Below are 124,633 nucleotides of genomic sequence, written 5' to 3'. Positions count from 1 at the left end.
TTGAGAGGAGACCACCTCACCGGGGAGCCCTCAGAAGAGCAGAATAGTGGTGTGGCATGGTCAGGCAGTGAGAGGGCCTTCAAGTGACATGCAGGTGATCCAGAATTCCACCTGTTCCACTGGGGAACACAAAAGTTGCTATGTGTAAGAAGGGACCTGGGTTTAGAATGAAGATGGAATGTAGTACATAGGCAGATAGATAATGGTGGTACACACTCCAGGGCTAAGGAGTACCAGTGTATCACCGTTGGAGGCTGGGTGGGATGCTGTTATAAATGGGATTATTTTCCTAATTTCCTTTTCAGATAGTGTATTATTAGTGTGTAGAAACACAACTGATTTTTGTTTATTGACTTTGTTATATTCTTGCTATATTTTCTTTCATTGCTTAGGCTTTTCACCAAAGCACAATATGTTGTCTTAGTAGTATATCTAAGAAACCACTACCTAATCCAAGTTCATGAAAAAGTATACCTATGTTTCCTCCCTAAGTGTTTTATAGTTTTAGCTCTTTCACTTAGGTGCTTGTTCTACTTTTAGTTAATTTTTATACATGGTGTAAGATAGGAGTCCAATATAAAAGATATTATCATAATTTCTCCTAACCTTTTTATTTTTTAAAATGTGGCTACTAGAAAATTTAAAACATACATGACTCACATTATTTTTCTATCAACACTAAACTAGATTAGTGGCAATATCAGAATCACAGCTATAAGTTGCATAAAAGTGTATTGAGCACATAAAAATGTGCCAGGTGCCAGTCTAGGCACAAGAGATATGAGACAGTGAGGCATGCACTCTCCTCTCAAGGAGCTACAAATATTTTGTGGGAAACAGGCAAGCAAACAAATTCACCATCGTAGAGGATCTGAGTCTCAGGTTTATATGTCCAGAAACTCAGTCTCATTAGTTCCAAAGGAAATGGCATCCTTAAAGACTGACTCACACTTACCATCCTCATGAGAGACTGATGTATAACCATGGTGCCACTGTTTTCAGTACTCAGTGAGATCTGTAGTAATAACATCTATGATTTATTGAGCACTTACTATTTGGGGTCACTGTTCTAGGCATTATGTCATTTAGTCCTTGTAATGACCCTTTGAGATATAGTACTATTATGATTCCCATTTTACAAATAAGGAAATTGAGTTGCAGAGCTTTGAAAATATTTGCCCAAGGTCACACAGCTGGAAAGTCTCAAACTCAGTAACCATGCTCTTCACCACTACACTCTCTTGCCAACTGTGTTGGATGTTTGTGTTGGCCACTCATTGGTTTCTGTTCCTCTGTAAAAGGATCTTCATGCAAAGCAGAATTACAATTAGGAGGTAGCTGAGTATCAAGTCAGAGCAAGGAGAGTCAGTGACATAAATTGAAAGGCCAATGGCATCAAGACACAAAGTATATGAAAATATACCCTCTGCACTGATAGAGCAGTTGAATTTGGGGAGTCATGGAACCCCTTTCTCTGATTACTGCTAACTTCTGGGTCTCTGTGCTTGTGTTTACATTCTGTGTAATTGTTTCTGGAATGGCAGTTCTACTTTAATTGGTACAGTCTTTCTTTTGACAGAGTAGTACTTACAGTCATGTCTTGCTCTTCCTGTTTTGAGTATAGGAAATATTTTCTGTTTAAGTTGATTAATTTATTGCACTCTTCCACTGGGGGTTGGCTTGACCAGTCAAAGTAGCAGAGCTCTGATTGACCACACTCTATCTTCACTTCCCTTCTCATATCTAAGTCCTGATATTTTTATGCCACCAGCACCATCTCTCATAGTAACCGAAACTATTCTGGATTAAAATGATAGACTTTCTTAGTCTTCCTGCCTGAAATGTTCCTCTCTCCTCTCCAGCTTCCACATGTAGGCTGCCACCCAAAATAGTTCCTGTCTTGACCTACCCTTTAGATGGCTCCCTTTTCACTTGAAAATAAGCTCCTCGGCCTGACACTGTAGTCTCCTCCTGACCTGGTCCCACCCTTATCATCTGTGTTCCTCCCCACCACAAATCCTCTGTCCTTCAGCCTTCTGCGTTTGCTCATGGTTGTCCTACCACCTACATGCCTTTTCTTCCATCTCTACCTATGTCCCTTCCTCGAAATCCTGTCTCTAACAAGGCAAGCTACTGGTCTCTTTGCTGCCTCTCTTGCCTGTCAGAATGATTCTCTCTCTCCTCCAATGTGTCCCATAGTGCCAGACAGCAGGACACAGTCTAGCTTACATTATATTTAGCTCTGTGGTGATGGAGTTACCACACAAAAACCACAGGTCTGAAGTCCTGCTACCTGGCTATCTATTTGAATTCATTTTTTATTTCACTATTCCATAATTATCCATTTACCTGCCTCTCTTCTCATTTGACTGTGTGCCCCCCACTCTCTCAAGCCTGTGTCTGATCACCGTGGTCTTCTTAGCCCTTAGCCGAGTTCATGGCATCAGAAGCAGTCAGTAAATGTTTCCTGAAGGCATCAAAGAGGGAACTAATTAATCCCAGTTGCTTTTCTTCCAAATGATGTGACCTTGGGAAAGTTATATAACCTGTTTATAACGTTTCCTTACTTATAAATTAGGGTACTAACACCTATTTGTAAAGGTTATTGAGGTAATATTTTTTTTTTTTAAAAAAAAAAAAAAAAAAAAACTAAATGCTGGGGAGGGAGAATGAATGTGAGGGAAGATCCATGTCACATGAGTGGTGAGGAACAAGACACATGATTATGATAATATTAATAATAGCTAGAACATTTTCAGTAGCTGTCACATACTGTTTTAGGCTATTATCTTATGGACTACTCTCAGCTCTTTGAAAAAGGGATTACTGTACCCATTATAAAGATAACAAAACAGAGTCCTAAAAAGTGAAATACTAGCCAAATGGCAGAACTGGGATTCAGAGCAAGATTTAGAGCCTAAGTACTGCTATTTGAGGGCCCATCTCAGGGGCAAGCTGGTAGCTGGCTCTATAGAGAGGTGTCAAGTGGAAGACCTGGTCTTGGTTGTCCTCATTTCACACCTACTCTGAATAACTTGAAAGAGAGTAGGCACCATGGGTGCTGCAAAGACCAGGGAAGGAGACCAAGCAGTTATACAAAGGAGCTGGTACGGAAAAAGAGAGAGGAACTGGGATTTAGTTTGGGGAAGTACAAACCGAACTAGCCATAGGGAGCGAATTCACAGTGAGGGTGGAAAGGTCAGGAAAGAAAAGAGCTGGGAGGTTGAAAAGAAGCTAGGCAGACTGCTGGACAGAAACCAAGATGCCGCTGTGTAATGTGATGAGGCACAGTGAGGCCAAGGCTATTCTGGGCAGCACTGAGTGGAGCTGCTGAAGTGCACAGAGGTCTCGCTCTCTTCTTCATGTTCACAGAGGTGAGTCCGTAATACAGGCTCACTTTGATACTGAGCCCCATCTCTCTCTCTCTCTCTCTCTCTCTCTCTCACGCGCACGCGCGCGCGCGCACACACACACACACACACACACACACACTTTGATACTGAACCCCATCACACCCATGAATCTTTTTAGCTTTCTTTCCAAGTTTGGCCTCTATATTTCCTAATGTCTCTAAGAGAAGCTATGAGGGCTATTGCATTTCTAGACTATGGGGTATAGGTCAGAGTGGATGGCAGGGCAGTGAGTAAGGAACTGAATAAAATAGCACTCAGCCACATTGATGAGCTAGTTCCAAGTTCCAGAAGCTCTTTCTTTAGTCAGAAGCTCTGAGCATTTTAGACCATCCAGAGGATATGTTACTTTGTGGTTAAAGGCAGGAGCCTGGGTTTACATATATCTCCACCTTTTACTACCTACGCAAACTTAATTATTCTACAATACCTGAGTCTGTTTCCTGAAGTGGGAATAGTAATAGCACCTACCTTGAGAAGTTAAGGAGAAGGTTAAATAGAAAAGGGCTATTCCTGTGTAAAAGTTGGTCCTTGGTAAGTGGACATCATTATTCTCTTTAAATCTGCCCCAGGTTTAATAGTGGTACACTCACAGTTTGTCTGTAAGCTTCTTATTCTGATGCCTTTGGATTTTGACAAGCCAGGCTTCCCAAAGATCGACTAATTGAAACCCATAGTATAAAACAGCCAGTGTAAGGACTTTTTTCTAGAGCTTTTATAAAATGATCTCGGACTTTGGGAAGCTGGTTAAATGGATTGAGAGATATACAGGATATAGAGCCATATCTCTGTTATCTCTGGGGCACTTCTGCATCTGTCTGCATCAGAGAGTCCTCAAAGGTGGACACCTTTGCTGGTTCAGCTCTGTGGTGATTCTGCCATTCCCAAACCTCACTGCTTTCCATGCCTCCTAAGGCTCAGGAGCACTATTCAAACTGACAAAGCTTTCTCCCCCAGCAAATGTGTCAAGGCTGTGGGCCCATTCATGACAAAGTGAGGAGGAAATAGGGTGAGCATCCCTAGGGGTTTCATCTTTCTACCCCTTTACCTGGGGGACTTAAACATTGCCTGCTATAAGCAAAAGGATGATACTAGGCACTCTTGGCTAGCCGATCCCCAAGAGGGGGAAAAGGATATCTCTGGCCTTCCAGCTGGAAGGGCCCTCAGGGCCCATCTAGTGCAGCCTCTCGAAGGCTCAACAGTCAGCTTTACTTATCTGCAATCCGCTGTTTTTGATAGGCAAGCCTACCTGACACCCCCAAGACCACCTAGCCCACACTCTCCACTATAAAGTCCTGGATGATCAGAGTGCATGAAGGAATGTAAGAGAAAAGCCACAAGCAAGGAAAATCAGAGAGAGATAAGTTTTCAGACACAAGCAAGGAAAATCACAGAGAGGCAAGTCACATGCCATTATCTTTTATCTGCAGAACTGACTAAGCAAAATTATGAACAGGCGAAGGCTGAATTTTCTCCTGGTTCATGAAGCTGAATTTGTTATTATATTTGATTTATTCAATTAATGAAATGCTCTGTTTTTTCTTTATAATAAGCAGAGAAATTTCTCCATATATTGTCCTAAATGCTTTTGAACTGAGTATGACTCTTATGGGCAATTTGTGCATTTTCGAATATATATAGTGTGACAGCCCTTTTAAAAGTGTTTATTGATAAGAATTATCAATAAAAGGAATCTCTCGATAATGAGGGTAGAGCCTCCCTTCTCCTTATCTCTTACATTTATCAAGCAGGCTTGCTTGAGAATTTAAGTAGTAAATCTTTCTTTGAAAACTGCTTAATTTTATCTGACAGATGCTGAAATGTTTTGCCAGTTTTTAAAGAGAGCAGTGGGGAAGACAGAGTTGCTGCTGCTCACATATAAGGAAGAGTCAAGGTGTCCCACATAGCCAGTTAACCACAGCTCTCTCTGGCATAGAATATACCCTATGAGCTGAGCAATCTCAGGCAAGTCACACAACCTCTCTAGATATCAGCTTCCTATTTCAGCAATGGGAATGTTCACAGCTGCCCTACCTGCCTTATACATTGTTGTAGCGGTGAAATGCCATAATGTACAACAAAGGGCTTTGTGAAGGCAATAAGCCATATCCAAGCAATAGATAATTATTGTGCTATTATGGCTCCTGCTCTTAACTGAAATTGGTCTGGAGAATTTTATTTCCCTAGGTGAAATCATCTTTGTTTCCACGTTAAAATGGCTAACTTCCCACAAGGACTGTGGGACCAAGCATTGCTCTTCTGCTCTCACTGACAATGGAATAGTATCTCTTGGAGACAAGTCTAAATGTTATCTTTGTACCTCCTAGTACTAAAAAAAATGTTTCTAGTCATTATATCCTTGGATTTAGAAATCATTACCCACAAAAGTCTGTTCCTCTGCAGTTCTGTAAAACTGTTTTGCAAACAGAGCTGGCCAGCTCAGAAAAACTTATGTGTGATTGAAGAATATTTCAGGAAAGATACAGAGACTTCAGAGGATGCAGCTGAAAGGGCTTCACTGTGCCAGCCAGTTTATTCATAGAGTCATAAATACTAAAGTTGGAAAGGCATCTGGACCAAATTCCTTATTTTAAGGTGAGAAAATTATGGGTAAAAATAGGGTAAAGAAGCAAATAGGTTAATTATTGGTTAAGTAGTTGTTTTTGAAAAACTTTGTTTTTCTGATTTCCAGGCCAATGTTCTTCCCATTACATCATTAATAATATGATACATATCCAGGAACAAGACAAAAATACCCACTCTCACCAAAATGAAAAAAATTTCTTTTGCAATTACAACAGAAAGAATAAATACTTAGGATTAAACTTAACAATGTATGTGAAGGACCTATACACTGAAAACTACAAAATGTTATTAAAAGAAATTTAAAGAAGGTACAAAGAAATGGAAAGATATTCTGTGTTCGTAGATTGGAAGAATCAACATAGTTAAAATAGCTATATTACCCAAAGCAATATATATATATATATTTTTAATGCAATCCGCCATCAGAATCCCAATAGCATTTGTTTAAAGAAATAGAACAAAAAGTTATCAGATTTACATGGAACTGCAAAAGAACCCAAATAGCTAAAAAGTCCTGAGAAAAAAAGAACAAGGCCAGAGGTATCACACTCTCTGACTTCAAGTTATACTGCAAAGTAACAGTAATCAAAACAGCATGGAATTTTCAGAAAAACAGACCAATGGAACAGAATCAAGAACCCAGAAATAAACCCATATCTATACAGAGAAACAATTTTCCAAAAAGGAGATAAAAACATACAATGAAGAAAAGAAAGCTTGGTCAATAAATGGTACTGGAAAAACTGGAAAGCCACATGCAAATATGCTGTCTGTCACCATACAGAAAAATTAACTCAAAATAGATCAAAGACATAAATATAAAACCTGAAACAACAAAATACATAGAAGAAAACATAGGTCCTACACTTAAAGACCTTAGGCTTAGACAGGACTTTATGAATCTGACCTCAAAGACAAGAGAAGTTAAAAGCAACAATAAATGGATGAAACTATAAGTAACTGAAAAGCTGTTGCATACCAAAAGAAACGAATGAAACAGAGGCAGCCAACCAAATAAATACATTTGCAAACAACACCTCCAATAGGGGCTAATATCCAAAATATGTAAAGAACTCATACAACCCAACAACAAAAAAACATACAATCTAATTTAAAAGTGGGCAGAGGACCTCAACAGACACTTTTCCTAAGAAAACATACAAACAGCCAACAGGTATATGAAAAAATGCTCAACTTCACTAGCTATATTTGGGAAATGCAAATCAAATCCACAATGAAATGTCGCCTTGCACCCATTGGAATGGCTATTATCAACAACACAAGTAATAACCAGTGCTGGAGAGTTTGTAGGGGAAAAGTAACCCTCATACACAGCTGGTGGGATATAAATTGGTACAGCCACTACAGAAAAGAGTATAGAGCTTCCTCAAAAAATTAAAAATAGAATTACTATATAACCCAGCACTATGTCGTCTGGGTATCTACCCCCAAAATTTGAAAATATTTATTCATAAAGATATATGTACCCTTATATTCATTGTGACAGTATTCATGGTGGCCAAGACATGGAAACAACCAAAGTGTCCTTCAATAGGTAATTGGATAAAGAATATGTGGTACATATATATAATGGAATATTACTTAACCATGAGAAAAGATGAAATATTGCCATTTGTAAAAGCATGGATGGCTCTTAAGATTATCATGTTAAGCAATATAAGTAAGATGGAAAAAGGTGAGAACCATATAATTTCACTCATATGTGGAATATAAAACTGAAAGTGACAAAGAAGACAAACAAAAACTTATAGACACAATAGTCTAGTGGTTGCCAGAGGAAAATTGTGGGGGAGGTAGAAAAGGGTGAAGGGGGCCAAACATATGGTGATGGAAGAGATTTGACCTTGATGGTGAACATACATTCCAATATACAGATGATGTACTATACAATTTTATATAATTTTATTAACGAGCATTACCCCAATAAATTTAATTTGAAAAATAAAAGAAAAAATATATGGTCAACAACCACCACAACAGTTACTATTTACTGAACAATGTATATGCATTAGACATTGTGCTAAGCTATATATTTTTTATCTCAGACAGAAACCAGTGAGGCAAATATTGTTTCCATTTTACAGATGAGGAAAATGCAGTTCAGAAATGGTAATTACTTGCTCAAGGTCCGGATGCTAATATGAACATCAGTCCACAGTGTGGAGCAAGAAAGAGGTTATGTTTTATGATTGTTGCTGTTTTTTACATGTAACATTATGTCTACATCTTTTTAAAAGTTAGAGATGAAAAATCACTTTCTACCCAATATCAAGGGCCCTAGAAAATATACTCTGAATTGAACTATCACACAAAACTCACCTTGAAGTGCAACCTGACTTCATATTGACAGGGGTTAACTGGAAATAAGGGTGTGGAGCTTCTGTTCTTCTGCATGCCAAGCTTCCAGAATTTAGACACAAGATGAGTCAGAAGAGAAACATCAGGCTTTTGGCCACAGTGAAAATACTTGCTTCCTCAATTGCTCAGCAGCAAAACATCGAGGTCAAATGTATTTATGTGCTAGAATTGTTAAAAGCATATTTCACTCTTAATGTTGCTTTCAAGATAATTAAACCAACCTCTGCTGCCCCTGCTGTGGTTTTGTTCTAAAGATCCTATGCTTGGCCTATTTTTCCTCTGGCATTATGGAAATTATGGTAAGAAACTCACAGGGCTTCAATCCTCAGTTGCCACAATAAATTTGCCTGCTTAATCTCGACATCATATTTTTTCAACTTTCGTTAAAAAGTATAATTTCTCTATAAAGTCTTTTCATACTCTGCCACAAGTTAGCTTGAATTTAAAACTCTGAAATGTATTATAACTCAAAAGATCAAAGAACATTTTTAGAAATTCTGTCCTCCCTAAAATGTTAACTTTATATTAAACAATGCTATGAATGAATGTCCTAAAAGCATTGGAATAAGTTCCTGAAATTTCTCCTATACAAAATAAAAGCATAATATGGGAGAGAGAATAGCTAATCCTGAAATTTAGCCCAGACTCTTCAAACCCAAATAGAAACTGAATGCAATTCGACAAGAATTTTTTAAAAATCTTATGAAAACAATCCCATAGTTGATTATTGGCTGTTACTGGAATGCAGTATATAACTTTCGTGGGAAAGAAGATCATGATGTTCATTTAACAGGACATTTGAAGAGCAGAATGAGCTGTGATAAGTGTGCTCTACACTATCACTCCTGCTTTGTCTGTCTCTTCTATCCATTTATCATGTGTTCATATATGCCCAGCATGTCAGCACTTAGAGACTTGAGTCTCTACTATGTGCTAGGCTCTCAAGATCCAAAACTGAAATGGTCATGGTCTATACCCTTGAGAAATGCTCTGTCAGTTGGTAGAAATAGATACTACATGAATCACTATGATAAGCTATAGTACGTGCCACAGTGGAGATACATACTAAATAAAAGGGGGCTCAGGTTGTGTACCTTTGGGGAATCAGGGGTGGATTTGTCAAGGAGATAACACTTGAGCGGGAACAAATATTAACTAGCAGATTGCAAGCCAGGGAGAGAAAAGGGAAGGGGCATTCCAGATAATAGGAATGGTGGGTGCAAGTGCCACAAACACATGAAAAACCATGATGAGTTTAAAATGGTGATATTGGTACTGGGGAAAGAGGAACAAATGTTAAACCAGCAGGTTGGGGGCAGATTTTGAAGAACCTTTTACTTCAGACTAGGAATTAGGAATTATTGGTAACTGGGAACTAGAGAAGACTATTAGGGGAAGGCTATGTTGGAAAGAGAAATATCCAGGGTAAATGGAAAGGAGAGAAGCCTGAGAGCAGAGACCAATGAGGATTACAGGGCTATAGGGCTACCTCAGTGTATCAGGGTTCTTCAGAGAAATTACCAATTTGAAACAACCAATTTGTGTGTGTGTGTAGTCACATGCGCGCATAAAGAGATTTATTACAAGGAGTTGGCTCATGATTATGGAGAACAAGGAGAATTCATGGTAAAGTTCTAGTCTTGAATCCAAAGGCATAAGAACATGGAGAAGCAATGATATTAGTTCCTGTCCATGTCCCAGTCAAATGGCTGGGGAAGACCTAGCTCAAAAATAGGTTGAGAGAAATCTTTCTTATTCACCTTTTTATTCTAATTAAGCCTTTGTGGATTGGATGATGCCCACCACCTTGGGGAGGGCCATCTGCTTTGCTACTTCTACTTATTTATTTATTTATTTATTTATTTATTTATCTATTCATTCATTCATTCATTCATTCATTCATTCATTGTTCTCCTCTTTAATTCCCCCCCCGCCCCACTTCCACCCCAGACCTATAGCTGTTGCCGATTTCCTCTTAAAAACTGGATCTCTAAAGGCAGGGCATCTCCTCCCACATGCTCTCGGAGGCACCCAGGGCATGGTCTGTAGCTCCACCTGCGGCACAAACCCAGGACCTTCTGCTTGTAAAGCAGGCGTGCTAATCACTACACTATGGAGCCACTCCTTCTACCACTTTAAATGCTAATCTCGTCCAGAAACATCCTCACAGACACACCCAGAATAATGTTTAACTAAATATCTGGGCAGACAAATTGACCCACTAAATTAATCATCATAGTCAGCCATAATCTTGCCCCCTGTCAATTTCCAAAGTCATCTTTCCCTAAAACCAGTTAGAGTCTGCCACTGGCCTGCTTGAAATCCCCATTGCCTTCAGGTTGTAAGCTTAACTTTCTAGCAGGGCAGGCCCTTGCTGGAGACTGTCCTCCTGTCCAGTCTCCATCCATCCATCCATCCATCCATCCATCCATCCATCCATCCATTCCCCAACCCCGTACCACCACCCCAGCCACACTACCCACATTACTCCAAAAGGGGTTGTGTGTGCTCTCTTTTCCACTAGTAGCACACTATACCTGAATACCTTTAGCCTTGCCTTTTTTTCTTGTTTTCCTCCCCTGGATAACTCCTAATTAATCTTCAAGATTCATTTTAGGCCATTCTTTTGTTCCAGAAAGCCTTCCTTGACTTTACCTCCCTCCCCAGTCTAGGTTAAGAACAGCACTCATATGCTCTAAAGCATCCTTTCACATGCCCTGTTTGGCTTTTGTTCCACTGTAATGTGATAGAAACAGAAACTGCTCACCATTATTGAATATTCACCATCTGTCAGGCTCTATGCTAAATGCTTTATATGCATTATCTTATGTGATGCTTGCAACAACTTTTGGTGGTAGGTATTATGCTGATTAAAAAACCAAAGCTCAGAGAGGTAAAGTAACTTTTCAAGACCACAGCTAGTAAATAGGAGAGACAGATTTCAAAGCCAGTTAGTTGGACTTTTAAGCCTGTGCTCTTAACCACTGCAGCATATATACAACTTGAGTTTCTTTGCCCTAGACCATTTGCATTTTAAGGATAGGAATGCTCCTTATCTTTGTATTCACAGCACCAGCACAATGCCTGGCATGTAGAAAAAAAAGTTTGTTGGATGAGTGCAAATGAATGAATGGATGGTAGAGACAAGTCGAAGGGCAGAGTGACAGGAGAGTATTCTATGAATTTTAGCTAAGTAGCAAGAAAGAAAAAGAATAGGGTGATAGCTAGAGGCATAAACAAAATTGAGGGAGTGTGTGTGTGTATGTGTGTGTGTGTGTGTGGTGTGTGTGTGTAGATGGCAGGTATTTAATCACCATCCTAGGCTGAACAAAAGGAGCCAGTGAACATGGAAAATTGAAGACATAGAAGACAGAGGGATCCGGTGATGGAGCAGGTTCACAGAGCTTATGCCAGGAGATGGGATCAAGCAAGGAGCTCGGATAATGTAAGTCAGCCCTTCTAAGTTCAAATTTTACCTTATAATATTTCTCAAAAGATGTACTTTTTGAGCCTTCCATTTAAGAACTTTTAAACCTATTTGCTGATGATTGCAAAAATAAATGAAATGAAAGCATATTAACCTAATCAATCTGTTTCATACTTACAGCTCCTTTAAAGGTCAAGTCTGAAACATGCTAAATAACGAGACTAATCAGGGCATAGGACATGAGTAAACAAAGGGGCCCTTCAGAATAGGTAGTGCAAAGCAAAAGAGTTTTGCAAAAAGAGCAACTGAGGCCCAGAGAGAATAGGTAAATAAATGACCCAGACAGCAGCTACTGAGTCGCAGCAGAAACTACCTGGGCCCTGAATCTTGATTCTCATGCCCGGGCTTGTGGATGTCACCTTCCTTTGTTTGAGCAGCACACCAACATGGAACCAAGAAGCGCTGAAGTTTGCTGTAGCTCTGCTCATTACCTTAAAAGTTTATTGTGATGATTAAAAGATAGTGTGTATCAAATATCTCACATTAACTGACACATAATAGATGCTCAAAATGTGGCTGTCAGCTGTGTGACTCCACATTAATTACCCGGATAAAAATGTGTGTGTTCACCTTCATCAAGCCAACAACTACCTAAATTTGTTCTATTGCACTTCATTGAGGCATATAAGAAAGGGTCTTTGATCACTTTAAAAATAAGTAGCAGACACAGATAGAATGAGTGCAACCTAAAATAGGAAAGTTTCAGTACTCCTGAGAGTAGCAGTATGTGTGAGTTTGCTGACAAAATCCATTATGTGCATCTATAAGACCAAGGCTCAGATCCTGGTTGAGGAAGGGTATGTTATCAAGTACAGTCAGAGGCTCACTGAGACACAGTATCCTGGGCCTTACAAATTTACCAAAGTCAGAACACCTCCATGCTGTGCCCTACCCTCTCTGCCCTCATTTTCCTCAACCTGTAGGAGGCCTTGGAGAGGCCCGCAGCTTGGCTCTGCACTATTCATCCTCCACGTCTTCTGTGATGGGCTTTCTGAAATATCCCCAGTTGGGGGCAGGAGGAGACAGGCCTGAGGAGGGCTATGAGCCTACTTGAGGCTTTGTTAATAAAAGGTGTAGGCATATGTTTGCTTACATCCCTTGGGTCCTAATATCACTCGGTCTAAGGACTCCCTATGTTTTCTTATGCCCCCGCAGTCACTTGTTTGTTCATTGTCCTCACTACATTCCCTTGCCACTCATGTCTGGACCACAAGAAACTCATATGAGCCACTGTGGCTGGACCTCCTCTTTCTGGAGACAGGACGTGCTACTGGGTTCACTTCCCATTTTTTGCCCACTTTAACCCTTCTCTCAATCAGAACTTCCCAGCTTCAGCCCTGTTAACATCACTCCCAGATTCCTCTTTCTTTCTGGCTTTCATTTAGCTTCTTCTCAATGCAATATCTTTGGATTGACCTTAGCACCATGCTGGCAACACAAGGCCATTGGAAGTCCTGCTCTTGGGACTATCCCAGGGGCTAGACCTCAGTTACACTGAGAGCCCCAGCTTCAAGGGAGAAGGAGAGGCTTCTGATGATGTCTAAGTTCTGTTCTTCAGCAGACACTGTTATTGCCCTCACTTTTTGGAAGTTGCACACAACACTTTGATTGACCAGAACTTAATCACATGACCACACCCACCTGCAAGTGCAGACAGAAAATACAGCCTTTTTTCCCAGATGGCCGAAATATTAATATTAAGTACCAGAAAAGTAAGTGTTCCATTTATAAGAAAAGATGGCATAATGGGCTTGATGTAGACCTTCAGTAGTCTTTGATGTACTTAGCTTACATGTTGCATAGACCCTGTTTACTTAGGCAAATAAAAGCTACAGCACAATGTAGTATACCCAGTACCATTTGTGCACCTAGTTCACCAACCAATACATTTCATATGAGAAAATTCGCCCTATATTTGGTCCTCTAGAATGAACTTGATACTTAATAAATGATAATAATTAAGGACCACCCGGGCTGGGAAAAATGGATGAAAGGGGTCAAAAGGTAAAATTTGAAGTTATATAACAAATAAGTCCTGGGATGCAATGTGCACATCATCGTGACTAGAGTTAATAATGCTGTATTGCATGTTTGAAAGTAATTAGGAGAGTGGATCTTGAAAGTTGTCATCATGAGAAAAAAGTTTTTTAACTGTGTATGGTGATGTTACCTGGACTTATCATGGCGATCATTTTGCAATATATACAAATATCAAATCATTAGATTATATAACTAAAGCCAATATTATGTCAATTATACATCAATAATAAAAAAAAAAAAAGAAAGAAATTTAAAGGACCACCTGAAGTTGCTTTGGATACTGCACCTTCCTGATTAACCTGAAATATGTCTTCGCAAAGATCAGGTTTGTTATTCAGAAAGTAGAACTTGGTGCACATCTTCCACTAAAATAAAATGCCTGGAGCTAGGTTACTAGTGATGTTGTTGTTGTTGTTGTTGTTGTTGTTAGTGGCATTAGACTAGCCTTTCAGTTTAATTCAAAACAGTGAGGCAGCATACTGTTGACTCAGTAAGCCAGTAACTTCAGGTTGGGTGGGAATTATAAATCCCCTCCCCCAGCATCTGTTCCTCTCCCATAAATTGGGAAGAATAATATCTTCTTCCCAAATATTTTATGAGGATTAAAAAAAATAATATATGAAAGAGCTTTCAACTTTCAAAGTAAATTACTGTTATAAGACTTTTAGTCAGTGAACAGATAGCAAACTATTTGATGTGAAAGATAAAGTAAAACACAATAGCAGTTGTGCTAGAGCTAAGAGAGAGGGAGCTTTAAAAATAGAAGGGCCTCTCACATATTGTTTGGCCCTTGGGGTTGGATAGCCTTCACAAAGCAGGCACAGTTCCAGAATGCTAGGCCATGAGGCAGAGTTTCTAGGAGTTCTGTACCACTCTAGCTCCTTTCAGAGATTATCTGCATCCATCTCCCATCCTGACGGAAAGAGAAGGCAGGGAAAGCCAGCAGGGGCTTGGTGGCGATCTTTGAGTGACCTGGAGCTGGATTCTGGAAGTTGAAGTGAGGCCTAGGAACTTCCTGCCCTGGCTAATGTGTAGCTGTAGTATCCAAGAGAAAGCTTCAAGCCTCAAATGAGGAAGTGGCACCCATATCAAGTTTAAACGGGCCAGGAGTAGGAACGAGTGAAGGGATCACACAACTAATTGAAGAGAGAGAAATCAAAGCAAATGGAGATGGGGAATAAGAACTGAGAAGATAAATAATAAAGGCCAATTCTGGGGAATCCAGAGTAACTTTAGGGTATGTGTCATAGTATATAAGAGTTAAGAGGCTTAAAAAGTCAACTGGCGAGTACAAAAAAAAAAACCTCAAAGTAAAAGCTGTCTTACCTTGAGACTCCTCTCTTTCCCATAACTGTTACTGTAAGTAGGACTTGCTGCTATTCTGCAGCAACCTCTTTTAATGGATCCCAGTAGTTTTCAGTCTGTGTGCCTGGACACAGGTTGTATAATATATGCTGCACAAACACATCTCAAAGGTTGGGGGACAAAGAGGAGCTGAAATCCAACCTACACCTTCTCATTAAGCCATGTCCAGGTGCAGGGCTGCAGCTAGCTGCCAAGAGGAAAGAGGAGGCTCATTCTTTGCCCAAAGGTACTAATATGGACTTGCTATAACCTAAAAATAAAAAGCCTTTCAAAGTGAGAGCCAACAAGCACTTATTTGAGACCAATAAGAATAGCTATTGGGGAATCTAATTCAGGCAGAAGCCCAAGTAATATTCTGATTTGGAGACAAAAGCAATGGGTGTTTATGAGAAAGGGAAGGGGAAAAATTACATCAATAGAAGGAAAACATTTCTATTGGTTCAGATAACATAACTAGTGATATTTATTCTAAAGAAAGTTTTTAATTTTCAATTTGGTAGTCATCAGTCTAATAGTCATAATAACTGCTTTTTTGTCATCCTTGCAAATGGTTCTTTGTGTCATAAGCTTAGACAGGACCAGCCCTGAGGTAATGTTGCCCTGTTTTAACATTCCAAGGTTAAGACATAAGATTTACAAGGCAGTTCCTCTGGCATGGCAGCAACAGCTCCATTTTAAAGTGGCTTTGTTTACTCTGTTTCTCTTCCATCGTGGTGCATGTGGTTGATTCTTCCTCACCGTGTCTTCTCACAAGACTTTCAGGATCAGGCAGTTCCTGACCAAGAAACAAAAATAGAATCAGCCCATTCCGCAATGGATTCAGATGAAAATTGGTAATAAAATCAGATACAACTCCAAGAGAAGACATTGGAGAGGAACAAAGCTGGATCTATAAGGAATCGCACATGAGACGGCACACATATTTATGCTGTATCTGGTTTCTTTGTATCTTAACTATATCAGTGAAAAGATCACTGCTATCTGGACAGTTGGGTGTGTTTTATTGGGGAAATGATCTTTCTATTTGTTGTTATGTTTCTACACTAGTAGGTTGGTTCAGTAAGAAATGTGAGAACTTTTTAAAAAATAAAAGTAAATGAAGTAGCTCCATTTATATTATTGTTTACAGACTGAATTATGTCCCACCCAAATTCAAATTTTGAAGTCCTAACCCCCAATGTGATAGTATGTAGAGATGAGGTCTTTGGGAGGTTATTAGGTTTAGATGAGGCCATAAGGTAGAACCCTAATGATGGGATTAGTGCCCTTATAAGAAGAGACACTAGAGAGCTTGCTTCCTCTCTCTCTTCATCTATACTCTCCAAAGAGAGGCCATGTGAGGACACGGTGAGAGGGTGCCTGTCTATAACTCAAGGAGAGAGCTTTTACCAGAGACCAGTGCCACTGTACCCTGATTTCAGGCTTTCAGCTTCCAGAACTGTAAAAAAAATTTCTATTTAAGCCACTCAGTTTATGGTATTTTGTTATGGGAGCTGAGTTGACTAAGACAGGCACCTATAGAGATGCTCCCATCGCAAAGCCACAATATGGGATGAGGGAGACCAGTCCCACCTTTGCATGCTGCAGGTTCTAGGAAACTATGATCCAATTTCATCTATAGAATATTTAAACTAAAATTTTTTGCAGATTGAGAATAAATTTATTACACTCCAGATGTTATTAAAAGAATAATATCTAATAAGTGTTACAAGAAGTAAAATCCATTTGAATTAAATTTAGAAGTATATTCCCTAAATGCACTTATATAGTATATATTTTTTATTTTTATAAATATTTAACTTATTTGAAGTCCATCAAACCAGGTTATTCTGTATGGGGGTAGAGACCTTAGAATAAAAATTTTTGGCATCGCTAAGCACATTTTTGAACTCTTTGTCAAGGTGCCATATATTTTGACAGCTATGGCTTCACACTGTACTTGTAATAAATTCAGATCTGCAGGTAATTGAACAAGTGATTGGGAGTAGTCTGCTGGAGCTAGAAAAAGGAACTCATAAGACCAGGATGGGTCACTGCATCACAAGTACTTTGGGGATGGGAATGGAGGTAATGTGGTAGATGGTGATCCTAACTTGTTTTTTTTCCTCAAGCTAAAAAGATTCCTCCCATGGAGGGGAGAACCTCAGACTCTATAGCCAACACCATTTTATAGTTAACTCATGCAATAATCTCTCTTTGCTCTGAATCCATACCACTGTATTAGTTTACCAGAGCTGCTGTAAGAAAGTAGCACGAACTGAGTGACATTAACAGAAATTTATTGTCTCACAGTGTTATGGGTGGACAACTTTCCAGGAAGCCAGTATTAAATATTTACTTCTGATTCTGTTAACCAGGGTGTGGTAATCTGATCAAGGAGATGCTGTTAACCAGGGTAATCTGATCAAGGATATGCTAATGGCCAACTGTTAACCAGGGTGTGGTGATCTGCTCAGGGTTGTGCTGGTGGCTATATAAGCTGCCTCTTCTGGGAGCTCGGGGCTGATCTCTTCTAACCCTGTGTGGTAGAGAGTTAGTCCCCGGCTGGCTAATAAAGGCTCACAATTCATCTTGATTGGCTCCGTGGGTCTTGGATTTGATCACACCACAACAACAGTCCTTGAAAGGAGCTAGAAATTGCAAAATCAAGGTAATCAGAGGGTTTGTTTCTTCTGAGGGTTGTTAAGGAAGGACCTATTCTAGGCCTCTCCTTGTTTTATAGATGGCCATCTTTTTTGTGTGTCTCTTCACATCATCTTCCTTCTACATATGTGTGCCCCTGGGTACAAATTTCCCCTTCTTGTGAGGACACCAGTCATATTAGGTCAGGACCCTCCCTAATTACCTCATTTTAATTTGATTAGCCCTACGAAGACCATGTCTCTAAAGATGTTCACATTCTAGGTGCTGGCAGTTAAAACTCCAAAACATCTTTTTGGAGGGACACAATTCAAACCATATCACTCACCAAAGAATCTTCTAGAAATAATTTGGCTTCCCTGAAGAGTCTCCTACATACAATATGGAAAGCAGGCAGTCACAGCACTTCTCATTGTTAGTGAATGGCTGTGTTGGAAAAATAAAAACAAAACCCCCTGCCAACCCATAAAATCTCTGCACAAAAGTAGAGGAGAAAGAGAACATTTTTAGTATTGAATAAGCATTCAATTAGAATGTGTTGTGTGTCATGGGGTAATCTGCTAAGAAATTGCAAAGACAAAGAAATCTCATCCTTTTACATAAGCAAGTATATACAACTCATTATATACATGTTTTAAAGGTAAACGAAACTAGTCCTCAAGTAAGAGGTCTAGACAATACCATTTGTCACACATAATTCACTGTAAATCACCTCGTATTTGGGATAACCATTTGTGTTAGCTATTGACTTTATCCAAAGGAACAATAAACTCATATTCTTTTTATCCCAGTTTTACTGAGATAAATTTGACAGAAAACATTGTATTAGTTTAAGGTATACAATATAATGATCTTGGATGTTGAAGCTAGATCCCTTTGGGTAGTGTGGTCATTTTAATGATATAATCCTGCTAATTCATGAGCATAAGATGTCCTTACATTTTTTTGTGACTTATTTAATTTCTGTCATCAATGTCTTACAGTTTTCAGTGTACAGGTCTTTTACTCCTTGGTTAAATTTATTCCTAGATATTTTATTCTTTTTTGATGAATTCGTAAATGAGATTGTTTTATTAATATATCTTTCTGATTGTTCATTATTAGTGTAGGAATGTGGCAGATTGCTGTATATTAATTTGTATCCTGTAACTTTACTGAATTCTTTTAGTAATTCTATTAATTGTTTGGTGGATTCTTTAGAGTTTTCTATATACAGTATCATGCCATCTGCAAATAGTGACAGTTTTACTTCTTCTTTTCCATCTTGGATACTTTTTATTTCCTTTTCTTGTCAGATTGATGTGGCTAGGACTTCCAATACTATATCGAATAATAGTGGCGAGAGTGGGCATCCTTATTTTGTTCCTGATGATAGAGAAAAAGCGTTCTACTTTTCACCATAGAATATAATGTTAGCTAAGTAGGCTAAGTTGAGCTAAATTCCTTGTATACCCACTTTGTTGAGAATTTTTTAAAATCATAAATAGATATTGAATTTTGTCAAATACTTTTCTGCATCTATTGAGATGATATAATTTTTACCCTTGGTTTTCTTGATGTCGTGTATCATGTTGATTGATTTGTGAGTATTGAATTATTCCTGCATCTCTGGAATAAATCCAACTCAAACATGGTGTATGATCTTTTTATTTTATTGTTAAACTTGATTTGCTAGTGTTTTGTTGAGGATTTCTGCATCTATGTTCATCGGGAATATGACCTATAATTTTCTCTTTTTTTGTAGAGTCCTTATCTGGTTTTGGTATCATAGTAATGTTGGTGTCATAAAATGAGTTTGGAAGCTTTCCTTCCTCTTCAATTTTTTTTGGAATAGTTTGAGAAGAAAAGGTATTAATTCTTCTTTGAATGCTTGGTAGACTTCACCTGTGAAGTCATCTGGTCCTGGATTTCTTTTTGTTGGGAGTTTTTGATTACTGATTGTATTTTGTTAGTAGTTGTTAGTCTTTTCAGATTTTCTATTTCTTCCTAATTCAGTCTTGGAAGATTATGTGTTTATAGTATTCTCTTACAATTATTTGTATTTCTGTGGTGTTGGTTATCACTTCCCTTTTATTTCTGATTTTACCTATTTGGGCCCTCTCTTTTTTTTTCTTGATGAGTCTGTTTAAAGGTTTATTGATTTTGTTTATCTTTTCCAAGAACCATCTTGTGGTTTTATTGATCTTTTCTATTTTTATTTTTTAGTCTTATTTCATTTATGTCTGCTCTGATCTTTATTATTTCCTTCCTTCTGCTCACTTTGGGCTCCCCACCCCCCACTAGTTCCTTTAGGTGTAAGTTTAGATTGCTTAGGTGAGATTTTTCTCCTTTCTTGAGGTAAACCTGTATCCTTATGAATTTCTCTCTTCAAACTGTTTTTGCTGCATTCAAAAATTTTGGATCATTGTATTTCCATTTAAATTTATCTCAAGAAATTTAAAAAATTTTCTTTCTTGATTTTTTTATTAACCCATTGATTGTCTAGTGGCATGTTGTTTAGCCTCCACATGTTTGTTTTTTCCAGTTTTCTTCTTATAATTGGACAACTAGTTTCATACCATTGTGATTGGACAAGATGCTTGATATGATTTCAGTCTTCTTAAATTTACTGTGACTTGTTTTGTGGCCTAACACGTGATCTATCCTGGAAAATGTTCCGCATTTTTTTGAAAAGAATATATATTCTGCTGATCTTGAGTGGAAGTTCTGCAAATAGCTATTAAGTCCATCCAATCTATGTGTCATATAAATGTAACATAATGTTTCATATTGCTACCCCAGCTTTCTTTTTGTTTCCGTTTCCATAAAATACCTTTTTTAATCCCTTCACTTTCAGTCTATGTGTGACTTAGATTTGAAGTGAGTCTATTATATGCAGCATATGCACAGGTCTTGTTTTTTTTTTAACACATTCGGCCACCCTGTATTTTTATTGGAGCACTTAGTCTATTTACATTTAAAATAAGTAGGTATAGGTATGTATTTATTGCCATTTGATTAATTGTTTTCTGGTTGGTTTTGTGGTTCTTTGTTCCTTTCTTATACTCTTCTTGTACATTAATGACTTTCTTTACTATTCGTTTAGGTTTCTTTTTCTTTATTTTTTGTTTGTCTATTATAGATTTTTGGTTTGTGGTTACCAATAAGATTTGTATATCACAAGCTATGCTTATAGCAGTCTATTTTAATTGTAGCTGTTCTTGACTAAAGAGATAATTGATTGTATTGTAGAGAAGATTCACGTTGCTTTTGAGGAGTTAGACTAGATGACTTTTAAACATTTTTCAACCCTGAATTCTATATTTCCGTGATTCTTCTGCTTCCAATATATTTTGGTTCAACTTCTTTCATGGAGTTTATTTCATCATGCCTTTTATGATATTGATTTAAGTATATATTTGTTTCTTCTGGTAGATTAAATTTTTTCAGGGCAGAAGTTTTTTTGTATTTGTCTTTATATCCTCAAATGACCTGAAACCATGTTTTACGTATTGGGAGCATTCCATAAATGCCTGCTAATTTAAATAATAAAAAGCTATTATCTTTAATAAAGCAAAAATTGTCTGAATACTTGGAGAATAAAATATATTGAATACCAAAGAAACCATTGAAGGAAGTTCTTTACAGGCCTCAGATCATTTTCTGTGTTGAGCACCCCACAGTATATTAAAAGGTGATAGGGCTGCCACATCACAAATAGGTCATGACACTGGAAGGGGTTATGTTCTCTCAATGGTTACCAATCACACGTATTTACTGAGCAATTATCCTGTGTCAAGAGCTTTGTTGTGCACTGTGAGGATCATAAATAAATATTAACATGGATTCTGTTTTCAAAGAGCCCAGAATTCAATTCAGGAGGCAAGGAAAAAGGTATGTTCATGAAGCAGAGAATACTGAAATACCAGATTTACATTATAAATTGATTCTACCTGAATGCTCTAGGGCTCCAGGGACAAGAGGGTCCCTGTGGGCTGGTGTAACTAGGCAAGCTTCTTATGGGAGAATGACTTTGAGCAAGACTATGAAGGCATTGATTTCTTTGTTACCTGGTTGCCAGAGCCAGCCGGCTAAAGTCGATCAGTACCTGAAAGAGGGGGGTGAAGCCTAAGGGAAAAAAGAGAAGACAGGAAAGATCTTTCCGGGAGGGCATACAGTCAGAGCTGCAGCCCCGAGTTTATTTAGCATAGCCTTTTTATGTGATTTTTGAATACCATAATCAATCATCACATTACCATAGCAAAGCACACCATACTTATCTAAAACAATGCTTGTCAATTACATAAGATCCTACATGTTCTTGTTTCCATGGTAGTATAACATTCCATTACCTTAAAAGGTGACTTTATGAGGCTTACCAAGGTGACCATTGTTTTAAACTCATCAGCCATACCATGGCGTTTAGCTACGTGACTCCTTCAGTGCCTCATAATGCCTTCTCAAAATGGCTCCAGACACCTGGTGAGATGGTATCCCACAGCAGAGATCGGCCCTTTCTTTGTGATCAATTCTAGACATTTGCTGTTAGGATTCTGGGTAAAATCAAGCCACAAATCAAAGAGCTTCTTTGTCACAAGTCATTAACAATATGCTTTGTCTACTGACGTGATGAAGTCTCCAACTCAGTGTTTTTCTCTAAATATGTGGTGAATTGTGGTTGACATGATGAACGAAAATTTCTTCCAGCCATAAAAATCTGTAATTTTATGAGAAAAGATCATTTCCTGAGAGAATGGATCTAGGGAAGATGGCCTTGCTAGATAGTCCATCAAGGGATAGCCCAAAGAAAGAAACAAAGCCTAAGGGATGAGTGGGAAACACAGCTGGGTGAGGAAACTAAAGCCCTGTGCTCAGCCTACCTCAACCTGAGCACTGAGTGACCATTGGGAGGCCCAGCTGCCCTGGCTATACTTAAGGTCTCTGGCGTGGATGATCCTGCTGAGGCTGCTTGCAAGCTTGTCCTTGATATCTTAGGCCAGGTTATTACCAGGTTCCACAGTAGCTGTAGTGTTGCAGCCACAAAGAGAAGTTATTTGGTTCATCATAAGTCAAATCCATCTTAGCTGCTAAGCACAAGAGCTCAGCTCTTATGGCAGAGACTCTCAAATGACAGTCTGGAGAGAGGCTTTGCAATTAATGACTCAGGAGAGCAAGTGACCATGAGCCCAACAAACATAGAACAAGTAGCACGCTGTCAAACTTCATCATTTTTCAGTTGTTATCAGGGATAGGAATGGTAAGTAGGAAATGAACTGCCAGAGACATGTGTGTTATGCTTTTCATTTTTGTTTTTTATTTAACAAGTACTGTTAGAGCAACATTTATTCATTTATATAACTATTTGTCAACTTATTAATTCAACAGATTTATATGAATGCTCTATTGCATCAGCACTGTTCTATATGTTTACAATATAGAGACCAATAACACCCTGGAGATAGCAATTTATGGGAAAGGTGGGAGAGAAGACAGTAATTTCAACACACTGAGACAAGTGGATGCCAAGGGAACACAGAGAGTGGATACTGGTAGCTCATGGATGAAAATTGAGAATTTCAGGAATAAGAAGCCTTGGTTAAATCTGCAAAGTCTGACAGTAGGATAGGAGAGGAGAACTCATGCAAAAAACCAGCTTAGGCAAAAGCAGAGAGGCAAATATAGTGAGTTCTCCAATGATATTCTGTTGCTCAACAAATATTTATTGAACATCTCTTAAGTGCCAGACACTGAGATATATCATTGAACCCAACAAAGACCCCTGCCTTCATGGAGCATCTAGAGACTACCTAATGCTGGACCCCAAAAAGGGTGGCACATGTTTTTTTGTCATTCAATTTGTGTAAGGACCCTGTGAAATGAAAGTTCTTATCTTCTTTTCTGATGAACAAACTCAGCTTCAGAGAAAGTAATTAGCATATTTGAGGTCCCACAGCCAGAAAATATAATCCAAACAAGTCTATTGGTTTGCTCAGCACTTCCAAAATCTTTTCATCCTACTCTAGTTTCACATCTAACTGGAGAGACAAAACTGAATAATTAGTGTACTGATCACATGTAAAATCTTAGAAAAGAAAAACACCAGTGTGAGCTATACTGATTTCAGTAGTCTATGTTCCAGGTTGAATCTGATCAGGACCCTGAAAAATGAGTAACTTTAGATGAACAGAATTTAGAAGGGATGATATTCCTGGGGCGAGGACTATATTAGGCAAAGGTAGGGAGGAGAGAGTTAGTGAAGGATGTAGACATGTAGACCGAACCTTACTAATCGAGTAGAGGGTGCGTGTTGAAGAGCAGTAGGAGATAAAGTTAAATCAGAAGGGTCTTTGCACACTAAAACAGAACTGGAAATCCAAGCAAGCTTTTTGAAAGGAGCATGGCATAACATGTACAGCATGGGGTTAGCCTTGAATTTGAACCTCTGCCTTGGCCTAACTTGTGAGATCTTCAGCAAATCATTTAAGCACACAGATCCTCAGCCTCCTTACCTGTCCAATAGAGACAGTAATGCCTACTCTACAACATCTGTTGTATGAATTTGGTACTATATGTATAAAATGTTTGATCTCAGGCCTGTCACATAAGTGCTCAGTGCGTGGCAGTGGTTGTCGCTGGCATCAGCATCATTATTTTTCTCATCAGTAAATTAGACAGGAGAGAAACACAGGGGATTCCTAGACACAAGAGTGGCTGATAGAGGTGCTGTTCTAGGAAGATTTATCTAGTAACGCAGCAAGGGAACGCAGTCTGAGAGTAATAGTGAGGCAAAAGTGACTATAAAAGGTTCCACAGGTTATTAGAATGCAAAACCAGGAGCTAGAGCAGGTGGGAGGCCCTGGAATGAAGAAGAAAGAGCAAACTAGAGGTTCTTTGAAGGAAGAGATGGCAGAGCTTGCAGAAGCTTGGGAATGAAGTACCAAGGAGTGGGAAGAGTCCAATACAAGTTTTTTAGTAAGAGAGATGAATAAGAAAACGAAACTATTAATGTTGTGGATAAAAATAAGGCAGGAGAACTGATTGTCTGGAGAGTGGAAATGTCCCAGGGAAGCTGCTATCGTCAGTTCTGGGCATGTTGAGTTTAAATGACAGGCATTAAAGTATGACAAAACTATTATGTCTCCATGAGGTGTGAGTTGGGGCTGATACCAGAGAAAGCGGGGAAAAAGACAGAGTGCCTCAGAGATAGAAAAAGGCAAGAGTAGGTTTGAGTGAATGAACTGGCAACAGTACTCTTCACACAAAGAACTTTCATTGTCTGAAACTAGCAACAGAGAGCAGTGCATTTGTTATACCATGGAGCAACCAGTGACCCAGGAACCACAAGACCCTGTATGGCCGCCATCCGTTGCTTATCTGCCCAGGGGTACTACTGTACTGGGCAAAGTGCCAAGTGGTCAACGCTGATGGTAGAAGAAGGGAAGGCAGCATCATGGGTTTTTCATTGCTGTGGAACTCTCAACTTCTGTCCACATATCCTTCATGTGTCAGTCAATGCAACATAAAAGTAATGTAGGGTGCTGGCATTTAATGTATATTCGGCTGGAAATTCCCTTAAGACGTCTAGGTTGCTAGGTTACTATTCAGAGCCACTCTAGTGAATATTTCTTAAGAGTGGTCATGTGGGTCCCCCAGCACTTTTAAATTTTATTTCCACAGAAATTACCTAATGCAAGAGTCATCCTCGGAGTAAAGGATTTCTTTTGATTTTAAATTATGTCTGATTATTTCTGTGTAAATCAGTTTTGGTTGGTCATTTTTCCAAGGAAGGACAGTATCAGAATGTAGGTATATTTATTATTTGAATGAAATGGCATGCATCATTAGTTGAATCCTTGATATGGTTTCCATCTTATTGCTATTTTGAGTTCAAGTAGATGTAAATTAAAGTCTTTAAATTTTACATAAGCAATACAATGTCTCTAAAAGTGCCTTCTATGGGGAAGAGGGGTGGAAGGAAGAGATTTTATTCTTGCGTTTGTTGTGCGGCAGTACAGATAGATGCCCAGTGCCAACTTGAGAATTTTTATGTGCAAATGGACAAAAAACCTCAAACCTGAAATATTCATACTAGTGACTTTTCTCTTTGGAACATATTTCATTATTGTGCGCCAGTAGCCCTGGTAAAATAAAACACCAACTATATATATATATATATATATATATATATATATATATATATATATGGTTTAATTTTATTATAGAATTTAAATTATTAAGATTTACTAAGATACCCTTCCTATGTTCTCCCATTTTCCCCTAACATTCTCTAACATAGAAACACTATGATGTGTGTTTATTTAGCTTCTAGACCATTAAAATGTCACTTCTATGAGGAAGAGACCACATCTACTTTGTTCACCATTCTATCCTCTATCCAGTATGGTTCCCATGTCAAATTATAATTGCATGGAATACATATTTGAATACCTAAAACTATGAATGATGATAATAAGCTGGTTCGTTCTACCAGTTACATGAAATGCAAAGATGTATATTTTGATTATAATCTTTTACATCACCTATTGTTTTGTCTTAGAATAATACAAAGTGGAGTTACAATTGCCTTGTAAGTCATTTAGTGCAGTGGTTTTTAACTTTAGTGGCATCATCTGGGAACTCTGCAGAATACTGATGCCTGGGTCTCAGCCCCAGCGATTCTGATGCAATTGATTTGGTGTGTGACCCAAGCACTGAGTCTTAAAAACTCCTCAGGTGATTCTAATGTTCAGCCAAAGTTTAAAAGCACTGATCATTATTGTCGCCTTTTATGGATAAGGAAGTCGAGGCCCAGAGATGTTAATTGACTTGCCACATGTCGCACAGCTCATTAATGGCAAAGTACAGAAACCCAGGTATTCTGGCTCTCAGACCAGTGTTCTCTTTATGCCTGTGTTTTTCAATCTTGACTCATTCACAAACCACTTTTTCTATTTAATATTTTTCACCAAAGTGACTCCGTTTTCTGCATTTAACTTGTTTATTTTAAAAGAAAATTTTATATCACTTGATAATTGGAAAATTTGTTTCGCTTGCTATATATAGATGGGAACTAAAAATAAAAATGAGAATGAAGTGTTACTAAGTTTTAGCTAGATAAAACTGCCTGCTGAAGACTCTCAGCCTGAAAATATTTCTCTTCTTAAAAAGGACAGCACGTGATAGGAATAAATATGTAGCTATCATTAAGTTGAGGCTTTCTCCTCAACAAGAGGAGCACCTATGTTTCCTGGAATGCCAGGTGGTCTGCTTACAGGCTCTGTGAGATACCATGCACATTTGGAGGCCCGACTGTCTCACTACTTTCTTTGTATGAGGCATCTAATCTGAATAGTTACAGATCAAAATACATAGGGTATTTATGTATTCGGGGTAGAAGGGTAGAAATCTGGCATAAAAAGAACTATATAATGGGCAAGAAAAGAAAAGCACAGAACTTTCTTTCGATGTGCTAAAAAACAAAGAATGGAAGAGCTCTCTTAGAATTTCTTTTATTGAATTTAAAGCTGTTTCTAAATTATTAAATTATCAAGTTCTGATGCCAATTACAAGCTAAAATATGTTTACTAAGTGCTCTCTCCAGGCAGAAAAAGCAAAAACACTGGGTGGAATGAAAATAGAAGATGAGAAGGTGATGGGAGACCTTGCTGGGAATTTCAGCTAAGTCAAGTTTGATTAGATCACATTTTCTAATGCAAATTTTTATTTTCTAAGGCAAATATTATCTTATCAGACATACTTCAAATGTCATGAACCAGTGGTGTAAGACAAATTATTAGAGACATAAGCCTTATGTATGTTTCCTCGGAAGGAAACATTTGTTAGAACAATCCTTATGCTTTCCATAGTATACAAACTTACTGGCATGCATTCAGTTTATTTTCTGTAGGCTGAAAATGTCTTTGTCTTTTTTGTGCTGTTTACAAGTTGTCTAATCAACATTGGCTTAGTGCTCAGTCCATCCTGCAAAAAGCCAACTGGGGTTTTTGGTTCTACCGGGCGAGTTATAATACAGCCACTTTCTTTTCAACACATCAGCTGGGAAATCTCCCCCACCAGGAACTAAAAGGCTTTAATTTTATGAATCATCAAAGCTTTTTCTTATATATGATGTAGAATAACCTTTCCTTTTCAGAAGATCTAATCCAATGGTCCCCAAACCTCAGGATGTCACCAAATGGCATGTGCATGGTATGCAAGAACAAAGGAGAAAACTATTCAAAGCTGAGCTGCATATTGCATAACATCCTGGTATTAGAAACTCTCGACCCATAAAATACTTACCTACTTTGTAGAGTTTTAAAAAAGCAGAGTGGTGTTCTTTTTTAAAAAGTATTTTACAGTTATCTTCCTGTCAGAATTCCAATTATTCTATGATTCAGTGGGTATATATCTAGCTTTTTTAAGATTCTTTTTTCTGTTAAGAATGTGAAGTTTTTATGAGAAGTTTGTAAAGGAAACATATAATAATGCTGCGCTGCATCAAAAACAAATTTATTTTATTTCATTATTGCAATACAGTGTTTTAAAAACAATGTTTTTTGAATCGAGCTTTGCCTCTAAAAGTAATAAACATGTTCTTTGGTTTTTCGAAAACAAGGGTAATTGACTCCTGCTTAGGGATCAACATACTTATGGGAGAGTTGAAAGTATTCAATATTCACTTCTCTCAGTCCTTTAGGTTAAGATTTCCATAGAAGAAGAATCAGGTTGAAATTTTTTATATGCAAGTAATTCATTTTTCCTAATTTTCACAAAACCTGATCATAGGCACTTTAAGTTTCATCTGTCTCAAAGACTGGCTAGCTGCTCGCTGTACCCACTTCCAGCTTCTCCAGAGCACAGCTAGACTGCGTTTCTCAGCTCCTCTGCAGATTGCATTCGCCCTGTGACTAGCCTGGAGAACACATTCAGAAGCAATGTACTCACCTTCAGGCCCTGCCTACAGAGCCTCTCCTTGCTCCCCACTCCAATCACACCCCAAAAACGGCAGAGTCCAGTAAGGACAATGGGGCCAAATCATGAGATGAATGCCCATGCGCCAATCATAAACATACACAGTTTTGAACTTTGAGTGAGGAATAAATTTATATTGTGTTAAATCTCTGATATGTTAGAGTTTTTTCATTTTTGTGGGTGTTTGTAATACATCACCCACTGTCTTTTCTTCTCTAGCTCTTATTTCCTTGCTCCTATTGTCTTTACCACATGATTATGTCTATCTGATTTAATAACCAAACTGCTTTTATCAGATTTAGGATTAAGGCCTTAACAGTGTTGAAATAAGCAGACTCAATGAATCTAGGAGAATAAATTTAATCAACTTAACTTTTTAAAAAGTTTCCATGTTAAATATCTAGGATAATTTTTATTAAACAACTGCTTGAGTAAATGGGTAACATTTATCTAGTTTAAGATCTCATGATATAGGTGACAAATACAGTTGTCCCAGTGCTAGGGATACAGCAGATATGCACACAACAACCATTTTCTGATTAGGAAAACTGTCATTTGTGGACTTGAAAATAGTTATTAGCCTAAGCTCTCAGCCAGCTCTCTTTACTTGAATGACACTGGCTTCCAGTGCACAAACACAGACATTGTAACATTGTCGGGCATCTGCAAGAGCGGGCCAGAAAAATATTAGTACTGCATATGACTGTGTAAGGCTTCCAAAAGAATTAGAGTTTCAAAGCAGCTTTAAAAAAAACCGTAATGAAAATTCCAATCTAATTTTGTGTGACCTGCTTTCTCATAGACTTAGTATGGCAATTAACCCTCTTCCTTCTCTTCTTACTCCGGGTTCATGGTTCTCAAACTGGACTCAGTGAAGCCCATTCAGAGGCTATCTCAAGAAGTAGGCTCCAGGCAATTATTCTCAATTTGATAAGAAAAGCTTTATATTGATCTGTTTTCCAAATTGGGTTTTTGTGTGAGAGTGGGGAAGGCTCCTTGGCTTTGAAAGGTTATAAACTATCTCTTTACATTACATCTATTCTCATTGTTTCAATGACACAAATATTCAAAGGTGTCCAAATCTGAATCTGCAGCACATCTCTCTTCTGAGCCCTCCACTCATTGTCCCACTCATTTTTCACCATCTCTACTTGTATCCAGCAATATTCCTGAAATAGAATGCATTATCCTGCCTACTTCTTCATGCATGAATGACATCATTGTCTACCTGATTACTCAACAGAAAACTCCGAATCATCCTGACCTCCCTCCCATTCCCTTCTCATATTCAGTAAGTCACTTAGTCCAGTTTGTAAACTGTCCTGTTTAGTCATTAAATATGTTCTTTCTCTCCATCCTCATTACCACTGCCTTAGCATAGGCCCTTGTCATCCTCCTTTATCTGGACCATTATAATAGTCCCCAGTGCTCTGTCCCATAGCTGCTTGATTTTTCTAAAATACAGTAGAAATAATAATAGTTAATATTTAATTTTAGCTTAGCAGTTAACAAATTGCTTTCATTTACATGATTATATTTAAGTATACAGCATTCCAGCAAGAAGAGATGGTTATTAATTTATATTGTAGAACAGGAATTTGAGGCCTCAAAAATTATTTTGATGAGGCATCCTCAAGAAGTCATAGAGCTTGTGTTTAAACTTGGAACTCTAAAGTTTATGCTGATGACATTAACCACACTACCAAATACGCATTAGCCTTTGGCTTTAAGACCTTTAGTTCCTTACCACTGACTAAAAGAGAAAGTCCAGACTTTTTAGCACATTAAAAAAGTCTTGCTACAATTGTACTATAAATTGAGCTTTAACAGTTAATGGTAATGGTTAATTTAGTAGTTAATAATCTAGCTCTGAAGTTAGAACCCGCTTCCTAAACCTTGGCTATATTACATAACCTCTCTGAACTTCATTTTCTTAATGTGCTCTGTAAGGCTAATAATAGAGTTTATTCTATGGGGTTGTGATGGAGTTTGTGTTATTTGTTTGTCTTTCTTGTCCATTAGTCTGAACTCTTCCATGGCAGAGAGATCTTGTCTTTGATCTTGGTAGAGCTTCACATGCTATTTGTCTCATAGAAAGTATTTGGTGAATGTTGACTGTGGGTACCAATTTACCAGCAGTATCCTGCACCATTTGCTTTCTATATACCACATTTCACACAGCCCACACTCTGTTACCTCGCATATGAAGCCCAGTTGATGACTGCCTTCACCACATTGTGAAGGCTCCTTTGTATATAGTTAGATACTTAATACATAAGACCAGAGGTAGAATGTCCTCTGGGAGTGGTCACTAGGTCTTGGAGAAAGTTTCCACCACAACAGAATGTTTATCCCACATGCTCTCCCAGGTCTCCTGTTTTAGGTTTCTCTTACCGTTGCCCTCCCTCTCCCCCAACCCCTGCCACTTCTGATGTCAAATTTGTCCTCCAGGCTTGCCCTTGCTCCAACTTGCCAACCCTGTTGTCCAACTCCAGCAGTTTGATGACTATCTGTCTTTGGCTCCATGCCAGTGCTGTGTTCCTCATCCTGTCCGTGCTCTCTCTGGCTCCTGTTTCTAGCTTTTCTAAAGCTGGCAACCCCCAGGAACTAACCAACAATGGTTCAGAGAGGATCTTATCACAGTTTTGTGTTATTTGTTTGTCTTTTTTGTCTATTAGTCTGAACTCTTCCATGGCAGAGAGATCTCGTCTTTGATCTTGGTAGAGCTTCCCCAGCTCTTGGTTTAAAATAAATCATTAATGAATACTGCTTGATTGAATAGACTATTCTTTCCCAAACAATCAGCTGTGAGTCTTCATAGCTCATCCTCCATAAGTTCTAGTGAACACATAGAGGTATCTGATAGCATGCTCAATCTTCTGAAACTCTTCTTATACCACCAGATTCAGATCAGTGGGAAGTACACAAAACTTTGCTTATATATGTTTTTTTTTCTCACCAGAATATAAATGCACCCTACCTAAAAACTGAGTTTTCTTCCATTATGTGCTGATAGGTTTCCATAAATTTCACTATATTAACAGTCTATTTGTTTAGCTTAATTCTGTGCATTTTCAAGGTTAACAGTTTGATTTTTACTGAAGACTTTGTTGATAACAATCCTTTATGATTGTACATAAATTCCTTAAAAGATGTCTTATCTTTGTGGATTTTTTTTTTTGGGGGGGATGCCTTGTCGAGCAACTTTATGCAAAGTGTGTACTATAAAATATGGCTTAAATTGAAATATACAACAGTTTTCCAAGTTTTGCAGCTGCAAAATAATCTCATTTTGTTTTGTGTTTGTGTTTGATTAAACTATCATGTATACATTTTTCTTTAACCACTGAGCCTTAATTTTTTTCTAAATCTGTAAACAATAAGGTTGTCTAGATGATCACTGTTTCTTTTTAACTTCGGCTATCTGTAGTGTATGGTTCTAAGAAACAATTAAAACCCCTTGTGTCTCATTGTCTCAAGTGATCTTAAAATTGAGAAAAAAAATCCTAAAATTCTATTGTTTTACTAAAAAGAAAAAATACTTTGAAATTATTTATAATTTTAAAATTTACTTGAGAGAATGCAAATTAATGCAGTAGTGAGATACCACTTTTTGCCTACCAAAAAGAATGATTATCCCCAATACTGAGAGTATTGGACACCACTGGTGAGAATGTAATTTCATACAACTTTAATGGAGAGTGAAATGACTGTATGTATCACCCAACTTAAAAAGGCATATTTTAAAAAATGCTTACCACCTTTGAACTAGATATTATTCTTTTAAAAGTTTCCCCTAAAGAAATGATCAAAGCTACATGCAAAGCTTTAGCTAGATGGTGGGTCTTCTCAGCATGTAGATAAGAAAAAGAAAAAGAAACTCATTAATGTTTGTGGTTTGAATGAAGTACCATATACAAAACAAGTCAAAGAGATCTTTGGGGCTACCATACTGTAAAATTTGTGGGCAGGGTACGCAAAAGGGAAGAGACCCCAATTCACTCTTTTCCATGGCTCAAGTCTTGTGGCTGAATTATTCTGGAGTTAGGCCCAGCAGGCTGACTTTCTCTTATCCCCTCCCAGCTTTATTACAGTACAAACTGGAGGGAATTAAGTAGCTTAAAATATAGGCCAGAGGCTCGAAAAAGAAGAACCTGGAGGGGTTACGGGATCAGAGAAGAGTCAAAGACATAAAAACCTAGAAGAGAGAAGAGAGGAAGCCGGGTGGAAGTACTCTCCAAGCCCCTCCGAGAGGGCAAGTTCCAAGAACATGGGATTCTTGGGAGTGGAAAAGGAACATATACTCTTGTTCCACCTTCTGGCATCCATGTGTATGTGCACCAGATTGAAAGAGTTCCTTCTGCTTTTAGATGCTATTGTTCTTTTAAATAGGGTATAGTTAAGGGTTTACAGTAGAAAATAACCCAAAAGTCCAACAAGGGAAGATGGGTTGAGAAAATTATTCTAGATGACTATTGTAGGGAATACAAATAATTTTCCCTCTACCTTTCTAAGTTTTTATCTGAGGCCCTTGTAATAAAAGACAGCTTAACAAGAGAAAAATAAACAGAATTTTATGAACATGTATATCTCATGCACACAAAGGAGATAACCAGATGAAAATGAGTAACTTCTTCATTGGCTTAGAATTCAGAATTAAATACCAGCTCAATGGAGAAAGGGAAAGGAGGAAGTAGAACTCTTAGGTGAGAGTAAATGACCCTTAGGAAAGATGAATGGGACCTAGTAGAGTACACAGGGAAGTATGCTAGTTTGTGACAAAGTTTGTCTGGGTGCAGACTTCTAGTCAATCCCTCCTGGCTGATAAAAGGCCTGGAGCAGACATTTATAGCAATTGAGTTCTTTTTGGAGAATCTGTCTTTAGATAGAGTTCAGAGAAAATCTCTCCCCGAATTTGCTGTTTCTCAAGTACCTATAGCTCAAAATAAGATACCAAAGGTACATATTTTGAGGTAGCATATCCTGAGCTCCTACAGCCATACTTTGGGGTAATATATTTTACTAGTTTTTGCTACTAAGATGAAATGATATTGACAATATATAGTTGAGTGAAAAAAGCAGGTTACAAAAAACAGTACACAGATATCATATATTTAATATATATAGCCACAAACAAAAAATATGGAATCATACACTTTAAGATGTTAACACGCAATGGACTTAGATACAAGCAAATAAGACTGATAAGCCCCCTACTTACAGAGCTTTCATTTTTGTGGAGAAATACATAACATAAAAAATAAGGTAATAAATCAATATAAAATATGTGCCACATGTTGTTACTAGAGTTGGAGTTGCAATTCTGTGAACAAGATAGACAGATATGGCCCCTGTCCTGACAGAAGTCTTAGTCCTTCTGTGGAGGCAGATAAGAAAACAGGTAAAGTCGATATCACATCAGTGCTGTGAAGGAGAAAGGAGGATGCTGTGGGGATATAGAAGGTGTCCCCAATCCCAGGCCATGGACCAGTACTGGTCCTTGGCCTATTACGAACCAGGCCACACAGCAGGCCTTGAGCGGCAGGCAAGCAAGTGAAACTTCATCTGTATTTGCAGCCACTGCCAGCGCTAGCGTCACCTCCTCAGCTCCATCTAGATCATCAGGCATTAGATTCTCATAAGAGCCCGGTCGGTCCCTGGTGCCAAAAAGGTAGGAACCACTGGGATATAGGAAAGGAACACCTGACCTGATCATGAGGGATCAGGAAAGGATTCCTGAGGAGGGAAGCCAAGATGACAGCTAAAAGATGAGGTAGGAGTTAAGCCACTGAAATAATGGAAAGCTTCCAGAAGGAGGCCATAGCAGAGATGAAGGCCAGGAGTGAGAAAAGGTGAGTGAACAGATGGACATACTGGCTGAATGACCAACTGATTGATTCCAAGAACTTAGAGTCTCAGGTGCTTAGAGTTTGGGTGTGGATGAAGCAATGAGGAGAGAAGAAGCTGGAGGAGAAATAAACAAGGGCAGACCATGAAACCATGTTAAGGAGTGTTTGGACTTGACCTTAAGTTGTGCTGGCTGGGAAATTACTGTTTGGCTATCACCCATGGGAACATAACGCTCTAACAATAAGCTCTCTGCTTCTGTACCCCCCACTTGCACAACCGACCTATGGGTTGACGGTTAGTAAAAAGAAGAAAAATACATTTGTGTGTTCAAACAGGATGAAGAATGGGGTTTAGGTCTTAAAAACCCTGTACCTCTACATTTCGGGGCTGCTCAATTTGGAGTCCGTGTACCCCTGGCAGACCCAGCTGCCTGAATAAAGAGTGTGTTTCCTATAACTCACTGATTTCTGGTGATCCGTGTGTCTATCGGGGGCTGGCAGCTACAACATTTGGAGGCCCCAGCAAGATCTCAGGGAGTAGCCCTGAGATCTAAGACCAGACCAGCCTCCAAAGCGATTGCTGTCTCTGTTACAGATTCAAAGGGGTGGCCAACCTAAGACATTCTAGGACCCTTGAATGCAGTGATGAGGTCAATGCAATTGTCAAGGATGCAACCTTAAGGATACACTCTTCATTCCTGGTCCCGACGGGAATCTCTGAGGCCTCGACGTCTGGATACAATGTACCTTTCTGTTTCTGTTGACCAGAAATTGGGGGTCCGTGGAGAGACTGGACGCAGTCATATCTCCTGGACCGTAGCTGGGCCGCAGGACACCACCTCCTGTGCCCTGTTATTGGGTTCTGTCTCTTGTCTTTGGTCTTGTCTAGGTTGTAGGTGGTGGACCTCTCTAGGTCCACCTACACCCCAGTAATTGTTCTCGTCTGAGTGTCTGTCTTGTGTTTTCTGCACAAGCAATAAGGGGAGGCCCCAAGTTCACAAAAGACACCCTTGGGTTGTCTCCTGCAACATTTCAAAAAAGGGTTTGTAGAGGGAGCTGACTATGGCATAATTAGAAGGTTTTGCAGGGATGAACTTGTCCCAACTTGTCAAGATAGCCCAGAAGGTGTTTGACAATAGGGAGGCACCAGATGACCCCAAACGTATGGCTAAAATCCAAAGCTACTGCATCAGCCCAGCCAATCTGTTGCCAGAACCAGACCCCAAGACCCCCATTCATGGCTGCATAGATTTCACTGATGCTGTGTGTTCCTCACAGCCAGACCTCAAAGACTTCCCTCTGCCTGAGGCCAATGAAATTCTGTTCACGGATGGGAGCAGCTTCATGAAGGAAGGAAGGAGGTATGCTGGGGCAGCGGTCGTAACTCCAACTGGCACCATCTGGTCACAAACTCTTCCCCATAGGACTTCTGCTCAAAAGGCAGAACTCATCACCTTCACTGAGGCACTAAATGGGGAAAGGATAGGCAGTCACAATATACACTGAAAGCCAATATGCCTTTGCCACTGCATATGTACACGGAGCTACCTACAAGGAAAGAGGGCTTCTGACTTCAGTTGGGAAGGACAGTAAGAACAAGAAGGAGATCTTAGCCTTACTTGAAGCCATATAGATGCCTAAGGCTCTTGCTATTGTTCTTTGTAAAAGGCATCAAAAAGGGAATAGTCCTGAGGCTGAGGGAAACTGACCAGCCGATGCAGAGGCAAGAACAGCGGCCACAAGGCCAATGGGTGTACTGACTGTTGTCCCTTACCCAGAACTGCTTCCATCTCCAACCTATATGGCAGAAGAGAACATTTATTTTCAAGATAAGGGAGCCACTAGGAACCAACAGGGGTGGTGGATGACCCCAGATGGAAAAATCGGGCTCTCACGGCCTTTGGAAGGACTTTCCTCCACCAACTACACCAGACCACACACCTAAGGTGGACTAAGATGCTCCAAGCTTTAGACCCTTACTTTCACTTATTAGAAGAGAGAAGAACTGCAGAGGAGATTGCCTCATGATGCCTGGCTTATGCACAAATTAATCCAAAGAAGGGGAAGATAAAAGAACCTAGGCATAGGGAAAGAGGAACTTATGCGGGGACCACTGGGAAGTCAATTTCACTGAGGTAACCCTGACCGTGGGGGACTACAAATATTTACTTGTTTTTATAGACACCTTTTCAAGTAGAGGCCTTCTCTACCAGGAAAGCGACTGCCTTAGTAGTTACTAAGAACCTACTACAAAAAATTCTCTGTCAATTTGGTCTCCCTGGAACTTTAGGGTCGGATGACGGGCCAGCCTTCGTAGCAAGGATATCACAACAATTGGCTAGCTAGCTACCTAAGTTTGCAATGGAAACTCCACTGTGCCTACTGGCCCCAAAGTTTGGGCCAAGTAGAGTGAATGAATTGGACCCTAAAAGAGACATTAGTCAAGTTAGGATTAGAAACAGGTGGAACCTGGGTAGAACTCATCTTTGCTCTTCTCTGAGCCAAGTGTACTCCGTATATTAATGGATTCACCCTATTTGAAATTTTCTTTGGAAAACCCCCACCTTTAGTACCTAGAATAGAAGATGAGAAAAGGCAGAAATGTGTAACCTTGTCTTACTTAAGTCTTTACAGGCCCTTCAAAGTGTACAGAAGGAGATTTAGTCCTGGGTTCATGCTGCCCATTCAGCCCCAGGGGACAGAGTTCCTCATCAGTTTCAGCCTGAGGACTCTGTGTGGATCCAGAAGTTCACTTCCAAGGGACTAGAACTCAAATGGAAATGCTGGCTTACTGGAAAATTGTCCACCCATAACAAGTGGATCTCCACCAAAAGAGAAGTGCCTCGTCCTCGTCCTCTTGGTGGGACTGGCGGAGGAAATAGTGCCAATGGAAGGGAGGAGCAGCTTGTGGTTGTGTAGGGGCAATGGCTAGGTTACTTGGAAATAGGTGAAGGGTGAGGAGGAGAAGGAGAGACAGAAGGTTGGCGGTGAAGACGGATCCTGGTGGGCCTCAGGGGTTCAACAGACCATGCATCGTGGGGTGGAGCACGCTTCAGGTGAGTGAGGTGGTACCAGTACTGATGACCCAGGAGTTCGGCAGCTGTCAGTGTGGTCAGGATGACAGTGTGTGGACCTGACCACCGAGGTTCCAGTGACCGAGGCTGTAGCTCCTTGAGGAGGACCTGGTCCCCCCAAGACAGTGGATCACTATTTGAGGAAGCTGGTCTGGTAGCTGGGTCTATTGTGGGCGCTGGAAGGCACGAGTCTGCGTGCTGCCTGAGTAAGCTCCAGAGGAGAGAGAAATAAGGTAGATAAGAGATCAGTGGTGGGGGAAATAAGGTAATGTTCATCAGTGAATAAGTGGAAAAGTTTTAGGTGGGCATGAGGGTATGAGCATCAATCTCCATAACTGAAATAGGTGAGCAGACTGTAGGACCCGAGTGAGATGGCAAAACAGAGAAGGTAGCCCCTGTGTCCACTAGAAAGGAGATGGATTTACTCGCTACCTGGAGCGTTACCCCCGGCTTGGCAAGAGTGAGAGGGGTCCCCAAGTCTGGGCCTCGTCAGTCATCCGCTAACCCGAGAAGTTCCAGTGACGGTGTTGCCTGACTGGATGATCCCCCGCGTGGAGGAGGCAACAACGATCTGGTTATTGGGCAATCAGATTTCCAGTGGCCTGTCTGCTTGCTGGTGGAGATGGGCCTGGCGGCGAGTTTCAGCCATGTCCTCTCGGGCATTGAAAACTTTAAAGGCCGTTTTCACCAAATCCTTGTTGGAGACCTTTTGCATGCCATTGAGGATGCATTGTAGCATTAAGTCACGTCGCCGGCAGCCATCTTGCCCAGCTTGGTATTCCCATCCTGGGTCAGTTCTCAGGACGGCTTGAGGTCCAATGAGGTCCGTGAGGTGAGTTTGGTCAGCATAGGCCCTGGCAGTAGTGAGGATGCAATCTTTCTCTTCAGGTGTGAGGGTAGAGGCCAGGATGACAAACATGTCGTGCCAGGTTAGATCATAGGCCTGAGTGAGATAGTGAAATTCTTTGATGTAATTAGTGGGGTTAGAAGAAAAAGACCCTAACCGCTTTTCTATTTGAGAGAGATCCTATAAAGAGAAAGGAACGTGGATTCAGATGACACCTTCAGTCCCGGTGACCTCTCGAAGAGGGCAGAGGAGATCAGAGTTGGTGGCAGGGGCAGAGCGAGAGTGGGTATGGGCCGAGACGGGGGATGGAGCAGTAGAGGCGGAAGAAGAAGAGAAGGGTATATCGGGTGAGTGGTGGAGTCTGGTGAGACGGGCAGCAGAAGAGAAACTGAGGGACTAGGGTAAGGAGGTGGCGGGGTAGGCCGGAATGGAGTGGGAGAAAGGATTTCTGGAGGATTGTTGAGAGGAGAGGCAGATGAGTCGGTTGCAGCTTCACCTTCTGTGTCAGGGGTCAGTGAAGTGGAAGGCTTAGGGCGGGCCTCCCAAGCTAAGAGGACCTGAGCAGTGGAGCATTGAGAGCAGAGGGAGGGACCGGAACGTAAATCCCAACAAAGGCTTGCACATACGGAATTTCAGCCCACTTTTTTGTCCTATGACAGTAAGTATCTAGATCTGTTAGAGTCTGGAAGTTAAAAGTGCCCTTGTTATGCCCCAATTCGGAACCCCACAAGCCGCGAAGGAAACAACTGCCGATGCAATCACACAAGGGAGTTTATTAGCGAGAGAGCTCGGACCCAAATCCATACACAGCCAAAGCAGTGTGCAGGAGAAGGGCCCCTTCCTTAGTCTTACAGACATATTTAAAGGGAAAAACCACAGGCTGGGGTGACAGGTCTTGGCGTTGCAGGATTGGTAAGTCAAATTTGACCTTTAGATACATTGGTGGGCAGGTAGCCACAAGGGAGGTCTAACTAGCAAACGATAGAAGGGAAATTCCAGGGCCATTCTTACTGGTTGACTACATCTGGTATGGGGGGTGGCTACCGTTCCCATAGTGTTCCCATAGTGATAGTCAAACAGTAATTTCCAGGAACTGGCTAAAACGGAGGCCCGTCACAAAATAGAGTTACTTCGGTTCTTCACCCTCAGCAAGCCACTTAGATTGATGGTCTAACGGATATCTAGCCCAGGCGATGGTAGAGTAAAAGATCAGTCTTTTACGTCTTAAATCTTGGTTGAGGCCTAGATGGCTAAAATTTGTTGAGACACCCAAGCAGAGTTTGGGGTCTGGTTTTGAATTAGAAGCTCCCATGGTCTCAGCATCCAGGCAAAACCAGGGATCAGGCGTCTCCGAGACTCTGATTTACCCAAACAGCAGAAAGGACTGTGGAAAGTTAGAGACGTCTCTCGTGACTTTATCAGGTCAGGAGTCAAATATGATGGAGAGTGCCCCTGACACGGCCGCAATTTCGGTTATGGTTATGGTTACGGTTACGGACAGACAGGAAAGACAGGGGACCCAACGGCGGGCCTGGCCCGGAGAGTGATGAGACCAAAAGGGAACTTACCCTATTTGACAATAGGAGGTGGGCGGCGAAGGTCCCAGAAGGAAAGAGAGGAGAGGCCCCTTGAGGCCTCCCAGAGGCCAAGGGACTCAATCTCCTCCCGGGTTTCGGCACCAAATGTAGGGTAAACGCGTGACAGGCCAAGAGAAGTTTTAAAAGCAAGGCCTTTATTGGGAGAGGGATCCTAGGCAAGGTTTGCTGGTTCCAAGAGGAAAGGGGGCCAGAGAAGTCACACCCTGGGACAGGAGGACAGAGTTTTTATAGGTTATGTGGGGGTAGGGTAAAGAATGGGGAATGTCAGTTGAGCATCTGGATTAGGATGGTAGCGGATTAGGGCGGTGGCACCAGGGCTTTAGGATGGGCCCTTGTCTGGATTCCGATGTCAAGCTGGGAAGCCTCCAGGCAAGCCCCTCTGCCCCCCCTCGCCACGCCCCGTCTCCCCCTACTCCCCCGTCTCCCCCTACTCCCACCCCCGACCTAACACTGCTTGATTCTTCTTTCTCTTCTTGCCTCCTGCAGCTACAGTTCTTGCATCTACCACTTGGCTGTATGGGGGCACCACTGCACCGCCTTCATTCCCCAAAGTACTGTTAACATTAGACAATTGTATTGTTAAGGGTGGAAAATGTTCAAGTCAGCCAACTTCAGCTTCTGTAATCTGCTTGCTTTTTTGATGTTAACCAGGGTGTGGTAATTTGCTCAAAGATATATTAACAGCCAACTTCTGCTTCTGTAATCTGCTTGTTTTTGTTTCTTTATAAACTGCCTCTTTTGGGAGCTCAGGACTGATTTCCTCTAACCCTGAGTGGTAGAGAGTCAGTCGCCGGCCGGCTAATAAAGGTTCATAATTCATCTCAATTGGCTCCATGGGTCTTAGATTTGATTGCACCACAACAGTATGTTTTAGACTTTTGCTGAAGATCTGGAATAACACAGGAGGGCTACAGCATAACACAGGTTGGAAAACAACTTCAAGTTGGATAGCAGGCCTTGCAGTCCTGAGTCTTTTAGCCAGCTCTCCACGGTGGGGAGTGCACATTGTTGTCTTTCCTTTTAGGCCCTGGCTGCTGTGTGCTGCTGGGGCCCCCATTCCCTTCTACTTTGATCCTTCTCCTGGTTATCTTCCTCTTTTAGTTCCCTGGGTTCCTAAACCTTTGTCTTTCTGCCAGTGGTGACTCTCAAACTCTTTATACAAAAGATAGGGTTTAAGGAGAATAATCTGATTGGGAGTTAGGACTAAAGATCTTATCTCAAAGTCTCTGCCGTTTAGAAGCACACTGCTTTTATGTAGATTATATGTTACTAGGAGTACGTTGGGAGTGAAAGAGACTGTCTAAAGTTGGTTATGGGGAAGAGCTAAAGCCACTTCCACTGATATATTATAAGGAAGCAAAGTTTGCCACCTCTAATGTGTCTTTTGGCATAAAAATTATTTTATTTTTAAGAAACAAAAGACTCAGGAAGAACTTTGACATTCCCCAAAACTGCCTTAAAAAAAATTAAGACAGAAGGCCTGGTCCAGGAAGAACTATCACTATAGAAAACTATAGTATAATTTGAATTAGGTTTGGTAAACAGAAAAGCCTCATTTGATAAAAATCTCTTCTGTAATCCATTGTCTCCTGTAGATAGCTCAGCAAACATTTGTTTACTAAGCATTGTCTTTTCATCTTTCTGTGAATTGCTCTACTTCCCAATAAAGTCCCAGATTCTTACCTCCTTCTCTTAGTCCAGAATGACATATGTACCTCATTTTGCCTTACTTACTGTCTTTGAAATTTTCATGTTTATGTGGATTCCTTTGGCATGCATTTTGAAACTTGATTTTCTCCTGTTAATCTGCCTTGTCATTTTAATTGTTCAACCAAACATAACAACCAAGAGGAGAAGGGGGAATTTTCCCTTCCCCCACAATAGTCTCCCCTCATTTTACTGTTGCAGGAAGTGATGTCCAATGGAGGAATTCAGACACTCAGACAACTTTGTTAGAGGAAGGAGAATTTAATGCTGGTGGAGAGCGTGGGGCATTGAACAGACCCAAAGCATGATCTCCCCTTGGTTAGATTTCTTACAGCTTATATACCCTCACAGTGTCCATGCAAGGGGTGTGTGATTCCTTTGTCTGAGGTTTTATATGTTTCTCCTTACTCAGAGTGGGGAGGGGCAGCTTTGGGTGGGGTGTTGCAGAGAGGAATTTCCAGACCCTTAGTGTTATCAGCACCTTTATCAAATTCTTGAACAGAGACAACACTCCTAGGCTTACAAGCAGGGAGCAGCATTCATTGATATCTGTGCCTCCTCAGGGGGTTCCTTATCCAAATGCTGAACTCTGGCTGTAACACAGCAAACAATTCCACAGTCTTGACATTCCTATACAGCTACAGAGATAGGGAAGGAGCTGGAGAATCCTTGAGGTGGGGGATGCAGCTGTGTAAAACACGTTAACTGAAGAGCACAGGAAAGGGCAGTTTTAACCAGCTGAGTCATTTATTTTTGCAGGCCCTTTCGTTTGCATCCATTTTTACTTTCAGATGCCTCCTCTCCTCTCTCATTACCACAGCAAATTCACAGTCTCTCTACCTACAGAACGAGTCAGTTCTCTGTCAAAATACCTCTTTCTCAAATATGCCTTGGGGAACTCACGTTTTATGGCTGTGAAAGAGGAGCAACTTCTCTCCATCTTCAAGGTTCTTTCAGCTGGTCTAATAATCAAATAGACATAAGACAGATTAGCAAGAGAATATAACCAAATTTAATATATACACATGTATGGGAACCCCACATACATGAGACAGTCAGAGACCCCACATGCAGATGAGGTTCAGAGATAGAAAGGGAATATGGGTATATAAGACATCCTGAGCTGAGAATGAGGTAAAGTGCCTTGGCGCTTCAAAGAATCATTGCAGAATGATAAGAAAAGTAGATGTTTAGTAGATAGAAGTTGGTCCTTCTCTAGACAGGTCAAAAGAGGTTATCTGTGATAATCTTCCATTATGGGAAAGTCCCCTAATTCAAGTTCTTTCATGGAGTCAAAAGAGCTGCAGAAGTTTCTCCTAAGCCTGCACCTAAAGTTGCCCTTACTTCAAAACCATTTGGATACCACAGAGACACATCTTGGGGTGACTAGCTCTAAACCCTCACATGACCAAAAGCCCCCTCTAGGTATTTCTTAAACAAAAGATTAAGCTTGTCTCTTCCACCTTCTAGAATACAAAAGCAGCTTCAGATATTGCTTTTTAAAATAGCAAGTATTCTTTTTTAGATATATAAAACTTGTAGAATAAAGATTATTAGTATTCAAAGAGTGTTCAGTCTTTATTATGTTTTCAGGATAAAAACATAATAAAGTTTTACCACAGCAATAAAAAATTTCCCCAAATTATTGACTTTGGTGGACCTTTGCAATGGTAGCTTTCTTCATTTTGATGCTGGAGAGCTTGACAGGGTGGGAGTCCAAAGAGGGACCCCAACCCGGAGCTCCAATGACCAGGTTCTTGTCTCATGCTAGAAGAAATAATTCAAGGGCAAGATGAACAGCAAGCAGGAAAGCACAAGCTTTATTAACGTACACACTTAAAAGTCTTGGCAGCTCTGAGAGTCTGCCCCAAGTTGTCTCAATTATGGGCTTTTGTTTTCTTGGGGCTGAGGGTGTCCCAAGGCTATCCAGCCTCCCTCCCAGTGGCTTGTTTCTCATGCCACCTGGAGAAGAGGCAGCCGAGGCCAGCTTTCTTTTCTCCTAGCTTTGGCTTCTTTCTCATGCTGGGTCTCATGCTTGAAATCAAAACAAGGAAAGGACTAAGTACAGGACTAAGGAAAAATTCCAGGGCTGTATATTGGAGGTGGGCAGGGTACTTCCCTAGGCTAAGAATCCTGCCTCGATTTGTTGATCAAAAAACTGAGGCCCTACACAATTCTGTAGTATGCCAAAGGTTACTGGCAAGACCCTCAGTGGAGAGCTGGGATTAAAGCCTCCTCAGGATAGCCACTGGTGGACTGATAATAGTTTAATAGAGACAGTGAAGACAGTTGAGACCCCTATAGTAGATGGCTCACAGCATCCCTGGCTTCACTTTTCCTTGCCTTAACAATAGATCGTCCCCAGTGGCTTGACTCAGAGCTTGGAACGTCCCCTGCCATAGAAAGTTGCCCTGAAACTTAAGAATAATGCCCTTATGCTTACTGATCACAATCCTTCTGGTCTATCATTCTTTTCAGACTACTCCCATCTTTGTTTCTGGGTTGCTGACGCCACCTACATTGGACCACTTTGCCAGAGGAACGGCTCTGTGAAGCATGACAGACCCTTGGAACCACCACGTAGCCCCTGGAATAATGCCCAGATTTTCCCTTAAATACTCTAAGCCAGACTGAGAAACTAAGGCAGTTTTTGAAGGTGTTAACCTGCTGCCTTCCCAGATTAGCAATCTCTGAGGATAAATGCTTATTATAAATATCTCAACTCCTGTGTTGGCTGAGCGGCACAGACAGCATGAGCCCTCTGGTTACATTAGGATATAATTTAAGTTGTTTACCTTGCTTGTCGAGGGCAATCAGTGTGGCTCAGAATTTTTGCATACATGATTTATGGGTTAAATAATATGCAAATGACATAATTATTGTGAGTCCCAGGCCTGGCTGGTCCCAGGTCTGGCTGCAATCCAGGCTTGTGGCTAGGAATAGGACCCCAGATTTAGAATGTTACATTAGTGTAGTAGGGCACCTGTGCCTAAAGTATGTAAACATAATTTCAGCTTATTGTATCATGCATGTGTGGCTGAATGCCACTATTGTACTCTGATATATGTGGAGCCATGCGGTCCCCCGGGGAGCAGAAGGGGGGCACAAGAAGAGCAGAAGCAGAAGCGCACTCCCTGCAATAGAACTGCACTTCCCACAATAGACGCACGCTCCCCATTTCATTTTCATGTCAGCCACTTGCACATTCTTCCAAAATGGGTGTCTCACTACCAAAGCCTTCCCTTCTCGATCAGCTCGGTGCTGACAATTATATATGTGTCTACATAAGAACACCCAAGTCTGTAGAGAATTTTCCTATAAGAGTTTATTTGAGCCAAATTGAGGACGTATGCCGGGGAGTAAGATCTCAAATACCCTGCAGAATAACAGTTTGGCAGTTTCTTTCATGAATTTGAAATTAAGGAAGGAACATAAGGAAGATTACCTGAAGGTGGCAGAAAGCAAGGCGGGGATTGGATTACAGGATAGTTAACAACATTACATGTTCTCTTGAGGGTTACTATGGCTTATTTCAAAAACGTTAACCTACAGAGACAATGGACAGGACTTAGAGAAAGATAAGCCTTTTACTAAAGAAGTTATAGGCCTGGAGCGTAACTACCCACCATGACCTGCCCAGTTAAGAATTTATGATCAGATCACCCTGTGAGGTTACTTCCCATAGAACTGAAAGGTAGTTAGGTAGCCATTAGGAATAACCATAGGAATGACAATGAAGGCCCAACCCAAAGGCTACCCTTAGGACTTCCCAGAAAAATACTCATTTTTCAGTGAACAATACCCTTACATCCTAGAATACAAGGAAATAAATGACCAGGACACAGCAACCAGTTTAGGCCAGCCACTAATGTTTGTGTAGTAAGGAGTATTCTGACCTTCTTTATACTATCATTATAATATTAGCCTCATTATACTATCATTTAATATCATACAAATGTCAGAAGTTCATGAATCTATAACAGACTGAATTCTGGGTAAGGATATGCATATTTGACAATAGCTGACAATCTGAATGACTTCACACACCAATCAGCTAGCACCACCCTTCCAAGTTCCCATCACACCCCAGATATAAAACAGACCTCTCCACCACTACAAGGCTATAGCCCTCTCTGGTGTAGCCCATTACTCTCTTGAATAGATCTTGGCTTTTCCTAAACTTTGCTGATCTGTAATTCTTTATTGAGTCGGTAGGAAGGACTGAGGCCCCCTAGCGCCACCAGGGTAACAACGGATTTATTTTGCCCCGATGGTAACAGAACCCCTTGTTTTGTTTCATGCATACATGCAAAAGTATGTGCATGTACATACATCGGTTATACAGGTAAAACTTATCTGCTAAGAGGGAAATTTATGTTGAATATTTCAAAAGAGAAACAGTTTCCTTTAAGGCTGCTCAGATTACAATTCGAATTATAGAAAAATGAGAGTAAAATCTCATGGGCCTTTGAATCCAGGCCTCAGTTTTGAGACTGTTTGCCACACCCCGCTACCCCTCCCCCCTTCCCCCTCCCCCCGCCCCCCCAACTAAATAGCTGCCTCTGTCTTTTCCACATTATTAGAATGCTTGATGACTTCTGACTCTAAGGACACCATTCTTTCTCTAAAGCACACTTGTGGACAAAAAAGGGGTTTTACCAAATGTAACTTCACAGGGTGATCTGATCATAAATTCCTAACTGGGCAGGTCTTGGGGGTAGTCACACTCCAGGAATATAACCCAGGTATATAACTTCTTTAGTGAAAGGTTTATCTTTGCCTTAAGTAAGCCCTGTTCATTGTTTCTGTGCTTCTAGATTACCACAATCTTGAAATGCCTTTTTTCAGACCCCTCCTTCTAATACAGGAGCCACCTTTTCATATTCCCTCCTTCTAAAATGTAACTAGCCCCAAGAGTGCATATAATCTTAAATATCCTATAATCTGATCCCTGCCTTTCCTTTTCCTTTCACCTTTATGTAATCTATGTTCCCTCTTAATTTCAAATGCATAAACAAAACTGCAAAACTTATTTTCTAGAGCATTTGAGATCTTGCTCCCTGGCATATGTCATCAGTTTGGCTCATATGAACTCTTACAAAAATTCTCTACAGGTTTGGACATTTCTTACATTGACACATTTCTGTATGTAAATGTTTTTTTTCTGATAATAAAATATATATATATGTTCCTTGTAGAAATTCTGAACAATGCAGGAAATCATAAAGAAAAAATTTTTAAAACTATGTATATGCTATCACTAGAGATAGAACAGATTACATTTTGGCATTAGTGTTACTGTTCCAAAGTAGACCTGATGCTTCGAAAGGCCAAAACTCTAAACATCAGAATTTGGAGTAAGAAAAGTATTATTGATTGAGAAGGCACTGTTATGGGTGGACAATTTTCCAGTAAGCCAGCATTAAGAATTTACTTCTGATACTGTTAACCAGGGTGTGGTGATCTGCTCAGGGATGTGCTGGTGGCTATATAAACTGCCTCTTCTGGGAGCTCGGGGCTGATCTCTTCTAACCCTGCTTGGTAGAGAGTCAGTCGCTGGCCAGCTTATAAAGGCTCACAATTCATCTCGATTGGCTCCGTGGGTCTTGGATTTGATCACACCACAACAAAGCACACACCCATGCATACCCTACCAGGAATCCTTAGAGATACTGGAAAAAGATAAGACTTCTTTTTAACAAGTTTGGTTTCTATTTTAACTTTATACTTAGTCAACTGAGCTCAATTCATATCTTATAAGTGCTCCTTATCCTGGTCTTTTCTCAGCCACAAGGATCTCAATCTCCTCCTGGCTCCTTCCTGAGATACCTTCACTTAAGGGAGCCCAAAGAAGTGCCTAATCCACCTGCATAGGCTATTTCTCCTGTTGACAAAAGAATGTCTAGTCTATAGAAAAATTTCAGATGAGTTTATTTGAGCCAACTAATGACAATTGCCAGGAAGCAAAATCTCAATGGATTAAGAAAATGCTCCAGAGAATGGCAGGTTTTTTAAAGCTAATTTTATACATTAGAATCAAAGGAGAAGATGTAAGGGGGGTTATGTGAAATCCATGGGTGGTAGATTATGGGGGTGGGAGAAAACAAAGTTGGGAAATCTCTGAGACTGGATAAAAAGTAAAACAGAGAGACACATACTCCTTTAAATTGATGGGTTCAGGATAGTTAATAATTCACATTTTCAGCACACAAAGATGGTATGTGGGGAACAAGATAACAATGAGGGGTTCTGTGGTCACATGCTGGGTGTGCCTTTGAGGGGTCTGGAAAAGAAAATTTCTCAGACATTTCGAAGGTATGTTATCTGTTAAGGGTGGAAAATTTTCCAGTAAGCCAGCATTAAGGATTTACTTTTGCTTGCTTGTTTAATGTTTAACCAGGGTGTAGTTCTAGGAGTTATTCTGTGCAAAGATATGCTAATGTTAAGGGCGTAGTTATCCTGTGCAAAGATATGCTAATGGCTAACTTCTGCTTCTATAAACTTGCTTGCTTGTTTGATGTAGTTTTGGGCTTTATAAGCTGCCTTCTCTGGAAGTTCCGGGCTGATTCTCTAGTGGGGAGAATCAGTCCCCGGCTGGCTAATAAAGGCTCATAATTAATCTCAATTGGCTCCGTGGGTCTTAGGTTTGAATGGGCCACAACATATCCTAGATGCACTGTAGGCAGGCTCACTTAAAGTAAAGATTGAACTTTGTCAAGGAAGCTTGACAGGACCAACTTTTAGTTAGGAGTTTTTATGTTCAGACCATATTGTGTGGTTACTTTTGGTCTCTGAGTCTGTTAGCCCTGCATGAGACCTCTCTTGAACTTCTAAAGTTCAGTATGTGGGCCTTTTTTGTTTACATCTTTTACTTGTCATTGTTTTTTTTTTTTTTTTTTTTAATTTCAATGATTGAATTTCAGTATTAGTTGCTGTGTAATCTCCCACACTTGGAGTGTGTAAAACTGGGAATACTCAACATGTGACTGTAACAGAAGTGAATGTACCAGATATGGTTTGGGTCTTGAGGATTTGTTTTCATTTTGATTTACTCCGTTGTCTTCTGTGACCATCACAAGCTGAAGAAAAAAAAAAATCCAAACTCTCTACTTGTACTCTTGTAGTACTGCCACTTGTAAAACAAAGTTTTAAGTACAAAGTCATGAAAAGATTCTGTGATCCAGAATGTTCTTTGGTTATTAAAGAAAATATGTGAGCAAGTACCTTTTGTGTATGATAATTGTAAGTATAACAAGACAGGAAAAATATTATATTATAAATTGGTATGAGAATTCCTTCCAGGGAGATCTTGCCTTCATTAGATATATGCCATTCCTGCCTTGGGTAAAAGTTAGGTATACAGAAGCTGGATGTGGCTTGTTAGTCTTCCAGGAGCCCTTGTGTAGATCTGAGAGGGAGGGGAGAAGGAAGAAAGGGAGAAGGGAAGAGACAAAGTGAGAGAGAAGCTGTTGGTGCTGTGCCGTGATTAGGGCCCTCTGGATCTTCAGAAACTTAAAAAAAAAAATCACAGCATGTTTGGTGTGATTGCATTTCTTGCAGAGGGACTGAGAAGCCATCCAGCTAGCAGCTATGCCACCACAGGGAGAAGAAGGCCCTGGCTGCATTTAAGGGAAGTGGCCAGTATGTTCAGAGGGAGACAGAGGAATTGACCTAGTGAACAGAAGCTGAGGTACTTGGGATGTCAATTGGTATGGTTAGTGAAATGACACAGAGAACAGATAAAGGAAATCTCAAGCTTGAGTGAGAGAGCCCCACGAAAACAGCTTGTCCTGTCTACAAGGGACACAGGAGCCGAATCCTTATAGGAAAAAAAAATATATACCTATTGTCTGTTCTTAATTGGAGGATAGCCATTCCTAGAAACTACATCATAAAGTGGATTGCTACAAATTAGAACCCATTTTTCCCCTAGAAAAATTATTATAACAGAGTAGCATCCTGACCAAGAACTCAACATCACACAAATCATAACTACAACCAACCATGTCATAAAAGCAAAAATAAGTATAAACTTATAATCACTTAAAATTATAAAATTATTTTTGAGTTCTATAAAACAGACATAAATGTAATATATGTATAATTTTACAAAAGGCTCCAATATTGTGAATAAATTGTAAAAACAACTAGTATAACAAATTTAACATGAAATATGTTAGTTATAATAAAAATTAAACACTTGAAAATACTTGTTTGCCTTCTTATCACTTAAATAAAGTTTTATGAAACAATAAGTATAACCCTTAAAATGGTTACTCAAGAAAGTTTGATTTAATGCCTTCTTTTTTTGCTAAGTGTCCCTTAATTAAGCAATGCTATTGAAAGTCAGTCAATTATTCAAAAGTGGCTTGAGAAACATAGTTGATTCTCACTACCTGTTTTTGTAGTTGATACTATTCCTATTGCTAATGAGAGGGATGATGATAATGATGGTATCTTCATTATCAAGTCTTGTTACTTTACGGAGTTAACACATATACTATGGAATAAATTGTATTTGTCAAAATGGTGAAATCACATAAATAACAGCCTATTGTAATATAGTTAGTCTCTGATCCTGGAGTTTATGCTGTGTGCAAGGGAATTTGCTTTAAAAGTTCTTCAGTATTTTGGTCCTCGAGGTTCATCTTGGGAGCTAAGCAGACACCCTCCTTTAATGTTGTGATTTTGTCTGAGAAGGCTTTGTGTGAACACACAAGCAGCAGACTGAGAAAGGACCATGGAATATATATGGTCCATCCTTTCCTCCAACGCAGGTATCCATCTCTGCATCCCAGACTCATTGTCATAAGGCATCTGTAGGAAGACCCGAGTGAAGGAGCCACTATTGTTTAGGCAGCTCTAAATTCTTGGCAAGTTTTTCCTTTTCTTAAACTAAAATCCACTGTTTTATAGCTTCCATTCATTGATCCTCGTTCTGTACTGGGAGCTACATGGATGCTAACTCTATCTTCTATGGGACAAATATTTGAAGAAAGTTATCATGGTCCTGGCTTTCTTTTTTTTCCAGTTCCTTCTATTGTTCTTTCTGAGACATCTCTAGATCCTTCGCAATCATTACCTTCCAACTGAAATCCAATTTATCAAGGCTCTTAGAACCAGGTATATTCAGAACTAAACACAATACCATGGGTAAAATGTGAACAGTATATAATAGAGCCGTTCCTCCTTTATTTTGTATCTGCTATTAATGTGGCCTTAAATTTCATTAACAACCTCATCCCAGTGTTGTTTCACATTGAACTTATTTGATCAGTTGAAGCTCTTACTCTTTCCTAGGGCACTGTTTAGGGCCAAGTCTTCTCTTTTGAATTGCCATATCAGCACTTACTTTCAGTATACCCGGAAGCATTCAAGTGAGCATGTCCCATTAATTGGTTTTGTAGTTGTCAAAATAATAATTATTTTGCATGTACCTATTCTGGGCACTGTGCTAACAACTTTATGTATATTATCTCTTTTGATTCTGACAAGGACCCTCCTGAGACATATTCAGTTTTACAGATGAAGAACAGGTCTATTAAGGTAGAAGAGTCTGCTTATAATTACACACAAAGGAAATAGAGAAGTGGGAAATTCAGGTCCAGGTGTCTTAGAATTCAAAGCTTTTGCTCTTAGCTATAATTCTACTCTACCTCTTTATAATAAACATACAGAAAACAAACAAAAAAAGGGATTAAATGAAGGTTTTTCCTACAGTTTTATAATAGCCAAGGAGAGTGGACAGAATAAAAGAAATGGGTGTGGAGTTCTGGTTTGGTTAGTGTCCAGGATAAATACTCTGGTGCATAAAATCTTATAACTCTTTACCCTCTGGGGTTTGGAGCTTAAATAATCTAGTATCTTACAGATGTATCATTGAAAAATGTCAGTTTAATAGGTTTCCCTGGCAGCTGGCATTGCTGCGTTTGTATGATAGGAGGCAGCTAAAAACGATACATGTAGTGACACCCAAATGTTTGTTTAAATATTTGGAATCAATGTGCCATGAAAACTCTAGCTACAATTATTTCCAATCAGAGCTGGCTTGAGAAAAATTTAATAGTGATATAGGAGGAAAAAAGCTCTATGTTTTCCTGCTGTGTCAGTTCTGCCTCTCAGCTCCTCACAATAAGAGTGGCTACAAAAGAAAATGCCAACATAAAACATGATCAGAAAAATAGCTGACCCCCAGCAAGAAGCAGTTTTTGCTCAAAGAAGATTAGGGTACTGACTCTGGCTTTGTCTTCTGAGCTTGGTCTCTCCTCCTCCTAGATAATGGTCCTTTGGAACTTTGTGTAATGATGGCTTTGAGAGAGAAAATTAAAAATGTTCAGTGGTTAGAAGCACATTTAGCTAAAACAAAACAAAATCTTGCTCCGGTCGTTGCAACGGGGAAGGTCAAAAACATGAATTAGATGGAATCAAACATTTAGTTTTTTCTTGATCTGAGGCTAGATACTTGACTCTAAGTAAATCCTTTCTCTATATTGGTCAGTCTGTCAAATGGCCAATTCAGAGCCTCTATAAACAAGGCTGGTCCCACCTCAGGGACTTTGTATATGCTGTTCCTCTATCTGGTAATCTTCGCCTTCAATTCTCTCCCTACCATACTGGCTGACTAAAACACCTTTTCCACAGGCCTTTCCAGACTATCCAAACTACTTTAGTTATTTTAGGTTTTACATTCTTATATCCTGTAGATTTTCTTCTTGGTGTTTATGGTGGGTAGAATAATCACCGTCCCCCCATCCCACCCCAAAAAAGTGTTCACATCCTAATCCCCAGAACCTGTGAAAACATTACCCTGTAAAACATTGTCTGTAAAAGGGATTTTTGCAGATATGATTAAGTTAAGGATTTGAGATGGATATTATCTGGTGGGCCTAGTGCAATCATGGGGGTCCTTATAAGTGAAAGAGAGAGGCTTGAGAGTCAGGGAATGCAGGTGCATCCAGAAGCTAGAAAAGGCAAGAAAGCGGAGTATCTTCTAGAACCTCGAGAAGGAACACAGCCCTGCCGATAACTTTGTTTTAGCCCCCTGAGACTCATTTCAGATTTATGATGTCCAGAACTGTAAGATAATAAATTTGCGTTAAGCCATTATGTTGTGGTAATTTGTTACAGCAGCTATAGGAAACTAATAGAGTACTTATTATACTTGTATTTATCTATTGCTTTGTTTTTTTCTGTTCAATTATAAGCTCCATCAAGATAGAGGCCTCTGTATTCTTAGCATCTAGTGTAGTACCCAGCACTTGTAAGCAATGGATAATATTTGCAAATTGATTGTGCTCCATAGAAGCAAGCAGTAATGGCGTTACGAGATTTCATTATAATAGAGAATAACCCAACCAGAATACTTATTTATTCATTCATTCATTCATTTAGACATCTACTAGTATGTTCCAGGTGCAATGCCAGACAGTTGGGATAAGAAAGTGATCAAAACACATCTGCTTTTCCCCTTAATGATGAGTATGTGTGAGTGGCCCACCTAGGAGCTTCCTTTTCTGTTACATAGTTGTGCCCAAGTGTCCAAAGTGATTTAAATGGAGGATAAACTAATTCTTTGGTGAAAAATCTTTTTTATCTTTGCTACATCATTTGCCAAAACAAAAAATGGCTTCATAATTGGAATATGTGTATAAGAAAGTTGTTTATAACTTCAAATAGTTGCTAGAAAGTTGAGTAAGCAGCAGTTCGAAACAACTTTGATCACTATATATAGATTCCATCATTCTCTCCAAAGAAAAAGATACAGGTATAAGTCAAGCGTAATCAGACCAGTAGAGACCAGACCCAATAACAGGCTTATCCAGAGCTCTCAGTCAAATCAAGCTTTTGTGTGATTGTTTTTCTCTTTTTTTTGTTTCCATCAAGTAAAAAGATAAACATCAGAGATATTGTGTAAGTAAAAAATAGGAGGAAAACACTCGTATATACAAACTTGTATATGTAAAAAAAACTCTTGTAATCTTGCTTAATATGGAACCTCACTCTTAAAATAAAAAAATTTCCAAGAGAACCTATGAGAAGAAAGTGGGCTTTGTGGTCTTTGAGACTATCAAATTTGCAAATATTGACTTTGGTGATGGTTTGAAGTTGCCATAGAGATACATGGACAATAGACTAGTGGTTACCAGAGGGTAGGGGAGAGGGGAAGTAGACGGGGTAAGGGGGGTCAAATATGTGGTGACATAAAGAAATCTAAGTATGGGAGGTGAACACACAGTGTAAATATATATATCTCTTACTGCTAAAATGTACAGCTGAAACTTATTAGATTTTGTTAACCAATGCCACCATAAAAAATTAATTAATTGATTGATTTTAAAATTAAAAAATAAAAAAATAAAAATAAAGTTGCCATAGAAGGAGGTCAATATGGTGAACTAAGTAAAAGTAGGGTTTGCCTCCTCCAGGTCTGCATTGAAATTACAAACAAATTATAAAATAACATGAAGAATCACCTGAAGTCCAGCTGATCATAACAGGTACATCTGATAATATAAAGAAGAAGCCACATCAGAGCCAGTAGGAGGGGCAAAGTTGCGAATCAGGCTGGACCTGCACCCACAGGTGGCAGTGAAGCACTGGGAAGGAGAGTGAGGCTGCAGAGGCCTCCCTGAAGGAGAGAGGGGTCTTAGTCCCACTTTGGGGTTCCTCAGCTCAGGATCCTAGCCCAAGGAACAAAGGTTCCCAAAAAATTCTGACTTAAAATCAGAGGGTATTCTGGCCCTTGGGTGACATGGAAGAAGATGGAAATCCCAGATGCCTCTTTAAAGGACTTACACACAGGCTCTCTCACCCATGACGCTCATCTGGGGCACCGGCGGTGGGTCAGAGGCTGTGGCAAGATTCATATGGGAAAAGACTGCATTACTTAGTGCACAAATGAGGGCTGGACAGGCAGCCACCATTGTGCCTTAGTTGGGGCCTCCCTACAGGGCAATCTACAGACAGGAACCAGCTTGCCTGTACAACTCCCTCCCTGCTGCACCGTCAATTTGGAAGCTGCACTAGCCTGAGGAGTTCTGCCTGCCCCATCCAACCTGCAGATTCCCCAGTGTGGCTTGTTGCTGGGTGGCTGCCCCACTCTTCCCATTTCCAGAGCCAAACATTTGGCACAGGGAGCAGACCACAGCCAGAGCTATGAGAGCATTCTGAGGACAGTTTCAGGTAGATCACTGCTGCTAACATGAACTTGAGTGGATTGCAGGGATCTGTGGGCCAGTACCAGACAGCAGCTGGTCTTGCTGTAATCTGTGACTTTTATGAGAAGGAGTGAGTGGACAGAAATTGCAGCAAGACTGGGCTGTATTGGCCTGACAGCCACTGTCTCCCTGAAACCCTGCCTCACCCGACCAGCAAATTGCCTGGCAATTTCTGGAGCAGTGCATTCTGCACAGGCAACAAAGTTTAGTAAGCTCAGTGCGTGCACAAGCTGCAATATTATGTGGGGGGAATCTCAGGGGTCTGTGGAACCACCACAGGTGGCAGCTGGTCTCATCGTGATCTGTGACTACAGCGGGAGTGTGTGAGCACAGAAGTTGCTGCAAAACTGAGGCTGTATTCACCTGATAGCCCTTGTATCCCTGAGGTTTCACCAACCCACAAAGTTTCAGTGGCCTGTTGACAGGCAGCCATCTCTGCCTTGCCCCTTTCCGAGATTGGTCATTTTGCTCAGTCGATAGACCGTGGCACATTTTGGAGAAATTAGTTGCAGCAGATTACTGCTGCCTGCACGAGCTGTAGTATCACTTGGGGGGATCACAGGGATCTGTGGGTTCATCCCAGATGGCAGTAAGTCTCGCAGTGATATGTGACTTTGGTGGGAGCTCATAGTCCCAGAGCTGGCAGCAAATCTGGTGCTATATAGGCCTGATGGCCCCACTTAACCCACAAATTACCTATGGCAAGCCTCTTCCCAGGCAACCCAGTCCCATCCTGCGCTTTCCTTGGGTCAAGAATTCAATAGCAAGCAACAACACTCAGTTTATGCGGCAATGCAAAGCCCATTCACCCAAGAGAAGCATTCAGTGGACACAAATTTATGCCCATGAGTTTCAGTAATTCTTGAACAGATTTTGGGTGTTTGCAGACCTGAAGTCGGCTGTGGCTGGCCTCGCTGTTAACTGAGACTTGTACAGGGGGCCACAGAGACAGCACTGGCATGTAAACTAACACTACAGTGGCAGGGGGAAGTCTGCTCAATACATCCAGGTGACTCCCTGAATCCCTGAACCACCCAGCACTCATATCACCCAGAGGCTCTTCCAGCTGCAGAGTCTTATGGGCAACTGAGAGGCAGCCTCTGGCCTTGAGGAAAACTGGTGCTTCTGCTTAACCTCCTCAGGCCTGGTACTGGGGATAACCAAACTGCAACCTACAGCATTGTCTGTTCCACTTACCTATAGATCTAGCATAGGCAGCAACCATCTGTGGATTGCTTTGCAGCTCTAACCAGGTAGCCAAGAGCAAGCAAAGGCAGCGGCTGACTTTGGCCTACTGGGGACCTCCTCCCAAGGGGCCACAAAACCAATGACCCAGAGACTGGCACTAGACAACAACAAAGCAACTCTTGACTAGTTCCCTAAGCAGTACACACAAAGGGTGATCTCAAAGAGTACACAAGCCTGGAAGGGCATATTCCACTCTGTGGGGTCAGCCCCCACATAGCAATTCATACTCCATGGGCATAGCCATTCCAAATGCTCATCAGCCCAAGCGTTAATCCCATCCACTGATATACTAACATCAATAAAGGTTTAGGTAAAATAGAGATCACACAGGACCCAAACAAAAATTGTGTCCAGAGCCCCTGGAACAGGTGATCTGGGAGAATGTGCCACTGAGCCACAGAGGACACCTTCCACATAAGACCATCTGGCCAAGGCTGAAATATGAAGCAAATCTTTCCAACACATAGAAATGAACACACAGAGGTAATAAAATGAGAGAAACATGCCACAAATAAAACAACAGGAGAAAACTCCAGAAAATAACCTAAATGAAGTAGAGATAAGCAACCTATCAGAGACAGAGTTCAAAATAATGATTATAAGGATGTTCAAGGAATTTAGAGGGAGAATGTATGAGCTCAATGAGCACCTTTGCAGAGACATAGTAAACATGAAAAAGGATGTAGAAACCATAGAAAAGAACTTGACAGAAATGAAGAATACAATACCTGAAATGAGGAATACACTAGAAGGATTCAATAGTAGATTGGACAAAGCAGAAAATTGAACCAGTGAACTGGAAGACATGGTAGCAGAAAACACTCAATAAGAACAGAGAAAAGAATTTTAAAAAATAAGCCTAGTTCAAGAGACCTCTGGGACATGAAGCATAACAATATCTGCATTATAAGAGTAACAGAAGAAAAGACAGAACAAGGGATTAAGAATCTAGTTGAAGAAATATGACAGAAAACTTCCTTAATGAGTCAAAGGAATTAGACATACAAGTTCAGGAAGCATAGAAATTCCCAAACAAGAAGAATTCAAACAGACCCACACCAAAACACATCATATCGAAACACCAAAGGTCAAAGACAAAGAGAGAATCTTAAAAGCAGCAAGAAAAAGGAAGCTAGTTACTTACAAAGGTAACCCTATAAGAATGACTGCTGATTTTTCAACAGAAACTTTGCAGGCCAGAAGGGACTGGCAAGAAATACTCAGTTATGAAAAACAAGAATTTATAACCACGAATACTCTACCCATAAAGCCTTTTAATTAAAATAGAAGGTGAGATAAAGAGCTTCCCAACAGGGAAAAACATAAAGAATTAATCACCAACAAGCCAGTATTACAAGAAATGTTAAAAGAACGTCGGGGTAAAGAAGGGAAGGAAAATTCATGCATACATACATACATTCATGCATCCATCCATCCATCCATCCATCCATACATACATACATACATATACATAAATACGAATGATAAAATGGCATTAACTATGTACCTATCAATAATCACCTTATATGTAAATGGATTAAACGCTCCAATCAAAAGACATAGGGTAGCCAAATAAGAAAACAAGACTCATGCATATGCTGTCTACAAGAGACCCACTTAGAGACTGAAAGTAAAGAGATAGAAAAAAATATTTTATGCAAATGGAAATGAAAAAGAAGCTGGGGTAGCAATACTTATATCAGACAAAATAGACTTTAAAACAAAAATCCAGTGTGTCTTTGAGACAAAGAAGGGCTTTACATAATGATAAAGGGATCAGTACAAGAGGACATAGCCTTAGTAAACAAATATGCACCTAATGCAGGGATACCTATATATATAAAGTAATTATTGACTGATATAAAGGGAGAGATTAACAGTAATACATTCATAGTAGGAGACTTTAACACCCCATCAACACTAATGGACAGATCTTCTAGACAGAAAATCAGCAAGGAAACAATGGGCCTCAAAGATACACTAGACAAGATGGACCTAATAGATTTTTTCCTGAGCATTTCGCATGAAAGTAGCAAAATATACATTCCCCTCAAGCACACATGGAACATTTTCCAGGATAGACCCATGTTAGGATACAAAATAAGTCTCAATAAATTTAAGGAGATTAAAATGATATCAACCATCTCCTCTAATTGCAATGGTATGAAACTAGAAATCAACTACAAGGAAAAACTAGAAAATACACAAATACATGGAGGCTAATTAACATGCTACTAACCAATGAATGGGTTAGCAATGAGATCAAGGAAGAAATTGAAAGATACCTAGAGACAAATGAAAATGAAAACAAGACTCAAAACCTATGGGATACAGCGAAAGCAGTCCTAAGAGGGAAATTCATAGCAATACAGTCCTACCTCAAGAAACAAGAAAAAGCTCAAATAAACAATCTAATTTTACACTTAAAAGAACTAGAAAAAGAACACAAACAAAGCCCAAAGTGAGTGGAGGGAAGGAAATAATAAGGATTGGAGCAGAAGTAAATGAAATAGAGTCTGGGAAAACAATACAAAAGATGAATGAAACTAAGAGCTGGTTCTTTGAAAGGATAAACAAAATTGATAAACTAGACTCATCAAAGAAAAAAGAGGGAGAACTCAAATAGATAAAATTAGAAATGAAAAAGGAAAAATAACTGTGGACTCCACAGAAATACAAAGAATCACAAGAAAATACTATGAGCACATATGTGCCAACAAATTGGACAATCTAGAAGAAAGAGACACATTCCTGGAAACATACACTCTCAAGACTGGGTCAAGAAGAAATAGAAAATCTGAATAACCAATTACCACCAACTAAATAGAATCAGTCATCAAAAAACTGCTGAAAAACTGAGGTCCTGGATGAGATGGCTTCGTAGGTAAATTTTACCAAACATTCAAAGAAGAATTAACACCTATACTTCTCAAACTATTCCAAAAAATTCAAGAAGAGGGAAGGCTCCTTAACTCCTTTTATTAGGCCACCATTACCTTGATTCAAAAATCAGACAAAGCCATTACAAAAAAAAGAAAACTATAGGCTGATATCTCTTATGAACATTGAAGCAAAAATTTTCAACAAAATATTAGCAAACTGAATTCAGCAATACATTAAAAATATCACATACCATAATCAAATTGGATTTATTCCTGGGATGTAAGGTATATAAGGATATAAGGATATCCGCGAATCAATTAATGTGACACATCACATTAACAAATTGAAAGATAAAAACCATATGATCATATCAATAGATGTATAAAAAGCATTTGACAAAATAATAAAAACTCTTAGCAAAGTGGGAATAGAAGGAACATACCTCAACATAATAAAGGTCATATAGGACAAACCTACAGCTAACATCATATTCGATGGGAAAAAACTAAAAGCATTTTCCTTAAGATCAGTTTCAAGAAAAAGATGTTCACTTTCACCACTCCTCTTCAACATTGCATTGTAAGTCTTAGCCATGCCAATAAGACAAGAAAGAGAAATAAAAAGTATCCAAATTGGAAAGGAAGAAATAAACTCTCGTTATTTGCTGATACAAAATTAATATTCAGAAGTCAGTGGCATTTTTATACACCAACGATGAACTTTCAGAAAGAGAAATTAAGAAAACAATCCCATTTTCAATTGCATCAAAAACAATAAAATATCTGGGAATCAAATTAACCAAGGAAATAAAATATCTGTTCTTGGAAAATTATCTCATTGAAAAAGAAATTGAAGAAGATACAAATAAATGGAAGCATATACTGTGTTCATGGGTAGGAAGAATCAACATCATTAAAATGGCCATATTACCCAAAACAGTCTATAGATTCAATGCAATCCCTATCAAAATATCAATGACATTTTTCAGAGAGCTAGAAAAAATAATCCTAAAACTTATATGGAGCCATTAAAGTCCCTAAATAGCCACGGCAATCTTGAGAAAGGACAACAAAGTTGGTGGCATCATACTGATATCGAATTACACTACAGGGCTGCAGTAATCAAAACAGCATGGTACTGGCATAAAAACAGGTACATTGATCAATGGAACAGAATAGAGAGCCCATAAATAAATCCACATCTATATGCTCATTTAATATATGACAAAGGAGGCAAGAATCTACAACAGGGTAAAGACAATCTCTTCAATAAACAGTGTTGGGAAAATTGGACAGATAATTGAAAACAAATTGAAACTGTGCCACCTTCTTACAACAGATACCAGAATAAACTCAAAATGGATTAAAGACTTAAATCAGAAACCACAAAATTTCTAGAACAAAACATAGGTAGTAATCTCCCTGATATTACTACTAGTAATTTATTTTTGGACATATCTCCTCAGGCAAGAGAAACAAAAGAAAAAATAAGCAAATGGGGCTACATTGAACTAAAAAGCTTTTGCACAGCAAAGGAAACCATCGACAAAATGAAAAGACACCTAATGAATGGGAGAAGATATTCACTTTGATATATCTAATAAAGGGTTAATATCCAAAATATATAAAGAACTCATACAACTCAACAATAAAAAAATAAACAATCCAATTAAAAAATGGGCAGAAGACCTGGGTAAATATTTCTCCAAAAAGGAAATACAGATAGCCAAAGGACATATGAAAAGATGCCCAAGGTCACTAATCATCAGAGAAATGCAAATTAAAACCACAATAAGATATCACCTCACACCTGTCAGAATGGTTGTCATCAATAAATCAAAGAAAAACAAGTGTTGGTGAGGATGTGGAGAAAAGAGAATCCTCATACACTGCTGGTGGGATTGCAAATTGGTACAGCCACTGTGGAAAATAGTCTAGAGGCTCCTCAAAAAATTAAAAATGGATATACCTTTTGACCCAGGAATTGCACTTCTGGGTATTTATCCAAAGAAAACCAAACCAATAATTCATAAAGATGTATGCACCTCTATATTCATGGCAACCCAATTTACAATAGCCAAGATATGGAAGCAACCTAAGTGCCCATCAACAGACAACTGGATAAGTAAGTTATGGTTCATATATACAATGGAATATTACTCCGCCATTAAAAAATTGAAATCCTACCATTTGCAATGACATAGATGGATCTAGAGATTATTATGCTGAGTGAAATAAGTCAGATGGAGGATAAATACCATATAATTTCAATAAATGTGGAACAAAAAGAACAAACTAATCAGAAACAGACTCACAAATATAGAGGACAATCTTGTGACAGACAGTGGGGATGAGAGAGAGGGTGATGGGAGAAAGGGGTGAAGGGTTAATGAAGTACAAATTACTAGTTGATAGAGGGTCGTGGGGATGGAGAGCATGGCATATATTAATGCGGTCAGCAGTAATATAATAGCTATGTGTAGTGCCAGAGGGAGGATAATCAGAGGAATCATTTCATAAACTATATAAATGCCTGATCAATGTATTGTGTACTTGAAACTAAAGTAAAATGTTTAAAAATTCGACACATTAAAATATATAACAAATAGTAACAACATATTGTATAGTATAATCGAATATGATGCAATGTGTATCATGGTATATAAGGAAAATGTCACATAAAGTCCCATTTGGAGAGATTGTACTCGTGAAAAAGACGTTACATACTTTGGATAATGATTTGCTTTTTAAAAAATTTTAACATGTGTTTTTAATTCAAATGAGGGAAGGGGGATTCCATTATCATTAGATAAATAGCTCTTCTTGTTTTTTTTTCCCAAGATGAGATCTATTTTGTAACCCTGCCCCTGGAGATGGATGAAAGTATATTTCTATTTTTAGCATTCAGTTCCCGAACCTGAGCTGAAAAACCTCTACAATACATACAGAGTAGCACACCTTATCATCTGAACTGCCCAATTCTCTGGTGAGTAAGTGAAGTGATAATACAGCTGAGGAGTCATTATAAGGCAGTGAAGTGAGGAAAGAGGGAGCATGTATTCTCTGGGATCTGCAGTCCTGTGGACTCACAGCAATGAGGAAGACTTTCTGAAGAGTTTAGCGTGCACTCCACTGCCATCTGTTGTCACTGTGCCTTCAAATAGCAAAGAGTTCCAAATCCCAATGTAAATTGAAAATTTACATTTAATGTACATATACATAAGTGTGAATTTAATGCAAAATGTAAAGTCCGACTTACCAATGTTTTCCTTTAAGATTAGTCTTTTTTGAGTCTTGTTTAAGAAATTTTGGCCTACACCAAAGTCATGAATATATTCTCCTGTTTTCTTCTAGAAGCTTTATCATTTAACCTTTCGCATCTAGATCTACCATATACCAGAAATTGACTTTTGTGTAAATGTGATGTAGGGATACTCATTTTTTTCTCCATAGTGACCATTGACCATTGAAAAACCGCCCTTTCCTCACTGCACTGCATGCCACCCTTGTCATAAGTCAAGTGACTGTACCTGTGGATCTGTTTTTAGACTCCATTCCAGTGGTCATTTGTTTATCCTTGGGCCAAGCCATGTATTTTTTTTTAATAGTAATTATAATAGAAACCAAGTTATTTTTTAAGCCCACGGATTGCTTTGTGTTTGGTCAGTTTGTCTACCGTTACTTCTAGGGCTCCCAGCAATGTGACAAGTGTCTTAGTGTAGGCTCCAGAGAAACTAATATGGATCTTTCTTTCAGAATTGAGTATTAATGGACTTACTATTACTACCACCACCACCATTGCTACTACATAGCTAACACGAAATATATACTATGTACTAGGCACTCTTCTAAGCACTGTACACACATTAACTCATTTGATCTTCCTTAAAGATCTATGAGGTAGGTACTATTATTCCCTTTAACAGATGGGGAAATAGTCACAGGAAGGTAAGTGAATTGTCCCAAATTACCTTGTTAGTTAAGTGGTGGAACGAGGACTTGAATCTGGTCTAGATTTCATGTTCTTAACCACTACCTTTTTCTGCCTCTCTTACAGGCAGTGCAGCCAGGTAATAAGGAGTATGTCTAGGGGCTGGGGGGAATCAACACCCTAATTATTCTAGACAATTTGACTGTGGACAACCCCTCTTGCCCCACTGTACATTCACTCTTTGGAGTATCAAATTACTTATTTGAAGGTAGGCTGGGAAACTTAGCTTAAACTTCCCATACACTGTGGCTTGATGTAAAAACTTTTCATAATAGTTTTCCTTTGCAACCTCATCTTTCTCCAAAACCCCTAAAATTACTGTTCTGTGTTCTTTTACGTGATGGTCAGTTAGGTGGGGCCGCAAGAGGAGACACAGGAGAGGACCAAGAAAAAAAAGCTTGTTATACTCACAGATCCTAGAAACAGGAAGTATGCCACACCACACAGTCACCTGGAAAAGCACCAGTGGTGAGGAAGCAGAGGAATAGGAGTGAAGGGAGAGCCTGGGCCACAGTGTTATTTAGTTTCTGCCTTATTGCAGAAAAGGCAAAGCAGGGCAGGATGACCTGTTTAGGAATGACTATCTTGAGTAATTACAGCAGGCTCTTAAGGTATACAAGTGGTCCTTAATTGCCAGGTACCTACCTGGTCCTGAGATGATTCAGGAGGAGGAATATTGCCTCCTGAAATATATGTGCCTAGGCTGGTTAGTTAGTATATCAAAAGCATGCTCCTGGCTAGGCTATTGGCTTAATTTGTAAGAACTGCCTAGTACCAGCAGAGCAAGCTCTCCCTACTCAGAAAAAAATTTAAAGATGTGAAAACATCATAATATACACAAAATGAAAAAAATAAACTATGTGTATTCAGTATACAAACTGCCTATAGTACCCAATGGCCATGTGCTTCATCTCAGAGCACATACTATTCCTTGCTTTAATTGTACTTGCCTTGTTTATCTTTAAATCTTAGATCAAATACCACTTTTCTCAGGTCAAAACCCTGATGACCACAGATGTACGGTTAAGAGCTTTCCCATATTACACACTGGTGGCTATAGCACTTTTCAGATTGCTGTGATGGTTAATATACCTGTTTCCTCTTCTAACTGTTAAGACCCTTCTGAGGGTTTGGAGAGTGGGAAGAGGTAGAAGTATTATTTGAATGAATAAATGAATGAGCAAATAAAACTCTCCCTTCCAAAGACAATATTCCATTCTCTTCCCTCTTTTTTTCTAATCTGTACCATGAACCATATGTACAACATGGTGCAATGACATTTCCTTGCCTCCTTTTGTGAATGGCTGTGACTTCTACTAGGGTCCCTTCCTGGTGAGGCTGGATGGCTGAAGTAAAAGGCTCAGAATTTCTACTGGTCAGTTATTGTTATCAGTAATCTGAATTTTAGTATCAGAATTAACTTACTAGCAAAATAGAAAATATATTTGGAGGCAGAATTCCAGTGTTCATAGTTTACCTTAATGAATTAATCCTTACAAGTGATAAGCAAAGGCACTATTTTTATTGTAGAGATGTAGAACGAAGCTCAAAGATGCTGAATGACTTAGTTTAAGGTCCCAAAGCTAGTGACAAGAGCAAAATTCTAATTTGAATCCAGGGCTTCTGTTACTAAATCTGGAGCATTTTCCATTAAGCCACACTGCTTGATATATATTTATTTCCCAACAGCTTTTATTCACAGACAACAAAAAGGATGCATCTTTCATGTTTGCAGTCACTGAGATGGTCATTTCAATGCTTCTCAATCCAGATAACCAGCAGAACTTTCTCAAAGTTTTTAGAACGGCAGTATGAAACAAGTAAGCAAATATAAACATCTCATAACAGAGAGGCTGACCTGCAGCATTACTTTAGGAGCTTATGCAATTCTAAGGAGGATACAAAGCACACAGCAGCTTGTAAATAACCCCTAGGTGAACCCAGAGTTCGTTTCATTATGAAATGATGAAGAGACTTATCAAATGTTTCTAAGTAATTGGTAAAATTAGGGATACAAGATGCAATGGACAGTGAGTTAGTACTACAGAAATAGATAAAAGATTATAAATCTAGTGGAAAATTAGGCACATGATTGTAGAATTTAAATTATGGCAATGTCAACAAAGGAGTCAATGGTGTATGAAAATCTGAACACATTTTTATGTACCCAACCAAAATAAAAATATTGTATAAAACTTGTGTAGGATGATTTTTTAAAATATCTTTTTTGTTTTGTCAGGTGAGTCAACGTGTCTAAGTTTTTGAAACTTCCATTTAAAAACATTCACAATAATATTAACTTCTTATATGTAGAATAAGAATTGGATTTCTTTCATATGTTTTCATGCTGGTATATTTCTCTCTGCAGCTTTTATAAAGGCATTCCTGTACGGTGAGCCTTCCTAAACTGGAGTTTTAAATATTTGACTTATCAGGCCTCCTTCTTTTTCCTCAGCCATCCTCAAGATCCAGAGAAATTCAACTTTGGCAATGACCGGGGACCTCTGCCCTGATCTGCTGTATTTACTTCTAAATGCTATTTCATGAAATACACATTAATCAAACAGGAAACAGGAAACAGAAAAAACCAAATGTTTTATTCTATATTTTTATTTCAAAAATATAAACAGTATTAACACAGAATTACATTTAAGTATTTGTATAGCATTAATATAGACAGCAGTAAAAAATGTCAGTTTAGGGGTGAATGATCATTAGATTTGAAATATATGGTGCCTTTCAAGTACATAGTGTACAATGCAAAGTATTATTGAAGAGCATAATGAAGAAAAAATAATAAAGGACTTATTAGCTATATGGCTCAGAATTTACATTAAATATATTCTGGATGCTAATATATTTTTTTTCCTTACTTGAAAAACTACAAGCCTACTGACTTAGGAAGCCTAAATTTGCTTTCAACAAATCACCCTGTCAGCATAACATCATAAATTTACAGTTTGTTATTTACAATCTTTAACATAATAGAAGAGTAAAACTTTGATAGTGCCCCTAAAATGTTAAATAATTTAAAATGTATAAAAAACTATATTGGGGAAAATGCCATGCATTATAGCTTAATAAAAGTAAATAACATTTCATGAAAAGAGTATATTGGCCTAATAATACAGGTATACAAAACAAATGAATATGTATCATTTCTTGAGATGCCTGTAAATCCAAAAGTGAATTAGTCTATGGCCAAACAGGGTGAGCAATTAAGATGAAGCAAAAAAAGTCAGCAATATACAATTTTAAATTTCTAAGTAAGAAATTTAAAAATTGTTTTCAACATTTATTTAACTACTAAAATATGTAAAACAAGAAATTATTGAACTAAAAGCTAGGCTTGAACTTAGAATCAAATAATTTTTCTAATGTGAGAAAATGTAGGCAAATCCCAGCTTATAAATTAATCTACAGAGACAGATGATGGGGACTGTTTTGATTATCATTAAAAAGTGTTATGGTGAAAGCAACATTTAGATTTTTTTGCCCCATTGTCAGTGTTGTCTAATTTATGAGTTGGTGAATTATATATATACTATACATAATGGAAGAATGTCATTTTCACAAACCAAGTTATATATCAAGTTATAAAAATAAATCTTTCTGTAGATTAAAAACAAATAAAAATAGAATTTACAAGTTTTAAAAAATATGTCAAACTAACCTGATAATCATAACATTTTTTGCGATGATTATATTGTCTAAGCTATCTATCTATTCAATTAATTAAATCAAAAATCGTTGATCCACCAATGTTTTAGATGCCAAATTCTTCTGTCCTACTGTATTACGGATAAATCTAAAAATCTGGGGAAAAAAATTAAAACAGTTCAGAATGAAAAAGTATATATACAAAGAAAATTAAATCTGCATATCAATTAAAATATCTAAATTAAACTAGCTGTGAGCTAAATCTCCAGTGCTTGCCTTTTTGTTACATTAGCATCTGGTGCAAAGGGTGAATGAGACTCTAATTACTGCTCAAATCTTATATTTAAGAGATGGGCAATTTAAGTGTCTTCCTACTAGATTCCTTTCATGTTTGTTCATGTATGGCCTCCACAAGACCCCAATATTTTATTGACCCTGAAGGAGAGTGAAGAATAATGTTGGTTGAAATGTTTTTGTTTTTTTTTGGTAGGGTTAATCATATTCTAAAACTTTAAGAATCTCTAGTGAAAGCTGACATTGTTACTTTCTGCTATAAAAATAAATATCTAGTTCCAATATATTTCTTTTAAAAGAAAACCAGAAAAAAATATGTAAAACTTTACCTCTTGTTGTAGGTATGTAAGGAATGCTGCTAAAATAAAATTTTGGCAAGCCAAGTCCACAACACAGAAGAACAGTAGATCATAAATGAGAAGAGTGGCTTCATTTCCATAATACAGAACACTGCTGAAAGAATAACCTTCATCTATTTAAAAAAATATTATAAGATATAAGTTAGAAATTTAAAAATAGAATAAACATGATAAGTTTCTGGTGATAAAATGTAGATATTTAAAAACAGCATAATAGAAACTAGTTACTATGTATAATACTTCATGGCTTACAAAAAATAAACAAAGGATAATAAAATGTGCTAATCTAAAAGGTTAGTCAAAAAACTGCTCATAAAATTGTTTTAACATTCACACCAAGAGCTGGTAATTGCTAATAGTTTAAGTATATTATCAATACCCTTCAAAGACCAAGTAATGAATATCCTTTCTCTGTTTATACAACTAAAGGGTAAAGAATCTTAGAAAGATTCTCTAAGAATAAGTCTAAAAAGCAAAACAAAACCAGCAAAGACTAGAATAGCACATAGTATGCTATAATTTGTGTGTCAAATAGGTTCTGCTCTGAGACTTCTTCTAGTCTCACTTCACAAGGATGTAAACACCCTTTTTAAGATTCTGATGAAAGCTACACTTTCACCAGAGGGGAAAAACAAGTACATAGACATGAATCTTGCACACAATTTCAGGGAGGTCCAGAGAACCACTGAAGCTGCCCACGGACACCCAGTTAGGAACACCTCTTTTAGGGGACATTTGGCAGTCTAGTAATGTTTTTGTTTTTTTTTTTTTTAATCAGGGTGCTAGTTACAAGGATATATGTATTCAGTGTGTGAAAATTCACTGACCTTTATACTATGTCCTTACAAAATATGCACTTCTCTCTCTCTATATATATATATAATACTTGGATATGTATTTTAAAAAATAAACAAGCATGCTCTATATGCCCTTCCTGGGTGATCTTTCACTGCCATTGCTCCAACAATGGTCTTTTATGATGAGGCTCCCCAGCTTATCCTATGCCTTTACTTTCTCCAAAGATCCAGTCTCTTATATTTAATGCCTTTTTGGACCTCTCTTCTTAAATGTCCCAAAGGTACCTCAAGACATAACATATTCAAAACTAAATTCATCTGCTTTCCCTCACAACCTGGTCCTTCATCTGTACTCTCTATGACCACCACCAATCACCTAGTCACACAAGCTGGAAATCTGGATAATTTTTGTCTACTTTTTTTCCTTAACATCTCTGACATAAAATGTTATCTTTCTTCTTCTTTATCCTCATTACTACTGCCTTAGCTATTATTCTCATCATCTCCCAATAAAAACAAAGATGATGATGATTATATTATTAGAAATAGTAATAACATCATTTTACTGGGTGCCTACCCACATCAGGTACTGGTACATACCAGGTTCTTTATATATGGTAACACATGTATAAACACAACAATCTTTAGAGGGTTGTACTTAATTTTACAGAGAGGGCAGTAAAGTTTAGAAAGGGTAAACAACTTTCTTAAGTTCACAAAACTAGAACTCAGATTCTGAATCTAAGACCAGATGACTCTGAAAGCTGTATTGTTATGTTTTCACCTTAACCTATTCACTATTGCCAGAGCAATTCTTCCAATTTACAAATTAGATCTGCTTAGGACTTTCTGATCACATCCATGTTAATTAACAGTAGTTTCCAAACTGTTTTAATCATGTATCTCTATTAGAATAAAATGTTGAGTATGTATTCCACAACAGGCATATTTTAAATTACTACTGTATGTATAAACCTTTTAAAATATAAATTAAAAATAAGAGAATTGTAGATATACAAATAAACATATTAATATTTTCTTCTCGTACCTCCGTGGATCAACCTGTATACCTCTTGTGGGACAAAAATTTAAAAAAAATTTTTTTAAACAACTGCTCTATGAGATAAAGTAAAACTCCTTAGGGTTTCAGACAAAGCTTTGGGATTAGGTCTCTGCCCTCTTTATCTTTCAAGCACTCTCTCTCACTGTGTCCCATTTCATACAAGATTTTGATCATAAAGTTCCTAAGTGCACAATTCCCTTCCCCCTTCTGCACAAATATCTTTGCCTCTCTTTCTTTGACTCTTCTGTTTGACAACAGTGACTTATTTTTAAGACCCAGTTAAAAATTTTCCATGTTGTCTCTCTGGCTTCACCCTGTGTCTGGTTAGATTTTCTCCTTTCCTTTCTATACCCAGTATAAGCTGTACCTGCACAGACATCTATCCCAGCATCTCTCCACGCTCCTACTCATATACCTACCTTCCACAGTCTTCTAAACAAGATGCTCAAAGGAGAGACCACTGGCACAACATGTAGTACTCGATCATGCATGGGTGAGTGACATCTAAGCCAGGACATTGGTTATAACATTTTCATTCTTACCAAGCCATACAAGAGCTTACCAGTCACATTAGAAGTGACACATACACTACGAAGAAACCATGTCTAGTCACTATTCCTATTATAGGTATTTGCTATTTTTAAGAAAATGAAAAATTTTATGTTAAAAGTTAACCACAAGTGTTATTGCTAAGTGTTTCATAAGTTTGCCACTGAATGAACATGCCAATAAAATCTGAATTTTATTTGTTTCTATCTCTTCTATGTATGCCATTGATCATGAAATTCAGCTTTTTTCTTTTCTTGTAAATAATTATACTTGTTCCTTGCTACATGATAACAAAATGGAACACAGAAAACTATAATTCCACGAAGCTAAGTTCATTGTTTCCTGTTTTTATATAAAATTATAAAATCAAAAGAAAAATTAATAAGTACAAGTACTTTTTTCAAACTTTAAAGTAGTAATCAAATTCAGCAAAGGCATTTGAAGGATACCATTGTAGAAGATGCTTTTTTCCATTGGTTCCATAAATTCCACTCCAAGAATTCTTTCAAGAAGCAATTTATCTTTTATAAAGTAGTCCATCTCCTTATGAACCTTATATAAAAAGCCAGAGTCATTTCAAAAATACAGTGTAATAAATGTTTCCCAATTTTTGTAAAATCAGAAAACAAAAAATGAATAGTACACTAAGAAAATCTGTTCTTCAAAAAGACCGAATTTACTACACTGGGTCTATAATAAAATTCTCTGTAGGAATATTTTAATTTTAAATGCCCTTAGTAGTATTTAGAGCTAGATATAACTGAAAATCAATTTATAATAAGTTTTTATTATATACAACCATGGCATAATATGTTTCTATAATGGATAATAAAGTATAATTTTGGTAACTAGCTAACAAAATTCCAGTACAGACATATTTTAGGGTTATCACCAATATGCTAATAGACATGTAAAATCTCATTTTACTTTTACATAACTTAACTCTATCCCTTAGCCACAATATTAAATTTGACTACAAAAAAAGGGGCGCGGTGGGGGGGGGGCGGGTTCCTAAGTCCTCTGACTTGGTTGACAGAAGAAATAATTGACATTCCTGGTTATTTTTTTAAAACCACATTTTGATTCTAGCTTAAATATAAATGTTGTCATACATACATGATCGATGAAAGAGGCAAGAAATTTATTCATAGTATGATATGCTTTTATACTCTGCTCAAAAGTACTTGCTGATGAACTCAATAGTCTAGCAGGGCCATTTTTCTAATGTGAAAAAGAGACAAGAATAAATGCAACATGCCTTCTGTTCTTGGTATTTAAATAATATGAAATATTGGCAAAATATATCTTAACTGTACTTTATACAAACCCTTGTTAGTGTCTCATGAATTCTGTCATAATGCTGTCTCATCTGGCTAGAAACTGCAATCTGAAACGTCTGACCCTCTGTGTTGGGTACCAAACCTCTCTGGCTACATAAATTTTCCTGAAAAGTTAAAGGATTTAAATTAAGATCATAAAAATTTTATGTTTCAAAGAGAAAGCATTTTTAATTAGTATCACATAAATCAAAATTCAGAAGCCAAGTGAAATTTAACTGAAACTTTATTTGAGAAAAAGAGATCCTAGCTTTATCCAAAGTTTCCACTCTCCTCTAGGTTTTACTGATTTCCATTTTGTCATACTCTTTGCAGGTCTCCCTATCATCTCTTTTATTGTCCTACTTTTAAAAAATCCATATTAAGTTCATTGTATATTGATATTCTTAGCTTTATGATTAACTTTATGGTTGTTTAATGCATTCCAAAAAATCTAGGCTTAGAAGGAACTACTTTTATAAATACAAATGGTCCTTTTTGTTTTCTAAACACTTTAAAAATGCTTCCTTAATTCCAATAAAAGCTAGTGTTACATGATACAACACTTAACATTATGGACTATTTATTTCAGGTCTCCTTGATATGACTTGGTTCCTGACAACCAAAAATATAATATTTTGCTCTTCCCCACCACCTTGCAACTTCCATGGATGCTTCAAGGTCAGCTCAAGTCCTCTTGTTTCCATCTTCTTGCCTTTATTTGCCTACACTAGAGCTTGATATTCACCTTTGTCTAAACTTAATATGCAAGCATAACATAACACTTTGCTTTCTACAGACTTAAAGGAAATCTACATGTCTCGATTAAACGCGTTACTACAGAGAATTTATAAAATATGAAAAGGTACAAAAAAAAAATCTCCTATTATCCCAATACCTTGAGATACAGGTATTATAAAGTATTTGATTTTCAGTCATTCATCTAGGCATATACATATTAATGGCCTAAAGTTGGGATCATACTGATTTCTTTCTCACTTAACATTATTTCCTGAGCAACTCTCCATGTCAGTAAATGTTCTATATAACATGATTTTTAATGTCTATTTAAGATATTATTACACAGGTAAAAAAATTATTTAATATTCTTTTTACATATGTTTTTGCACTTACAAGTAACCCCATGATGAAGATCCTGAATTTAATTAGCTATTCTACTGCTAATCATTTCCTTGAGTTACATTCATAGAATTAGTGAGTCAAAGATAATAAACTTTTAAAAAGCTCTTGGTATATATTGCCAGATACTTTCCAGAATGTTTGTAAAAATTTATTCTGAGACAAGTAGTTTTACGGGTGCCTATTTTACCATGTCCATGATGCTATAAAGTATTAGCTTTAAAAAAAAAAAAAAAAAAAAAGTTTGCTAATTTGAAGAGGGCAGAATTGTTATTTTTACATTCAATTCTTTATTCGTTATTTATGAGCTAAACAATTTTTAGAGGTTTAGCAGTCTCTTCTGTTTCTTACTTATGTATTTCTAAAAATATTTTTATCATTTTTCCACTAAGGTTTTAACTTAGTTTGCTTAGAGATCTGTATGACTTTCAATATTATCATCCATATTATTGCGATTTTTATTATGAGAATTTTACCCTAATTTGCCATGTTTTTTATTTATATAGTTGTTGGATATGTAAATGTTCTATATAACAAAGTAAAATCAATGGATATTCCCTTTTAGATGCTTTCTATTCATTATACTTAAAATGTCATCTCCCAATCTGAAATATTCTTTTCTAGGTTTATATAGTTTCATATTTTACATTTCACTTTTCAATCCAGGTGTAATTTCTAGTAGTTAACCAAATGGCCCAGTTAAATGTATTAAATAAATCCTCTTTGAGATATCATTATCATGTATTAAATTCTAACCCTCTTGGTTTTTCCTCTTAGGTATTTTTCTTTTTAAATTTTATTGTGGAACTTTTCTAATGTACATAATAAGAGAAATAGTATATCATCCATAACTCAACTCCAACAATCACTACTAACATTTTACCAAATTTGTTTCATCTATCCTCCCAACTTTTCTTTTAAAGCAAATGGCATTTTGTTTATAAATATTTCAGTATGTATCTCTAATAAGGTATGAAAAAAATCATGTCATTTTTACACCTAATGAGATTAATCTTCTTTAATATAATTTAATATTTAGTCTTATTTGGGTACTCTGAAATATAGTTAATATAGGAACTGTAGAATTAAATTTGATTCCCTTTATCAATGTTCAGGGTAACAAACTGGTACCCTAGCAATTTTCAAAAATAATCAATGAGGATTTTTAAAAATATTATTACAAATCCTAGATTAAGAAAAGAGAACGTATCTCTCAACTTAAAAACAAAAAGATGTAAAATACATTCATACCGCTTCTCTTTTAAGGTTCATATTCATTTCTTCCATGTTAGTATCTGCATGCCCATGGACTGATCTACCATGAATGTAATATCCAAAACATTTGTGGGATAATAGAAACACAGATATCTAAAAAGAGAAGAATAAGGAGCAATTAGCAACTCATCTGCAAAATAATAAATATTAAGTTTTTCTTAAAATTGCTTCCTTTTTCTCAAAATAATGAGGGCTCAATTCTTGGAAAATGTATAAAAAGGATAATAAAGTAATAAAGGATAATGAGGTTATTTTTAAAGAGAGTGAAGATATTTTCCAAGACAAGAAGAAATAGAGTTGATGAATGAAAACTTTTTAAGGACTCAGCTAGGTGAACTTTGGTGGCATAAGGAATTCATAATTAACAAATCGCAAAGAAAAAAAAAAGATGGTAAATATTAACATGAGCTTATTTTAACTATTTCTGGAATCAACAATCAGTGAAAATTAGATTACAAATCCAATTATACCAAATCACTTTTAAAGCCTCTTTTAATGTACTCATGCCCTTTAAAAAGGGAAAATAACAGTTGCAAGATAAAGTCAGGAAGTACTTACATTGCTCATACAGCATAAATCAACAAACTGTCGAATTTTATCTTCTATAAATCTCTCATAAAAGACAACAAAGAACACGATCTGAAACATTAAGTCAAGTTCATACTTATTAGCTTTTAGGATTTAATTTTATTCTATAGACACAGTGTAGTATATTAAGACAAAAGAAGTTCCAACCAAGAACGCAGTAGCCTCTAATGGTTCCTGTGGGATAAAATCCTACTTATTATTTCTGCTTCTTCTGTCAAAAGAAGAAAGTTTTGAAACTGTGTTAAGATTCATTAAAGTAGCTTATTTTGAATTTTAAAAAATTTTCCTGTCTCATTAAAACAAGAGATAGGACAAATATGGGAGAAGGAAGAAAGGGGCTTTTAACATTTAGGATAAACCATTGTATTAATGGACAGATTTATGCCTGGTTCTGAAATTCTGCCCATCTCCTAAATTCCAAAAGCCATTACAAAAGTTGCTGTTTTCAAATGAATCTTCTCTGACAGAGTAGCACATAAAAAACATGTATCAAGTATTCTACTTCAAGTACAGATATTGTGTTAAATATTCAAATGGAATGGCTTCAAGTGTTTTCTTAGATTTAATGATAATATATAATGGGAAGTTTTATAAATCAGAAAAGTTTACATTGCAGTCCTTCTTAAATGTTTCAGAGAAAGATAACATTTTCTAACCACCCAATTTAAAGCTGTCCCTGCTATCTCTGCCATTGCCCATTCTTAATTTCTACTCCCTTCACCTCCATTTACCTGCTATCTAATCTACCTGCTGATGCCCTTCATAGCGCTGTCACAGCTTGTAACTTGTTCATATCGTTGAGATCAGCACAGTATATAAATAATCTAGTATATAAAATGTACCCAGATATGTGAATAAATAAATAAATAAAACAGCAGCTGGTTACTGAAAACATTTTCCTAAATAGTCTATGTATATATTTTTTAAACCCCTTAAAGTCCATGAAAAACAGCAACAATTGAAGTGTAAAAATTAAAGGATACCATGTAGAAGTTGAAGAAGTTGAGTTTAGGAAAATAAAAGGAGTGAACAATGAAGCCTAACATGATGAAAATCAAGAAGTACAGACAAATTAATAGAACTGTAACAGGTTGTTAAAGGAACTCTGGAGGATCCTTGAGGACTAAACGCTGATGGTCTTAGAAAAAGTGACCATTCCTATCAGAATGACAGCAGAATGGGAAACAAAGGAGGAGGTTAGATGGTGGTGCCTAAGACCACTAATTGCTGCCCCAGCAATCCTTTCCCTTTGCTCCTTAGCAACAGACCCCTTCTTTGAGTGGACACAGTGCTGCCCAGCTGAAAGATGCCAATCCAGTGAGGTCAAGGAGGTATTAAATGGCACTTCTGAAAAGCCTTTTAAAGAGGAGAGGGTAACCTATTCTCCCCTGACTCCTCCCCTGGCTCTGCCCTTGCAACTCGATCAGTCATTACAGACCATAAGGTGACCTTAGAAGATGGAAGTCCTGAATGGCAGAGAGGCACGGCAGGCTTCTGGGTCTGAGAGCAGCCCTGTACTGCCCACCTCTGCGCTTTCTTTCTCATGAGAGAGATAAAGTTTACTTTTGTTTCGGCTGCTGTTATTTTATTTTATTTTTTAATTATATGTGACCAAATATGAAAAGCTTCAGATGGCATTACATTACCTTACATCCAGATAGGACTGATCTATTCGCAAAAACCTATATTGATAAATGTGCAAAATATTTTCTACTGTACTGATGATAAACATCAAACCCCATGCTCCTCATCCAATCTTAAATCAAATTCTAATTTTTGTTTCTCTTCCTTTTCTGATTGTCAAACTGTCTCTTACTAGCTCTATCTCTATCCGTTTAGCTTCAAGTTTGAACAAGTCTCACCAATTTAAAGTAAATGTAAATTTAAAGAGTCTATTCTTAGGTCTTAGAATGCCACCTCAACCCAATTCTGTAGGAATTTGGGGATTTCAATCCCAAAAGATATTTTGGGGGCAGATATTTATTCCCCAGGTTATAGGAATTTCTAATCAAACAGAAAGTCTCTTTACACTCTTAAGAGTATCTGAAAGCAAGAGAAAGATATGCAGATATCAGAGTTAAGTGCTTTGCTTTAGTTGCTGCTTCTTACTTTCCTTCCTTTCTTATTTTTCTTTTAAGCCTAAACGAAGCACAGAAAATGGAAGCAAGCTTAGGAAAGAACCTCTACTACAGCCATGGAACCTGAGGCTGAGAAAATTTCTTTTCAGTTTCAGCTATTACAATAAATATTTAATTAAAGAAAATTTCATGGTGGGTACTGGTAATCTGAGTGAGATTTAGTGATATTTAAATAACTGTTAATAAATACATTCCATTTCAAAAGAAGAGAGAATAGAATGTTAAAGGTAGTTTAGCTACCCTGTAAACAAGGAGTCCATTCTATGACTGGAAAACTATAGACTATGAAAAACTTTGAAGCCCCACTATTGAAAGAATGTGGCTTCTGAAATCAGATTACCTGGGTTCCAAGTACAGTTCTGCCATCTCTAAATTGCATCACTTTAGGCAACTATTTAACCTTTCTGTGCCTCAGGGTCCTCATCTGTAACATGAGATTACTACAAGAACTTATTCTGAGGGCTACTATAAAAATGATAAAAGTTAATATGAACAATGCAATTAACTAACACAGTGCGTAGATTATAACGCTATGTAAGAATTATTATTATTGTTGTTCTTGTTGTCATCTTTTTCTGCTAGAGAAATCAGAATGTGGTCAATGTTTGAGGATAATTAATACGTAAACAGTTATAAATATAGAGGCAGTGTTACTTCAAAGTATATCTCTTGTTACCTGTATAATTCCAATGACTAGCCAAAGAGCAGTAGACACTGCATATCTCAAAATGCGGCTATAAGGAGCTGTGTAGCTAGGTGGGTTTCTGGAAAGACTAGAGGATGAGTCCATTAATGCTAAATTCTTGAATCCCACAACCTGAAGTAAAAAGGAAAAATAATAATTTAAACAGTCATGAATGCAGAAGGCTTTCCTAATTTGAAAATGAGATACTCCTTCTTACTTTTATCTTCAAAAATAAAAATATTCAAGTTCATACAAACAGTAGAAAATCTATAAAAAAATAATTATCCAGTATTTTTAATTACAAAGTACTTAATGCAAAATATTTAGTTAGTTCATTTGGCATTCTCTTCAATATGACTATGGGCCAGATAAAATCTTCTTATCGTATATTCTGACAAAGCTTAAAAATTTCTGTCAAAAGAATAAAACTTTCTTCAGTAAACTACCATTTAAAAATCAGCATTTAATAAGTTTTTTGTATGCCAGGCATTATGCAAAATATTTTTTACAGTACAGGAATCTATATAACTTTATGGAATCCAGTGTTTTCCAAATTTACTTGAATACAGAACTTCTTTCTCATGTAATGCATTTTAAAGCTTTAAAAGCACTACTATAAATAAAGCTATGAGATACTATTCATATGTCACAGGGACACACATATTCTCCTGGCTTTAAAAACAGAAAGGAAGAAGAAATGTGGAAAACAAAGAAAAAGGAAGGAAGGCCAACAGACAGATACGAGTTAGTAATTCCTGAGAAAACTTGTACCCATATAAATGGTTTCCGTTTATCAGTCCCATATACGGTACTGAATTACCTTCTTTAAAATTCCAACCTGATTCATGAAATAACTGAAAGGGCATTTACCCATTCATTGTGTCTTGTTCACCTGTAGCCCCAGCTCTTAAACACGTCACACCATTTATAGTAGGTGTTCGATTATAATTTGTTAGAAAATTTCAATCTTACAATAGTGATTCTAATACACGAGTGGAATATGAATCATGAGGGAGGGGGCTTTTTCAGAATACCTGAGCTCATCTCAGAGCTACTGAATCAAACATAATCTCTTGGCATGATGCAAGCCATAGGTATTTTGCAAAAGCTTCCCAGGGGATTCTACTACAAACCAGTGGTTTAAAAGCCACTTCTCACCCAAAGTAGTCAAATTCAAAGAAAAAGAAAATACAGTCGTGGCTGGGGAAGAGGGGAGAATAGAAAGTTTTTTAGTGGATGTAGTTTCAGTTTTGCAAAATGAGAAGAGTTTTAGAGATCCTTTGCACAACAATGTGAATGTACTTAACACTATTGAACTATATACTTAAAAATGGTTAAGATGGTAAATTTTCTGTGTATTTCACCATGATTTTTATAAAGCCACAACTTTTTATGGCTTGAAAAATATTTTAACCTTTAGAAAACTATTCTGCTGACATGAAAACTTAACTGGAATTAACATTTATGAGGTACCCATAAATTGCATTCAATTACGTCAAATAGTTTATACCTCCAAAAAGAAGAGGACAATAAGTACTTGAAAGAGTGGATTAATTTTCCTCACAGTTTGAATTTCATTCCATTCATTTGCTACAAAATATGTTCTCCATATGCTTACGGGAACGGTAGCACTCCGTACACCACCCTCACCTGGTCAGGAGATAAAATGAGTAAAAGGGTTTCATCTTTGTTCTGCAAGGGTAGCAAAAAATTTTTTGGTACAAATGGTTATTTCAGTTACCTTCAACAGCTTTAAGAACCTTTCCTTTAGGTCGCTCCCAATCAATAAAGAATATATCTATAGTAATCTGGGATGTGAGCTTATGCAAAAATTGTAGAGCCTGAGAAGGACAAACAAAACACCTAAAAGCATATTCATTAAGCCTGCTTATAAAACCAATACTAATTCTTGCAATCATAAGAATATATAATTTTCACAAGTGACAGTTATAATACCCGTAGGTGATCATGAGAACCTTATCAAATAATATGGAATCACTAAATTTACAGGATTTTTATACACATATTATTTTTCCTTCCCTTCTTTCAATGTTCTTTGCAATGGGGATATGAAAAAAGGAGATATACTACCTCCTTCTCATCCAGGGACCTTGCATAATTGACTCTCTTTCCCAAAGTTTCCAAAATGTACTTTGTTTTCTAGATCATTTGACTTCTATATAAGTAAAGATATTTTTCAAATTTAATTTGCTTGTTCTAATTAAAATCATAAGATGCTTTTACAGTCTTTATATATATATATATATGTATTTCTGGTACTGAGATTTAAAAATGTGTTGTTGAAACATCTTTTCATTTATAGAAGTAATATGTTTAAATTCAGGCATTCTTCCTGGTAGATGCATTATTAAACAAAGGCTAAAAATCTAGGAATGGGATAATTCCTCTCTTCAAGGGGCTCAAAGATCAGTGGGTAAGCAGTTAATAATCACAATACAATGGGATGAGATCTACTACAGAGGCATGTAGAGAGCTTCGTGTACCCTATAGAACAATGAAGTAGGGAGAAGGGTTGCTATGGGGAGAGGAGGAAAGGAATATGGAGACAGAGAAAACAATTTCTAAGATTTCAGCACTTTATTCTAGATGGTAACTTCTACTCGCATAACAGAGACAAAATTCATGCCTGATGGTATTTTGCCTTGTTGTATGCATCATCAGACTTTAAAGAAGAAAGAAGTATCATTTTATCAAATTAGCTATAATTCATGTTAATTCATACATATTTACGGCTTCTTAGGAAAAATTATTTAAACAAGATTTTCAGAATGAGCTATTATAAATAAAAGTACACTTCCTGTGTAAAATACAATAATCCATGCTTTCTTTCAAAATCAAACTAAATTTTACACCAAAGATTTTGAAAGCACTTTAATTTTAAAAACTTACAAGTTTATTAGCAGACTTTTGAAATTTGTTAATCTGTCCTTTGAAACTTACCTTCAGAGCAAAAGCACATCCCACATAAGTAACAAAACCTTCTTCTTGTGCCCGCATTGGTAGCAAAACAGAGACAGACTTCTGTGCCTATGAGAAAAATTACACTGTTAAATATGACCATATAAGGTTTTTACCAAGCACAATTTATAACCCAAAGAAAGCATAAAAGAGGAAGGTGGTAATGCTCTCAGTTAAACACAGCACATTTAGGGAATGATGAGGTTAGCACTTGCTTCAATCGGAAATACCCAAATAAAAACAGTTCCTTTAGAAAGAGCACTTACCAGTTATTCAGGTATTGGCATTCAGGTTAAATTCAGAAACTCACTTACTTTAAAGAAAATAAGCCAATAAAGACCTGTTCCCACAGTGATGATAAAAAAAACATTGGCCAGATCGCCGGCATAGTATACCAAGAATTTCATAACTGTCTGCAATTTAAAAAGAGAATTACAGCTGTTATAGACTCAATATATTTATATCATTATTTGAAATAAATTTTATCCACCAATTTCTCAAGCTTGAAGTCTTGTATCATGTATCCACAGATCAGTTAAAAAGACCAACTGCGGCCACCCACTTCCATACCTTTTGGAATATTCACAATAGCCTCTGTCTAATTCAACCCTTCTCATCTTTCATCATCTAGAAAAGTTAGAACTGCTTCTTAATTTTCTCCTAGTTTGTCGTCCATATTACCACCAGAGTTAGCGTTCGAAAATGTAAATTGGATTGTGTCACTCCCTTGCTAAAAATGTACAGGGACTCCTCACTAAAATATACATTTCTGACCCATAAAGGTCCTTCACAACCTAGACCAAAATTAACTTTTTTAGCTTCATCTGCCAGTTCTAAGCACTTATTGATTTATCACTCTACATTTTCATCTCAAATAATTTGTGGAATGAAATGGTCATTGTTTAATCAAATATTCTTCCCTTTCTCTGGCAAACTCCTGGGAGATCTGAGGGCAGAGACCATGTCTGTCTTTGCTCACTATCACATCCCCTAGCACGTGGTAGAGTGCCTAGCATTCAGAAAGTAGGCCCTAGTAACTATCTGTGGAATGCACAAATAACACAGCTTAAAGTTCGCTTCTCTGGAAAGCCTTTCTTGACTATCCCAAACAGTAAAATCAAGCCCCTCGCTTCTGATTCCTTGGCACACTGGCTTTGGAGTCAGGAAGACATCCCAGTACCAACGAGTTACATTGTTGGCTTTCTCAAGTTCTTAACCAGCTAAATGGAAATACTACCTATTACTGAGTTGCTGTAAAAATTATTTAAATGAGTAGAAAATTTATTTAACCTCTGCTGCAATTTTGTCATGTGTAAAATGGGAATGATAATAACAGTACATAACTTCATAGAGCTAGTGTGAGAATTAAACAAATTATACATGTAAAGCTTTAAAAAGTGCCTGGTATACTGTAAATATTTGATATGCGATAGATAAAAATAAAAACAAATATAAAAAATGATTAAATGAGAAGTAAAACTATAAAGTTAATAAAACATGGGAGAACATCTTTCTGATCTTGAGACAAGGAAGGCTTTCTTAAGGAAGATCCTAAAAGCACATAATATGAAAAACAATTCACATGTGACAATATCAAAATTAAGAATTTGCTAAACAAAGGAATACATAGATAAAATAACAGATGAATTGCACTTGAAGAAGAAATTTCAACATCAAAAACCAAAAGGAAATTTGTATTTAGAAAATACGAAAAAAAATAAACCTTTAAATAAACTAGAAAAACTGGAAATCTAATAGAAAAATGGGTAAGGGATATAAACAGGCAATTCAAAGAGAGGAAAATCCAAATGGTTAGTAAAGCATATGAAGAGTAATCGCAGAAATGAAAATTAAATCAACAATGACATACTAATTGTGCCACCAGATTGGTAAGAAATGGAAAGGCTGGAAAAATATCACATATTGGCAAAGATGTGAGGAAACAATAGCACTGCCAGTTGCACTGTATGTGGGAGAGAAATGAGATGTACATATACCTCTCTCTAGTTATATATCCCAGAGAAACTCAAGGCAAACTTTTTACATATCCTCTAGCTGTGTTTTATTAGGAGGATATAAAACAGTGAAAGATAAAAATACATTTAAAAATTCCTGAAATCATACCTGTAAATCAATCATGGGACTCCCAATGCGCCTCTTCCACCCTGCTGTCTTCAGAAGAGATGATAAAACAGCTAGCCCACCCAATACACCCAAAGCAATCTAAAGGGGAAAAAAAGAAAATTTAGAAGTTTGTGTAATTTCTTTAATAACTGTTCAAAAATACTATAGAAAGTAAGAAAGTACTCAGTAAATGGTGGTGGAGGGTATACTTGAAGGACATACAAGCTAGACTGAAGGAATTCCCAATGGCCAAATGTGGGAAAATTTGACAAAGAAAATAGATATTACTGGATTTTAATCACAAGAATAAATAAATATCCACAAGTCCATACTTATTTAAATAAATAACTGAATAAATAAATCAATGTGTTCAAAGGAACAGCTCCTCTTTATAGAATTCCAAATGACAAATACAGAAGAAATGATGGAAACAGAAAATCATCATCACACAAATATCACAGTAATGCTTTTTATAGGAAAGAATTGTCAACGGATGCTAAGATTAGACAGCAAAAGAAAAATAAGTAGGCTATTTCCATGATCTTAAAGTCTCTCTCCACAAGATATTTATTAATTATAAATGGTAAAATACAGTGCAGAACTCTGCAGACACTATCTTAGTCATATGACCAAAGTTAACATTAGTAATAAGATATACTGACATCAAGTACCTTCTGATATAATTCACTAAGAAGTGCTAAACTACATTTAATCATGGGAAAAAATCAGATAAACCCAAGGGAGGGCCAAAATAATTGACCAGTACCCTTTCAAAAGTGTTAGGGTCAGTCATGAAAGACAAAGAATGACTGGGGAACTGTCCCAGATTAAAGGGGATGTGACAGCAAAAAGCAATATGCAACCCTGGACTACGTCCTCAAACAGAAAAAAAAACAGCAAGAAAACTTGTGAAATTCAAAGAGTAGATTATTTAATAGGACTACATTAATATTAATTTCCTTTTTCTAATCATTATATAATGGTTATGTAACATGTTAACATTAGGAAAGGCTGGGTAAAGGATATATGACAAATTTCTTTATTTTGACAACTTTCCTATATAGCTAAAAATATTTTTTAATTAAAAAATATACTATAAAAATTTTAACAGGTTAAAATAAACTCACATCTGTCTGGACATGTGCTTCTCCTTGATCCATTTCATATTTGATAGAGAAAGAAATCTAATATTTAAAAGAAAGCAAATTAGCCATACTGAAATTATATCACAGAGATTCTGAAGTATTAAAGAGGAAATCTGAGTGAATTCATATTGGATGGTCTTGATCTGCTCATAAAATATGGGGAAGGTTATCTGCTATTGGTAAGAGAGCAGATATGTGGCTTTTTGTTAGAATTTTTGTTAACGCCTGTCATGAGGAATTAAGAAATGGGGAAAGAACTGTACACTCTACAATTAGAATCAATTTTAGGTGAACTTGGTCAGTATAGTTTCATGATTTCCTCAACTCTTTTTCTCTCTCTTATTTTTTAATTTGTCAATACTAGCTTGGAATATTCTGGCCAAGAAAACTATTTAAAAGAAAGATCCAAGAATGTTTTATATTAAAATATACTCAAATATGATCACTCCAGGAAATTTTAAACCAGGTTTGTGTTACTAAGCGTTTTTTTGCTGGACGTTCTACTCTTATTACAGCTCAGGCACTGGAAACTAATTTTAACATTGGATTAGGTAGTAATACAAAAGAGGATGTAAATATTTCAGAGGAAAGTTGTTACGTGCCTACATTTTGCTTAACGAAAGCCTAAATCTAGTAGTTCCTAAGTATAAATTAAGTACAAGCACAACAGGGAGGCCAAAAGCACTAGCTGAAGGAATTAGAACATTAAAATTCAGAAAAGAAAAATAGGGGAAATTAAAAGCTATCTGTGAGTCTTGGAAGTAAGAAATGCTTATTCCTCCATTTCTCATGTTTCCGGAGAGGGAAGGGAATAACCACTTAATCTCTCTGAGGAAAAAGTGTAAAAGATTACCTCTGGTTTAGATCTCTATCACTCTCTCATGTACCCCTCTTCAAAGCAGGATGCTTTCTCTACTGGGTGGGTTGGGAGGAGGAATTGAGCATGAATGGCTCAGCCTTCTCCAGGCTCATTCTCTTTGGTGCAGCCTGTCTCATGGTGTACACAGTCTCTGTTCTATATATGGGCCCTGCTAGGCAGCGGAGGCCTTTACTTCTGTGGTTAAGTTTAAATGAGGTGGGGAAGTAGTAGGAAGCTTACTTAGCTAGAGGTCCAAACTGAATTCTCTAGTTCATTTTAGCACTATTAGTTACAAAGTTGATCATTTAAATCTCTTTCTGCCTGCTAAGTGTGTCTTCAAGTAGGCAAGACCAGTGAGAACACACATGCCCACTGTAGAGTTCCTGGTTTAATTAGGCAAGGATATAAATCCCTAACAGGAATAAGGTGGCCAAAAAGAACAGGAGCAGACACTGCATCTCACTCAGCATAGCCCAGGATGTCCTACTGTTGGTGACGCCATCTGCTTAAAAACTTAATTCTTGCATTTTTTTTATAACCAGGATCCATAAGGACTCACCTCTTACCATTATTAATAAAAAATAATAATTAAAAATTGACTATATAAAGAGCAGTGTTTATGTAAGACTTGAATAAGGACTAATTGCCTTTGGACCATAATGTAAACTGCATCCCATATTAACACCTACAGAAGCACTGATTAGTAAGGAACTCACCTTTACAGACTGTCTGTTGGGATCTTTGATATCAATGTCACTATATGCAATGGTAATTAAGGGAGGGTAGATGTTTCCATTTTTTGTGTTGGGTACAAGGTGGATGCTGTTTAAAAGAAAATACGCTTCTCATTATAAATACATCTAGGCTCTTAAACATACATTTAACTTCTCGTTTCTTTTGAATTTAACATGGACAGCCTTCGTAATCTCAGTACCAACCACTCAATAAGGACCAGGGAAGGTTAAACATAAACTAATGGCAACAACACAAGCTATCTTAAGTGGTCAAAACTTTAATAATAAAATACACTCTCTGAGACAAATTAAAAATTCTTCTCAATCTAGGTCCTATGAAGTTTACAAATGAAACCACTAAAGTACTATGAATCATCTTTGAGGAATACTCAAAAGAAAAGTGTTACATGAAACCTGGAGAAAGGCAAATAAATACTGATTTTCGAAAGATAAAAATGAATTCTTAACAAAATATGTCAGCTCTAGTACTGTTTATGGCACATAGTACGGTACATTTTGCTGAATTCAATGTATTGGTAATGTACAATTTGAAAACTCAGAAAGGAATATGCCAACCACCAGGGGCATCATTTCACCAGAATCAAGTCAGGCCTGACCAAGTTCGACCAGGTTTTTACTAGGGATGCTACATTAGCAGATTGAGGGAATGCTAAAAACATAGTACTTTTGGATTTTGACAAGATACGTGATAAAGCTTCTGTACTGCCTACCTCACACAATTATTAAAAATACCAAAATGAAATAACAATGATAAAACAATGTATATTGAAGTGCCAGACTAATGTAAGATGATAGTGCTGATTTTCAACAGCATATTCAAGGTATACATCATAAAATATTGGAATGAGAAAGTTGGTAAAGGTCTTAGAGATAGAAATCCCACACTGGAAAAGACAGAAATAAGGGTTGCAGGTCACTATCATAAGTAAGGGTCATTATTTAAGTAGCCTAGGAAGAGGGAGCGGTTGATAGTTAATCAGGGCCAACCTAAAACAGTAGCTATTAAAAAAGATGAAGACAGAGGAGGCCTGCCGACTGCAATCACCTGGCAGGCTCTTTCTAGCGCACCCATTTCAGCTCACTAATATTCGTCTTCTCTCCACTTTCAATCATTCTAATTCAGCAGCTCTACAGTGGGCCTGGAATGTGAATTTTTACAAAACTCCTCAAGCTCTTCTGTTGTAATTTTCCTCTTGGCTCCTCATCTCTATTGGTATAAACCAATTTACACAGATATCTAAAATAACCTTAGTTTCAATTCGGTTGTCTTTATTTTCATTTGATAATTACTGATAAACTTTCTTTATGACATTTTACCATAGTCCAAGTCTAATTTAGTGCATTAGACATTTGTTTACCTCAGTGATATTTGTGTAGCAATTCGAATAAATCTTGGCTGACTTCCTAAGTCATTTTCTCGTCCACTTAATGTATCCACTAAGAAAATGCGCCGAGTCAGAAGCCACTTGCCAGAGTTACTGTCTTTTATCATAAAAAGAAAAAAAAAGATGGCATTAAAAAAAACACTTTCAAATTGTTCAGGATGGCTCTCAAGGAGTTTAGTGAATAAATTTAAAACACAAAATTAGTACATCTTGTTTTAGATAAGATGGCAGTAAATAAAAAAAAGCAACTGCTGAAAGAAATTCCTGCTAATAGCCTTCTCCATCTTCCGTGAATGTTTTCTGATTCTTTAGACTTTTCGTCAGTTTGAAAGAATTTTCCCTGCAAATTACCTGAACGAGCAGGATTTTATAATATGGGAAACAACAAAAGAAACTAATTTGTCCAGGAAGTAGCTTGAGGACCACTTGAAGCCCTAATTTACAGTTCTATTAATTTTTCTCAGGATACACTTTTAGCAATAATTTCTTAATAATAAGCCTGACACATTTTATAATAATTTCTAAAGATACCAGCAATCTTATTGTTTTACTTTTTTTTTAGCATGCTATATAATAAGAGGAATCTATGACCTTTCTTATAATCTGTGGTTTATTAAATTATCAGGTTGGTTGACTTATATTAGGTTCAGCTCAGAGAAAGAGTGGTATGTATGGATGTCTTACCTTGGTTCACAAATATTTTATTGTGTTGAAGATTTAGGTTTAACACAGGTACAGCCCAAATATATTGGTGTTGATTTTCATCAGTATATTCAAGGTACACATCATAAAATATAGGAGTGGGAAAGTTGGTTAAAATATTAGAGATAGAAATCTCACACTGGAAAATAAAATTAAATATAAAAGCACCCCAAATTGAAAATTAGAAAGCATATTTATTAAATTTAAAAGTTTATTTTATAAAATAACATATCTTTAAATTACCTTGTTTATATGCATTTCTATTTTCCTTCCAAAACATGAATACTGTAAATATGATTTTTTATGAGGACCAAAAAAACTAAAAGTAAAGAATTGCCTGGTTTTTGCCCTAAAACCCAGCTGGAGAGGGCATGCCTTCATTCTCATTAAGGGTCCAGCAGTGAAAGGGTTAAAAACTCCTGTTCTATAGGACAAGGTCCTAATCCTTTCTCTTATGTACTTTGCTATGATTTGGCCCCCCTTATCTCCCACTGCTCCTTATCAGTCTATGGTCCATTCATATTTATCTACATGCAGTCCCTAAAAATGCTATGCTATTCTATGTCTCTGCCATTGCAAACGTGTTCTCCTGGCAAACTCATATTCATTCTACAAGACCAGCATCACTCACACTGTGAAGCCTTTCTCTTCTTCCCCAGGAATTGCTGATGACCCCTCGTTTGGGCCAGTATGTTACCTTGTACATACCTATATAACAACTCTTATCATAATCTTTGCAATTCTTTGCCTATATAGCTGTTTTCTCTATTAGGCTGTGGATCTACGTGAGAGGCAGCAAAGTTAGAGGAAAAACTCACGCTTTTTAAACTTAACAGAACCCTGGCTACACAATTTACTTGATGCAAAACCTTGAGTAAATTACCTAATCTCACTGAGCACCATTTCCTCATCTATGAAGCATAGATAATATTTATCTCACAAAGGTAGTTCAAAGACCAGATAACATTGACAAAATGCTGAGTACATAGCAATAAGCATTTAACAAGTGTTGATTCTTCTGACCATGGTAGACACATCTTTTTTTGGGGAGGGGGGAATAATATGTCATTTCTAATTAAAAAAATAAATTCATGCTCATGAAAGAAAATTTGTAAAATATGAAAAAAAAATCACCATTCAGATATAAATAACCACTGTTAAAAATGTTTATTTCTTCCAGTGTTTCCCATGATGGTGTTTTTCATTGTGCTTTTAATAAAACTGGAATCACAGTTTTGTTCTATGGTATGTGTTTTTGCATTTAATCAAGAAGTATTTTTGTAGACTAGTAAATGTCTTTCAAATGTTTAATGGTCCATAATATTCCTTTGTACCATACTGTAATTTCAAAATGGGTTACCAAAGGAAGGACAGTCACGGAGGGAAGGTGGGAGGGAAGAATGAAGCAAGAGAAAAGGAAGCATTTTATTGTTACTAGGGAGTAGAAGGAGGAGGAGTAGCATTTTTATCAGTCACTAAAAATAATATTTTTACTTTATTCTAAAATTTTCTGAAGTAGCCATTATTTTTAAGAACTATACGCCTAGAAGTGAATCAATAATTATGAAAATCTAACATTATATGATAAATAAGACTCTGTAGGGAACGAGGTACTCTGTGGTGATTAAGATTTTCTGTACCCAGATAATAAAATTATATTAATCAGTGAAATTATTCATTACTATTAAAAACATTTCCAATTTCAAAAATTCAAAGATTATTCCAATTATTCTGAGGTGAAAAAGAAGCTAAAAAACAGACTAATACAGTTCAAACTTACATTTTGTTGATAGGTTGTTCCAAAAGAATATGCAGCATTTAGTCTGATCTCTGTGTCTGGACAAAGCTACAGCAAAAGAATACAACTGATAAACATCTCTCACGAATGTTTTCTTTGCTTTTCTAGTCAAGCATTCTTAAGCCCCTACATTAATACATGCTTTACATAATATTTATTTCATGTATCAAAGGTGTGAAAAGTTAAGGGACCATCTTTGTTATAAATTAAAGTCCTAAGTCAAAGTGGTTTTAAGAAATTCCAATTTAAAGCATAAGAAAAAAATCAACTGTAACCTGCAATCGATGCTTCATTCAAATAATAACCTGGTCTTTTACTCAGGCAAAAAGGAGGCACATTAGTAAAACTTTAATTTGAATCATTCTCACCTGTAAAACACCACCTTCCAAAGTCTGCCACTTGAGAAAATTTCCCTTTACATCATAGGAAGCAGCAACAAACTTCATTTTTGTATTCTGATCAAAGAAAAATAAGAATAAAATGTCACATGCTCTAAAAGCCATATAATATTCTATAAAGAAATTTTCAGAGGGTGGCTCCATAGTGTAGTGGTTAGCACGTCTGCTTTACACATAGAAGGTCCTGGGTTCACGCCCCAGGTGGAGCCACAGACCATACACTGATGCAGTAGGCCCCAGAGATGCCAGGCTCTGGGTGCACCAGATCCCAGGTGCACTCCCTGAGTGTGTGGGAGGAGACACCCCACCTTCGGAGATCCAGTTAAGGGGAAATGGCAATATCCATAGGTCAGAGGTCAGGGGTGGAAGTGGGGGTGGTAATTAAAGAGGGAGAAAAAAGAAAAGGAAATTTTCATTGATGACTGATTCTTTTTTTCCCAGAGATCATACTAAATTTAACTACCTTTACTTTGAAGTAAAATTAAGTATCTCTATGACTGAACACACCTAAAGTAAATAGAGCCTCCTTTTTTGCATGAAAGCTATTATTTCAGAATTGAGGGGCAGTGTTTCAAACTTGTTAAATAGTATGGTGAGGGGTAGAGGAGGAAATAACCTATTACTTAATTCTACAAAGTCAAAAAGTTGGAGGTGAGAATTTGGACCTGTGAAGTGCTAGAGAAATAGCACAGAGCCCCTATCAGTGCTTGGAAGCACTTCTTAAATATTTAGCTATAGAAGGACAGAGATTGTTTTACATTTGGTGATGAAACCTACCCTTTCCAACCCCACAAATATATTACTTGCTGCCATAATCGTGTAATCCAGACATATTCACATATGTACTCAAGTAAGACAGCTAAACTCTATATTGTTCAGTTCCTATAATTAGCTGATCTTTAGATTTAATTTAGTAACTAAATTTTTAAAAATAGCATAAAAAAGCAAGAGTTATGACTAGTAATATTCTTATTCTTTTCAAATTATAAATCAAATGTAGTTATGCTTTAATAATATAGTGACTTGTACCTGGTATTGCCCTTTAAAACTGAAATTTGTAGGAAGAGGTATAGTACTGAGTACTTGAGGTGCTAATCCTAGTTGATCTCCGTAGAACAGCCAAGGAAGATTCTGCCTCCTATAAATAATTACAATTATTTTAATAGTGGAGAAGCAATATTTATTATTAATATCTGTGAAAGTAACTACACTGAATTTGGTTAAAATGACAGTTCATCAATCAGAATAGCCTTACCAAAATGGAACAGAATGAACAGTGCGCAGTACAGCAGTATTTTCAAAGACAAACTGAAACAGCCAACATGCATCAAAAGTGGTAGAGTCATAAGAATTCATGTTCATCACACACATATTTCCAAGAGCTTGGCAAGATGTTAGATTGGCATACACCTACAACAGAACAATGGCAAGAAATATAATATGGACTTTAAAACCCTAAGCAAAAGTTGATATAAAATAAGGCTTCATCACAAAGATGTATGCAACCCTATGTTCATGGGAGCGCAATTTACAATAGCCAAGATATGAAAGCAATCTAAATACCCATCAACAGATGATTGGATCAAGAAGTTATGGTTCATATGTACAATGGGCTATTACTCGGCCCTTAAAAAAATGAAATCCTACCATTTGCAACGACATAGATGGACCTAGAAGTTATTATGCTGAGTGAAATAAGTTAAACAGAGAAAGATAAATACCATATGATTTCATTTATATGCAGAATCTAAGAAACAAAAAAACCAAACTAATCAAAAACAGACACACAAATATAGAGGACAATCTGGTGATAGCCAAAGGGGAGGGAGGTTGCGAGGCTGAAAGAAAGGGGTTAAGGGTTAAAGAAGTACAAATTACTAGTTGATAGATGGTCATGAGGATGGGGAGCACAGCACAGAGAATGCAGTTAGCATTAATGTAATGGCTGGGTGGAGAGCCAGAAGAGAGAAAGAGCAATCAGGGGGGATTGTTTTATAAACTATACTAATGTCTAACCAATGTACTATATACTCGAAACTAATAATTGTAAATTTTAGGCTGAAATATAAAGATAAGCAATTGAAAGAACTAACTAAAAGCTATTAAGTAGAATAATTATATTTGAAGAAATATTTGCATATTAGATCTTATATATATAAATCAAATCCATTTTGTTTAAGTAATTTGTTTTATGAACAATAAGATCATTTACTGAGTTTGCCCCTAAAACTTTTTTCTCAATTCTCCCTATCAGAAAAAGGCACTTCCATTTTTACAGTTATTCATGTCAAAAAATTGGAGTGATCTTCTTTTTCTCCCTTCTTATATCAAACTCATCAGTAAATCATGTTGGCTCAATCTTCAAATATATCCAGAAGCATATCCAAAAGTGTGTCTCATTCCTACAGTAGAAACACCCTTGTCCTTGGGTCCGCCATCCCTTACTTGGTTTACTCTAATACTCTCCTAACTAGCCTTCCTGCTTTTGTCCTTGCCCCAACATAATCTACTCTCCGTGCTAGAGTGATCCTTTTAAAAACTGAAGTTCGGTCATGTCTTCCTTTGCATAAAATCTTTCTACTTCCCTTAAAGTAAGTTCCAGGTCCTTGCCACTGCCACTCCCTTCATCCCTGAACTCATCTTTCCACTTTTCCTACTCACTGTACTCTAGCTACTCCAGCCTATTTCCAGTTTAAGTATGAAAAAGCCAGATAACTCCTGCTTTGGGACCTCTGTACTTGTTATGATTTCTGCTTAGAACATTCTTCTCTTTACATAGCACACTCTCACTTCTTTCAGGTCTCTACTCAAATATCATCCTCTTAGAGATGACTGTCCTACCACCCAATATAAAATAGCACCTCCTTCCATTCTCTATGTTATCCTGATTTATTTGTCTTCAAAGCACTTAGCATCATCTGACATGATAATTATACTTAGACCATAATTCCACAAGAGATTTTTTTTTTCTATCTTTTTCTGAAATACATAACCTAATTTAAGAATAGGGCCTGGCACAGAGTAGGTCATCAATAAACATTTACTAAATGACAGTATGAATCAGTTTCCCCTAACACTAAATTCCAGCTAAATAAGCATACAGATATTAAATTTGTATACAACAAAGTATGAAATAACATTTTATTTCTTTTATTCTTTTATTTCTTTATTTCTTTTATTCTCTTTCAATCCACTAGAAAGGGTTTATTCTTCTCATGGTATATGACCAAGGAGATATATATACATAAAGAAATATTTTATTATCTGAGAAAAAAATTGAACAATTATTTAAAATGATATAAAATTATTTTTTAAAAATCCAAACTTATGATGTACTGTAACTTGAAACTAATAAAAAAAAAATCTAAACTTACCCAACAAGCAGCTGCTGCTGATTGCAAATACTTTGTAAACCATTCTGAAGTGAAAGACATGCCCTGCAAGCAAAAAGATGAATTCTAGTTTTAAGTTCGAATGAACAATCCTTAATCTTACACTGTTAGGAAAATATTATTACACATATTGTTGAATGTTAAAAGATGAACATTACTTTGCCAACATTATTAGAAAAGTAGAATCTAATGGGAATATAAGAAATAATGCAAACCAGTGTCAATTATACAAATAAGACTGCATTATAAAATCATGTCACTTAGGCAAAAGATACAGGGAAACGTGTTTCTATAATCTAAAAATCTATTATGCCCACTTCACTACTACAAAAAACAAAGTGTCAAAAAAAGAAAACCTAGATACTGACTTAGTACTGAATGCTTAACACCTGCTGATTTAGGATTGTTATACCATATTAAGTTAGAAGGTAATAAAAAAAGAGAAATGTTTATGAATGATTTCTAAGCACCAGGTGACTGGGGATATGTTGAGTAACTAATATTTAAAATTCCAAAATGGTGGGCAGCAGAATCATCTGTGGAATTTCCTAAAAACAGAAAATGCATGGTTTCCTTCCAAACCAAATGAATCAGAATCTCCAGGATGAGACCAAAGCATACATGTGCCCTGAAAGCTTTAAATACAAGCCTCTCTAAGCACTGCTTTCAATCTTATCTGCACATATTGCTAAAAGACACTGAGAAGCACCACTCAGAATAAATTCTCTGGACATGGACAGAGAAGATAAAACCAACTTATATGAAACATAGTACCACGGCTATCAAAGAAACTTAAAATAAAATTATGAGTCACTGTTTCCACCTCTTCAATAAGCAAAAATTCTCATTCTGTAAGAAAAAACATGCATAGAAAGTTGAACCACATAAAAAAGCTAGTAAAAATGGAAAGCAATGACAACAGTACTGGCAAATGCATATAAAATGAAGCCATAGATAATGCCAGTGATAGTGTTAAAGTTGCATGATCCTTTCATAAAACAATATCCATACCCTTTAACCCAGGAATATAGAAACACTGAGGAAGTTTATCTTAAGGCAATAATCTCTCCAAAAGGAAAAACATATCTATATGAATAAAATGAATGACAGCAATATTATTAAAAACAAAAAACCTAGATATTCAATGGAGGTAATATTTGTGGCATAAACTACAGTATTATGTGACTATTAAAAATCATAATTATATTGGTTGAGCCTGGAACATGGTATAGAGAAACCAAGGTAGTACCTAAAGACTGATGGAGACATCAAAATAACACAGGAGCTATCTCAAAGGAAAGTACAAATTTGGGATAATTTGAGCTTTGAAAAGGAAAATAACTGTAATAGATTATAAAACACAATAAAAGTCCGTAAATTCACAGTAGAGCAAAAAAAAAAAAAAAAAAAAAAAAAAAAAGAAAAGGCACAGAAAGAAAGTGCTCTTTATAGAAGATTGCTAACTAATATACACAAAAAAAATAAAATTGCGAAATCATTTTGAAATAACCAATTTAATAATTGATTCAGACAAAGTTTATCAATGACTGCTAAAAATGGATATTTACATAGTTTCAAAGTAAAATTGCAGACTAACTTATTAATCACAGTACCTTTACAATAGAGAGAAGTGGCAGGCACTACTACAACCAGGCAATCGAAGTTAGCATCACCAATAATTGGACAATCTGACATTATGTGCTCCTTGTTTTGATGTAATGGGTTATACATACATTTATATCATATTCTTGCTTAAAGATATTTCACTAAATCTAATCATGAGAAAACAATGAGAAAAACCCAGATTGTGGGACACTTTGCATGGAAGCTGGCTTTGACTATGCAAGAGCTGATGTTATTAAAGCAAAAAAAGTAAAAAAAGAAAGAAAGAAAGAAACATAAAAGCAAAATAGAGCAGGGTCTCTGTTCTAAATTAAAGAAGACTAAAAAGACTCACTGTAATGTGAGATCCTTGACTGTATCCTGGACACAGCGCCCCCAAAAGTGGGGCTGGGCATTAAGTACATTATTGAAACAAGTGGGAAAATTTCAATATGACTAGTATATAAGGTAATTCTATAATATTAATTTTAAATTTCTTAGGTGTGATGCCAGAAAAATGCCCTTTTCCTTAGAAGCTAACATAATAAAGTATTTAGGCGTGAAATGCCATATGTCTACAACTTATTTTTAAGTGGCTCAGAAAAAAATATGTGCATGAGTGTGTGTGTGCATGCATTTACATACACAGATATAAAGCTAATGTGGCAAAACATTAAAAATTGGTTAACCCAGGTAAAAAACATATATATAATAATTGTCTTATTTTTTCAATTTTCCTGCAATTTTGAAATTTTTCAAAATAAAAGTTGGGAAAAACAAAAACCAATATATGAGATCACTATTAATATCTCTGGGGAAAGAGAATGGGAAGATAAATGACCCATATATATGGAAATTCTTTACTGATTGGCAGGAATATTTTTAGAGGAAGACCTGATGTCTGGCTTATTAAATTATACAAAACTAATTAATTACATTTCAATTCTGTATTACCCAAAGAAGCATGCATCTTGCCTGTAATGTTCTAAGTACACTTTCCAATTAGAAAGTGTATATTATCAAATCAATAGAAGTATTTCAGTCAAGCTAGAAATTACAGTTTCAACATAAACTAGTAAACATGTCTATTGGTTTATCATTCTAATCTCTTGAGAGTTTAATTACTTTGAACTGGTCCCTTAGAACCTGACTGACACCCAAGTGCACTGATAAAACTGAGTTTTCATATGCGTCAAGCTGAGAACTGAGCCAAGATAGTCACACCATATAAACTACATTTTCTTGACATGTTTCATACACTGGCTATATAGAACCAGTCTGAACACCAGTTATAAAATGACTTACAGCCAGCAGCTGCAGATGCCTCTTAAAGGGGCCGTGTCCATGAGCAGACTTTAGCGGTGACGGACCTGCTCACTCTCAGCACCAGCGCCGGTTCAGCTGCACAGGGGGGCACCAGAGACTTACAGGGGAACACTGACTTGTATGAGTGAGGGTTGAGGCAAGACTCGCTCTGTAGAAAAGTGCCAGCAGTATCCATTGTTCCTCTGTTGAGCCCTCCCGCCTCCCAGTGTGCGGACTCAGTGCTCCCATAGCTGAGATGTCATCAAACTGGATAACAGAGATTGCTCAGCCCAGAGGATTCCCTGAAATTCTGCTTCCTCCAACTTGTGGCCCCACCCAAGTCACATCCAGGTGTGTCCTCGGTGAATCAGGTGCTCCTTGATGAGCTGCACCTAGACTCACACTGGAGGCAGCTAGCCTTGGTTTCTGGTGTGGCCTTTTGAGGCAACTATAAGCACAAAATCTGTGAATTGCTTGCTGAATATTAACAGGTGGCCCCAGAGGGGCACAGGCTGGGGCTAAACTTGGCCTGGAGCTGAACCCTCTCAGGACTGTGCCACTGGACACCTACCTCACAAAGCCACACTAATAAGACCGGGATACTTAGGAGCTTTACTTAGTACATAGAAATAGACATAGAAAGGCAGCCAAAATGGGAAGACAAAGAAGTAGAAACCCAATGAGAGAAGAGAACAGAGATCCAGAAATAATGGAGTCAAGCAATCTAACAGATGTAGAGTTCAAAACACTGGTTCTAAAGATGCTCAATGAACTTAGGGAAAGGATAGATGAATTCAGTGAGAGCTTTAACAAAGAATAAAACACATAAAAATGGAAATTGAAATTATAAAAGGGAACCAGTCAGATAAAGAACACATTATCCTAGATGAAGAGTATATTAGATGGAAGCAACAGAGTGGATAAAGAAGAGGATTGAACCACTGACACAGAGGATGGGGAAGCCAAGGACACTCAATCACAATGGCAATAAAAAGAAGCCAAGACTATAATAATGATATAAGGAGCCTATGGGACTTAATTAAAGGTAAAAATATCCATGAAGTAGGGGTACCTGAAGGAAAACGAGATGTTGAAGAGCTATTTAAAGAAATGATGATGGAAAACTTCCCTAAGCTGGTGAAGGAAATAGACATAATACTTGTGGAAGCTCAGAGAGTCCCAAAAGCCAGGAACCCAAAGAGGCCTACATCAAGACACATCATAATTAAAATGCCAAAAGCTAAATACAAAGAGAAATCTTAAAAGCAGCAAGAAAAAAGCAGTTAGTTACCTACAAGGGAGCACCCATTAGACTAGCAGCTGATTTCTCAAAAGAAACTATGCAGAGCAGAAGGGCTTGGCACAAAATATTAGATGTGATAAAAACCCAGGATCTACAACCAAGAATACTTTATCCAGTAAAGCTCTCATTTAGAGTTGAAGGACAGATAAAGAGCTTCCCAGACAAAAATAAGCTAAAAGAATTTATCATCACCAAGCCAGTATTACAGGAAATGCTGGAGAGACTTCTTTAAGAAGAAAAAACATGTATCAAAAACAAGAATAAAGAATGGTAATAACTACAATCCTATCAACAAGTACCTCAAATGGAAAAGAATTAAGTGCTCCAACCAAAAGACAGAGTGGCTGAATGAATAAGAAAACAAAATCCCTATATATGCTGCCTAACGAGAGACTCACTTCAGATTAAAAGACACACAAGACTAAAAGGAAGGAGATGGAAAAAGATATTGCCTTGAGGGACCTAGAGGGCATTGCACTGAATGAAATGGGTCAGATAAAGACTAATATCGTATGATTTCACATATATGTGTAATCTAAAGAACAAAATCAACAACAACAAAAGTGGAAATAAACTCATAGATACAGAGAATATTCTGAAGGATACTAGATGGGAGAGGAGGTTGGGGGAACAAAAAAAAAGGCAAAGGGATTAAGAGGTACAAATAGTTGCAGAATAGATATGGAGCTATATAGTGTAGCATGGGGAAGATGGCTAATAACGTTGTAATAAATACATAAGGGAAAAAAGGGGTTCTAGATTTAGTGGGGTGATCACTTTGCGAGTTATGTGGATCTCTGATCACTATGCTACACAGCTGAAATGGGTATATTATTGTATGCCAACTATAAGTGGAAAAAAACTCATTGAATTGAACAATGAAAATAAAAGCAACTAACAGTCTTATATTTCAATAAAGATGAAAAATATTTTAAAGAGCTTCCCAGACAAAAATAAAGAAATTTATCATCACCAAATTAAAAAATGACTTAAAGTTAGGGATTCCAAACTTGTCCTTAGAAAAGCATCAGTGTTCAAGACTGGTAGGTTTAAATGAAGTACATTAACTGAATCAGATTAACTTTAAGACTGGAATAGCCCTTTCCTGCCCACCTTCCCTTCCTAGCAGAGAAGTCTGACATGGATCTAATGCACAGTGGTGCTGTGGGGAGAGATCACATGGATGTGGTGTGGAAGAGAGCTGTGTTATATTGAGCAAATGGATAAATTGAGGATGAGACCCAGATTTCTCACTATTGGAGAAGGTACTATCAAAAGTCTCACTACTTTCCTAGGCAGCACACCAAAAAAAAAAAAAGTCTCACTACTGTCAAAAGGGAAGGCTAAAATGAACTCTGAAGTATCTCTTTGGAATTGAAAGTATTCATAGGAGCTCATTTATTGTAATATATAAACAAGATATATATATACAGAAACAGTTATAGATGTGTTTATGTATATACGTAAATGTATATATATTTTCTAGCTATGCCTGCAAAGAAGGCAGACTAAGTGTGGTAATCTTCATTTCTAAATATCATCCTTAAGGGCTGCTAAGAGAAATGGCTGATTCCAGGGCTGAGGCAGAAAAAGTACAAGACAAACCTGGAAATCTTGTTGTGTCAGAAAGTATGGAAATGACCAAAGAATGATGAGGACATGTCAAAAAGGGCTTCAACTGGCCAAATCTAGGACAATTTGAGCATCAAAACAAATACATGTATTGGATTAAAACCAATTGAATAAAATAAATTTATGAATCCATACTGCCGTTAATAAATAAATGTATAAATGGGAAGAAGGGAAAATCCTTACAAGAGAATGTTTTAATAAATGTGGGAGAAATGACGAAAAGATTTACAACCATTATAGTGGTTAAAGGTAAGTGACATCAGTGGAGACTAAAGCTACTAAGTTAAGGTTTAGTGAAATAAAAGGAAGTGTAACCTTAGAAATTCTCCTCAAAAATACTTAATTGTGAAGGGGAAATGAAGATTTTATGGCAGGTTAACATCAGCATTGGTGGGGCAAGTAGACATCATGGACATCATGTGCCTCCTGATGTGATGCAATGCACCAAGAACAGCACATTTTTGTGTGTGTATGTGTGATTTTCTGCCAAGTATGTCCTAATTATGAAGGAAGATTAGATAGACTCCAGTCAAGGATCACCCTATAGATTGTAAGGCCTATGATCTTCAAAACTGTCGAGTTCATAAAAGATAAGGAAAGACTGAGGATGTGTTCCAGACTGGAGGAAACTGAAAGGGATATGACCTAAATGGTTGGTGATCTGAGGCCAACTATAAAAAAGAGACATTGCTGGGACTTTTGGCAAATTATTTCAACTTATTTTGAAAACAAAAAAATGAAAATTAAATGCCTACAAATTTGATAATGGTATACAGAAGTTCACTATAATCCAAGACCAAAGAAGAATGCCCCAGAAGGCATGCATCTTGTTACAAACAACCAATTTTTGTGATCTCAAGCTCCCTATGTGTAGCCCTACTTTAGTATTTATTTTGTTGTTTTATAAATACTTGGTACTCATCTGTCATCCTACAAGACTATACTAGAGAGAAATATTTGCTTGTTTATCAAGATCCTAGATTCCACCCTCACAGCCCTAATAGCTCCCACTCATTCAATGATGATTTTAGCAACCAGATTCTAGCCTGTCTGCCCCAAGCTCTGGTGGCATTCTGAGTATCCTTTGTGTTTATCAACTAACTCTTAGTCACCTAATTCCTATTCTCTTGGATTCATGACCTCTTCAGTTCTAATTTACCCACTTATTCCCATTTTATACCCAACATTGCCATCAGCAGCATCTGTTACAAAAGTTCTAACTCTATGCCAACATGCTCTCATCTATAAATAAGGAACCTGGCTGGATACGAATAATCCTCATTTCTCAAGTGACTACCATGTCCAGGCACTATGAGGTAGGTATTTTTATTATGTCCAACTTATAGACAATAAAACTGAAGTTTAAAAACGGTAACTAAGTCCCAAGATACAAAGCTAATGACTAGTAAATCCAGGGTTGAAATCCAGAGTCTCTGGTGCTCTTAACTATATCATACTGCATTCTTTATAGACTGATGAAGGACCTTTCCAGCTTAGTCATTCTGAGATTCGCTGAAAAAGGAATGAGCTAAGATAGAGAAAACAGTAACCAAATTTATAAATTATAATGCCATGTTGTTAGTCTAATGTTTTTTTGACTGATAATTTCTATTTTAAAGTGATTTACACATGTTTCTCATTTTAGTCCCAGATTACCTACCAAAAAATACAGAAAGGTCCTTAACAATGAAACAAAAAATTTAAACATACTCACAAGCTCTCCATAACGTGCAGTTGAAATCATATGAGGAAAATTTCTAGTGTTGCTGAAACATAATCCCCCTGTCTTAATATAGACATACATAAACAAACAAACAAACAAACAGGTTATGGAGCAGTAAAAGCAATTTAATTTAAAAATATATACTTTATCATTTTTATTAGCCTTACTAAAATGTTAGGTTCTGAACACGCACAGGACCTGCTGGTATTAATGAATGTTGACTCACATCGGATACACCTGTCAATATAACAAAATAATTTTTAAATGTTAATTAATTATGCTAAACCTAATTTAATTGAGATCTTATACTCTTAAACACTAGATTAAAATAGATTCAGTCAGTTAAACAATTACTTGTAATAAAGAAAACACATTAAAAATATTAACACTGATTTGAATAGTTTTATACCACTCATTATTAAAAGGCAATGAATAAGTCAATAAAATAATAGGAGAGTATTCTTTTGAAACCAGATGGAATGTAAAGAATAAACTGAACAGCAGACAGTAAAGTCACTCAATTAACAAAAGACCCCAACAAACTCATATAAATGAAACCCAATCCATTTTTATAAGTAGTTATAACAAATATACTTTCCTTATTTTATCTGCCACAAAACAAAAAGGTAAGATATGCTAAAAAAAAAAGAAAACCCACAAGTATCTAATTCTCATTGAACCTACAACCAACACTTTTAAAGTCTATTCATCCTCTTGGTTTATTTTAAGAAAATATTTTATGTTTTTTCATTAATGAATAATATAGAGGAGGGTGGGCACAGAACTAGTAGGGACACCAGTTATAAGGTAGGAGGAGGGGCTGGGGCATGGCACAGAACTGAACTAAGCTTGGGGAAGTATTGTAGGGGAAGACCTGGGGATCAGCCCAGTAGTCCATATTTGGATGCTACTACCAAGGTCAGCTGGAGAGAAAAGATGACCCAACACTAAGTATCCTCAGGAGAAGGTGCTCAAGTGTTTTCTATCTTAAACTTGAAAACTGAAAAGAAAACTGTACTTAGAGGGAAGTCATCATGCAGCCTCTAAAACTGAATAAGTTGGAATAGGAATAATGTATATGAGTTACAGAGAGGGTGGAGTGTGTGTGTGGTGTGCACATATGCATGCATAAACGGGGAACAGAAAGTGACAGAGAACAGGGCTACTAAGCAGGGTGCCCGAACTATTATATTTATCATTATATTAATGTTTTCTTATGTAATATAATATATAAAGCACAGTACCTGACACATAGTAAGTATGCTACAAATAGAAGTCACTATTAGGTAGTACATATTACGTATCATGTACAAATGACAAAATAAACAAAAATAGCTACCTTTTACTAAGCACTAACTCTGTAGCGCTATGCTAAGAAAATGTATTTACTTTTAAGCTGTGATAACAGCCTATGAAATAGGTAGTATATCCCCATTCAAAAGATAAGGAGCCTGACTTATTGAAATATTCAAGGTCAAACAACTGATAAGAGACTGAAACAGTTGAACCCTATTCTGTCTCATTCTCTGAGTCTCCGCTTCTTTATTTTAGCTGTTAATGTCTGTTTCTACCCTTCCTTAGGTTATTGTGAGGAGTGAATGATATAGGAAAATACTTTTAAAAGGTACAGATTCTACATAAACATAGTATGATTTTAATGAAGTTGGGACCCAGCACACTGCTTACCTGTTTCCTAAAGCATTCGATACTGTAAAAGAGTTTTCACTTTCATCACAGAGTTTACAAATTGCTTGAGACAACAATGTTCCATTAACATCTCTTTCCACTAAACAATTCAAAAACAAAATTAGGATGTAGCTCATAGTCAATATATAAACTTGTATATACTTCATAAAATCCACTTGTAATTATTCTAATAATTCTCAAAACACCTTATTTGCATAAAAAGCATATTAAGCATCTCCAAAATATAGAAAAGTAAAACCTTCTCCATTCACATAAAAAACAGAACATAATTTTTCAAATCATCATAACAATAAATTAATATTTTTTCTTCAAAAATTTTCTTACCTTTTACCTATTTGTTCCTGTTTCCCTGGGTATGGGGAAACAAGCATTTTCACAGACTGCTGATAAGTTTAGAGGGTTTTTGGTAGTATCTATTAAAATTTTAAATTCATATACACTACCACACTATAATTTCATTTTTAGATACCAAACCTACAAAACACTCGTACATGTGGATAAGGATATTCACTGAAGTAATATTTGTTAGAATGACCTAAATATTTCAAGTAAAAAATGGTGGTAGACCCATACTATGAAATACTATGGAGGAATGACGTAGATCTAACAGATTGTACTGTTAAGTGAAAAAAGTATGCTGTAGAACAATATTTTTGGTACAAAATATTTATATAAAAATACTATTTATATTTCCTGTGACTATAATATATATCGGTATGTTAAAAACAGAAAAAGAAAAGATTCTAGGACACACACATATACCCCAAAATGATAATAATTACTTGAGGCTGAGGGAGTAATAATTGGCACTGGGAAAAATGTTCAAAGACCATTAGTCCCAATCATAATTTTAGCCATAATGTTTTAGCCATGTTTTAAGCTTTCGCAAAGTGGTTAAAAATAATTGTACCAAAAATAAGTCAAACAATTTGTTCCTTCTACAGTCAGCCTGGGATGGCAACTCTATTTCATATGGCAACTCTATTTCATGATTTATTCAGGCCCCCTATACTTATACTCTTTTCTTTTCATGCTCATTAAAAAAAAAAAAAATGTTTTTAATTAAATTAAAATTAGAAAATAAATCTGCAAACCCTGTTAGTGTTCTTTTCAAAATATATCCTGAAACTGAATAATTCTCTATTTCCTCAACTATTACTCTGGCCCAGTATCACATAATCTTTTGTGACAGCTTTCTAAGTGGAACCCTGGTTCTATTCTCCAGGAAGAAGCTAGAATGAGTCTTTTAAAAACTAAACATGATCATTTCACTCCTCTGAAAATCATCCAGTGCTCTTCTATTTCACACAGGTTAATTTTAAAGATCACTGTTATAGCTTAAAAGGCCTTACATGATCTGCACACTATCACCCCAACTTCTCAGGCCCAACTGCTTCCACTTTCCTCCTTTGCTTCAGCCACGTTAGTGTATTCCTGATCTTTGAATATGCCAAGTATGCTCCCATCTTACAACCTTTTCATTTGCTATCCCTTCTGCCTAGAATGAGTTCCCCAGACATCTACATGGCTCTGTCTCTCATTTTCTTCAAGTCCTTGTTCAGATGTCACCTTCCCAGAGGCCTTTCCTGATCATCTATGTAAAGTAACATTTTGCTGTCTCCCTTACCCTGCCTAATTTATCTTCACAGCACTTATGACCACCTAATATCTATCTATTCACTTGTTTACTCTCTTTCTCTTGACACTAGAATATAAGTTTGATTCACTATTGTATCCCAGCACCTAACGGGTGAACTTCGATAAACTGTAATTAGAAAGATTTAAAACTGGGAGGTTTCACATAAAAATTTTGTACTTCTGGCATCTCTTAAAAAAAGGAAAATTTGGTTTCACTGTATCCATGTTCTTACATGATGACAATCTGCCAGAGTTGAACTGGGGTTAGCTACTGCCCGTTAGCTAAAAAGCCCTTTGGTTGAATAAAGTTTTAAAATTTATTTCAGCTTTTTATCAACAAATATTTATGAACAAATGAATAAATATGATGACACTTCTTCGAATATTTTCAAGGATATATAGAGACATATAAATACATAAAGCATCCTTGGAAAAATATAAAAGAAACAACAGTAGTTACAGTTGAGGACTAGGAATGAGCATGAGAGAAAGAATCTTTAGCTTTGATTTTGTATTCTTCTATACTATTTAAATGTCTAACCATAGCATGCATTACCTTAAAGAGTAAAATTTTTACATGGAAGTTAAAAAATACAAATATATGTCTTTTTAGGTGACAGATCGATATGTGCTCTTATGGAACTACCTTAAAATACACTGCATATAAACACTTTCTGCTGTTTTCCCTGGAGCCCACTGCTAGTTCTGGGAGAGCGAGGGGAGGTGAGTTTTGGGAGGGTAGGGGAAGGTGGTCAGGTTCTATGACTCTGTTTTCTGCCTGGCAATGGCAGCTGCTAGAACATAGCTATCATACCTCTGTATTCTGCCTCGCCCTAATCACCGGGTTCCACCATAGTGTATGCTGATCATTCAGGCAGGAATCCCTGGGGCTACAGAGAGTACACACCACAAACTAACTAACTTCTCTCCTCTCCACAAGTCCTGCAGAGAGCTCTGAGCTGGCTTCGCAGTACCCATCTCTGCTCCTCTCCCTTTCCTTCTCCCTTGCTCACCCGATTTGCCCACTTTCAGATGGTTTGATGCAGAGATCTCTCAGAAGTGTCTGTCAGGCTGAGAATCTCACATTGGATTACAAGGGTTCAATTTGTAGTCTCAAGGGGAGGGATCAAAGGGACCCCTCACACCACTATGCTTCTCACAAGTTACCTAATAATTTTTTTTTTTTATTTTCTGATCACCTAGGCATTTTCTTATGTCAGAAATGGAAATAGTTGAGAGAAGCTATGCAAGATGTCCTCTTGCTTTCCACTCTTCCACTCCTGCACAACCCCTCTTGCAAATCCATGAAGAAATTAACAGCAAAAGTTCAAGGTGGCTCTAAGGAACTCATAGCACAGATAATCTTAAGTATGCAACAGTAGCCTCTAAAATAGTGAAATACTGTTTTGGGAGCTGTCACCCAGACTTAAGGGGTCATTAGGTATTAGAGCTACTGTTTAGACCCCCTGGCATGTAGCCTTCACTAAAACTGCAACTTTAGCATCAGTGATTTCTGACTGTCAAAAGTAATCTTAGTAACTCAGGCCACAATGACTTCTCCTCAGCATTTGAATCTATTAGCCATCACCTCCTTCACTCCCACTCAGAAATCCCAGAGAAATTTTTGACTTTCCCTTTTCCTTATCCCTATAATTCCTTCACTCATCTAGGTCTATGATCATCCTTTGAACATTTCCAGCATCTAGTCCTTCGTATATAATTTTGTCCTAATTCTGGTTAAGGTCCTTATAACTTCATGCCGACAATAACACAGAAGCCTCTTCACAGTTCTCCCTACTTTCAGTCTTCCATCCCTTCCATATAAACTTCACAAGGACAAGGACTTAGTTCATGTTTACTAAACTCTGTTCACAGCTTTATCTTATGTTCCTGGACAATGCCCAGCACATAGTAGTAGTTCAATAAATATGTGCTAAGTGAATATATATGCTGAATTATAAGCTGAATGAATGTAACAAATGACTGCTAGATTAATCTTAATTATTTCCCTGTTTAAAACATTCAATGAAATATCTATGCCTACCTATAGAATATCCTACCATTCAAGCCATCCTACAATCTAACCAATGCACCTTTATTTAAACTCAGCAAACTGATATCCTCATAATCCCTTCATATTCAATCTGGATGTTTACCTTTATAATAATACCCCTTGCTTACACTGTTCCTCTGCCTAGAATATTCTCCTCTTTCTTGCTACATTTGAAATCCCACTAATCCTTTAAGGTCCAGCTATTACACTGCCTCTGCATGGCAACCTTTCCAACCTTGATTCTTCTTTATAGCGCATTTATTATCTATAGTGCTCATTTGATGATTTAATATGTGTGCCCTTGTGAAAATCTTTTACTGCTATCTTACTCTGCAAATAAATTTTCTACATACATGTCCTGTCTTCTAACTAGATTTTAAATAAATTGGTGGCAGAAAGTTTTATTCCATTAAAAATAATTTTCAAACAGGTAATACATAAGTAAAGTATAAAAATCAAAGGCATGGAAGGATTTAAAGAGAAAATTAAGTCTCTTTCTCACTCAATTCCTCCAGACACCCAATTCTCTCTCTGGAGGCAACACTGTTACTATTTTCTTGTAAATTCTTCCAGAAATAACCTATGCATATACAAGCCAGTATACATATATAATCTTTTTTAGAAAACATAAATGGTAGCATACCAAATACATTAAACAGCAAGTACTCAATAAATATTTGTGGGTGAATGAATAAACTTGTATATCCTTTGTTTTAAGTTAATATCTTAAGTTAATATATCTTACATTTCTTTTCATAGGAAACTGCTTTATTTTTCTATAGCTGCATCCTATACCATTGTATGGATGTACCATAGCTTATTTGACCAATATTCTCTTAACAGACTTTGACATTATTTATAATCTTTTGTCTTAGAAATAATGTTGCAATTTTTAAAAAGTGTATATACTTTTTCAGACATATATTTACCATACTGAAACAAGAAATTCCTAAACTAGGGCTTGCTGGACAACAATCTGCATTTGATAAATAATGTCAGGTTGCTCTCTACAGAGGTTGCAACCAGTTATTCTTCCCCAATAATTGATGACTGTTTCCCTGAATCCTTACAAACACATTGCCAAAGTTCAAAACATTTGATGATAACATTTGGTGGGTTAAAAATAAAATTTTTATATAAAATTTATTTTAAAATAAAATTTTAATTATTATTCTTACTCTGAGTAAGGTTGAGCAAATTTTTCATGTTTAAATATTTCTTTCTCCATAAACTTTATTCATTATTTTTGATCATTTTAAAAATTCGGTTCTTCACCTTGCTTTTATTTATTTGTAGTTTTATATATATTGCCAAACCTAGCCTTCTGTCTATTGTATACATTACAATATTTCTAATATTGTTTATGTGGTATTTCATGTGGTATTTTTTATTTTTATGTAGTCAAATTTATCGATTTTTCTTTGAATAGCTTCTCAGTTCTTTCTCATACTCAGAAAAGCCTATTCCACATCAAGATTACTAATTTTTTCCTGTTTTTTACAAACTTGCATAGTCATATTCAGTATCTAAATATTTGATTGACCTGAAATCAAATATTTTTATTTTTAAAAAATAAGGGTAGAAAGCCAACTTAGTTTTTTCCAAAATACCATTTATTAGTCAGTGTTTTCTCCAATGATATGAAATAGCACTTCTATCCCGTACCACATTCCCAAATGAATTGGATCTATTTTGAGTCTCTAAGTTCTATCAATCAGTCTATGTTATTCACATGTCAGCCATCCATATTATTACAGTAGCTATAAAATTTGCATATTTGAAAAGATTGTTTCCTCTTTCCTTTTCCATGATTTTCTTGACTGTTCACATATTTTTCTAGATAAACTTTAGAATTAGTTTTTGCACTCCCTAAAACAGACAAACAAAATCCTAGTAGAATTTATTAGAGTTCCTTTAAATGTACAAACTACTATTGGGAGAGCTGACATCCATATAATATTTAATTGTTGCATCCAAGAATGTGGGACGTAGTTCATTTATTAAAGCCTACCTCCATGTTCCTCAGTAGCATGCTAAAATTTCTTCAATAATTTATCTTGTACATTTCTTTTAAAGTTTATGGCTAGGCATTTTTTTCTTTTTTGATTGCTAATGTAGATGAGATCTTTTCTTCCTTCAAAGTTTCTAAAGGATTATTGTTTGGATAGAAGACTACTAATTTTAGAATATTAATTTTATATCTACTAACCTTTACTGTTTATAATAATTTTTAGTGATTCCCTTGGATTTTCTGAACATACGTACAAATCAGAAATTAATGAATTTTATCTTCTTTTAAATTGCTCTATGAACTATTTCTTTCATTGACTTAAGTGCATTATTTACATCTTTATCTGGGTCCTGATATTAACAGGAATGTTTATAATTTTTCCCTACTAATCATCATGTTGGCTTTTGAGTTGAAATACATATATTTTATCATGCTATATTAAGGAAGTATCCATCTAATCCTATATTATTAAGAATTTTAAAAAAAGTTTTTAGTCAGGTAGGACTTTTTATCCTCTCAATGCCTATCCTGTCTAAAACATCATTAAATTTTGAACAACAATAAAAATAATACTGTTAAAAAATTACCATTTTATTTCAATTTATGTCCTCATCAAAAACACAAATGAGGATTTGTTACTATTTCATAAGAGATCTACTTCTTACCTAAAATATAGCCAGTGGGACAGTGGCAATTTCCTTCTGTAGTTAAACCACCAGGGCAAGAAATGCAGTTCCAGCCATCTTTGGTAACACCTTTCTAAATTAAAAAAGAAAAAATAAATACACACACACATACACACATATATGTATATATTCTCCTTCTTATTCAACTTTCTCTTTAACTGATCATGTAAGTCCAAAAAGCCATAATACTGTATAATTTGCAGTTGATATTCATATAAATACACATATGAGCCACATAAAAATTCACTGGATAGCCAATTTGTTCTTATATTCCAAAATTAAGATATACATTATAACTATGTATCAACTACTATTAACTGTGGGCAAAAGTCCTTTATGCTTCTTGATTTTCAGTTCAAATGAGTTCTTATTTTCATAATTAATATCATTCAGCTTTCCATTTACAAAGATAAAACAAAATTCAACAGTTAACAGTTTAATATCACCTGTTCTAAAGTAATTATTCTAATTTTTAAAAATTCAAATACATTAGCTTTTTAAAATTAAGTTGTGATTCAAATGGGTGAACGTTATAGTATACAAACAATATGTAAACAAAGTTGTTAAAATTAAATTGTGAGTATATTTCCTTCTATCCATTAATAGTTTGTACTAGTAAAGGTTTTTGATAAAATACCTTTTCTTAAATCATACTATATCATTTAGGAAACCCTGGGGCAAAAATACAGTAATCGCATTACAAACATGGATGTAAACAAAATTAATAGAGAACAATGGCAATAACAAAATAATACTACAAATTAAATTTTGGTTGAAAAACTGGATATAGAGATACATATCCTATATTTGACAGCACATTTATACAGGAGTATTTAAAAATTGTTATCTTAGTAATGTCGCTGAAAAACAAATCTACTTGGTATCACTTCATATTGGTGGCTATTTTATCATAGGTAATTCATCTAGGATCAATATTTCCAAAAATAAGTATCAAAATGATCATCAAATCCGTATTAGCCATAAAGTAGGAGAACTAGAAACTTTGTATTAAATTCCCAGATTCAATGCTTTTCTAATACAGATAATGAGAAGAAATATTACTATAAAAGTTAGAACTGGCATACAGAGACTCCTAATTATCCAAAATGATTGAAATGTATTTCTGTTAATTAAGAATCATCATATACTAAAACTATTAATTTACTAATTTTCCAAAAGTTATGATGAAATGAAACAACTAAAAAAACAGTGACAGATATTTTTAAACCTATTTAGTAATGCAACTGGCATTTCATGAACTTATCGCACCTTACATATCATTATGAATATTAATTATTCATAATGATATGTTGACATATAGGTCTAAAGCACTTAATCTGTACCAGTCAGAGGATACGCACATCCCAAACTGCTCTATATATGTATCAATCATGTTTTTCTTTATAACTGAGTTACTCTATAAAGAAAAATAAAGAAACAAATATTGTTTTTTGTTTTTTTTGAATTTCAGATTTACAAAGTAAAGCAATACATTCCTGGTTTTTTCCAAGTTTTCATAAAATTTCACTGATCTCCCAAGACTCTAGTAAAAACTAAGCTTAAATTTTTTTTTAATTTGTGAGAAAATATTAGAGTACAGCAATAAATCATGGTTTAAAAAATAAATACATTTAATATTTTACTTGTTAGGGTAAAATTATTTAAAGATAAATATGCCATACCATGTTTTCTGGGCACTTTTTACAAATAATATCAGGTCCTCCATTATTAGAGATCATCTGAAATCCTGGTATACACACACATGAAGTTCCTAAAAAAAAAAAAAAGTAAATTTTGACCTTGGTAAATAATAATAAAACTCCAAGACAGGGAAACTTTTCATCATTCTTAAGATCTAGAGAAGCAATATAGTAGTTAGAAGCAAGATTCTGGAACCAGTACTGCCTGGGTTCAACTCCAGAAACATATTTCTTGGGTTCTAGATTCTGCTACTTAGCTGCATGACCATGAGCAAGTTACTAAATTTTTCTGTGGTCTGGCTTCCACTTTGGTAAAATGAGGGGAAAGTACCTACTTCATAGGGTTAGTCTGAGTATTAAATAAGTTTTACATGTAATGATCTTAGAATGTGTGTGGCACACAGTAGGTATTGTGTTTGCTACCATTTTAAGTGCAAGCATAACTAAACTGTCAAATTATTTAAATATGAAACTAATAATCGAGTTATTGATTAACTGTTATGAGAAATTTTACATTTCTATTTCACCCAACCATACACAGATATTCAATTAACTTAAACTTACTTTGTCAAAACAAAACCTTATTGGGAAAGTTATATCAATTCAAATAAATCATCTTATTCCTGTTTTCACAGATAATAAACATTATAAGATAATCAATACTCAATATGTTGGGTACATAGGAACAACATTCTCTAAGGAAGCATGAAATGGAAAATAGCATGCAGAGGAATTTATGCAGAATGCATATGAAATCTAGGTTCATTATTATGAAACTAACACCATACACTCGAGCCTATGAAATTCTTTCTCATTCTTATTTCCTCAATTGAGGAGGAAATATATAATGACTTAAATGAGGATATGTCAAATTTGAAGATGGCAGAAAGTCTATACCATGAGTGACTAAATCAGGATTAAAAACATCTTAGACTTTAGAATATGGGAAAAGTCTTATTCTAAGGAGTTTCAGTGAGAACTAGGACCAAATGATGGATGTTTCAACAACAACAAAAATTTAAGATTAATCTAAAGAGACTTTAAGGGCAATAAGTAATGTTAAATAATAAAAAGGACAAGTCCTAAGGAAATCTATATTACTGACACACTTTATAGTGAAAATACATAGGTAGAGACTGAGGACAAAGATACACAATTTCTTCCAGGTCCCAATTTAACTGACAAAAAGGACATTACAACGTCGCCGGACTTCAATTTCCTTATCCGTAAAATAAGAAGACTGGACCTGCGCAATGTTAAAGTCCCTTCAAGCTCTAAGTTTCTGGGATTTGTAAAGAAAAATAAAGGGCTATCAGAGTTTACAAGCGCTACTCTGCATTCCTTCCACAACCTGTCCTGTCACCTGCTCCTCTGCACCTCAGATTACTTCTCTATTTTTTCGGCTTTGGATAGGCGGCTTCCTAGGTGCTGGGTAAAAGACTCCTCAGCTGAGCAGTGAGGGACTGGCGCCGAGAAATTAATTACTAGCAACAGCTCACGGGGTAGCGGACTCAAGGTTCCCCAACTTTATTAGTATGCAAGCTGCAATCCTCCGACGAAATCCTCTTAGGTGTTGGTAGTTAACTTTTCTGATATATTCTTCCCGCAAACGAAAAGGCGTTTCAGCGACGCCGGAGACTGGACACAGTGCCAACGCAGACGGGTTACTTAGGCCAAGGCCCACCCCAAACCATCTCACCTCGGGCGTCCTGCCTCTGGTTGACTCCACACTGGACACAGGAGAGCGCGGAGATGTCGAAATACTGGTAGTGGTCGCACATCTCCGGCTGCTGGAAAGGTAAGGAGAAGGTCTGGGCCTGTGAGAAGCCACGGAGGACGAACAGCAGAAAGACAGTCACAGCCACATTCGAAAAGACAAACTGAGCCGCCATTGCCACCCCAACGCCACTGCCGTCGTTACTATGGTACTGACGCCAGCGGTTGCCCAGTCTCCGGCGCCCCGTGAGCCTCTGCGGTGACTCAAAGCCAATGAGACAACCGGCTTGAGGTTCCGGAAGTGTCTAACAACTCTTTAGTTGCTAGGTTACCAAAACCGCGGAAAGGGGTGGCGTAAAAGCAAGCTAACCCTGGACCCTGGCAGGCGTAACTCGATACTTAAAACATTTGCTTCAAAACTCTGGGATGCGACCCATTAGCAGGACGTGAAATCAACGAGAAGATCTGGAAATAAAATACCACAGGAAAGAAAATATATCGCACAAATTAAGAGTAAGCATGGTTTCCACACAATTTCTATAAGTCAAACACGAGGTTCTCCTGAGATACCAGCCGCTTCAGTACCAAGCGCTTGTGTCTGGCAGGGCCACTGTGAGACCAAGAGACAGTCCTTCCTTGCCGCCGAGATAATCAAGAGTTTTGGTCGGACCTTTGAGCACACATCGAGATAGTGAGGGTCCAGACGCAAAGCACCAACTATGGCCTGAAACGCCATAAGGAACTTAGTGATTTGGCCCGTGACCCTGCAGTACAATGTTCTGTAGGTCCAGTTGGGTATATGTTTCATTGGCAAGCCACAATTACAGGACCTAATGACGACCAATGTTGAGGTGGTGTATTCTTTTTGACATTTCATTTTCCTACAGACTACCCCTTCAAACCACCTTAGGTTGGTTGTATTTATAAAAAGACTTCATCAAAATATTAATAGTAATGTCAGTATTTGTCTCACTATTCTAAGGTTACGGTGGTCTTCTGCTTTAACTATTTCTAAAGTTCTTTAATCCATTTGTTCACTGCTATGTGATCCAAACCCAGATGATCCCCTAGTGCCAGAGATCTCAACAATCTATAAAACAGAGATAACTACAACAGAATATCTTGGGAATGGACTCAGAAGTATGCCATGTGATGCCACCTTGAAGTCATAAGTTGCATTATAGAATATACTTTAAATTACTGTTCCTTTTTTTGATTTTCTTATCTGGCTGCTCTCCTATCACAATTCGTCTTTTTAAATTTAATTTTTGTTTACCTCCATTCATTCGCATGCTCATCTGAGAAGACTTAAGTTCTTCCAGTTTTTAGAAACTGTAAAGTAGTAACAAGAGAACAGTTGCCCAAGAATCAGAATTTTTTAAAAAATCGGGCACATTTATTATGTGGCCAGTGTATTCACTCTAACTTGGTTATGAGACTAAAACCATCCCTTACTGCTCTAACATGCTGAAATCATCTTTGGAAATGGGAGATGGATGCATAGTTGTCACATCAAAGGAAGCAGCATTATTTTAATAACATCCATTCTTGTTTAAGCCTTCTACTGTTAGAGATCTGAGGTTACATGATACACACACACACACACACACACACATATGCTCATAACTGATGTGGCTGGAGAATTGACATTGAATTTATAGCATCAATAGAACAGAAAATGTCATATATTTTCTGCCTGTCATTAATGACCTGTTCTTGTTCTACAGGTAATGGAATTTGGAAGGCAAACACCTTTTGTATTCCAGAATAGGGTCTCCAACATACTATAATCTTCATTTAAATTGTTAGGAGCCTTGGAGCTATTCATTAATTTATCTTCCAATACTCTGTTTAATACAGCACTGAATAAATGATTCAAGTTGTCAATAGGTGAGTGATCAACTAATAGTTCTGCTAGTAATTGATTTATTTTTCTTCAATAAAATTGTATAAACCAATGAGTTAGCTGCCTGGATTAATCAGTATGAGAAACAATCTTGTAAATGCCAAGTTGTTTGGTGCAAATACTTTTGAGATTTGCTTTATTGTTTGATGTCAAATGACAATGTTAAGTTCAAAAGAGTGAATATTTTGCCATGTACATTTAAAAGTACTGAATCTGTTACAGGTTGACACATTGATTGACCTGATTTATGCAGAATTAATAAGCTATTAATTATCATCAGAACCAATTTGATAGGTCATAAAAGAAAATTTTATTTCTTAATATTTAAATCTCACTTCTGTTACTGTCATATTTTGTATTTTTGATTGTTGTATTTTTGTCTCCGCCCCCCATAAAATCACCTGGCATATATTTAAGTCACCTTATTCATCAATAGTAGAGAGGTACAGCAAAAAAGGATGTGGAGATCTAGTGCTTTATGAAGAGGTTGGAACCAGAAATGGAAATTATCTTGGGTATTCCAAACATTATTGTGTTGTGAATTCCCAAGCTGAGTTATTGAGCACTTGTATGAGTATACACTTCTCAGGCACAATAGCTCTCTATGGTACTTTCTTTCAGGGACCTCATAATCTAGTAGAGAAACAGACATATAAACAAATCATTAAAATATGTTGAGATAATTTCTTCAATTGAGACTGTGAAGCTGGAAGATGGCATTAACTTTGCATTGTGGGGTGGGAAGGAGATCAGTAAAGAAGTCACAGAGGAGGAGATATTGTAGGACAAGACAGGGCCAGCAGAAACAGACTTAAAGGCTTGAGACAAGACAGCAGGCACATTGGAGAATGACATGTCTTTCAGTATCCCTGAGGTGTAGGGTGTATACATGGTCAATGGTAGGAAATAAGTTGAAAAGGAAGGAAGGAATGAAAATGAAGGCTCTTGAATGCTTATAGTTGCCTACCATGATTTTAAATTTATTAAGGCTTAAAGCTAGGGAATAATATCAGATTTGCATTTTAGGAAATAACCTGGATAAGTATATAAAAACCTCTAGAGATAGAGATCACATTGGGGGGCTAACTCAGAAATTTGGGGTCTAAATTAGGGTAATGGAAGGAGAGAGAGCCAGAAAAGGATATATGAAAGAGCAGTTTAGAAGGAAGAATTGTGAGAATGTTATGACTTGAACAGAGAAAGTAAAGAAACAGAGACAAGGATCACTCCAATTTCTGATTTGTGTGGCTGGGTGGATTTCGACATTGAAGGAATATAAGAAAGATCTAGAGCTGATAAAAACGTCATGTTGAATAAAGAAAAATATTAAAAGTAGAAATTAAAGTTATAGGAATTATCTAATATGTTGGTGGGAGTTAGGGCAGTGGATAATAATTGAAATAATTGATATTAATTGCTGGCTTTCAGTGTGTTAATCACTATAATATCTCATTTGATAAAATTGGGACCATTATCATTACCTTTACTTTACAGATGAGAAAACCAAGGCTTAGAAAGCATATATGACTTCCTAAAGTTAGCTCAGATCATGATTCTAACCCTAGCAATTTGATACCAGAATCCACACTCTTAACACTGATTCTCTACTTCTGTTCTTGAACCTCCGAATATGCTTTTCTAGGCATTAATTTTTTTAAAAAGGAAAGGCAAGTGAACCAATAAGGGGATTGATGAATTAAAATATTACAAAGAATATAAAGAACAAATTCAAAGTGCAAAAGTGGAGGTGGTGGTCAGAAAGGGGAATTAGGGAAGTCAAGATCTTACAGTTGGGACATTTTGTGCGGTGAGCTCTGAACTTTTTCACAATCTCTAGATTCTTAGTGCTAACGCTTACTAGATATAAACAACTGCCGCATCATATTCAGTATGTTCCAAACTGAACTTGGCTTTAATGGTGGAACACTCTTTTGGCTTTCCTGTAGGTTATTCCTAGAATAAACTTTCTGCCTTTTGTAGGCTCAGCCTCTTTTACTTGGCTATTAAATATAGTGTCCCTCAGGGCTCAGTCCTAGACTTTTGTCTTTTCCTTTCTTTCCATTCTTTGTTTTCCTTCCTAGGTGATATCAAACATGTCCATCCAACCTGTAATATAGGTCAAAAAATCTAAGGGCCACTTTTGATGCTTTTCTTTCCTTCATCTACCCATTTCAGTCCATTAACAAGATCTCCTGATTTTTATCTTCTAAATAACTCTTGGATTTATTGCACAAGTATCTCTAAAATTTATTTTTCTTAACCTGCACCATCACTACCACCCCAAACTGCTTTCTTCTTCTCCCATATGAATTACTACAATTACTTATTTTAAAACTTAATTTTTCAGTTTTAGGCATTATCAATTGACTGCCTGCTATGGAAGATGAAGACTGACTTTCTACCACATTTTCTACACTTGACCTTAGCTGAAAGGCTGAGAAGCAATACTACCACATTTTCTGAACCCTTTCATATTTCTAATATATTTATTTGATAATTTAGAGTTAAGGTAGTAATCACTTTTACATTATTATGACTATTTAAGTGTTATTCACAATTGAGTCATGTACCGTTTTCTCTTTAATATGAGTGTCTTCTTTGCTTCTTATCAAGTGCCATCATTGATTCTGAAATTCTTCCTCAGAACTATTAATCTCCTTTCAGTATACTTAATACAGTTAGTATATGCCAGGTTCTACTCTATGTGCTTTTAGTTTTTCTAATAGCCCTTTGAAATAGGTATTGTTGTCCCCAATTTATAGATGAGGAATTTAGACACAGAGAAACCAATAAGAACTGGTATTAGGATCCAAGCATCTATATTCCTTTTTTTTTAAGGAAAATATTTAATTTAATTATTTTTATTCAGTTATAATTGATATAACATCGTATTAGTTTCAAGTGTATAGCATAATGATTTGATATTTATATGTACTTTGAAATGATCACAATAAATCTAGTTAACATCCATCACTATACAGTTACAAAAATTGTTTTTATTGTGATGAGAATGTTTATGATCTACTCAGCAATTTGCAAATATTCTATGCAGTATTAACTACAGTGACCATACTACTATATATTACATCCCCATGACTTATTTATTTTATAAGAGGAAGTTTATACCTTTTGGCCACCTTAACTCATTTTACCTACCTCCCATCCCCTGCCTCTGGCAACCATCAATCTGTGTGCTCTGTATCTATAAGCTTAGGTTTTTGTTTGTTTGGTTGGTTGGTTTTATTTTATTTTTTTTAGATTCCACATAAATAGGATCATATGATATTTGTCTTTCTCTGGCAGACTTATTTCACTTAGTGTAATACCCTTAAGTTTCATTCATGTTGTTGCAAACATGTTTTCATTTTTTTCATGCAAAATAGTATTTCATTATATGTATATATCTCACATCTTCTTTATCCATGCATCCATCAACAGACACTTACATTTCTTCCACATCATGGTTTGTAAATAATGCTACTACCAACATGATAGGGTAGATATCTTTTTAAGTTACTGTTTTCATTTTCTTTGGATAAATACTCAGAAGTAGAATTGCTGGATCATATAATAGTTTATTTTTAATTTTTTGAGGAATCTTCATAGTGTTTTCCATAGTAGCTGCACCAATTTACATTGCCACCAACAGGGCACAAAGGGTCCCTTTTCTCTACATACTCACCAACATTTGTTATTGCTTATCTTTTTGATAATGACCGTTCTATCAGATGTGAGGTGATAGCTCTTTGTGGTTTTCATTTGCATTTTTCTGACGAATAGTGATGTTGAACACCTTTTGATGACATCTGCATAACTTCTTTGGAGAACTGACTATTCAGATCTTCTGCCTATTTTTAAATCAGGTTGTTTATATATTTTGGATATTAACCTCTTATTAGATATATGATTTGCAAATATTTTCTCCCATTCTATAGGTTGCTTTTTTATTGTGTTGATGGTTTCTTTTGCTATACAGGTTTTTAGTTTGATGTGGTCCCACTTGCTTATTTTCTCTTTTGTTGCCTCAGGCATTTATGTTCTTAACCACTATGTTATGTGGTCCTACCTTAAGGGAGTAAAATAAGAATGAAGAGAATATGCAACCTATTAAACTTGGAGGGGAAAATGGAGTGATGTTAAAGAGAGATCTCAAGTTTAGTGGATTGCTTATCCTCTTCCCTTTTGGTTTACTTATTAGGAGAGAGCATGTAGTTCAGCAACTTTCTGAGAAATGGTGCATAAGATGTAAATTTTTGAGACCTTGCATATCTGAAAATTTCTCCCTTGTTCCTTCATACTTACTTAATAGTTTACTTGAGTATGGCATGTTAGTTTGAAAATAATTTCCCCTCAGACTTCTGAAGGCACTACTACTATTTCTTTTGGTTTCTAAAGTTGCTGTTGAAAAATCTGCTGCCATTTTAATTCTTATTCTTTTGTGTGAAATTTATTTTTTTATTCTCTGGATGTGTTTAGAATGTCCTTCCATCCCCATTTTTCTTAATCTTACAGTAATGTGTCTTGGGGTGTTTCATTGTTGTCTTTTGTGTTAATCACTTGTTAGAACTTAATTATTCCTTTGAATATCTCCTCTCTTTTTTTCCTGTTCTTTCTTTCTGGTTATCTTATTTTTCAGATATTGGACTCCTGGGTTGTTTCTCTAATTTTCTTGTATTATCTTTTTCATTTTCCATTTTCCATTTTATTTTTATTTTACTCTATTTTCTGGAAGATTTCTAAGCTTTTTCTGTCAAACATTCCTTGAACTTTTCATTTCCAGTATTATTAATTCAAGTTCTAAGAACTCGTTTTTGTTTTCTGACTCTATCTTATTTATAACTCCCTGGTATTCTTTCATGGATACAATATTTTATCTCTTTGAGGACATTACTGAAAGTGTTTTAAAATTTTCTTCTGCCTGTGAAATCTTCAAAGTTATGTTTGAAGAGTCACCCCTAAATCTGGTGACTCTTTGCTATATATATTATATATTATATCTAGGTATATATCATATCTATGTAATAAATACATATTAGAGTGGAGCACACTGAAAAGCTATCTGATGCTCTACAAGAATTGAGTTTTTTAACTAGGTTACAATGTGTAGGGTGATTTGCCTTTACTGTTTCATAGGGAATTCCCCATGTCAGTGTTCCCTGACCCACCCCTGACCCGCCCCCCCTCCACCACCCTCCCACCCTCCTTTTGGCCCCAGCTCATTGTGCTGATCAAATTCCCCAGAAAGAATCTTTTCCCTAGAGGATTTAAGCCTGGCTGCCAGGTGTAGTGGAGAAACAGAGTGTGAGTTTCATCATTCAGTTCCATCATTCACATAATGCCCTTCTTTTATATATACAACCCCTGATCTTATCTGTATCTATTGTCCCGTAGTCATACTTTCTCCAGAGTATAAACCTTCCATTATCTGCTCTAGTGGGGGAGAGATAGGTTTCTTGGAACTTGAAAGAAAGAGACTTAAGTGTGTCTTTAGTGCTTTATAAATTGATGTTCCACCAATTCTGTTTTTACCTTTTTCCCCAACAGAAAATTTTGAGTGCTCCTAAGCCTTCGAGGACTTATTTTGTGCATATCGGGTTGCTTCTTAGCTTTCTTTTCCACTGTCAATGTAGGATTCAACTTTTCATGGAAGAAATTATCATCTATCCACCTGCTTCCTGCTTAGAAAGTTTTATGGCTATTGCCTCCTACCCTATTATCTTCATTTTTATCAGTTTTTGCTTCTTTGGAAAGTTTCTTTTCTGTTATTTTAGTAGGATTTTTGTAAAGAGTTTGAGTAAATACCTATGTTCAAACTGTCACCTTAAACTAGAAATTAAAATAACCTGTTAACCTGTCTTCACACACATAGTCTTGCCAGTCTCTAATCCATTCTCCATATGACAGCTGGAGTAATCTTTTGAAATGCAAGTATGTCACCTCTCTGCTTAAAATAGTTCACTGTTTTTCCAGTGGAGAGCTCAAAGTCTTTAAAATGATCTGTAACCCCCAGCAGGATGTGATTTCTTCCTATAGCCTCTCACTATCCTGTGTACTCCTGTGCATTCTGCCCACACTGGTCTTTCAGTTCTCTGAATGCTTCTAAGCCTGTTCACTTCTCTGCCTGCTCCCCACCCGCTTCCTTTACATTGTAAACTGTTTTCCTTTTAGCTCATTCATCACTTATTTAGGAAACTCCTCCTGCTTTTTGTAACCAGCCCAGGCCCTCTTGGAAATACATGAAATACTTTCGCAGCACCATGTATTTCCCTTTTATAGCTCTTATCCCTGCTATAAATTTACATTTAGTTGAATCGTTCTTTCATTAGTTTTATTTTCCCTCCTGGACCTCAAACTTCATGAGCTCAAGGACCATACAATTTTTGTTCAGAATTGTCTCCTTAGCACCTAGAGTGTGTATAACATATAGTAAGCATTAAATACACATTTGTTGCAATGGAAAAGAATAAATCAAACTTGCTTCATTTCCTCATTCTTTAATTTATTGTCATCTTCTGAACTCTAAACTGCTGAGGGGCCAGAGGACGAAGGTGGGTTAGACCTAAACCACAAGGCCTCTGGCTGTAGTCCTAAGGAACAGAATTTTTTGTGTCCATACAACAGGTGTCAAGCAGAGTACCATGCACCAGCTGCCAATCCCAGAAGACTCCAAACACTTCTGTGTACTGAAACTTGTTATTGATGCAGAATAGGGCAAATTTCCCTGAGTTGGTGCGGGGAGACAAAGCCCTGCACAGAGAGAAAAGAGTTCTTTGGTGGAGAGTGAAGAAATAATTCAACACACACACCAAAGTTAGAGTCAAAAGGAAAGTTTATTGGAAAAGGAGTAATACTCCGCAGTGTAGTTTCCTCTCAGAGATGGAGTGAGTGAGCCAATGAGAGAGAAAAAGCACTGAGAGGGACCTGAGTGTTCAGGGAATTCAGTTTATATGCTATTCTTTAGTTCCATTTCCTATGATATAGACATACAATGAGGAAGGGGAAGAGTATGTAGTGCGAAAGGGTAAGATTTGTAGAGTGAAAGGCCTGCTGGCAGGCCCTAGCCTTTAATTCATAGGTTCCCCATGGTTTTAGCCATAGGGAGTGACTCTTGGTTCCTTTTTCCCCTTCACAGAGGTGGAGAATGGTTGTTAGTAATCCAGCAGAAAGAAATCTTCCTTTGTTCTGAAGGTATCCTCCTGTCGTGGCTGCAGGGCTAATCAGCACATTGCAGTCTCTGAATGTGGCTTGATTAACATGTTAATTATCTTGCCTTCTACCTACATTAGTATTAATATTGCTAAAAAACAAACAAAACAAAACAAAACAAAAAACAACAATACAGTCAAGCACTGGAAGAGACAAGTCTTTACTTACACGGAGAAGGCACAGAGCAACATCAGCTTCAATAGTGGTTATCAGTCTCCCATGGCCAGTGGGTCTCTCCTGGCTATTGACACAAGATAATTGGTCTAGGCACTGTACCTCACTCATGCTGCAATGGAAGGAATCCGGTCTCCTTGGGGGACAAGTATAACAGTGGGTTTGACCAGGTGCCATAGGACACACGCACTTAAAGCAAAGACGAGAGTACTCATTGAGCCCGAAACAAGGCAATGTTATTTCTACACAGGGTGACAAGCCAGATACAGTCTATGTGGGCTCTTTAACTTGGTAAGAAATGTTCCAGACTCAAGGCCCATTCTTATGTGGCTAGGGATGGCTGCATGAGACTCTCTTTTCCAAAACAAGGTCTTCTGGATTCTCTCTCTTGTTTGTTCTCTTTTCTCTAGAATTTCTTTGTAAATTTTTAGATCTTCCTCTTGTTTCTTTCTTTTGTTTTATATACCTAAGGCTGGATGGAACCAGGGAATAAGAAATTTACACAGAAGGAGACATTCTGTTTCATGTGTGGTCCTGACTCTTTACTAGAAATGGGTTCTACACTAAGATTTGGGGGTACCAAAGCTTCATCTCATGAGTAAAACAAAAAGATTTTACACAGTACCCTTTCTGCATGCCTCTTTTGTTAAGGCATAGCATTAATAGAATGTTCAGGATCTCAATCTCCTCCACCTTTCCACCATGAGGATGAGACACCCATTTACCTCAGGATGTGCCTCTGAGGACCACTGCAGGGGAAAAATAGGAAATAATTATACAGGCCATCAGAGCAACATTTAAGATTTCACGTTATGCCCTTGTTGGTGCCTTTATTATGTGCCTTTATTATGTGCCTTTATTATGTGCCTTTAATGGTCATCTGAGAAGGGCAGAGACAGATTATAAAAGCTATGCATGAATTATAGTGTCCTGTTTGGAGAAAATCTGTGTGATAGAAAAGAATAATTATCCCAGAACACCAAAAGAAGCTGGCAATACCTATTTAAGCTTGTCTAAGGAAGGCAGTCTGATCTAAGCACACTTCAGATGAGCCTTAAAGTATATGTGTGTGTGTGTGCACGCGCGCGCGCATGCACGTGTGTGTGTGTGTGCACGTGTGTGTGTGTGTGTGTGTGTGTGACATTTTAGCTACACAACTCTGCTTTTGTCATGTTCATTCGGCAGGTGAAAAAAATTGAGGCATAGAGATGTTTAGCAACTAAATAGGCATAACTACTAAGTGAGGGAGTTAGGTTTGGAACTATGGTATTCTGATTTCTGAGCCAGACTTCTTGATTTCTAAAATATACTGGATTGTGCATGCGTGTGTGTGTGTGTGTGTGTGCGTGCGTGCGTGTGTGTGTGTGTGTGTTAGGGACTGTGCTAAGTGCTTTATAAGCATCATTTTACTTAGTCCTCATAAGAGGACTGTATTATGGGTACTGCCTCTTCTGCTATGGTATGAACTTCTTGAGTAAAGAGAACTGTTCTTCACCTTTGTCTTTCATGAGCCTTAAACAAGGTGCTTGACACAGTCCATGCTCAATAAATGCCAATTGAATTATATATAAGTCAAGGTCTGCAAGAGAGATGAAGGTCGTGGCAATTGACAAGATCGAAAAACTCTGAGACCAAGTGATACATGACTGTTCTTGTAGATGTTGAAGAGCTAGGACGTGCAGCTGAAAACTGGTACCAACATCATTCGGGAGGTAGATAGTGCTCTAGTCGTGGTAATACACTCAGGGAAGCTGACTAATTGCCCAGGCAGAGCCACAGACTGGCCATGGCTTGGTGTGGTTACCATGTTTCAGGGTATGGACTTCTGTTTTGCTGTTCTAGAAACTTAGTTTTCTCTCTGTTCTCAAAAATGAATAGGTTTTCATGATGGCACACTAAAAGCTCAAGAAACTATTCAATAACCAGAATGCCATGTAATTAAACCCAATTACCTTGACTGTAATTTTTTAAAATTGTTATAGTGTGGTCATCTGAGAAGGGCAGAGACAGATTATAAAAGACATGCATAAACTATAGTGTCCTGTTTGGGGAAAATCTGTGTGATAGAAGGGGATAATTATCCCAGAACACCAAAAGAAGCTGGCAATACCTATTTAAGCTTGTCTAAGGAAGGCAGTCTGATCTAAGCACACTTCAGATGACCCTTAAAGTAAGTGTTCATTAAATGATAGCTATTATTTTTGTTAAGATGGATGAGAATGCTTCTAGGTACCCATGACTGAGAAACATCTTTTGAGATTAGGTAACTTGTGTTCTATTTCCATGCTTGGCAAACAGCTCTCTGATTATTCAACTTCATATAGAGAATGTGTATAGCCAGGAAAGTTCTGGTTACCTTGAGTCCATCTCAGAATCACTTTACTAGTGTTTCTTCTTGTGAATCGATATTGACATTCTAGAGCATTGCTTTTATGTACTTTCTAAAGGGAGTCTGCTTCAGAGGACAGAATCCTCTCCCTGTAAAATAGTGTACAGGTATACCCCATTTTATTGCACTTTGCTTTATTGTGCTTTGCATATATTAATTATTTAAGAAATACATTTTATAAGGCTATATCTGCCATGATAGTGATTCTTCTGATGGATCTGGGCAAAGTAAACCAAAAATCTTCTGGAAGGGATTCACCATTCTAGATGCCATTGAGAATATTCATGATTCATGGGAAGAGGTCAAAATATCAACATTAACAGGAGTTTGGAGGAAGTTAATTCCAACCTTGTGGATGACTTTGAAGGGTTCAAGACTTCAGTAGAGGAAGTAACCTACAGATGTGCTGGAAAGAGCAACATAACCAGAGTTGGAAATGAAGCCTGAAGATGTGACTGAATTGCTGCAATTGCATGATAAAACTTTAACGAATGAGGAGTTGTTTTTTTTATAGGTGAGCAAAGAAAGTGGTTTATTGAGATGAAATATACTCCTTACAAAAATGCTGTGAAGATTGTTGAAATGACAACAAAATATTTAGAATAGCACATAAACTCAGTTGATAAAGCAGTGGTGGGGTTTGAGAGGATTGACTCCAATTTTGAAAGTAGTTGTGTGCGTATGGGTTGTCAAACAGCATCATATGATACAGACAAATCATACATGAAAGGAAAAGTCGTTTCATGCAGCCAACTTCATTTGCTGTCTTATTTTAAGAAATTGTCACAGGCATCCCAACCTTCAACAACCACCACCCTAATCAGTCAGCCACTAACAACATTGAGGCAAGACCATCCATCAGCAAAAAGATTATGACTCCCGAGTTCTTAGATGATGGGCAGCATTTTTTAGCAATAAAGTATTTTTTAATTAAGGTACATACTGTGGTTTTTAGACATAATGTTATTGCATGTCTAATAGGCAATAATATAATATAAACTACACATAACTTTTATATGCACTGGGAAACCAAAAAATTCATGTGACTTGCTTTATTGTGGTATTTGCTTTACTACAGTGGTCTGAAACAGAACCTGCAATGTTTCTGAGATATGCCTGTAGTATCCTCTGGAAGCATATTAGTGTTCAATTCCTGGCTTGTACTATTTATATAACCTTGGGCAAGCTATGTAATCTCTTATGCTTCA

The 124,633-nt window shown here is 36.9% G+C and overlaps 1 protein-coding gene and 2 pseudogenes across 6 annotated transcripts; 2 read left to right on the top strand and 1 right to left on the bottom strand.

The window, feature by feature from the left end:
- The first annotated feature begins 11,760 nt into the window (after positions 1–11,760).
- On the top strand, positions 11,761–16,549 carry LOC118611951 (annotated as a pseudogene).
- Positions 16,550–65,867: 49,318 nt separating this feature from the next.
- On the bottom strand, positions 65,868–111,987 carry TMEM67 (transmembrane protein 67). Of its 6 annotated transcripts, none has more exons than XM_016153242.2 (28): positions 111,734–111,967; positions 110,017–110,105; positions 108,314–108,407; positions 101,926–102,025; positions 100,407–100,476; positions 100,231–100,302; positions 92,657–92,719; positions 90,538–90,692; positions 90,312–90,420; positions 89,253–89,339; positions 88,867–88,932; positions 87,069–87,225; positions 86,358–86,481; positions 84,961–85,066; positions 83,368–83,424; positions 82,241–82,339; positions 80,431–80,529; positions 80,099–80,185; positions 78,879–78,978; positions 78,648–78,787; positions 77,129–77,269; positions 74,285–74,365; positions 73,703–73,819; positions 71,323–71,439; positions 71,112–71,216; positions 70,391–70,547; positions 67,557–67,699; positions 65,868–67,089 (listed from the first exon to the last, which is right to left on the bottom strand). In XM_016153242.2, exons 1-28 carry the CDS (start codon positions 111,924–111,926, stop codon positions 67,009–67,011), a joined length of 3,009 nt encoding a protein of 1,002 aa, XP_016008728.1. In that variant the 5' UTR covers positions 111,927–111,967; the 3' UTR covers positions 65,868–67,008. The 6 variants fall into 6 exon arrangements, with proteins under 6 accessions (XP_016008728.1, XP_016008730.1, XP_016008733.1 ...); XM_016153244.2 differs by having other exon boundaries at positions 70,445–70,547; positions 111,734–111,966; XM_016153247.2 differs by lacking the exon at positions 70,391–70,547 and having other exon boundaries at positions 111,734–111,987.
- A 194-nt stretch (positions 111,988–112,181) lies between these two features.
- On the top strand, positions 112,182–113,071 carry LOC107514990 (annotated as a pseudogene).
- Positions 113,072–124,633: the final 11,562 nt, after the last annotated feature.

This window comes from Rousettus aegyptiacus, unplaced genomic scaffold, assembly GCF_014176215.1.
Source record: "Rousettus aegyptiacus isolate mRouAeg1 unplaced genomic scaffold, mRouAeg1.p scaffold_m13_p_15, whole genome shotgun sequence".
Taxonomy (NCBI): Eukaryota; Metazoa; Chordata; class Mammalia; order Chiroptera; family Pteropodidae; genus Rousettus; species Rousettus aegyptiacus.
This window is presented reverse-complemented; position numbering and strand designations above follow the sequence as displayed.

Coding starts and splice junctions, on each gene's coding strand:
- TMEM67 (XM_016153242.2), bottom strand. CDS start 111,926: ATGGCGGCTCAGTTTGTCTTTTCGAATGTGGCTGTGACTGTCTTTCTG. Junction 110,106..111,733: donor CCAGAGGCAGGACGCCCGAG/GTGAGATGGTTT, acceptor TTTTTTTTTTAG/GAACTTCATGTGTGTGTATA. Junction 85,067..86,357: donor GCTACACAAATATCACTGAG/GTAAACAAATGT, acceptor TCTTTTAAACAG/CATCCACCTTGTACCCAACA.